This window comes from Malania oleifera, chromosome 7 (assembly GCF_029873635.1).
Source record: "Malania oleifera isolate guangnan ecotype guangnan chromosome 7, ASM2987363v1, whole genome shotgun sequence".
Taxonomy (NCBI): domain Eukaryota; kingdom Viridiplantae; phylum Streptophyta; class Magnoliopsida; order Santalales; family Ximeniaceae; genus Malania; species Malania oleifera.
In genome coordinates this window covers 93502675-93646853 of record NC_080423.1, presented here as the reverse complement: position 1 = coordinate 93646853, position 144179 = coordinate 93502675, and the positions used below count along the sequence as shown (strand labels likewise).

General features: G+C 35.7%; 5 protein-coding genes, 1 long non-coding RNA gene and 1 pseudogene across 10 annotated transcripts; 4 read left to right on the top strand and 3 right to left on the bottom strand.

Moving 5' to 3' along the window:
- The first annotated feature begins 55303 nt into the window (after nucleotides 1–55303).
- Nucleotides 55304–66831, top strand: LOC131159332 (KH domain-containing protein At3g08620-like). Its single transcript, XM_058114175.1, has 7 exons — nucleotides 55304–55852; nucleotides 56030–56118; nucleotides 57652–57803; nucleotides 64859–64975; nucleotides 65114–65230; nucleotides 65375–65518; nucleotides 66296–66831. The coding sequence occupies exons 1-7, from the start codon at nucleotides 55650–55652 to the stop codon at nucleotides 66440–66442; spliced, it is 969 nt and encodes a 322-aa protein (XP_057970158.1). The 5' UTR covers nucleotides 55304–55649; the 3' UTR covers nucleotides 66443–66831.
- On the top strand, nucleotides 56129–56943 carry LOC131159333 (uncharacterized). Its single transcript, XR_009137785.1, has 2 exons — nucleotides 56129–56286; nucleotides 56451–56943. It is a non-coding gene; the product is annotated as an uncharacterized LOC131159333 (long non-coding RNA).
- A 13678-nt stretch (nucleotides 66832–80509) lies between the features above and the next one.
- LOC131160932 (pentatricopeptide repeat-containing protein At2g01390-like) lies at nucleotides 80510–89493 on the bottom strand (annotated as a pseudogene).
- A 12829-nt stretch (nucleotides 89494–102322) lies between these two features.
- Nucleotides 102323–104317, top strand: LOC131159356 (protein RETICULATA-RELATED 3, chloroplastic-like). The gene is made up of 2 exons (XM_058114214.1): nucleotides 102323–102794; nucleotides 103026–104317. The coding sequence occupies exon 2, from the start codon at nucleotides 103067–103069 to the stop codon at nucleotides 104147–104149; it is 1083 nt and encodes a 360-aa protein (XP_057970197.1). The 5' UTR covers nucleotides 102323–102794; nucleotides 103026–103066; the 3' UTR covers nucleotides 104150–104317.
- Nucleotides 104318–106992: 2675 nt separating this feature from the next.
- LOC131159357 (uncharacterized) lies at nucleotides 106993–116462 on the bottom strand. Its single transcript, XM_058114215.1, has 4 exons — nucleotides 116117–116462; nucleotides 115895–116002; nucleotides 107951–108025; nucleotides 106993–107513 (listed from the first exon to the last, which is right to left on the bottom strand). Exons 1-4 carry the CDS (start codon nucleotides 116248–116250, stop codon nucleotides 107282–107284), a joined length of 549 nt encoding a protein of 182 aa, XP_057970198.1. The 5' UTR covers nucleotides 116251–116462; the 3' UTR covers nucleotides 106993–107281.
- A 10890-nt stretch (nucleotides 116463–127352) lies between these two features.
- On the top strand, nucleotides 127353–129566 carry LOC131159355 (cytochrome b-c1 complex subunit 8-like). The gene is made up of 2 exons (XM_058114213.1): nucleotides 127353–127670; nucleotides 129275–129566. Exons 1-2 carry the CDS (start codon nucleotides 127501–127503, stop codon nucleotides 129321–129323), a joined length of 219 nt encoding a protein of 72 aa, XP_057970196.1. The 5' UTR covers nucleotides 127353–127500; the 3' UTR covers nucleotides 129324–129566.
- Nucleotides 129567–130971: 1405 nt separating this feature from the next.
- On the bottom strand, nucleotides 130972–141417 carry LOC131160212 (putative zinc transporter At3g08650). Of its 5 annotated transcripts, XM_058115634.1 has the most exons (8): nucleotides 141169–141417; nucleotides 140945–140999; nucleotides 140320–140340; nucleotides 139464–140225; nucleotides 138185–138469; nucleotides 137651–137779; nucleotides 133726–133817; nucleotides 130972–132132 (listed from the first exon to the last, which is right to left on the bottom strand). In XM_058115634.1, exons 4-8 carry the CDS (start codon nucleotides 139926–139928, stop codon nucleotides 131319–131321), a joined length of 1785 nt encoding a protein of 594 aa, XP_057971617.1. In that variant the 5' UTR covers nucleotides 139929–140225; nucleotides 140320–140340; nucleotides 140945–140999; nucleotides 141169–141417; the 3' UTR covers nucleotides 130972–131318. The 5 variants fall into 5 exon arrangements, with proteins under 5 accessions (XP_057971617.1, XP_057971614.1, XP_057971613.1 ...); XM_058115631.1 differs by lacking the exon at nucleotides 140320–140340 and having other exon boundaries at nucleotides 139464–140228; XM_058115630.1 differs by lacking the exon at nucleotides 140320–140340.
- Between the last annotated feature and the right edge of the window lie 2762 nt (nucleotides 141418–144179).

Here is a 144179-nt window from a genome sequence, read left to right as displayed (position 1 = left end):
GAAAGTAGTGAAACAATTTGAGTTTCACTGGCTCTATTTGAATGTAATCTGTAGACAGTGGCTGCCATAGCCATTTGATGTAAAAAGGAATGAAGCTGATATTCAGTAAGACCATCAATTCTCCATTCATGAATTTCATTTCCTTGGAAATTTCTTTGAGGAAGGAGGTCATTTGACTCTTCTGATAAAAGACTTGGTGGAGTTGGCTTTTTATAATAAGTTCTTTGACTTTGACTTTTCCAGTCTTTGATTTTGTTAAGGTCAAAACTTTCTTCCTTAAAGTTTGACTCAAGAGCATTAATTGCTGCTTCCTTAGATATTGTATTAATTTTAAGATTTGAGGTTTGACCAACTAATTCATCAATTCTTTTGATAAGTAGTTCATTTTGTTTGTCAAAATTAAAGTTCTTAAGATTATGATCAATAATATCAAAACTAATTGGTTCTTCTAATCTTTCTTTTGATTTACTTGATTCACCTTTTTCATAAGTGCTGTTATGCTTAATTTCAGTAAGGTTTTTCAAGTTGTTCTTCAATCCTTGTAGATTGAGTAGCTATTGACCTAAGCATTTGATTTGTGTAATTGTTTTGACTAATTAATTGATCAACTTCTGTTTTCCCTTTTGCTTCTTTAAAGGGTGAGGCTAAGATTTCTGTTCCTTTATAATTAAACTTGATTGAATTTTCTGGCGGATGAATAGATTTGATAAAGTAATTATCAGTGGTTTTCCAATTTTTTGTTGGATCTTGAATAACATTAATTTCTTGTCTTTCCTTAACAAATCTGAAGAAAGGGATATTTTCTTTTAATTGATTCATCTTTTTAAACCATTCTAACTTAATTTGTTCTCTTTCTTCACGGTTGTATTTTTTGATAAATAATCTTCTGTTTTTCTCATTGAGTTCATGATAATAATCTTTTTCGATTAATTTCATATCTGGTACGAAGTCTGTATTAATAACCATAATGTTTTTTCTTTGACTTTCTTCATAAAGATTTTCTCTTTGTTCTTCCGTAAGGATTTGTGATTCTGTTGGAGAACTTGATTCTGGTATTTCTTGGTAATAGCCTTGAGGTATTTCAGGGCCAAAATCAACACCCTTTAACTTAAGATTTGGTTCAACGTAAGTGTAGAGACTTGAAATGCTTTTTCTTCCTAAGTCTATTGGTTGTCTAGAGGTTTGTCCTAGACTTTGGCTTCTTGTGAGTAAAGGTTGGAAGTTAATTTTAACATTCCCTTCTTGATCTTGAATAATTCTTGTAGCAGTTGTTTTCTGTCTTTCTGGAATAATTTGGTGATCTGTTTCATTAAGGTTTGAGAATTCCCACTCTCCCCCAGCCTGAATCTCATTCCATAGAAGTTTCTTGGGATGAGAGGCAAAGGATTTTCTGTTATAATTGGCTTGTAACATAAGAGTTTCTCCTTTTTCACTTGTTTGAATTGAATTTGGTAATATTGTTGAAGTTGTTGCCTTATAATAAATTTGATAAATAAGTTCAAGATTTGAACTTCTTGAATCCATATCGTAACCTTTAGTCTGAATATCTAATGTTAATAATTTATATAATGATTCATCATTAAGATTGGCTCTAATATTTGGATAACATTCAAAATAAATTGGTCCTTCAGCAATATTAGATTCTAACATGCCTAACAGGGAATCATTAAATTCATGATGTCTGGCATCACGAAGAACAACGCAAACTGGTTTGTTAAGTCCTGCCCTTGTTAAAGGAAATAGTCCTACTTGGACCATTCCGATATGAAGTCATCATATTTTGATCTAAGTGATTCTAAATCTTCAATACTAAAAAGTCTCTTTTGTTGTCTTGCTTCACAAGTTGTTAATGAAATTGATTTATTAATGATTTTGATAAAGTATTCTTCATCCTTTTCTAATGATCCTTTATGTTTGATAATTTGGCTTTCTGATTTGGTCATTTTCCAAATTTTATGTGAATCTTGACTTGGTAAGCTTTTACCATTCCAATTTGATAATCTTCTTTCAATTTTGCCAAGTGATATTTGTAATTCTTTTTTATCAGATCTTTTGCTTGTTCCAATTTGTTCGTTCTTATCTTTTGCTAAGAGTTTTCCTTTGTTTATGATATTTTGAACTAGCTTATCCATCTTCTTTCTTGGGCTTTCTATTTGAATTGTAGGTTTTGAAGTTTTCCTAATCGGGAACGGCACCGGGACCACCCTAAAACGCACTCCTGGCAACAGCGGGCTGACCAACGGATTTTCTCTGCCTTACCAACGCTTAGCGAAAATCAAAACATACAAGAATTATAGAAAACTTTTTGAAAGAGCAATGAATAAACTTGGCTCTGATACCAGATTCGCAGGATCGCTTCAAATACAAAGGTTCGTTCAAACAATTGGCAAGCAAAAGGACATAAGCATCATAAATAGTTTTATTGCTAAAAGAAAGTTTTCTCAAGATTTAAAGGATGACTAACTAGCTCTTGCGAACTTGCTATTACATTGTAATCTGACACGAATATCAGATACAGAAACCTTTGAGCAATCTTTGAGAAATAAATTTAAAACAGCAATTTTTCTGATGCACAAGGTCAGTCAAAGCCGCAAGTGCAGAGCATACTTATTTGAATAAAGACAATTAAAATACAACCACACTTGTATTAAATATTGTTAAATTTTACAGGCAGAAGGAACTTACAGAAATGGAGAGGGATGGGAGAAGAGAGAAGTTGAGTGGAGCTCTAGGACTCAGGCTTTCTCTAGGAGAAATTAAACCCTCAACTTGGTGCGAGGAACAACTGAAGCTGAACCTCTTATTTATAGACAGACTGGCTCGGACTTCAAACAATTTGGAATCCGGGGAAATAAGTGCAGGTGCTCATTGGGCCCCATCGATCACTTAAAAGACACGAAGACCTTACAGGACAGGCGAGCCGACGCAACAAAACAAAATACTTTAAATAAAGGTGACAGCACATGGACGGCTGCATTTGTGTGGGGAGCCCACCACCTTTAAATAAAATATTTTACTCAAATAAAGAAATACAACCCTGGCCCCAAGTGGTGGACAGGTGCAAAATAGACAAATATTACAAAGATAAATAATTTACAAAGCTGGGCCAAACGACTGACAGTGGGAAAATATGACAAGTCTTGATAAGATGACAGGATGGCCTGTCGCTGCTTTTCAAAGATGCCAAAGGAGTCATTGTCTTGATAAAATTATTTCGAACAAGTTTCATCTGAATCATTCATAAATTTGTACCAGGACTCAATATCAGGTCCCAGAAGGTTAAAATTTGGAGCAAGTGGAGCAGGTGGCGAATCGGGTTCGGATCCGGATTCGTCAGAAGCAAGCTGAGCAATCATCTTGAGTAATTTTGACTTTGTGGATGATTTTGACTTTCTCAAAGAAAGTGAGACTGTTGACATAGCGTCGTCTTCTTCTTCAAGAACAATTTTCTTCTTCTGAGTAAAAGGGAACTCTGGGTCTGAGGATTTTGATAACCAGGCTCAAACTTTTCCTTCAGGCATGATAAATTTATCCCACCAGCGGATTTTGAAAATTCTTCGTAAGGTTCTTGAATGACCGAATGAACTATCTTCTGGAGAAACAATGACATAGTCCCAGCAGAAAATCCATGTGATCATAAAAAATGAGCAGAAGAAGAGAAGACTTGCAGTCTCTTCAAGACGCCCCCTTGAGAAATCTTTAGGAAGTTTAAAATTCTTTCTGAATAACTCAAAATCATTTTGAATAGTTTTTGGGAAGATTCCTGCTTCGGCTCCGAAGTAAGAAAACCAAGTAAGAAACCATTTTGGAAAGGTTTTAATAATTTTTTGATCAAAATGAACAAACCAGGAATGAGTAAAATTCCTTATGAAGAAGACAAAGTACCAGGCATTTTGGTAATCTTTATAATCGTAAGTTTGAGGAATGAAAATTCCTTTAAATTCTTTTGATGAACGAGGAGCTTGTCCCCAAAGAGAAGGAGGAATTACTTTGATAATTTTTATTTTTAAAAAATTTATTTTTTGTGAATCTTGAAGATCATAGGTATGATCAATAATGACCGAATTTGTTTCAATAAGAATTAATTCGTAAAATCTTCTGTCTTTGATAATATCAGGAGTGTCAAAATGACATCCTCTGAAAAAACATTTTTTGATAACTTCAAATGGCTGAGCTGCTTCCCATTCATCTTCAATGGGGAAAAGATCTTCATAAATATTCTTGGTAAAATAGCCCTTAGGAGAATCTTTTGATGGAGAGGGTCTAGAAGAAACAACTTTTCCCTCTGTGATGTCTTTATAACTGGGGGTTTGAGGCTTTGAGGGTCTCTCGAGTGGTGAATAACGGTTTGATAAAGGAATTCTTTTTGGAGCTTTTGAGGAAGAGGCAACTTTTGAGTAAAGGTCACTCGCGGTTTGTCTTTTGGCCATGGTTTCCCTGTAGGAATTCTCTTGTTAAGAAGTCTGGGATTGAATTTGAAGTTCCTTGAATAAATTCAATTTTAAAGTCAAAAACTGAAAGAATTGCTTGCCATCTTGCAAAAATCTGTTTTGAAACAAGATTTTTAACATCTTTTTCGATAATATTTTTTGCACTAGCACAATCAATCCGGAGTAAAAATTCTTTGTTAATCAAATCGTCTTGAAATTTTTGAATACACAAAACAATTGAAAGCATTTCCTTTTTAATGATGGAGTAATTAACTTGAGGTCCTGACCATGCTCCTGAATGAAATCTAACTAAGGTTTCTTGGGAATTAATTTCCTGTTTAAGTATACCTCCAAATCCTTCATTGGATGCATCGGTTTCAACTATCATAAACGCATTTGGGTCAGGGAGACTAAGGCATGGTAAAGTTTTTACTAAATTTTTGACTTTGATAACAATTTGGGTGCATTCTTCATTCCAACTTGGGGGGTTTTTCTTCAGTCTTTTAAATAAAGGTTTTATTAAAATTCTAATGTTTGGAATAAAATCTGCTACGTAATTAAGACATCCTAAGAACCTTTGTAATTGATTTTTATTAGTAATTTCATTTGGAAATTTATCAGCAAATTCCAAAGATCTTTGAATATGAGTAATCTTATTTTGATAAATTTGGTGTCCTAAAAATCTTATGTTGGTTTGAAACAACTTAACTTTTGGCTTAGAAACAACTAAACCATTTTTCTTAACAACATTATAGAATATGTTAAGATGCTTAAAATGTTGACTTATTGATTCTGAATAAACAAGTACATCATCAATATATACAATGGTAAAATTAGTATATTTATTAAAGATGTCATTCATAATGTTTTGAAATTCAGAAGGGGCATTCTTAAGACCAAAAGGCACTACATTCCATTCGTAGTGTCCGAATGGTACAGTGAATGCTGTTTTGTATTTATCTTCTTCAGCAATTTGTATTTGCCAAAATCCTGATTTCATGTCAAATTTTGAATAAATTACAGCAGTATTAAGTCTATTGAGTAAATCTCTTTTATTAGGTATCGGGTACCTAATCCATTGTAAGGCTTTGTTTAAGGGTTTGTAATTGATAACAAGTCTTGGAGCACCTCTTTCTATTTCAGCTTGATTCTGAACATAGAAGGCCGCACAACTCCAAGGAGATTTACTTTTCCTAATAAGTTTTTTAGTAAGTAATTCTTGTATTTCTTTCTTGCAGTATTCAAGTAATTCTTTATTCATTTGAATAGGTCTCGCTTTTGTAGGTATTTTTTCTTCATTAAAATCTTTAACATAAGGTAATTTGATTAAATGTTTCTTTCTATCCCAAAAAGCATTTGGGAGATCAGAACAAACTTCTCTTTCAAGCTTTTCTTTGAATAAGTTGATTTGTTGCTTAACTTCTGCATTTTGAATTTGTTCTTCAATTTTTTTGTGATAAATTTCTCCTGATAAAGATTTAATATGTTTTTGCTTATTTTGAATAAGATTTATTTTACTAATTCCTAAATCCTTTAGAGTATTGATCTCTTTTTCGTGCATTTTGTCAATAAATTCAAACGTAATATCTTGATTACTTATTGAGGTAAATACTCCTTTTTCGTTAACCGTAAAAGGATAAATCATCGTAAAGAAAGGGGTTCCAAGTATAATTTCTTGTTGCATATTTTTGACAAGTACAAATGTAGTTTTGAGACAAATGTTGTCTTTACAAATATGAGCATTAGTGATTTTGTATTGTATTTTGAGCGTAGAATTTGTTGCACTAAAAAGTTGTACTTTAGTTTTTTCATAATAACAGGTAGGAATAAGCCCTTCTTGAATGCAGTTAAGATCTGCTCCTGTGTCTAAAAGAGCACATCCTTTAAGGACAAAGTTTTTGGTAATGACAATCTTGACCTCTGAATACCATTTGTGAATATTGACTTTTGACAAGTAATGAAGAAATCCTTGATTAATCTGAAAATCATCTTCATCGTTTGAATTGATTTTCTCTTTTCCTTTATTAATTTTTTCTAATTTTGAATTTAATTGAATCATTTCTTGCTTAAATTCTTCTCCTTGTTCTTTTAACTTCTTAATTTCTTCTTTGGTTTGATTAACTTCTCTTTGTAAGTCTTGGATGGTAATATTATCTTTTTAACAATAATATCATAATTTAACACATTATTTTATATTATTTGTTCAACATAATTGACAAATATTGATAAATTTACATGAATAATATAATATTTATGAAAACTTCTTATAATACGTAAGACTCTAAAAATACTATGGACATGTTATACGCAGATATAAACCATGATAATATTGAATGAGAATTTAAAATGTAAAATATGAGTATAATACTTTATTTTATAACATATTGAAAGTTGAACACTTATAAATAAATATATATATAATTGTAATATTTTGATATTGGAACCTTTTGGTGGAAGGAAGGTTATAAAACAATCACTTATTTTAATTTTAATGAATATAATATATGTAAATATAAATGTAACAATGTATATATATTTCTATATTTTTGAATGATATTAAAAAATATAATTTTACAATTTTAGTGGAGAAAAATTTTATTATATTGTATATATTATATTGAATATTTTTAAAATAATTAAAATCATTTATGTTAATTTTGATGTATATTGTGTATGTAAACAAAAATGTAATATTTTATATATAAATTTCTATATTTTTGAATAATATAAATTGAAATTAATTCTATACTTTTAATAGATGTAAATACAAATCAATGATACAAAAAGTAGGAACCAATAATTTAAATAAATTTTATTACATAAAAATATTGAGAAATAAAATGATGGAAAGTTGTTGAGTTTGGATCAATTTTTTTTAAAGTTTGGTAGTGGAATTCATTCACGTTAGCCATTTATAATTTTGTCTAAAAAAATATATATTTTTAAAATAATAAAAATTAATGGGATCGGTGTAGAGAGAGAGAGAGAGAGAGAGAGAGAGAGGAGTTTAACAAATATTTCTAAAATTTTAGTGAGGCCGTGTGGGACCAAAGAAAGAGGAGTTTAAAAAATAAATTTTAAATGATTAAAAAGGTTAGTAGAGCCCACATGGGACCCTCTACTGGAGGGAAATAAAAGAAAATATGAATGTTAAAAAAAATTATGGGACTGCATAGGCCCCTACATCCGCTAGAGACACATAAATTAATTTTTGAAAAATAGTGGGGTTTGTATAGGCCGATCTATTGGGAGAGAAAGTTGACGAGAGGTAAAGGACAAAAAAAAAATTGAATAAAAAAGAAAAAATCCAATGCCACATATCAGCATTGGGTTGCCTCCATGTTTCAAAATTTATATATGTATAGATACTTAATTTGCATATTAAAGTGATGAAGGAGAACTTGAATGAAATTCAGTAATTTTAATATACAAAATCTTTAGGTAATCTTTGAGATTATCAATTGCTGCCCTCAGATTTGGATTTGTGTAGATTTCAAAGAAACTCTTTTTTTTTTTTATGCAAATTCATTCAAATCAAAATCTATAATCTCAATTTATGTTTCCAAATGTGTATTAATAATTAATATTTCTATGAATTATTAAATATGTCACATCCATTACATTTGATGAACAACATAGATATTTCATGACAGGTTCGATTTTTTTTAAAGTTGATAATTAATACACTTCTAGGAGTGTCTTCGAAGTGCTAAAACATTAAAAAGTTTCACTTATTAATTTTATATGCTAAAGCAACATTTTAAATTGAATTATTGTGTTTGATAATGATCCCCCCAAAGTTTTTTTGATAGTAATTATATAAGTTGGCTCATAAAATATCAACATATATGATTTTTAAAAATATATTTTTTAAAAAGTACATGAGATAATTGGCCACATAAATTATACGTGGATCCGACTATCTTATTTTTAAATATAGAAAATTAAAAGGAAAAACATGTGATATTGTTGAGTAAAGAATTTTAATGAAAATTTGGGTTAGAGTATCGTTAAAAAATTTTAAAATGATATTAATTCTATACCTGAAAGTTTATTATAAGAAAAATTGGATTATCAAACAAGACTTTTAGGAGTGAATTAGTCAAATTGTTAATGTGCAAAATGGCCAAACATAATAGACTAATTAATTAATATTTAAAGAATTTAATGATGATTAAAAAGCCAACCATTATCTTAGAAAAGGTACGCAATATTTTAAAACTTTACGAATTTTTTATAATTATATTAAGTTTTTAAAAGTTGTAAAAAATTTAAAATATTGAGGAAGAAATGTCTTCTTTTTTTTTTTTTGGCAAAGAGAATGCAATGTCTTTTATCTTTTTTCAAGTGACTCGGTCAAAAATTAATAAAATAAAAAATAATAAAGTGAACTAGATTGGATGGTCACACTACAAAAAAATTGTGCAACTCGATTATTAGGGCGACTTGTGACTTTTGTAACCCCAAGGTCACGGTTTTGATTCCTCATTTAGACATTATGTCGATGAATTATTAGATGTGCGTCAATGAACGGGCGACTTTCACCGCTTGAATTTGGTGTCGTATCATAGCGTCTAAAGTGACGCGATGATAGCTGGAATTCCCGAATTATTAAAATATATATATGTAGAACTGTAAATAATATATATATTTTTTTTAAATGAAGAAGTTTGCCATGTTGGACTTAAATGAATTTACATGACTATTTTATTTTTTACGTGGCCGTAAAAAGGCACGTGAAATGCGTGTTTTTTAGTGATAGTGGGGAACGTGGAAATGTATTCGCTTTTGGAAACATTGACTCTGTACCAAAAAGTCAATGTTTTGTTCCTCAAATCTTTCTACTCATTATCAGACTTTCCATATTCCCCTATTCGTATTAATTATATATATATATTTCTTATTTTGTTACTTTAAAATATAAATAATCCCGTGTTTTACATCAAAAAATAAAAATCACATGTCGTTATTTAGATAATACTGTAATACAAACCGATCGATGTATATATTCTAACGGAGCTAAATTAAATAAATTTAATTAGTTTAATTGCTTAATATGGTTTTGACCAAATTATGTCCTCCTCTATCTCTAATTATGTGAAATTTTTTACATACGGCTAAATCGTCAGCTAGTGGGTCAAAGAAGAAAATATCTTATCAAAATTGGGTTCATGATCATGACACCAAGCTTATTCTAGTCCTTTAATTAGTCATAATATAGTTTTTAGCGTCTATTTTTAAACATCCTAAATATTCTCATTCAAATTACAAAATTTAATAAATTTTTTTATTATTGCTTGACCACGTTTTGATCGACAACAAACCCTAGTTCATAGTGAGGTAAAGAGATTAGAGATAAATAAAATAATTAATATAATTATCTAAACAAGATTAAAAAAAATGATTAATTATATGGAAATGAAAAAAGACGCGCTGATGACTATTGTAATTGATGGACTTACCTATTCCATAAACGTATGCGAGTCCTTTGGAGTTTGGACCATCCATGTAGCACCAAATCGGGGGACGAAAATATTATTACCTACCTACTGACGCATTCCGATAATTCACTAGACAAATCACAAGTAGGAATCGAACTGAGATCTCAAAATTACCAAACCTAGCTGGACTTGTCATGCAAATTTATTGAAACATAAGAGAAAAATCTTCATTTGATCACTTATATTGACAAATTTATTTTATTTGAACATCACAAAAAAATAAATGAAAAAATTTATTCTTGGACACTAGAGGACTTGGATCATCATAGGAGAGGATAGATGGTGGCAGTTTTGTAAATATGAGGGTTCATTTATTCATGAAAAATAATTTTTTTAGTTTAATTTTTACAAAAATATAAAAATATTATTTTTCAATTTACAACATTTATATAAAATAAATTAACAGTAAACAAGTTTTGAAACTATTTACTTGCGTAAATAGTTTTTTATTTTTATTTTACAAATAATTAGAAAAATGTCATTCCTTTTTATCAATTTTCTAAATTTATATTTAAAAAGTTTGAAAACATATTTTTTTTTATTATTTTATTTTCTAGATTTATAACTTATTCCCTTGCACAAGAGTGTATGGTTGAACTTTCATTTGTATGGATTATGTATTGAGTTTCTTTTAAAATCGCACAAATTCAAATCCAAACCTAAAAATTTGTAACTTCAAATGTTTATCTTATATATTTTTTAAAAAAATTTTAAAAATATATTTTTTATAATTATTTTGAAATATAGAAATTAAAATGAAAAATAAACAAAACTCTTCTTTTTTTTACCAATTTAATACAAATTTTAAAATACTTAAAAGTAAGCCTAAAATTTTTATAATTCTCTAAAAAATTTAAAATAAAAAATATTTTTTATAATTAAATAAACTGTAAATTTCTTAAAATTTAAACTTTTGACTCTTATATACAAATCCCTTCTATTAAAATTTGTTTATGACATTAGTCAATTCAATAAATAACATGCAATTTGGATTACTATTTCAACGATATATAATATATAGTGTTTTGTTTTCAAAATTGTAGTTAGGGCAAGTGCTTCAAATTTGGCCGTAATGTTTAGTCTTACGACATGACATTTATGATTTTATTTGACATTATGACAAGTGAGAGTGACTGAATTTGAATTCAAAGCAAAAAATCATGACTCTTGACAGTGAAATGAATTTGACTTTGAAGTTTCAGCAGGCGAGTGGGGCAGGGGGAGGTTGAAGCTATATGTATTTTGGGAAGGAGTGAGAGTGTTAAAGGTATAAAAACTACGGATTCGGAAATAACTAATTCACTTTTACTCATTGAAGTGCTGTCTGATTTTTGTTTTAGATTTTTAAATTATTTAAATTATTATTTTTCTATCGTTACTTATTTTTTAGTTATTTTTTTTAATTTACTTTTAACGTTATACCACTTATCTACCTAACATTTTCATTTTAAAATTTTTTATATGTTTGTTAGTTGTCCAACATTATGATCCATAAAGTATGACGAATCTTATAGTAATCTCAGGCTTAAAGCACTTTTCATTTTACCTATCCTACTGTATATATTACATTCTCATTAATTTCTCCTTCTGTTTGCATGATTGATCTAAAATAATAAAATCTATTAGTACTATTAATTTTTTGATTATCAAGTTTAACTGTAATGGCCTAAAAAATGTTTATATGATTAAAGAATAATTGTGATACCCCATAGAAGAAAGGTTTAAAAAAGATTAGATATTACCACTCATATCAACAAGGTACACTTTTCTTTTTGGAAGTCTCTTCATAAGAATTACACGGTTAAGCGTGCTTGACTTGGAGTAATCTAGGATGGGTGACATTTTGGGAAGTTTTCTCAGGAAGTGTGTAAGTGGAGACAAAACACACTGAAAATGACACGTGTTAGTTTGTGGGGTCAGTCATTAGTCTAATAAGACCTATCCCTTGTTGTTTGGTCCAGGTGAAAGAGGAGAGACACAGTGCTCTCTAGTAGACTTAGGTTGGGGCTTTACAATAATAATAATAATAATAAAATAATAATAAAAATGGTAATAAGTACACATACATAAAATAATGTTTTGACTAACATAATTTGTAAAAATATATGATAAAAAAAGAATAATAATAATAATAATAATAATAATAATAATAATAATAATAATAACAATAATATAAATATCTTATGAGAGGCCCGCATGATTGGGTGGGGCCCACACGAGTCTCAGACTCAAACTTACTTCGGCATATCAACTGCGGTCTTCATGCACCGAAAGTCTTCACGTAATCTATATGTACCTATAAAGAGTTACGAATTGAAGTGTGTTTTAAGTGCATGCGCTTGTGTAATGAGGGTTAAATCGTAGGACATAGGTCGATCAATTTTGTTCTACATCAGTGTCCTTATATACACTTCATAAATCTCGCTATACAGGTCATCATTCCCACATCGAGCACATGCGAGGTCCACAAGACTGTGTAGGGCCCACATGATTCCCGAAATCGTGTAGGGCTCACATGAGTCTTGAAGCCATGTGGGTTCACATGAGTCCCGAAATTGTGTAGGGCCCATAAGATCGTGTAAGGATTATTGAGTTACATGAGGTCCACTTGGATCTCGAAGTTGTATGGGGCTCACAAGACCATGCCCCCACATGATTTTTCAAAATTTGAACTTAATTCTTCTTTCATAATAAATACTAAAATATAACTTAAAAATAATAATAATAATAATGATAATAATAATAATGATTTCAAAATAAATAAATAAATTAACTAAAAACTAATTAAATGAGAATATCAGCAAGCACTCTCATTTTTCCCACATGTATCCTCATCCCCATCTCATGCCTCCCCCATCTCATGCCTCCCCCATCTCATGCCCAATCATTTATTTAAAAAAAATTATAATTTCACCTCTCTCCCCACACTTTTATAAGTTTCATTTTTTCTCCCCAAAATTTTCCTATAAATAGGAAGCTCTCAACCTTCATTTTTCACAAAAAAAAATTCTAAAGAAAGAGAAGAATTAGTAAGTGAAAAAATTAGTAGTATAGAGAATTTTTGTTATACTTAAAATTCTCACTCACCCACTCTTTCTGATTTCATTTTCAAAGATATTTGTTGTGATCGTTTCATAAGGTTAAGTAAGGGTAAGTAAATTTGATTATGTTAGATTTTTATTATAATTCATACCCAAGTTCATTTGTAAGTAAATTTTAATTATGTTAGTTATTTTCATAAAATTTTCTTGAGTTTATTTTTACGCATATTTAATTATACAAATTTTATCTTTAATATACTTACATTTATTTTTGAGTTAAAAATGTTCTAAACCCCTTGAATATTTTATAGCATTACTTTCTATTTAAGAAAATATTTTTAACACGAAAATCGTGTGACATGAATTTAATTTTTACGTTACATATTTCACGAAAATATGAGTAAAGATCACATGAGTTTATTCATATGTTACATATTTCATGAAAATATAAGAGAAAAAAAATGAGATTTTCATGATATTATTTTAATTGTATAAATTATATAATAAGATGTTTTCAAAATCCCTTATTGCTTAGACGATACAGAAATTACGAATGTTCGGTACTGTAGCACTGTTTATAGAATGATTTTATATGGTAGTGAATTTTTCCTGAGTGCACACTTAGGTCGGATTAGGGTTTAACAGGGAAAATATCACTTAGTGATGATGTACGTTGATTTAGTTTGACCGACCAGCAAGTTAAGTTTAGTCTTCGGACCGCACCACCCAGTTATGAGGGTAAACATGTAACACCCCGACCCCGAGGGGTCTGGGATATTAACTTTTTACTACTGATTTACAGCGGAAGCAAATAAACTCAACTTTTATTAAACCAGAGCGCTAATCATCCATATTACAATCATTTATTTCAAAAGAAGAAAAATTACACAAACATAAATATTGAAACCATACTAATATTTCTAATCAATCTTTATTTTTTTCTAATCCCCACCCGCATGCTTGCTAAGCCTGATTTCCGACATGTCCTTCAGAATTATCTGAAATAAAATATGATTGGGGTGAGACAACGCTCAGTAAGTAAATAAGATTATTATTAGTGTGTGGCCAAAATGAGCTTTTAAAGAATTTCGTAACACAATATTTAATACTATAACTTCAAGACTGCTTTTAGAATAAACATAAGTTTAAAAATTTCTGCATAAAACTTTTGTCATCAATTTCAGCAGTAAATTTTTACAATCATATACTATAACTGCTAAATTAAACTTTTAACTGTAAAAATATTTAATGATAAACACACATATACTTTTCTTTATACGTTTTCCTTAGATCGTCATTTAAGCACCAAAATGATCCTTTTCACGTAAACTTACACTTTTCCTTCAAATCATCAGTAACTTTGTACACGTAATTAAATGTATAAACATATATTAAAAAAACCCACCCTTAGGCCTGTTTGCCGTAAGTCATGTTTACCCCCATGACTGGGTTGTGCGGTCCGAAGACTGGACTTAGCTGGCTGGCCGACCAAACTAAATCAACGTACGTAAACTTTAAGTGAGATTTTCCTTATTAAGTCCTGGTCCGGAACCAGGTGTGCACTCAGGAGAAATCCACTAACATAAATAACCACTCTGTAAACAGTGTGGGTGCATTCTGATCCGTATAAACTTTAAGCTGCGGTACCGAGCATCTGAAACTTTGAACTTTCGTTGCCATAAGGGGTTTGAAAATCATCTTATTATAATTTATGCAATTTAAAATAATATCGTGAAAATCTCATCTTTACTCATATTTACATAAAAATGTAACGTAGAAATAAACTCATGCCACACAATTTTTGTGTTATTAATATATATAATTTTATTTTTGAATAGAAAAAAATGCTGAAAATTTACCCGAGGGGATTGGAACATTTCTTAACCCAAAAATAGATGCAAGTATATTAAAGATAGAACTGGTATAATTAAATATGCGTAAAAATAAACTCATGGAAATTTTATGGAACTAAGTAACATAATTAAAATTTACGTACAAAATAAGCTCGGGTATGAATTTAAAATAAAAAGAAACTAACATAATCAAAATTTACTTACCTTCTTCTTTTACCGTGTGCTACGAATACAATAACTATCTTTAAGATATGAGATCGGAAAGAGTGGGTGAGTGAGAACTTACTCAAAATTCTCACTCCACCACAAATTCTTTCACTCACTAATCCTTCTCTTCCTTAGAAAATTGTTGTGAAAAATGAAGGTTGAGAGCTCCCTATTTATAGGAAAATTTTGGGGAAGAAATGGAATTTATAAAAGTGTGGGGAGATGGGTGAAATTATAATTTTTAAAAATTAAAGAATGGGCAAGGGATGGGCAAGGTATGGGTTGAGTATGTGATAGGGATGGAAGCCATGTGGGAGTGCTTGCCACCATTCCCACTAAATAATTTTTTTTTTAATTAATTACTTACCTAATTAATTAATCAATAACTTAATTAATTATTCTATTATTTTATTATTTTTTTTCTAATCATTATTATCATTATTATTATCATTGTTATTAATTTTAAACTACTTTTAGTATTTATTTATTTTATTATTTATTTTGAACAAGAATTAAATTTAAATTTTAAAAACTCATGTGGGCCCCACATGGTCTTGTGGGCCCCACACAACTTCGAGACCCGAATGGATCCTACGTAACTCGAATAACTCTTATACGATTTTATGCATCCTACATAGCTTTGAGACTTGTGAAAACCTCCATACGGTTTCGGGACTCATGTGGGCCCCACACAGTCTTGTGGGCCCCGCATAGGATACCTATATTATTATTATTTTATCATATATTTCTACAAATTATATCAGTTAAAACATTATTTTATGTACTTATTTACGTATATAAACAGTGTCTTGTGGCTCCGGGACTCATGTGGACCCCACATAGTCTTGTGGGCCCCACATATGATACCTATATTATTATTATCTTATTATGTATTTCGACAAATTATGTCTGTCAAAACACTATTTTATGTATATATACTTATTTACGTGTACAAATAGTGTCTATCCTGTTTATCCTATGAAATTTCATTTTGACCAGGCCGACCTCCAGGGAGCGACTGAGCCGCAATGGTCTCTGAGCACTCGCTAAGACAAGGTATTTCTTAGGCATCAAACATGGAATCAAGGATCCTACAGAAAACACTTCTATATTGATATTAACTTAATGACTATTTTTATTATTTTATTATTATTGTACTTTAATCATATATATATATATATATATATTTTTTTTTTTTTTGGGTCATCACAAAACATGACTTACGATTAACAGGCTTAAGGATGATTTTTACAGTATATATATATATATATATATACATACATATTTAATTACGTGAACAGAGTTATTGATGATTTAAAGGAAAAATATATGTTTATGTGAACAGAGGCATCTTTGTGTCTAAATGATGATTTGAAGGAAACGCACATGATTAGGTATTATAGTTATATTTTTAAAGTTAAAAAGTTCAGTTAACAGTATAGTATATAATTATAAATTTTTACTACTATAGATGATAGTAAAAGGTTTTATACAGAAATTTTTAAATTTACATTTATTTTAGAAACAGTTTTGAAGTTATAGTATTAAATATTATCTTACGAAATTATAATATTATAAAAAACTCATTTTGGTCACACACTAATAATAATCTTATTTACTTACTAAGCGTCGTCTCACCCTAATCATTATTTTACATTTCAGATAATTTTGAACAGTATACCAGAAACTTGGCATAGCAGTACATGAGCGAGAATAGAAAGAGCATAGTAGAATAAAAATTTAGCATAATAAAATTTTAGAATATGCTTGTGTATTTTAGAATTTTAAGAATGTTAATTTTAATAGTTGAAATATATATTTGTAATAAACCTAATTAGTATTCTGGTAATAAAAATAATTTAGATTTATTTGCTTCCACTAAAAAATTTATATTTAGGAACCCACTCGCGTTCAGGTCTTTACATTAACTTTATCTCTAATACTCTTTATGTTATTAAAATTACATTTCATATAACTTTCATCACTTCACTTCTACTTAACAAAACAAAATATGCATTTTTCTTATATGTGGTGTTAGGAGTCACAAGCTGAATATTTCACACCTTTGTGAAAAATGTTTAACGTATTCCCTGATTGACCCAGTATGCTTGAGGTCTCTCAACTTTCTTCTGGCTTTATACTCAACATTCTTATGAAAAAATTGGGCCTTGAGCTCTATCTTCAAGCCTGTCCAACAATTAATCACACTGCATCCATTTTCAATTTCATTGTACTTGGTATGCCACCACAATTTAGCGTCACCAACCAAGTACATAGTCGTAGTATCTACTTTCACATGTTTTGAGTTCGTCCTCAAAACACGAAAGTAATGCTCTTTATCAAACAAGAAGTTCTCAAACTCCTTGACATCATGGACACCCCCATGTGTCCTAGGTTGTCGTACCTTGGTCTTGTTAAACCCCAGAGTGTTAGAGTTTACCATGGCGAGAACCATTACATTCACCTTTTTAGTCAGATCAGCTATCTGACCTTGGTAGGTCTCCACAGTGTCGTGAAAGTCCTTTGATATTTCCACCATCAAACTTTGTTAATGCTTTTGTGATCCCTCCAATTCATTAACATGTTTAGTCAGGCCATCTCTATGGCCATATTGTTGGCTGCTATCTCAGCTTGTGCTTTTAGCATATTAATTCTCTGGGCATTGGTCAGCATGGACATTTACCAAAAGCTTTACCAATCCCACAATGAAGGCAACTAAATTCATGTAGCAAATAACCTAGATCTGATTCCATATGTCACGGGCTGAATACTTCACACCTTTATGAAAGGATCGTGCCACGCTAGCTAAAACACTCTTGTTTAACTAGCCAACCTAGCGTTTACCACAATTCACTAATAAAACACTTTCATTGTCATTTGAGCAAATATAGGCGGAAGCAATAAGTAACTTTGAAATCTATGACACGCAAGTAGTAAACATTGAAGTAACATAATTCATTATCAACATCTTCATTAACAATGTGTGTCTAGCAAGAGAGACAAGTAGGCTAAACACGTTTACAATTGTTAGTAATTTTTATAAGTTGATAAACACTCACCTTCCCCTAAAGAGCTTTTTATGTTATTCTCACTCTAACATTAGGAAATATCAATATGACCGAGAAGTCATACTCTCCTTTTTAGCCTAGGAAAAAATTATCTCTGAAAAATAACCCTACACTAGTATTTACATGATGGAAAATTATCTCATATGCAAGAGACAAGTGGTCATAGGCAAGCATAATGCCCTAAACAAACTCGACTCATGACGAGATGAGATCGATCAAGGTCTTTTCTGGTTTATTGGACAACTAGTGAATTTGAAGTAAATAATGAGAAGTAACTAATTTTTTATCTTATCTATAACCATTGCCTTTCCTAATTCAAATATTAGATTTCAAACATAAAAATATCAAGCTATAATTTTTATTATTATTTTTTTGATGACCTAGAATGCCACCCGTGGATGAGCAAATTGAGGGAAGACTGTCCGACCCTATAGACAACTTCCAAGTACATCATGGATATGATCTCAAGAGCAACGGACTCGGACCCTCGCCCATGCGATAGATCAAACCCAAGTCTTACCACTTGAGCAACCCTAGGGAGGCTTAATCCATAATTGATGAAACCACCTAGAGAAGGAATAGGCTTTCATTAATATATATATATATATGCTATAAAAATGACCCAAGACTTAACTAAAGCACCTATTAACCGTTAATAATCTAAACTGAAGAGTTTGGGTAAGTTTTGAGATTTAATTTGTAGGTTGCATGTAGATTCTAAAGTTAAGCTCTCTAAACCCCCATTTGAAATTTCTTAAAAAAGTTATTGATTATAAGAGATGCTTAAAATAAATACTTCTATATATAACCCCCATAGGATATTATGCCTTTTGTTAGCCTTGGTGTATTCCCAAGAGGGGGGGTGAATTGGGTATTTGAAAACTTTTACCTAGGTTAAACCAGATCAACAGTATTACGCAACCTAGGGTTTGTCTATGCAAAAATAAACCCAATCATTCACAATAAAACGTACACGTACAGTAAATAAATTACAGAAATATAAAGAACACGCACGATATGTTATCAGGGTTCAGCCAACTGTGCCTACGTCCCCGCCTTGGCTACACCAGCACAAGGATTCCACTACGGCTCACTTAATGGGTGGAGCGGCACTGTTTACAACACGCCTTACTAGGATGGTGCACCTAACTTTCCTAACAGGGTCTAAGCTAGTCCGGGACTATTCAACAAGGCTAATCTCCCTCTTCAGGCCCACACCTGGAATACAAATGATATAAAATTTTGCGTACAATCAAAGCGATTATAAACAAGCAGATTATGTACCAATTCAGCACATGTAATAATCAACGCACATCAACATGTATGAACTATAAGCTCGGTGCTCTACGTATGCAATCAACACTCAACAAGGTATAATTATAAGTATGCTCAAGAGTGTTCTAACAAGCTATTTCTTTGAAACTAGATATATCAAATCTCAATGCTAGATTAGGGTTTCAAAGATGTTGTAAACAATAATCAAACCAACTCAAAAATATTTTCCTTAATAAAATAGGCACAAGAGTTGTTTGAAAAATTATAGCTTGTAAAATCTTTTGCACACAAAAATATAGATATGGGAATCTTGCAATAACAATGCAAAGATCCTTAAGCTAATAAGTTTTTCCCAACACTAGATTTATCAAATAAAATTTGTGGGAAAACTTAAGCTTAACTCTCAATATCAAAATCAATCAATAAATAATACAAATGAGAGTTATAAGCAATATGGAATGATGTATAAACACTCTCACTGCACTTGGTTAATCAATAAAATCAAAGTTGTAGAGTGTATGGAGGTAGTATGAGCAAAAAGGGTTTGGAAAATTTGAGAGAGTTTTAGATTAATCCTATTTGCTATCCACACTTAATCTTGACAATTGAACCCTTATATATAGAGAAAGGGTAAATTATGACCGTTGGGGGACACATAGGGTATTCTTAAATTTGTTTAAAAAAGTTTAATAAAATTAACCTTGTTTAACTACTTTTAACTTCAGTAAAAATTAATTTAACCCGAGAAATTCGGGTGCTCGGTCTGAGGCTCGGGTGCCCGAATAGACTCAGTTAGAAAATTAGTTTTTAAAGGTTCGGGTGCCCGAAGTTAGGGTCGGATGGTTGAACAAAAGACAAAAACTTTATGTCCGCGGTTCGAGTGCCCGAAGTTGAGTTTGGTTAACCGAAGGTCCACTTCAGTCGCCCGAGCCCTTTTTGAACGCGAATATTCGAGCGCTCGGGTTGGTGAAAAGCACTCTAACATGGGTTTGGTCGCCCAAGGGTGATACATTCATTATAGGTTTGGTCACCTGAAACCTGGTCAACCCGCTGACTTCTTAGCGGTTCGGGCGCCCGAGGTGTTTTGAACACCTAGGGTTCGGTCGCCCGACCTCTCTCATTTTATGCCTATTATGTTCAATTTTAAACCAATTTATTCTCTTGATTATGTAAGTGATATGGGGACTGTTTGTACATTTGTTTAAGGACCTAAGGTCATTTCTAAGGCCTTTTTAAGTTCGCTAAAAAAAACTGGCATCGGTCGACCGAAGGGTGATCCCTAAGGTCTCGTTAAGGTCTTGAGCTTATAAGTTCTTACATGCATGCAATGCAGATTATTATAGACCTTTGCCCTATTTTACTATTACAGACCCGAATAAGGCAATAATATAAAGTACAATAAAGAGAAAGCTTCAAGGTCTTTGTTTTCTTCAAGTCTTCAAGTGCCATCAACTGATCTTGCTAATATAAATCTACACACAAACTTGATAGACATTAAATATCAGAGTATTTGTCATAATCAAAACAGGGTATGACCCGTAGGGTCAACACCTTCACTATTAAAATTGTCTCATGTAAATATTTGATTATTTACAAGCATGTGTGGCATGATTTTAATGAAGAGGGTATTGTTAATACCAAAGGAGCCCATGGGTGGGCTTGATACACATGGGTGAACACCAACTTGATCCAAAAGCTTAAGCCAATTGGGTCTTGGGCCCAACCATGTATATAAGCACCTATCATCCACTTAAATTTTCTAATGTGGGACAAACTCACAAGTGGAATTCTCAACAATCTCCCCTTCACTTGTGAGTTCCAACTACTCCCCCTTGAACAGAAACCGTCTCTCTTATGGGAGTAAGTCCAATTCCCCAACAGTTGCTTAAATAGGCCTTACCACTAGCACCTTTTGTGCCTCAGATTGCATTCCACGTTCCTTCGAACCAATCCTACCTCTCACATCTTGATCCTATTCGGATCCATCCTAGGCCTAGATGATCCTTATTGGCCTCGGTCACACACTTGGCCCTCCAACAGTTAGCACGTCAGGAGAATTAGCTTCACGTCTTAACTTTTACGATGTCGCTCACCTAAAGTTACGAATCGTCAGCTCTAATACCACTTGTTGGGAAAGTAACAAGATAACTAGCACAAGTGATAAATCTTTCTCAAAATCAAATCTATGACGAGCAAAAATAACCAACCAACAATAATAATAAATCACACACCACAATAGGAACTGTAGCGCCCCAAACCTGATGAGGCCCGTAGTGTCATTATTCCATAAATAAACCCTATAATAATATCTGATACCATAACTATAGAGTTAGCGACCCAAACCCGAAAGGGGGTCCTGGGTGCCCCTGTCCATACACTCAATATAAAACATGTTGCGAAAGACAATTAAACCTTAAACACTTTACCAGAGTTATAAACCATCCCTGTTACTCATATATGTCTCCATGTTATATATATTATGTAATGCCCTGACTTTAGAACCATTTTTTTAACATACAATATTATTACTCTAATAATACTCTGATACCATAATACACAGTCAAAGTCAACCCAGATCCATAGGTACCGAGTTCACCTGTTTATACAGACATATTACCTAAGTAGCGGAACCAAAATACACTTTACATATATATATATATATATACAATACCATAGTTTCACTATTTCTACATATACACATATATACTCCAAAAATCCATCATGAGTCTGACCCGTCTACTTACCCTGCAACTGGATAGTAACTATGACTCCTCTATCACGGAGCTCACTCCACTCGTCTGTCGGGATTTCTTGAAATATTTGTAATGTTAGGGTGAGACACCTCTCAGTAAGGGAAATAGACTAATATCAGTGTGTGGCAATGTGAGTATTATCATACTATAAATATATACTGCAAATAATGTAATAGTAATATATACATATCTTAAGCTGTAACTGATATCATATGAAAATCTCTACTTTTAAACATATTGTTTCATAATGAATTTTCATATCTTAAAAATCATCTATTAAATATGTATTTTACTGAAATTATACCCTAGATGTATATCTGTGTATCACGACTCTACCCCTCATGATTCGGGTTGTGCGGCTCGTAGACTGGACTTAACGTTAGTTGGCCTACTAGGTTAAATCAAACATAACATAACTATGCACGATTGCCCACCCAACCTGGACTGCCCAGCCTACTACACCAACAACCTCTAGGGGTTAGTAACACAGTGGGTATCCTACAACACCGCCTACACTTTTGGGTTAATCGGCCACCCACCCACACTTCTTGAATAGTATGGTTGCACTGTCGGCTATACCCAATCTGGTCCACCTAGCCTACTCACCGACAACCTCTGGGCGTCGGTACTTAGTGGGTATCCTACTACACCGATCTGATTAACTAGCTACGGTACCATGCTCTTAACATACATAACCATCCGAGTTATGTTGCTATATATCTTACATTTCACATAATATATATATATATATATATATATATTTTTTTTTATGTATGTAAATAACATTTTTACATTTTTGAAATAAGATCTGGATTTTACATATTTCTAAATAAAAACTATCATTTCATAATTTATGAATAATTCATCATAATAAAACTGATCATGACATTTACGCCGGCTAACATATCTCGGCATCTGCGTCAGCTATCATATCTTGGCATCTGCGCCAGCTATCATATCTCGGCATCTGTGCCGGCTATCATATCATAATATACTGGAAATATCTTTAACATCTATATTGTCTATGATCTTCTAAAAATTACTGAAAAACCATTCATATTCTTTGAAATCATAACATTTCTAACATACTGATATTACATTAAATTATACTCATGCCACACGAGTGAGTTCTACTCTGTATAATACTATAACATGCTATAAAATCTATTTTCTCTGTTCAACATTAGTATTCCAAAAAATACATTAATCATCAATATTCCCAAAAATACATTAATTCATATAAAAATTTCTGAAAATACCTGACTTAATCTATTCCCTTACCTGTTTCCTGCAAAGCCTGTTAAAAGCCCTGAATCACGCCTATGATGTTCCAAACTCCAAATCCTAAAACCACATTCACCCCAATTCACTCAACTTAAATCCCAGTATACTAACATTGAACACATTTTCTGCGTTCCGAAATTCCAAATAAGCACATAAACCCTACAATTACTTACTTACCCTGATTTTGGGATGGTACCCAAGATACTCAAATCAACATTCTGCTCTGGCTAAGTTGTGGAGAATCTCCCCAGAATCATTGTGGTAACTTTTGATCGTCAAAACGGGGAGAAACGGAGCCAAAATCGTAGAGAGAAGTGAGGGAACTAGAGAGAGAAATAGAAAAGGAACAAAATTTCTCGCTGAAAATATGATTTTTGATTATATATAGATGGCTAGCCACGTGGCTTCTTTGATGAGACACGTGGCCTTGTCGACGAACCAAAGAAGGGAGTTCGTCGATGAACCCATGAACATCGTCACCACACCTGAATGTTCTGAAATCCTGCTCTTTGTATCTTTTTGTTGATGAGACACGTGTTCTCATCGACGGGTCAAAGAAGGCAGTTAGTCAATGAGCTCAGGGCACTTGTCGACGAAGCCCTGTAGATTCTCCTTTAAAATTTCTTTTTCCTTATTTCCTCCTTTCTTTTATTTCCTTTACTTTTTTCCTTCATTAATTTCATAATTTAAATTTTCTGGATCTCTACATTCTCCTCTTCTTATAAAAATTTCATCATCGAAATTTTCTATCTATGCTATACACCATCCTCTGAGGAAAAATTCGCTACTTATTTTATTAATCACCCTCACTTATGGCGGAAGAATACTGTGGTTACATGTACGGTTCTGGGAGATTACAGGTATTCACATAAAAGAAATTCTCCCAAAACCAAAAACACTACCTATCCTATAATCTAAAGTACAACTTATACATTAATTACTCAACATTGTATACACGATACTGATTTTATTAAAAAATACTGAATTTATCTAAACTATTACTTTCCTTTCCTGGCTAATACTGACTCCCCACTGAATAGATGTCGGTTGTAACGCCTCGAATCCCTCGCGGGCCTGGGGTGCTACTTATGTAACGTCTGTGTACCTGATACCATCTCATAACAATAAACACGTAATAGAAGTAATACAACAATCTCCAATGCATACATTGCCAGAGTTTTAAGTTCTTTCATACATATAAGTTTGCAAACATCCATATTACAATCTGACCCAAAACTAGACAACTAATTTGGTCCATACAACCATAATACATTTCCATTAACTTATAACATACTTACATACACCTGAGATTATACAGATCTTCACAAAAAAAAAAACTATTCTAACTTCCACCCCCCTGACGCTGCTAAGCACGATACCTATTATTTTATGAAAAGACGATTTGTATATTGGGGTAAGACACTTCTCAATAAGGGTGATCAAGTTTATATCAGTGTGTGGGTAGCATGCATTAATGTTTACATAAAAACATACATTCTTTATATAATCGAAAATAGTTGTCTTTACATCATATGTACTTATACAGTTGGAAATACTTGATTCATTTTCTTGACATAAATAGTTCATTAATCACATAACATCATTTACATAAATATACAGATATGCATAAAAGATACTCCCTGAGACTAACGCCATGTATAAACCCCCGTGGTCATGGTTGTGCTGCTCGAAGGCTGGACTAAGCCTGGGGTGATCAACCTAGACAAAGTCAAGCATATATCCACGTCTAACACTGTCCACGCAGGCATCTGAAATTTCTTGCGTGCTTCAATTGCCCCACCATATCCTGAAAGTACGGGTTTCCGGGTAAGGTGAAATTAGGAATAGCTTCCCAAGAGGGGGGGGGGGTGAATCGGCTTTTTAAAACTTTCTCTTTAGTTCTTTTAAAGTCTTTAACTTTTTGTGATTTAACCAATTCTTTGACTTGTTTACTTATTTTTTCAATCAAACAAGAACTTGGTTTATTTTGAACAATCAATCAACAACATAATTAAACATTCAATCTTCAGCCACACTTTGAAAGTAAAAAAAAAAATCAAACAATTAATCACAATTTCCAAACCAATATAACGACAATTTATTTACCAAATATAAGTTCACTGCAGCACTATTAGATTGATGAAATCATTCAAGATTTAAGACTCTTGGAATATAAAACAAATCTTTATACCATCCAATCACAATCAATATAATTTATGTAACTTTCAGCTTTTGATGTTTTCAGCCTTGTGGTGAATGTGAGTTTTGAACAAAGCCCTGTATATATGAAATTTCTTCTTCAATATGATGTTCATTATAAAATCCAATTACTCTTTCCAAACTTCAGAATTCAAATAAACTTTTAAGTTAATTTATCTTTAGGGTGTTTAGCCAAGTAACCTACTCCCGTATGGTTTCTGAAAAGAATGGTTCAACCAACGTACTCCCTTTCGGTTTCCCCAACCCAAATCAAAATCAAACTTTAAAGTTTACTTGATTTCCAAATTTACGTAGTTTATATGATTTTAAATTTAAACCATCCACGCAATTTAAATATGTACTGAAAATAAAGAATAGGGAAAGAGAGAGTGAGACAGAGATTTTTACGAGGTTCGGCTTACACCCAGCCTACGTCTTCGCCTTTGGCAAACCACCAAAGGGTTCACTAAACTTGTTCCATTTATGGGTGGAACAAAACCTTTACAAGCATACCCCACGCTCAAACACTCATTCACTACGCTAGAGCTCGCCTCTCCAAACGATGTCCCCTCGTTCGGTCACTCCTTAAATAGGCTAGAGCTCATCTCTCTAAGCAATATCCCCTTACTAAGCCAACGATACAAACAATCATTGGAATCGTCAATCTACAAGATAAAAATCAAATAGATGTGTAAAAAAACTTGCTCACACAAAGAGCTGATTAGTACAACAATTTAGAAACTAATATACTTCAAAGTAAATAATAATATGGAAATAAACTTGAAGTTCAATGAAGTATATCACCGATTAATTCTTTCAATGCAAGTTGAGAGTAAGAGAGAGCCTTGAGAATTTGAAAGCAATTAAGAGAGATTTTGAATTTTTGCTGAATTTGAATTCTTGGTACATTGATTCAATGATATTTGAGGTTTAATTATAGAATTTAAAAGGTATGTAACTTGGTCCCTAAGTGACTTGGAGTATCCCCCAAGTTTTCACAAAGTTTGAGCCTCAAGCAAACCATTTAAAAAATGTTTTCATTGAGTTTTTTTTTTAAGTTTTTGTTCGTGGCAGTCGCTTGCCCCAATCCACCAGTCGCCTACGATGTTGTTTTTAAGGGAGCAGCAGGGGCAGTAGGGTGGTAGTCGCCTGCCAGGACACAGCCAATCGTCTGGTTTGACCACCCAGGCACCTGTCCTGGTTCAGGCAGTCTACTAGTTGCTGTCAGCTTCAAGTATCCTACTATTTTTTAGTTATAACTTTTTCTATGTAACTCTAAATTTGATGATCTTGGTGTTAAATGAAATCTAATATAAAATACTACAACTTTCATGTTGAGAACTTTTTAAAATAAAGAGTTTTTGATAGATAAAAATACACCTCAATGCAGATGTAGAAAAATTAACAGCATTTTGAAAATCATCTTTTTGATGGTTTTCATTCCAAAAATGATTACAACCTTTTTGAAATAATTTTTGATCTTATAAAAATATTTTTCAAGTATGTTAAAAGGTATCTAGGTCCAATAAATTAACCTAAAAGTTTCATGTATCTATATTGAAATTATTTGAAATATTTACATGAAATTTTCTAGACTCTTTCAAATTTTCAATCCTTGAATTCCTTGAGGTCTTTATGCTTGCTTCATCTTTTTTTGAGCTTTCCATGTTGATCACTTGGCCTTTCATTCTTGAAGCTTTTTCTTTAATATCAATGCTCTCATGAACTTCAAGTTTTAATCCATGCCTCAAGCTTTGATATAATCATCCTTCTTTGAAGTATAAGCTTTCATGAATTCTTTAACAATGCATTCATCATTGAGTCCTGAAAATACATCACTTAAACAAAGCATGTTAAGTTCTACTTGTTTGTTAGAATCAAAATAAGATGTTAAGCCTTATAATGTCAACATAAGGTACACCCTCTACTGAGGCTAATTGACTGAAACCACCCACACCACTCTCGTAGTATAGTGTGGGCGCACATGGCCACATATATAATTCCTAGCAACGATACCATGTTCCTGACATAATGGTTCATCAGGGTTCTTAAAGCATATTGTGCAATTTAAGTAATAAAGTCATATTTTATATTCATTTCATATAAAACCTGACATATAAACTTTCGACCCTCGACCATCATATCATACCTGACTCACAGCCGTTAAACATAAATCTGGTCCTCGTGGCTGTAAACATCATCCTGTATTTCACAAGCAGTTCCAGTATTTCAAAAAACATTCATTATTTCAGCTATAAAATATTATGTACATATTGTTAACCTGCCACACAGTTTCCAGTATTTCAAAACATAGCCCATAGGCAACCATGAAAACATAGCATAAAAGATTTTAATCATAACAAAATAGTTCCAGTATTTCAAAAAACATTCATCCTTTCGGCTATAAAATATTATGTACATATTGTTCACTTGCCACACAGTTTCCAGTATTTCAAAACATAGCCTATAGGCAACCATGAAAACATAGCATAAAAGATTTTAATCACAAAACCAAGCTTCCTACCGTTCGTTTGTACTGAAAAATACCATAACATATATCCTAGATTTGAAAACGGATCTTTTGAACGATTGGTTTTAGAAACTTTAACTGAAAACCTAAATATACTTACTTCATAGACATTTCAAACGGTTCAATTTCATAAAATAAAAAAAAAAAAAACTAACTTAACTTTATCCTCTTACCTATTTCCTGAAAATAAACGAGATGCTTGAAAAATCGAATCCAGACTTTTCACGAGAAAATCTGCCCCACTGGGATTGTAGATATTTGCTCCTTGATCCTCGTAGTAACTTCTGATCGTCGAGATGGGCAAAGAAGGATCAAAGAGAGAGAGAGAGTATGCGCTGGTTCTAGAGAGAGAGTGAGAGAGAAATTTTGATTTCTTAATGAAGAAGCAAACAAATATCCTTTTTATAGCCCCCTTGACCAGGTCAAATTCGTTGACAAAGTGGCACCTTCGTTGACGAACCATAGAAGTTCGTTCGTCGAAGAACCTCTTCCTTCGTCGACGAACCCTAACCTGATATTTTCCAGCCATTCTGGATCTCTTCGTCATCAAGGCTCTAAATTTCAGCGACGAACTATATAAGGGCCTTCGTTGACGAGTACATTGGCTTCATCAATGAAGCCTGCAAAAATTACCCTTTTTCCCTTTTCTTATTTATGTTCCTTATTTCCTAGTTTGGATCTCTAAAATCTCCCCTCCTTATAAAAATTTCATTCTCGAAATTTGCTAACTGTTTTCTATCATATTATTTGAACTATTACCGTTCTGACCCTAAGAAGAGTCGACAGCCACCCACATAACAGCCCCGTCCCAAGTTTATTACATACCCTCACTTATGGCGGATGAATACCGTGGTTACAACATAATGTCTCGGGAATTTACAATACCGTACCTAAAAATCCTAGAGACCATCCATACATCAACTCATAAACAACTGACAACTAAACATACTTACCTTACCTGACATACATACAACTACCATGTACCTGTTTGATCGTACCGATCTATCTAATATTGATCAGCATTGAAAAGTTGTGGGTACTTCTGACATATTTCTCTCTCTAGTTCCCAAGAGGCCTCCTCAATCACATGAATACGCCATAGTACCTTCACTAACGATGTTTCCTTTATACTCAGTTTCTGTACCTTCTAATCCAGAATCTGAACTTGTACCTCCTTGTAAGTCAAAACATCCCCAATCTCTAATGGTTCATAGTTAACCATGTGCGAAGGATCTGACATGCGCTTTCTCAACACTGATACATGGAAGACATTATGAACTCTAGACAATGCTGAGGGCAACACGACTCGATAAGTGACTGGACCAATCCTTTCTAGGATCTCAAACGGCCTAATGTACCGAGAACTTAGCTTGCCCTTATTTCCGAACCTCATTACTCCTTTCATCGGAGCAATCCTTAAGAATACCATATCCCCAATTTCAAACTCTATCACCCATCGGCGAGTATCTAAATAACTTTTCTACCAATTTTGTGTTGCCTTTATCTTCTCCCTGATAAGTTCGACCTTCGCAGAGGTTTGCTGAACTAATTCTGGTCCCAACACTTGTCGTTTGCCTACCTTATCCCAGTACAACGAAGATCGACACCGGCGACCATACAAGGCCTTATATGGTGCCATCTCGATACTAGCCTGATGGTTGTTATTATACGTGAACTCCACTAACGGAAAATACCTGATCCAGCTACCACCAAAATCCTGTACACATGCCCACAGCATATCCTCCAAAATCTGAATGGTCCTCTCAGACTGCCCATTCATCTATGGGTGGAACGTGGTACTGAAGGTGAGTTGAGTTCCAAAAGCGTCCTGCAAACTCTTCTAGAAACGAGAGCTAAATCGTGGATCTCGATCTGAAACTATAGAAACCAAGACGCCATGAAGTCGTACTATCTCCTGCACATAAAGTTCTACCAGCTTATCCATGGAATAGTTGACCCTGATTGGAATGAAGTGCATTGTATTCATAAGCTAATCCATTATAACTCAGATAACGATCTATCCACGCACCTCTGAAGGCAATCTCGACACAAAGTTCATCGAGATATGCTCTCACTTTCACTTTGGGATGTCAAGTGGCTGTAGTTTTTCTGCTAGCTTCTGGTGCTTAGCCTTCACCTGTTGACACGTCAAGCACTATTCTACAAAATGGGCAATCTCTCTTTTCATGTTAGACCACTAGAAATATCCTCGTAGATCCCTATACATCTTTGTGCTTCCTAGATGTATCGTATATAAGGAGCAATGTGCCTCCTCCTGGATGGTTCATTTAATCTCATCATCATTCAGTACGCAAATTCTAGTGTGAAATATCAACAACCCGTCATAAGAGACATTAAAGTTTGCATTCAACCCATTATGTATTCCACTCACAATCTCTGCCAGCTCTACATATTTCATCTGAGCGTATCTAATCCTCTCTTGCAAGGTTGGTTGCATAACCAAATTGTTGAGACTGATGTAGACACTAACTTTCTACTCAACGCATCAGTTACCACATTAGCTTTCCCGGGGTGGTAACTAATAGTACAGTTGTAGTCTTTAATCAATTCAAGCCACCTACATTGCCTCACATTCAACTCCTTCTGGGTAAAGAAGTATTTAAGACTCTCATAATCTATAAAAATCTCGCACTTTTCATCGTATAGGTAGTGCCTCCAGATCTTTAGTACAAATACTACCGCTGCTATCTCTAAGTCACGTGTAGGGTAATTCTTCTTGTACTCCTTGAGTTTTCGAGAAGTATATGCAATAACTTTACCCTGTTGCATCAAAACACACCCAAGCCCTTTCTAGGATGCGTCACTATAAATCACGTAATCACTCTCCCCTGATGGAATATTCAACACTAGGGCTGTGACTAGACGCTACTTCAACTCCTAGAAACTCTTCTCATACTCATTAGTCCAGTTAAAGCTTCTATTCCTTCTCGTAAGCTGTGTCAACGAACCTGAAAACCTAGAAAAACCCTCGATGAATCGACGATAGTACCCTACCAGACCTAAGAAACTTCTGATCTCATGTGTGTTCTTTAGTCTTGCCCAGTTTACTACTGCTTCTAGTTTGCCCGGGACTACTGATATTCCTTCCCTGGACACTACATGTCCTAGAAATGCAACCTGTTCTTTTTAGAATTTGCATTTCTTGAATTTAGAAAACAATCTCTTCTCCTTGAGTATATGAAGTACTAGCCTCAAATGAGCTTCATGCTCTGCAGGACTCCTCAAATAGATTAGAATGTCATCAATAAATACCACCACGAACTGATTTAAGTATGTGTGGAATACCCTATTCATCAGATCCATGAATGCTGCAGGTTCATTCGTCAAACCAAATGGCATAACCAAAAATTCATAATGGTTATACTAGGTTCAAAAGGCTGACTTTGATATATCGTCTGACTTCACCTTCAACTGGTGATACCCGGATCGCAAATCGATCTTCGAGAAAATTTGAGTACCCTTCAGTTGGTCAAACAGGTCGTCAATACGTGGTAACGGGTATTTATTCTTTATGGTTACCTTGTTAATCTCTCTGTAGTCGATGCACATCCTCAACGACCCATATTTTTTCTTCATGAACAACACCGGCGTTCCTCTGGGTGATACGCTTGGTCTGATGAAACCGTTATCCAAGAGTTCCTGTAGTTGCTCCTTTAGCTCTTTCAGTTCAATCGGAGCCATTTGGTACGGAGCCTCAGAATTTGGCGCTGTCCCCGGAGTCAACTTTATGGCAAACTTCACCTCACAATCTAAAGGTAACCCCGGTAAGTCTTCCGGAAACACATCCGAGAACTCCCTTATTAGTGGGGTATCCTCCAGTTTCTGTTCTTCCTTTGGTGCTTCTTTCACATATACAAGGTACCCCTGCCAACCCCTTAGAAGTAATCTCCTTGCCTGTATTACTGAAAGGATCCATGGTGTTGAGCGCATACACGACCCTAAGAATCTAAACTCCTACTCCCCTGGAAGCCTGAATACCACCTCCTTCCTGTGACAGTCTATACTTGCATAACTAGATTCTAACCAATCCATCCCCAGAATAACGTCAAATCCATGCTTATCAAATACGATTAAACTAGTAGGCAACTTTCTCCCTTGAATCTCCACAAGGTAGGGTAAAGACCTGCTATTTTGTAAACAATTTTTTTTCCATCTATATACATATAACATAAATATCATCTTTTTGAAATACTACTGATAATACCTCAGGCTCAAAGGAGCACCGAGGAAATCCTGTATTTACATCCACACCTAAGCAGCGGTGACAAGAAACTATAAATTGCCATATGTTCAATACCAGAAAACTATAATATTCGGAAGTATATTTACAACACAAAACTCCCAGCGACAACATCAAAAACCTAGGATCTACCCCAACTCACTAGCACCAAAATACACCTACCCTCTCAGCAAGAGTAGCACCAAAGCAACCTCAACACGCGAGCCTGATCTGCTTGCCTAGCTGGATCTCCTGAAAAATAATAAGTTACTGGGATGAGACGACGCTCAGTAAAAGGAAATATGCTATCGTTAGTGTGTGGCGGCTGAGTTATACATATAATAACTAAAATAACACTGATACTGTAAAAATGAATAGGCTGGTATACTGTACAAAACACATGTAATGTAATTTAAAATATATCTGTGTATCTGAACTTGCTATTTATGCGTACTGTTAATATAATAATATAACTGCTTCTGTGTGATATATCTGTACATAGGAACTTCTGCTATACCCTGGGATCTGTATATCATGATATATCCCCTCATAATAGGGTTATGCGGCCCGTAGGCTGGACTTACTCTGGTTGGCCAACCAGGCAAGTCAATCTGTATCTCTATCATCCACCAATCTATATAAATCTGGCCTACTGCAATCACTGCGGACCAATCATACCTCTATCTCATCTAACCGTCTACCTCAACCTAGCCTGCTAGGGAGACTACAATCTCTCCTCGCACGGTTAGACGAAATCCACATACTATCAAAGTTATATGGTTGCACGTGTTTGAAATAGCAAAAGTACTGTGCTCTACTGTCTGTATCTATCTGTAATATCCACATGGATCTGATACTGTGTAATACTATATATACAAATATACTTATCTTGCTGCTTTTAACATGATTTTAAAACAACTATAACACTATAATTCTGTACTGTAAATAGAGTAATATCTGAATAACATAACTGTAGCATCTTGATGCTATAACTGTATATCTGACTCTATAATCTGTCTGTATCATCTGTAATATCTGTGTATAATATCTGTAATATCTGTTTGTACTATCTATTATATCTATATGTAATATCTATATATAGTATCTGAAATATTTGTCCGAGTGTTATGGTTTAGAATCATGTTACTTTGAGTAATACTGTAAATCATGCTTTCTATTAATAAGTTGTATATCTGGATATCTGTAAAATTTTGCAATGAACATTTTAAACTATAATACTCTCAGGCTACACTACTGTATAATTAAAATCTCATGCTCCATTTATGTAATTATGCTGTAAAAATAGTATTCATGATATTCTGAAAAAAATAATCTAATCTACATGCTTGTAAATACACATTCAAAATCCTCTGATATACATATTAGAAATCTCTAGCATAGCATATTTCCTTTACCTAAATTCTCAAAAGTCCCCACTGTATCCTGGCTTTATACCTGCAGGGTTTCTTGCTCAATACCTTGAAAATCATATCCCCCAGAACCAAACATCAATATTTCTTTGCATACTACATTTCTTATAACTGTAGGGAAAGCAAATACTGAATAAATTGCCTGACCCTGAAATTGAGATAAATTTCAAACCAACTCCACAAACGATCAGCTTGGCAGACTTGTAGAGAACTTCACCAGGAGTGTCGTGGTGGTCTCAGATCTTCAATCCGACGAGAAACAGATTCGGGATTGAAAAGAGAAGAGGAGAGAAGCATTTTAGAGAGAGAAAGGGTGACTTTGTGCTGAAAATTCTGTCAAAATCCAATTTTAGAAGTACTTATAGGCCCAGATTCGTCGACGAGACACGTCATCTCATCGACGAGTTCTGAAGAAAGCTCGTTAACGAGCCTGCACCCATTGTCAACGAATTTTAGACTTCCAAAAATCCCCTCTCAGTATCTTCTCATCGACGAGACGTGTCTTCATCGACGAGATCCTCATGTATCCTCATCGACTAATCCCCTGTGTTCGTCGACGAGGCCCTAATTAATTTCTTAGGTTATTACATTTTCCCCTCCTTATAAAATTTCGTCCTCGAAATTTACTATCTATACCATACATCATTCTCTGAGGAAAATGGTCTACTTATATTATTACTTACCCTCACTTATGGCGGAGGAATACCATGGTTACATTCTAAGTTCTAGGAGATTACATATATAAAACTAAAAGACTACTTACTAACTAAATTAATAAATGTACCTGCAAAAGAAACTTTACCTAACTACTTATACTTTACCTGTTTACTACTAAACCTCTTGGAGCAACTGCGGGTATCTCTATCTTATTTGCTTCTCGAGCTCCCAAGAAGCTTCCTCTATAGCGTGATTACTCCACAAAACTTTTACTAGCTGAATTTCTTTAGTGCGCAGAGTTTGTGTCTTTCTGTCTAATATTTGTACTGGTGCTTCTTCATAAGCTAATGAATCCTTAAGATCTATTTCTACATAACTAATTATATGGGATGGATCTGAGACGTATTTCTTCAACATAGCAACATGAAACATGTCGTGTATTCTAGATAAAATTGGCGGCAGAGCTAGCTTATAGGCAACTGACCCTATTCTTTCTAATATCTTAAAAAGGTCAATATACCTAGGGTTTAACTTGCCATTCTTTCCAAAATCTAGCACGCATGCACGAAGCATATCTTCTAATGTCTGGATCGTTCTCTCAGTCTTACCATCTGTCCGGGGGTGGAAAGCAGTGCTAAATGCTAATTGTGTACCTATAGCTTCCTGAAAAATTTTCCAAAATCGTGAAGTAAACCGAGGATCCCGGTCTGAGATTATGGATACTGGTACACCATGGACACGAACTATCTCCTGAACATATATTTTTGCCAGTCTGTCCATGGAATAGCTGACTTTAATAGGGATGAAATGGGCAGTCTTCATCAAACGATCGACAATCACCCAAATTGCATTCAATCCCTGTCGCACTTATGGTAATCCAGAAATGAAATCCATAGAGACGTGATCCCATTTCCACTATGGAATGAACAGTGGCTGCAACTACCCTACTCGTCTCTGGTGCTCAGCCTTAACCTACTGGCATGTTAAATAGTGCTGTACAAATTCGATAATTTCTCTTTTCATTCCACTCCACCAAAAATATTCTTGTAGATCTCTATACATTTTAGCACTATCGGGATGGACTTTGTATAGTGATTTGTGAGCTTCCGCTAAAATTGTTCTTCTAATATCTTCATCTACTAGCACACACAATCTGGTGCAAAATCTCTGAGCTCCGTCATTAACAATACTGAACTCCTCTTCCTGACCATCCCGCACTCTAGCCATTACCTCTGCCAATTTCACGTCATCCCCTGAGCGGCCTTAATCTTCTCATATAGTGTAGGCTGTACAACTAGACTGCAGCAAATGCCCGAGGACAATCTTCTACTAATTCTATGCTAAGCCTCTCCAAATCCATCAGGATCAGGTGCCGAATCTCTATAGTTTCCAGTGTTGGTCCCATTGATTTCTTGCTTAGAGCATCTGCTACGACATTTGCTTTCCCAGGGTGGTAACTAATAATGCAGTCATAATCTTTAATAAGTTCTAGCCACCTTCTTTGCCTCATATTCAGCTCTTTCTGGGTAAAGAAATATTTCAAACTCTTGTGATCCGTGAATATTTCGCACTTTCCATTATACAGATAATGTCTCCAGATTTTAAGAGCGTACACCACTGTAGCTAACTCCAGATCATGCACAGGGTAATTCTTCTTATATTCTTTAAGCTGTCTAGAAGCATATGCAATGACCTTGCCGTGCTACATCAATACGCACCCAAGTCCCTTCAGGGATGCATCACTGTATATCACAAACCCGTCCTCCCCTGATTGGATAGCCAACACTGGAGCAATAACCAACCTCTATTTCAATTCCTGAAAGCTCTGCTCACAGTCATCAGCCCATTCAAATCTTACATTTTTCCTTATTAGTTGTGTCAATGGACTTGATAAACTGGAGAAACCATCCACAAAGCGCCGATAATAGCCTACTAAACCCAGAATACTACTAACCTCTTGAACATTTATAGGCCTTAACCAATTTACCACTGCATCTATCTTACTCGGATCAATAGACACACCTGCCTCAAAGATCACATGGCCAAGAAAAGAAACCCGCCTCTGCCAGAATTCACATTTCTTGAACTTCACATATAACTTTCTCTCTCTCTCTCTCTCTCTCTCTCTCTCTCTCTCTCTCTCTCTCTCAATGTTTGCAATACCAGCCTCAAATGATGTTCGTGCTCCTCAAAACTCCTTGAGTAAACCATTATATCATCAATGAATACAACCACAAACTGGTTCAGGTACTGATGGAACACTCAGTTCATTAAATCCATAAATACTGCTGGTGCGTTAGTTAGTCCAAATGGCATCACTAAGAACTCGTAATGCCCATATCTCGTTTTGGAGACGTCTTCTGCCCTTACTCTCACCTAATGATAATCTGACCGCAGATCGATTTTAGAATAGACCTGGGTTCCCTGGAGTTGATCAAACAAGTCATTGATCCTAGGAAGAGGATATTTATTCTTAACTGTCAGTTTATTTATCTCCCTGTAATCTATACACATCCTTATGGCCCCATCATTCTTCTTCACAAATAAACTGGCGCTCTCCAAGGCGACACGCTAGGCCTGATAAATTCCTTATCCATCAATTCTTGCAATTGATCTTTTAATTCTTTTAACTCGACTGGGGTCATTCGGTAAGGAGCTTTGGATACTGGTGCCGACTCTGGTAGGAGATCCATAGTAAACTTAACTTCACGGTCTGGTGGCAAGTTAGGTAATTTTTCTGGAAATACGTCTGAAAATTCTCTGACCATAGGGATATCAGCTTGTTTCAGTTCTTCTTTTGAAAATTCCTTAATGTAGGCAACAAATCCTTGGCAGCCTTCTTGAATCAATTTTATTACTAGAGTAGCTGATATAAGCTGCGACGAAGAACGTACCCGTGAACCAAGCAATATGTATTCTGGTTCACTCGGAGGTTTGAAAATCACTTCTTTCAAATAACAGTCAATACTAGCGTGATTAATTGCCAACCAATCCATACCCAGAATTATATCAAAGCCCTGCATATCTAATATCACCGAATCAGCTAGTAATAATTTCCCCTGAATAGTCACTGGAAAGTCCCTAAGTACCCTCCTACATCTCACTATTGACCCAGTCGGCATAGCTACAGCTAACCCAATATCCAACAACCGTGCCTCAAACCCCGTTAATTTAGCATACATCGAAGAAACAAAAGAGTGGGTGACACCTGTAGCAAATAAAACAACAGTTGTATATGAGAAAGTAGTAAGGGTACCTGTAACTACGTCTCCAGCTGCATCGACGTCAACGCGTACACTCTCGCCGGTGCAATATTCCTTTGCTAGCCTCCACAGGGTGCCTAATAACCACGCTGATATGGTTTGAGAGCTGGTTCCTGAGGTGGCAATCCCTAACACGACCAAGATCTGTGCCCAGGTCTCCCGCATTGGTAGCAAATGTCCTCTCCCATCCTACATTCACCTGGATATCTACGGCCACATCTAGGATAAGTAGGAACCACTTGTCCACCCTGAGAACCACCGTGGCCTGCCATCCATCCCTAACCACCTCCATAACGGTCTCCTCTCCATGTCCCTCGGCTAGAGCTCGCCTGAAAATCTTGAGGTGCGGACCTTTTACGTTGACTCCGAGCTGCAACACTCCTCTGCATACCATTCTAAATAATACCAACTCTATCCACCACCTCTGCAAGCATCTGAGCCCGAAAGCCGATAACTTGCTTGAATAAACTCTGCTTTAGACCTTCTTCAAACTTCCTTGCCTTTTTCTCTTCGTCTGGTGCCAGATATGGGGCAAAACGGTACAATTCAACAAATCGTGCAGCATACTGTGTCACTGTCATCAACCCCTAAGTCAAATGTAGGAATTCTGTTACCTTCGCGCTTTGAAAAATAGCAGGGAAATATCGCTCGAAGAATAATTCCTTAAACCGACTCCACAACACTGGCACTAGATACGACATTTGCTTCTCAATCATCCGCGCTGATCTCCACCAGCGCTTTGCTTCTCCTATCAGTTTAAACGTTGCAAATGCCATTTTTTGCTCGTCTGTACATGCCAGTACTGCTAAAATCTCCTCAACATCCTGAACATAATTCTCAACTTCAATCGGGTCAGGTCCTCCAGCAAAAGAAGGAGGCTTCATCTGCGTAAACTGCTTGATCATGCAGCCACGCTCTCCTCCGCTCCTAGCCATCTCAACCATCACCTGCTGAGTGACGTTGCGTAATACGTCATCTATATCTCCACCTCCCATACTGGAGGATCGTGGTCTATCTCCTCCAGCATCTGTACCACTACTCCCTGGATCCATCCTTAAAATACATAGAACATCGTTTCAAAATCCTATTCTCACACAAATCTAATTTATTCATTCAACTGAAACTCCAGTTTCTCTATAAGAACTCCCCTGTTCTTACCCCAAAATCCAATCTTGCAACCCAAACACACGAATCGTCAGTAGTTTACTATGGTTTTCCTGAAATCGTCACCCTAGGAAAAACACAGAAACCACCACGAAAACCCTGTATTCAAACCACAGAACAAAACCTCAAACTCTTTTCCTACTTTTTGGTATTGTTTCCGCCGCATTCTAGAGTCTACAGAACCTAGCCACCTAGGCTCTGATACCAAATTGTAACCACCTGCTATTTTGTAAACATTTTTTTTTCCATCTATATACATATAATATAAATATCATCTGTCTGAAATACTACTGAGAATACCTCAGGCTTAAAGGAGCACTGAGGAAATATTGTATTTACATCTACACCTAAGCAGTGGTGACAAGAAACATTAAATTGCCATATGTACAATATCAGCAAACTATAATATTCGGAAGTATATTTACAACACAAAACCCCCAGTGACAAAATCAAAAACCTAGGATCTACCCCAACTCACTAGCACCAAAATACACCTACCCTCTCAGCAAGGGTAGCACCAAAGCAACCTCTACACACCAAAATACATCTACACCTAATGTTAGGGAGACTGTAGTCTCTCCTCGCATGGTTAGACGGAATCCACATACTATCTAAGTTATGTGGTTGCACATGTCTGAAATAGTAACGATACCATACTTTGCTGTCTGTAATATCCACAAAGATCTGATACTTTGTAATACTATATATACAAATATACTTATCTTGCTGCTTTTAAGATGATTTCAAAACAACCATAATGCTATAATTATATACTGTAAATATAGTAATATCTAAATAACATAACTGTAGCATCTTGATACTATAACTGTTTATCTGACTCTATAATCTGTCTGTATAAACTGTCTGTATTATCTGCAATATCTGTGTATAATATCTGTAATATCTATTTGCACTATCCGTTATATCTATATGTAATATCTGTATATAGTATCTGAAATATATGTCTGAGTGTTATCGTTTAGAATCATGTTACTCTGAGTAATACTGTAAATCATGCTTTCTGTTAATAAACTGTATATCTAGATATCTGTAAAATTTTGCTATCAACATAATAAACTATAATAAACTTAGGCCACACTACTATATAATTAAAATCTCATGCCCCGTTTCTGTAATTCTGCTGTAAAAATAGTATTCATGATATTCTGAAAAAAATAATCTAATCTACATGCTTGTAAGTACACATTCAAAATCCTCTGATATATACATATTAGAAATCTATAGCACAGCATATTTCCCTTACCTAAATTGTGAAAAGTCCCTACTATATCCTGGCTTTATACCTGCAGAGTTTCTTGCTTAACACCCTGAAAACAATATCCCCCAGATTCAAACATCAATATTTCTTTGCATACTACATTTCTTATAACTGTAGGGAAAACAAATACTAAATAAATTGCCTTAACCTGAAATTGGGATGAATTTCAAACCAACTCCACCAACGATCAGCTCTAGCAGACTTGCAGAAAACTTCACCATGAGCGTTGTGGTGGCCTCAGATCTTCGATCCGGTGAGAAATGGAGTCGGGATCGAAGAGAGAAGATGAGGGAAGCATTTTAGAGAGAGAGAGAGCGAGAGAGAGAGGGTGAATTTGCACTAAAAATTCAGTCAAGATCCGATTTTAGAAGTACTTATAGGCCTAGGTTCATCGATGAGACACATCATCCCGTCGACGAGTTCTGAAGAAAATTCGTCAACAAGCCTGCACCCATCATCGACGAATTTCATACTTCTAAAAATCCCCTCTCGGTATCTTCTCGTCGACGAGACGTGTCTTTGTCAATGAGATCCTCATGTATCCTCATCAACGAATCCCCTGTGTTCATCGACGAGGCCCTGATTAATTTCTCGGGTTTTTACAGGTAGTCCCTGACCACTTTACCGCATACAATAACCGACCCCATCGGCATGACTACACATAGCTCGACTCCTAACAACTGAGTCTTTACTCCCACATTTTAACAAGCCCTCGAGACACAAACGAGTGAGTTGCACTTGAATCAAAGAGCACATTAGCTTTATTGAAAAACATATAAATAATACCTGTAACTACATCTCCTGCGTGCTTGGCGTCACCTGACATCATAAAGTACACCCGTGCTTGGGTTGTATTCCCTTGGTGACCACCTCAGGGTGCCTGATTCCCTCTCCCATACTGCTACTATTGAGGTGTTTAATTCAATGTCACAGGACAGTCCCGCATCTAGTGCCCTGCTACACCACAGCGGTTGCAACAGCCGTTCCAACCCTACACTCGCCTCAATGCTTCTTATGAAATCTAGGACAAGTGGCACTCTGAGAACTCCCCTGCGAGGCTCGAGATCTCAACACCTGCCGTTGGCCTGATGAACTACTAGGCTGCTTCCATGTATTCTGGCTGGAGCTAGATTAAAACCCATGAGACCAAGGCCTCTTCTTTTAGTTCGCCCCCCTCTCCCCTTCCTGAATACTGGCCTCCGCCTCCATGGCTCTGTCCACCAGCTCAGTAAAGCTCTGGACCAATAACGTTGCCACCTGCGCACGTATTGCCTATCTCAGTCCTATCTCAAACATTCGAGCCTTCTTTGGCTTATCCGGAACCATATGTGGACCGAATCGGGACAGCTCCACAAATTGGGTTGTGTACCATTGTACAACCATGGACCCCTAGGTCAGACGTAAGAACTCCCCAGCCTTTACCTCCCGAGTGGCAATGGGGAAGTACCTATTGAAGAAGATCTCCTTGAAATAGCTCCAGGTAACAGATACATACCCTGGACGCTGCTCCTCCACCAGCCTAGCCGATCTCCACCACCTTTTTGCCTCCCTCACAAGTTTGAAGGTAGCAAATGGACCTTCTGCTCCTCTATGCATTCTAGCGCATCCAACAGTTCCTCCATCTCCTGAATCCAGTCTTCCGCCGCAATCGGGTTTGGTCCTCTCGAGAATGTTGGTGGATTCGTCCGAGAAAACTATTGAAATATGCAACCTCTATCAATCGCTGACTAACTTCATTCCCAAGAATCCCTCCGATATTCTTTCTTAGCCTGCCATGCTTTACTACGCAGCAAGACCAAAGCATCAATATCATCCTCGTTGGACGTATCCACATGATTGTCCCCTTCAGTCATAACTTCCTTTCCCCTAGGATCCATCCTAAAGATAGGATAGAAACCGACTTAGATATTCCACATTTATAATGGTTGATGCAAATATGGAATAACTAATAGTTGAAACATATAAGTTTGTAGTTAAAGGAATCACTTATACATTTCTACTGCAAAACTACCAAGGTATCGGTCCCTAATCATAACGATGACACAACAAACATACTTTTCCATCCTATCGTTCTCAACCTAAATTCTTAAGCCCAGTCCTTCCACCTAGAACCAATACCATCGATGGATTTACCATGGTTTTCCTGAAATCGTCATTCTAGGAAAAGCACAGAAGACCGTCCAAAGACCATCGTCCCAGAGCTTCCAGACTAAACCCTGACCTAACTTACCCATTCTTATCCTTAACTTATCTTAACCTATACTCTAGTAATTATCACTAACAAAGTTTGCAGAACCTAGCAAACCTAGGCTCTGATACCACTTGTAATGCCCCGAACCCCTTGCGGGCTTGGGGTGCTACTTATGTGACGTTTGTGTACCTAATACCATCTCATAACAATAAACATACAGCGGAAGTAATACAACAATCTCCAATGCATACATTACCAGAGTTTGAAGTTCTTTCGTAAATATAAGTTTGCAAACATCCATATTACAATCCGACCTAAAACTAGACAACTAGTTCGGTCCATACAACCATAATACATTTCCATTAACTTACAACATACTTACATACACCTGAGATCATATAGATCAACTAGTTCGGTCCATACAACCATAATACATTTCCATTAACTTACAACATACTTACATACACCTGAGATCATATAGATCTTCACAAAAAAAAAAAAACTATTCTAACTTCCACCCCCTTATGCTGCTAAGCACGATACCTCTTATTTCCTGAAAAGATGGTTTGTATATTGGGGCGAGACACTTCTCAGTAAGAATGATTAAGTTAATATCACTATGTGGGCAGCATGCATTATAGTTTACAGAAAAAACGTCCATTCTTTATGTAACCAAAAATAGCTATCTTTACATCATACGTACTTAAATGGTTGGAAATACTTGATTCATTTTCCTGACATAAATAGTTCATTAATCACATAACATCATTTACATAAATATATAGATATGCATAAAAGACACTCCCTGAGACTAATGCCATGTATAAACCTCCGTGGTCAGTGTTGTGCTGCCCAAAGGCTGGACTAAGCCTGGGGTGATCAACCCAGATAAAGTCAAACATACATACATGTCTAACACTGTCCACACAGGCATCCGCAATTTTTTTCGTGCTTCAATTGCCCTACCATATCCTGAAAATTCGGGCTTTCAGGTAAAGTACACCCTCTACTAAGGCTAATCGGCTGAAACCACCCATACCACTCTTGCAGTACAGCGTGGGTGCACATAGCCACATATATAATTCCTAGCAAAGGTATCGTGCTCCTAACATAATGGTCTATCAGGGTTCTTAAAGCATATCGTGCAATTTAAGTAATAAAACCATATTTCATATTCATTTCATAAAAACCTGTCATATAAACTTTCGGCCCTCAGCCATCATATCATACTCGGATCACAGTCGTTAAACATATATTTGGCCTTTGCGGCCATAAACATCATCCTGTATTTCACAAGTAGTTCCAGTATTTCACAAAACATTCATCATTTCGGTTATAAAATATTATGTACATACTGTTCACTTACCACACAGTTTCTAGTATTTCAAAACATAGCCCGTAGGCAACCATGAAAACATAGCATAAATAGTTTCAATCACAAAACCAAGCTTCCCACCGTTCGTTTGTACTAAAAATACCATAACATATATCCTAGATTTGAAAACGAATCTTTTAAATGGTTGGACTTAGAAACTTTAACTGAAAACCTGAATATACTTACTTCATAGACATTTCAAACGACTCAATTTCATAAAAAAAAAAAAAAAAGCTGAATTAACTTAATCCCCTTACCTATTTCCTGAAAATAAACGAGATGCTCAAAAAAACCGAATCCAAACTTTTCATGAGATCAAAAATCTACTCCGCTAGTATTGTAGATATTTGCTTCTTGATCCTCGTAGTAACTTCCGATCATCGAGACGAGCAACCAACGACAAGGATCGAAGAGAGAGAGAGAGAGAGAGAGTATGCGTTGGTTCTAGAGAGAGTGGGAGAGATTTTGATTTCTTAATGAAGAAGCAAACAAAAATCCTTTTTATAGCCCCCTTGACCCGGTCAAATTCGTTGACGAAGCGGCGCCTTCATCGACGAACCACATAAGTCTGTTCGTTGACGAACCTTTTCCTTCGTCGACGAACCCTAGCCTAATATTTTCTAGCCGTTCTAGATCTCTTCGTCGTCGAGACTCTAAATTTTGGCGATGAACTATATAAGGGCCTTCGTCGACAAGTACGTTGGCTTCGTTGACGAAGCCTGCTAAAATTACCTTTTTTCCCTTTTCTTATTTATGTTCCTTATTTCTTGGTTCAGGTCTCTACATGGGTACTTTTGTCATATTTCCTCCTCGAGTTCCCACGACGCTTCCTCTACTGCGTGATTCCTCCATAGGTCTTTTACTAGTGGAATTTTCTTGGTGCGCAACTCTTGTTCTTTTCTATCTAAAATCTACACTGGTGTTTCCTCATATGCTAAAGTATCTCTAAGCTTTATCTCCTCATAGCTGATCATGTGGGAGGGATCTGGGACGTATTTCCTCAACATGAAAACATGGAATACGTCATAAATTCTGGATAGAGCTGGTGGTAAAGCTAGCCTGTAAGCGACTAAACCCACTCTCTCAAGTATCTCGTGTGGACCAATAAACCTAGGACTCTAAACCTCATAGCTCCTCTCAGCAGTGTTACTCTAAAAAATACCTGATCTCCTACATCAAACTCCAACTTTCGGTGGCGAGTATCTGCGTAGCTTTTCTATTGACTATGAGCTGCACTGATTCTATCTTTAATAAGTCAAACTTTATCATACGCCTACTGCACCAATTCTGGTCCCAAAACTCACCTTTCACCCATTTCATCCTAGTATAGTAGAGAACGACACCTCCTACCATATAATTTCTCGTAAGGTGCCATCCTGATGTTGGCCTACTAGTTGTTGTTATAAGCGAACTCAACCAGGGGCATATACTGGGTCCCACTACCCCTAAAATCCAACACGCATACTCGGAGCATATCTTCTAGTATCTGGATCGTCCTCTCTATCTACCCTTCCATTTGAGGATGAAATGCTGTGCTAAAGGATAACTGAGACCCCAAAGCTTCTTGTAAACTCCTCTAAAATCTTGACGTAAATCATGGGTCTCGATCTAAAACTATAGATAGCGGCACACCATGAGGTCGAACCATTGCCTGAATATATAGTTTCGCTAGCTTGCTTATGGAATGGTTAACTTTAATAGGAAGAAAATAAGTAGTCTTCGTCAGCCAGTCTACAATCACCGAAATGGCGTTTTGCCCATGCAACGTTGGCGGTAACCCTGTAACAAAATCCATGAATATATGATCCCACTTCCACTTAGGAATGTGGAGTGGCTGCAACTGTCCCATCGGTCTCTAGTGCTCAGCCTTTACCCGCTGGCACGTCAAAATTGCTCCACAAACTCTACTATCTCTCTCTTCATACCGCTCCACCAAAAAGACTCCCGAAGGTCCCAATACATTTTAGTGCTCCCGGGATGTACCGTGTAAAGAGATCTGTGCACCTCCTCTAGGATGGTCCTCTTAATTTCAAGATCTGTAGGTATACACAACCTGGTTTGAAATCTCAGAGTTCCATCATCTAAAATATTAAATTCCTCTCCCTCTCCGCTCTACACTTTATCCATTAGTTCTTCCAATTCTGGATCATTCCTTTAGGCAGCTATAATCCTCTCCTGCAAGGTAGGTTGTAGTACCAAGTTGGCAATAAATGCTTGGTGCTCACCCTCTACTAACTCTACATTGAGCCTTTCCAAATTCATCTGAATCGAATGCTGAATTTCCACTGCTAATAGTGCTGCTCCCATTGATTTCCAGCTTAAAGCATCAGCCACCACGTTTGTTTTCCCCAGGTGGTAACTGATGGTGCAATCACAATATTTTATAAGTTCTAGCCATCTCCTTTGCCTCATATTTAATTCTTTTTGCATGAAAAAATACTTCAGGCTCGTATGGTCAGTAAAAATTTCACACCTACCTCTGTAGAGATAGTTTCTCCAGATTTTCAGCGTATAAACCACTGTAGCTAACTCCAAATCATAGGTAGGGTAGTTCTTTTTATACTCCTTCAGTTGTCGAGAAGCGTATGCAATAACCCTTCTGTGCTGCATCAACACACATCCGAGTCTCTTCAGAGATACGTCACTGTATATAACAAATTCATCCTCTCCTGATGGAATGGATAACACTGGTGCAGAGACAAGCCTTTGTTTCAGCTCTTGAAAACTCTGTTCACACTCGTTGGTCCATTCGAACTTCACATTTTTCTTGATGAGTTTTGTCAATGGACCTGATATTCTGGAAAAACCATCCACAAAATGCCAGTAGTACCCTACCAAACCAAGGAAACTTCTGACCTCCTGAACATTTCCCGGTCTTACCCAATTCACCACTACTTTTATTTTGCTTGGATCTACTGATATGCCATCCCCTGAAATCACATATTTGAGGAAAGTGACCTGCCTCAGCCAGAATTCACATTTCTTGAATTTAGCTCATAACTTATTTTCTCTCAGTACCTGCAGTACTAATCTCAGATGATCTTCATGCTCTTCAAAGCTCTTCGAGTAGACTAGTATATCTTCAATAAATACCACAAAAAATTTGTCCAAGCACTGGTGGAACACCCGATTCATCAAATCCATAAACGCCGCGGGTGCATTAGTCATACCAAATGGCATAACTAGAAATTCATAATGGTCATATCTGGTCCTGAATGTTGTCTTCAGAATATCCTCTACTTTAACTTTCACCTGGTGATATCCCGATCGAAGGTCAATCTTGGAGTAAACTCGGGTCCCCTGGAGTTGATCAAATATATCATCAATTATGGGAAGAGGATATTTATTCTTGACTGTCACTTTCTTTATCTCTCTATAATCAATGCATATTCTCATAGTCCCGTCTTTCTTCTTCACGAACCGGATTGGTGCTCCCTAAGGCGACACTCTAGGCTTGATAAACCCTTTATCCTACAACTTCTGGAACTGGTCTTTCAATTCTTTCAGTTCAGTTGGAGCCATTTTGTAGGGTGCTTTAAATATTGGTGCCGACCCTGGTACTAAATCTACGACAAATTCAACCTATCGGTCTGGTGGTAAACCAGGTAATTCCTCTAGAAAAATATTTGGAAATTCTCTGCCTATTGAATATCAACTTGTTTTAATTATTCCTCTGGTATTTCCTTTATATAAGCAACATACCCCTGGCAACGACCTTGAAGTAGCCTCTTGACCTGAATAACAAACACTAACTATGGCGAGGCATGCACACATGATCCCACAAACCCGAATTCCTGCTTTCCTGGGGGTCTGAAAATCACCTCTTTTTGATGGCAATCAATGCTGGCATAGCTAGCTGTCAGCCAGTCCATGCCCAATATTATATCGATTCCTTATATGTCCAATATTACAAGATCGGCTGGTAATATTTCCTTCTGAATGACCATTGGATAGTTTTTAAGTACCCTTCCATATCTCGCTACTGATCCAGTTGGCGTGGCTACTAACAAATCTATATCTAACAACTGTGTTTCAACTCCAGTCGATTTGACATACCCGAATGACACAAACGAATGGGTGGCACATGAGTCAAATAAAACAACAGTTTTATATGATAAAGCAATAATCATACTTGTTATGAAGTCACCTGCAGCCTCAGTATCTCAAGGCATCAACGCATAGTGCAGTGACCCGAAGAATAATAGTATTTAAATAATAAAGAGGGAGAAAAATGGAAATAGTAATAGAAGGAGGCAATCGACGACATTGCATTTTGGAGGTGATAATTCCAAGAAATTTCCTAGGCCTTGTTGACGAACACAGGGGTTCGTTGATGAAGGTTCTTTAGGAACTCGTCGACGATGTCCCGTCTTGTCGGCAAGAAGATACCAAGAGAGGATTTTTGGGAAGTCTGAAATTCATTGATAAGGGTGCAGATTCGTCGACGAACTTTTTACGGGACTCGTCAAAGAGGTGACGTGGCTCGTCGACGAATCCCGTAGTATAAATAGTGCAAAACTTCGGATTAATTCAGAAATTCAACACTGCTCTCTCTCATCTCTCTCTCCTACGACCTCTCTTCTATCTCTCTTCGATTTCGGTCTCGTCAGTCACCGAATCGATGATCTAAGGCCACCACGACACTTCTGGCGGAGTTCTCTTCAAGTTTGTTGGGGCAGATCGTCGGTGGGATCAAGTCGAATTTCTCCCTAGAGTCAGGGTAAAGCCTTTTAGTCAATTTTTGGCCTTCTGACAGTTGTAGGAAATGATGTAGGCAAAGAAATATTGATATTTTGTTATGGGATTTATGGTTCTCAGGGTGTTAAGTGGAGAACCTTGCGGGTGTAGGACTCGTCATAGTAGGGGGATTTTAACAGGAATTAGGTAAATGAAATATGCTATGTTAGGTAGTTCTAAAATGATTTCCAGTATGAAATGTATACTTTTAACAAGATATTATTCATAGCAGGACTTTATACAGTTTATTAATTATGAATATTATGTATTAAATTATTGTGTGGCTTGAAAATATAAATATAGTACATAAACATGTTTTATAGTATTTTCAGGGTATGTTTTACAGAATATAGAGCCAGTGGCTGTGTTTTATAGTAATTATAGAATACCATGATTATGTAGTTTTTAGTACCATGATTATACAGTTTCCAGTACCATGACTTACAGATTACAGTTCAGTTCAGAAATACAGTTGACACAGTTATAGTTTATTTTAGTGTCATGGTTAATACAGTTATTTCAGAATCATGGTAAATCAAATAGTTGTATATAGAGATGTATTATATAGTATCAGACCCTATTGGACCATACAGTTACAGAGCACGGTACCGTAGTTGTGGATATTTCAGTTTAGAGTGCAACCACCTATTTAGATAATACGTGGTAGTAGGTTGATCGTGCTTAGACATGGGCAGACTCCCCATCAAATATGGGTTGAGGAGTGGCCGATCTTACTGAGGGAGTATAGTGGTTTACACTGGTCGGCCAGCCAGGGTAGATCCCGCCTATGGGCCGCACAACCCTGTCATAAGGGTTAAATCATGACACACAGTTATCCACAGGGAAGTTTTCAGTTATTATTATTATTATTATTATTATTATTATTATTATTATTATTATTATTATTATTATTATGTATATATAGATTTACAGAGACAGAGAATGTACTTATGTACATTAGAAGTATTTTGAATAGCAACCTAAAATACATATATGTTAAGTAATGTGGAAATGGTGGTGGTTTCTATTATTTGTACTGTATTTACATATCCAGTTATACTTGATTATATAGAAACAGATTTTCATAGTAATGTAACTCTTTTGCCACACACTAGCAATAGCATATTTTGTCTTATTGAGCGTTGGCTCATCCCATTACTTTAACATTTTTTAGGTGATCCAGGTAGGCAAACAGACCAGACTCACAGATAGTGGGGCCTCAGTACTGCCCTGTCAATAGAGAGTGAGTATATTTTTGGGAGTATTTTTGTATAGCCCTCACTAGTTGAGGATATTTGGGGAACAATCATATATGTATATTTTGGGAAACATGTTAGCACTCTGGTATTGTATATAATTATATACGGTTATATTTATTTGATTTCTGCTTCTCACTGCTTAGGTTGATGGTTGGGTTTAATTCAGTTTGGTATAAGAGCATTGTAAATTATATATATAAAAAAAATCCCAAGATAAATAGCAGGTCGCTACATATAGACCCTCGTCCGGGCTGTGCTCCTCTGCTGGCTGCCACCTATGGGTTCCTGGATATTCCTTCCAAATGGTTTGGGAGCAGGAGTAGTACTATACTGCATATGACAATCCCGTGGCTCATGGCCCAGTCCACCACATCGGTAGCAGACATTCCTGCCTACTTGGCATTCTCCTCTATGTCATTTAAAACAAATTGTATATGCCTGCTTGCCCTAAACCTCCCGTCTCCCTATCTTCTGCCTCGGAGCTCCATCGGATCTGTCTCCCCTCTAAGGGCCTCGGCTGGACCCTGTTTGGAATTCCGGAGGCGTGGGCCTCTTCCTCTAACTCAATGTCTCCACATCCCTCTGGTTGCTTTCTTCTGCCACTTTGGCCCTATCCACTAATTCAGAGAAATCTTGCACCTTTAGTACTGTCACTTGTCTATGAATGTCATGCCTCAAACCCCTCTCAAATATTCTCACCTTCTTCACCTCATCTGGAATGATGTAAGGAGCAAAGCGTGATAGCTCGATAAACTTTACTGTATATTGCTGAACCGCCAATTGCCCCTGTCTTAGATTTCAGAAATTCTGCTATCTTAGCTTCTCTAACAGTAGGAGGAAGATAACGATAAATCAGTTCCATGACATGACCATTGGTACGGGTCTCTGTTCCTCAAGCAATTTCATAGTTGTCCACCATCTCTCAGCCATACTTGTCAACTTATATGATGTATATAGGACCCTTTGTTCATCAGTGCAATGAAGCACTGTCAGTATTTTCTCGATTTCCTGCATCCAGTTTTCAGCAATTGCAGGATCGACTCCTCCTGAAAACGCCGGAGGATTCATTTTAACGAAATTCTCTATAGTGTAACCTTGGTCTGCTGCTGGTCCTCCCTGCTCCCTAGAGCTTTGTGCAATTTCAGTCACAACCGGCTGAGCCACACTACGCAGAATTGCATCTGAAATACCACCACTCGCACCAGAGGGGCATGCACCATCATCACCACTGGCATGAGCCCCTAGGGTCCATTTCAAAAGAGGATAAACATAGTCTGAGGACCCTGTCTACACAACATAACTAACATATTTATTTAACTGAAATCTCATATCATCAATTTAATCTAACATCCTTATTCTTCAATTTAAGATTCAGTTCAGTAATTGAGAAACACAACCTGACAATAAGTTACTATGGCTTTCTTGAAATCGTCACTCCAAGAAAAATACATAAACCACTATGGAAATCCTGCTACTCGATTACGGAACAAAACCCTAAATACTCATTTTAATTTCCTAGTATTGACTTTCTAAATTCCTGATCTATTCCTACACTTTAGTATTGTTTCCGCTGCACACTAAAGTCTATAAAACCTAACAACCTAGGCTCTGATACCAAAATGTAACGTTCTGACTTTAGAACCATTTTTTTTACATCCAATATTATTACTCTAATAATACTCTGAGACCATAATACACAGTCAAAGTCAACCCGGACCCGTAGGTACCGGGGATTCATTTTTTTATACATATATATTACCTAAGCAGCGGAGCAGGTGCATTGTTCGGTGGTTCTCGACATTCCCGGGCTATATGACCATATTTTCCGCATCTATAGCATACGATACCCCTACTCCGGCAATGTAACAACTCGAAAAATTTAATTAATAAAAATAATAAAAGAAGAGAAAAGGGAAGAAAAAAAAATATTTTTAGAGAGAAAACGTTGCATGTACTCTCTCTCTCTCTCTCTCTCTCTCTCTCTCTCTCTCTCACAAATGGCCCTCTCACCTTCTCTCTAGGTTTCTAGCCCTGTTTCTCCTCGGTTCGATGATCGGAAGCTACCACGAGACTCCCTAGAAGAATCTCTACAACATAGGCGGAACAGAATTTCAATTTTAGAAGTTTGGGAAACATCCCAAAACTAGGGTAAGTGAGATATTTTAGGGTTTTATTATTATTTTGAAATATGTGGAACCTAGGAAGTATTAAATAAGTGTTTTTCTAAGATTTGAGAAAGTTGGGATTTTTGGAATACAGAGTCTCGTTTTTGTTTGATTTTAGGCTGAATCTCGAGAAACAGGTAAGGGGAAATACTTTATAACAGTTTTTTAATAATTTAAAATCGATTAGATTTTGAGTATAAAATTATATTTATATTTTGGTATAATTTTCTTAACGGCGCAGGCATTGAAATTATTGTTCTTAATTATATATTATATTGAGAAATATCGTGTGGTATGAAAACAACTTTGACAATTAAATGGTTGCGAATACTACAGAATTATGATTTATTGTGTGATTGTGAATATTGTTTGGGTTGGGAATTCTGCTTGGTTGAAAATATTAGTTGGTTGTGGATATTGTCTGATTGTGTATACTGTGGTAGATGCGTGGATGTGCGTGAGTGGTTGGTTTTGTTATTAATTTGTGCTGTGGTTCATGTAAATTGCGATATAGCGTTGGCAGTGGTATGAGGAGGTCGTTATATCGTACCTGATATAACTATCATATAACGTTGGTAGTGGTACGAGGAGATCGTTATATGAGCGTTTATATTGGGCGTAAAACATTGGCAGTGGTATGAGGAGTTTGTTTTACCTATTTACCATGAACAAGGTGATATGTGTTGTAATCTGTGTGATGATTAGTCTTGTGTGGACCGTGTAACCTATGTGGTTGATTAGTCATGTGTGGACCGTGTAACCTGTGTGGTTGATAGTCCTGTATGAACATGTATTTTATATGGATTAGAGTCCTGTGTGGATGTTGTATTATGTGTGGATATGAACCCTATGTGGGTGTGAATGAAAACTGTACGAATTCTCTCGTGTGGATTGGTTATGGTATGTGTAAATGTGTGGAATTCTATGAAATGATGGCATTGGATGTGTGTAACTTTAATTATATGAGTATTTATGGTAAAGTTAAACTCTCCACATGAGCGCTTGCTGAGGAAGGCGAGTACTCTGGTAGTTATTTGTGGATACTAGAGTAGAGGGAAGCCACTTGTATGGGCGGGTGATCTTCCCTATTCTCAAAGACTTTACCTGGATATATTACCCGAGGGTTTACTGAGAAATGTGAGTGCCCTGATGTTAGCACTAGAGCAGAGGGAATCTACTTGTATGAGTGGGTAGACTTCCCTATTCTCGGGAATTATCAGTAAAAATAATTATGTTTGTGTGTTTGTGATTGGGTGACAGAGAAGTCAACAATGATGTGATTATGAATGCATTTTCATTGGCCATTATAGATAGTAAAATACAATTGTATGAATATCTTGTAATTATATTAAACACTTTAGCCACACACTGTTGTAACTTATTTCTTCCTTACTGATAGGTGTCTCACCTTGTCAATTATTTAATCTTTTCAGGTCTTCTAGATGATTGAGCTTAGATAACTCCAGGATGGGGGTTAGTTTTTGTGAGTGGATACCAGAACAGATATGTGTTAAGTTTTATGTTTAATATATTTTATACTGGTTATGTAATATGAAGAATGAGATTGTATTTTATGGGTTTGCTTATATAAATACAGAACTCTAGTATTTTGTTTGAGGTTATTTAATTAATTCTGCTGTGTGAATGGTATTAGAGAAGTATGATTGGTCTCACAACACTCTAAGCCCCACGTGGCGAGCCCAAAGCGTTACATTCACTCTCTTACATGTCAAAATATGTTCAAAAGAACATATATAATAAGCCCTCGAAGGTTTCCCTCTGAATCCCCAACTGTCACGCTGTTCAAATTCAAAATTTAAATAACCTCTCAAAGTCCAGGCGCAATCGTTGACAAGTATAGGGTATTTTTCGGTGAGACAAAGAAACCCACTTGTCGACAAGTCTCTAACTCTGAAATTTTCTGGCTTTCGATATCTACTCGTCGACGAGCACAGGGAACTCGTCGACGAGTTTTTTGCTGCTAGCACAAGAAAACTTCTCTCACATGTTTTCCTTCCTTTGTTTGTGATCCCACTAATTATAAGAGCCACACACAAATATAACATGGATGATTTTGAATCACTATTATTTTGAGGCTTGCATATATATATATATGTGTGTGTGTGTGTGTGTGGTCTACTTTTTTAGCTCTCAATTTCAAAGAATAGGCCTCACATATTTACATGTCAAAACATGATTGTTTTAAAACTATCATTTATGGAGCTGACGTGGTGATTGAAAGCCACTTATAATAATAATTTATGCAATAAACCAATTGTTGATCGATTTATTCGAAGTTAAAATAATTTTTACATTTAAATTCTAATAATTTCGGTTGTAATCATATTGATACATCCTTGTTGTTGCATGACAACAATGCTACAAGCACGAGAGAAGTATGTAGAATATGAAGACAATTTTGACACCACGACAATTGCAAGAATCGAGTAAAGGAAGGGAAGGAAGAAAAAGATTTTGAGTTGTCTCGCGTCATGTTAGATTCATTAGGCATGAATTTGAATCACTCTTATTTTGACACACACACACAATTTTTAGTTATCAGTTTCATAAAGTAGGTCTCACATATCTACATGTCAAAATATGATTGGTTTAAATTTGTCATTTGTGTAGCTGATGTGGTAATTAAGAGTCATTCGTTATAATTTATTAAATAAATTGGTTGCCAATCAATTTATTCAAATTTTAAATAATTTGAACATCTAAATTCTAATAATTCCCCTAGTAATCATATTTTTAAATTTGTGTTGCGTGACAGCAATATTACAAGCAAGACAAAAGTGTGAAATCTAAAGACAATTTTGCCATCGCGACAACTGTAGGAACGAGTAAAGAAAGGGAAGGGGGGGTGGCCTTGCATCATGTTTGTTTTAGAAGGGATATTTTTAAATGACTTATTTTGACATTCAAAAAGTAGATCTCACATATTTACACGTTAAAACATAATTGGTGTAAGACTATTATTTATGGAGCTGACGTGGTGCGTGGTGATCGATAGCCACTCGTAATAATTTATTTGATAAATTAATTATTTAAAAAAAAATAAGTCATACATATTTTCACGTCAAAATATAATTAACTTAAAACTATTATTTATGAAGCTGTCGTGGTAAGCAAGAGCCACCTAGAAAAAGAGGAGAGGGAAAAAAAACAGGAAAGAGAGAGAATAAAACGGCGTCGTCTGGAGCGTGCCCCTCCGCCAGGCTCCAGCTAAGGCCGGGCTGGCAATATCATTTTCCGTCGGCCTCTTGCTCCGACTGTGGGACCCATTTTCCTAATTACGGTGCCGTGTTGATTCCCTGCATGCTCGACACGTGTCCACCGCTTCTCCCTTCTTTCCCTGCCAGATACCAACAGTAGCTGTAATAAGCGACTGGCAGCCTCCTCCTCCAATCACAGAAATTTCCCTTCCCTTATTAATTTCTCAAATCGCACAATAATATTAACCATAATTTATTAATAATTATTTTAACTTTCTAGTAGATTTAAGATTTCTACTTAAACCATTTCTTAATTACAGTGATTATATTTTTCTTCTTTTTTCTAAATTTCCTATGCTTAAATGGAATTTCATTTTTCGCTTGAGTCACGGTGAGGAACAGTGCACAAATTATTTTTTATAAGAATTTAAAAAAAGAAGGAAAAAGAAAAGAAAAAGAAAAGAAAAGAAAAGGGTTGGGCTACCTTTCTGCAATTTTCAGAGACCTTTCAACCTTTAGGTTGTTGTTGTATGCAAGCCCTTTTTCGTTGGGGGCTGTGTGTGTGTGTGTGCGCCTCTCTTTTCTTTTGCTTCCTCTGCTATACTAAAACCCTTTTCCATATCCCATTCATTTGTTGTCGAGAAAAAGCCATGTCAGGTTTGTATAATCCCAACTTCTCATCAGCAGCTAGAGCCGTCTCTCCCAGGATTAGAAGCGCTCCAGATGTTGACAGGTACTGTATTCCCAAAAGAACAAAGAACAATTACTGTGTGTTCTTGCTCTTGATCGGGTTCTGTATTCTGGGTTCGCTTGAATTTGCGATTCTCTGCTTGGATCCTTTTGGGTCTTTTTAATTTTTCAATTTGCTCATCTGGGTATTGATTGATTTTTTTTTCTTTGGTGTTTGTAGTCAGTACTTGTCGGAATTGTTACAAGAGCATCAGAAGCTGGGACCCTTCATGCAGGTTCTTCCGATATGCAGCCGACTGTTGAATCAAGGTTAGTTTAATTTTCTCCTGCTGATCAGGGTTAATCTATGAGTTTTGGATCTGGGTTTTTATGGGTTTAATGGTTTCTTCTGCTTATTCAATTTTTTAGATGTGTGTGTGGCAGCATTATTGGGCATATGAAATGCATTTCTTTGTGCATCAAAAGTGACTTAGATCGGTGAGATTGGTTTGATTTGCATGGTCCTTGCCTGCTACTTTTTCTTCAGTACTTGACAGTCCTGCTTTCGTGCTTGCGTTGGCTACTCTTTTTTCATTTGCCCCCTTTTTCTTGTAACCACTCTGAATAGTCTGATTTTAGCTTTTGTTGTCTCCCCCCTGCAGGAGTGACAGTATGCTTTTGTATTGAAAGTAAATATAACCACCCCATTGTGCTTTAGGAAGCAGTTGAACACTTTTTTAGTTGGTTTTTTACAGTGGGAGTCAATTGGAATGTTATAAGTTTATAACCGTGGATTATGGGACTTTGAGCTTCAGTGGATCATTTGCACCGGATCAAACAATTCCCTTTGTTCCTGATTCTGCAAACTTGCTTGGGCGGCCATCGATTTACCACATTTGGAGAGGAAGAATCTGAAGCTTTATGAAAAGACCCAGATTGATTTTTAAATTCTTGTAACTTTGTAAGCTAGGTTTTATTTGATGTTGAGGGAAGGTTATGAAAGTTGAGGGAAAAGACTATACTAGTAGACTTTGAGCTAAATGGGTTTTAATTTCTACCCTGTTAGCTTGACTTTGTAATTTTTCTGCCTGTTCTAAAATATACTGGCTAACTACTATTAAAAACAGGTTAAAAGAATGATGAGGTTTATTGAAATATTATGTTGTTGTTCTCAGATGCGCTATGTATGATGAAGACATTCATTATATGGCAATGAAAATGAAGATGCTAATCTCAAATGCTGTGTTAAAACAAAAAGTATCTTTTCATGGAGTCGTTCATTGTCCTTTCATTGTAATGATTTGTCCTTCCATAGATTTTCTGTTGTCGATTTACTCCCATTTATTCTTGAGTAAAGTCGTGCTAAGTGTGACATGCCTATGCATCCATTTATCCTTGTGTACTAAAATTCTAGGTTTACTAGGAATGTGCAAGTTTGATGCTGTAGAGTAAGACATTTAAGTGCATGGTCATGTGTTTGTAGATTGTTATACCTGCACTTATTCAATTTGGTAATGAAAAATGGATTTAAAGGATATGTCATTTATTTGTTTGCAAGAATTAAGAGCTTGTGACATTTCATTTTAGCACCTTTTATTAGCTGAGGGTGAGAAGGTTTTTTTGGTGATTCTAAAGTTTGACTAGTGTTACTCCTCCAGCCAGTGTGATAATCCTGTGAACCAGGAAAGAATGGTTAGAAAAAAAAGGCTGAAAACTATCTTTCGTCTGTCTCTTTGCATGCTCTATAAGCTTAGGGGGTTGAAAATTTTCCACTAATCAATCTTCCATCTTCCATGATAAGTGTTGGCATTATGGAGAGTGCATATAGGATTCTTATATGCGAATGTGCTTTTGTTTGTGCAGAGATTTTACGGGTTTCTGGGATGTTGTCCAACCAAGGCTTTGGTGATTTTGATAGACTGCAGCACAGAAGCCCCAGTCCCATGGCTTCTTCAAACCTCATGTCAAATGTTGCTGGAACAGGGTTCAGCAGCTGGAATGGCCGTCACCAGGAGGTAAATAATTTGTATTTGTTACAAATTTACTTTGTCACACATACGCTTTCTGTTTGTGCCTGATGCCTACATGTAGCTGGGTCAAGGTAAATGAGATTGCAGGTATCAATGCTAAATGGCTTGAGGTTTTTTGTTTTCATGTATTTTGTTCCATTACTATCTTTTTTTTTCTTTGAATAGAGAGTACATACCTTTATTGGCAATTGTCTCTGTAGAATTAGGCAGACTTATTCAGATTATTTAGCTGTTTCATCATGCATCTCACATTGAAGTTGAAAACAAATTGTGATTTTTTTTAATTGTAAATTCTAAAAATATATCAAGTTATTGTTTGTGGCAGATTTCAAAATTTCAAACCATTATTGGTTTTTGCATCGAGTCCAACCAACTTTGGTAGAAATTCTCAGGATTTACTTTCATTGTATGCATGCTAAATGAGTGTGAAACATGAGTGAAGTATAATCATAAGATAATTAAACAGGGGGAAAAAACAAATTTTATTTTTCTAGTTGTTTTAATGGCCATATAAATTCAACCCCTCTGAAATATTACTATACATAATTTTCTGCTGGAAATGCTGTTCTGTTGTTTAAATGGCAACAAGTTTCTTCATGCTTCTAGTCATTGTTTAAAAAGACAGTGGCGGTCTGCATATCCATAATGGGCTGCGGTCATTTTGGAATTGGATGTTGTGTAATGCGGAAGGCATAATGGATGCCACACATTATAACTAGAAAATTTGTTGAAACTTACATATTCGCGCTTAGACTCCAAAATCTTGAATATTAAAGTCTTAATTTTTAGCAAAATTTTGAATGTGCTATGAATAACTTATGCTAAAAATGTTAAATGTTCTATTGGTTCTTTTGTTACTGAAGGGTAGAAGCTTTGTAGCTGTCAGTAATTACTAACATGTTGAATATAAATCTAAACTAAATTAAGACATCATATAATAATGTAACATAAATTATGGAACATAGTTACAAAACAACAACAAGTCTTAAGTCCCAGTAGGTGGGATTGGCTACATGAATACTCTTCCACCAATTCACCCCATCGAGAGCATTTTTCTCTACTAGATTAAGGGTTATTAAATCTTTCTTCACTATCTCATTCCAAGTTATTTTTGACCTACCCTTTCCACTTTTCATGCCAGAAAGACTTATCCTCACAACTCTATTAGGTCTGTGTTTCAAATGCCAAAACCATCTAAGCCGCACCTCCTTTATCTTGTCTTTTATTGACGCTATGCCTAAATTATTGCATATATGCTAATACCTTAATTTATCTTTAAATGTTATATCACTCATCCACTTTAGCATTCACATTTCGGGAATTTTTACTTTTTGTACATGCTGTTTCTTAGTTGCCCAACATTCTGAACCTTAAAGCATAGTCAACCTTTTAGCCGTCTTATAACAGATTCCTTTTAATTTTAAGGGTATTCCATGATCATAGAACATTTACCCATCCTACTTTAATTCTGTGTATTGCATCTTGTTCAATTTCCCCTTTTGCTTGCATAATAAATTATGGAACATAATTATAATTTATATTTCATAGCATAATCACTTGAACAAATAAACATATGAACAAAAGTTAATGGAGCAAATATTTTAGACTACTTGCCTTCAAATTTGACTTTTAATATATATATATTGCAGTTGAAGTAGGAAAATGTAGATGATGAATATAATAACCAGTGGAAAAAGAAAACTTCTAAAATATGATTTTTGGGCATGGTTTATATATCTTCAATTAGTTTGAGTTTAATTCTTTATTATAAGACAATAAATATGACGAATATAGTTATAAATTCTGCCTCAAGCTTCAAAAGTTTGAAATGTTCTTAAAAAACTCAAAGTTAGTGTAAAACAATATTTAAGCAATTCACTTCAAGTTTGGAGCACAACATCCTGTAGTGGATAGTTATGGCATGTAATGGACAATGGTGGTCATTTATGGCATTGTAGTAGAATGATGCGGATGAATGGCATGTAATGGACAATAGTGGTCATTTATGACATTGTAGCAGAATGATGTGGATGTGAATTAGGACACTGACGAGATTTTGCCCCATGGTACATCAATACAGCTATGTAGTGCCGTTACCATCAGGTTATGGTCCTGTAAATACCATGCTTCTTGTAGATGATATTTTGGGATTACCAAAATAACCTAAAATCTCTCTCTTTCTCTTTCTCTTTCTCCTTCTATTTGAGCTTGGGCAGGGTGTTATTTATTTATTTATTTTTGTAAAACTACTGAACTGAATCTATCATAAAACTGCTGTAATGGATCAGTGGAAAATTTTGGGCAAAAAATATTTCAGTGTGTTACTAGTGAATGCTTATCAGTTTATGCATAAAATTCTTGTTTTATTTTATGTTTTTTTTTGGGTTGAAAAGACCATGGAATAATTGATTACACAGAATCTCTTGGTATTCTGTTGCTCGTCATCATCTTTAAAGAACCTTCAAGAACTCAGTTTTCTAGATTATTGTTGATATGATTTATCCACTTAACATGTTCTGTGTAAAAATGGAGTAGAGTGGAGATGCCATCCTCTATAAATGAATGTAGTTAAAGTGGCCAAGCATCCCCAACGATGCGTGTTCTATTTCACAAGCACATGTGGATCCATCTCTACTAGGGCTTGTTTGAAAACCTTTTCAACTTCAAATTTGGCCCGCAATTAACCTGTTACGCCTGGCCTCTGCTCTAGTTGCTAAGACACCTCTGTCATCATATCATCACCAAAAAGGTGTAAAAATAAAATATACGGTGTGTGTGTGTGTGTGAAATTTTGCCATGATTGAGCTGCCTATGATTAAATTACATGCTTTTATTAATTGTTTCTATGCTAAAGTAATCAAAGGATAAGAAAGGACATTCCATCCGTGACAGAAAGTGATCATTTTGCCTCTACCTGCTGAGCAATGATGCTTGACTTATGCTGGATACTATATCTAATGCATTGGCATTGCTTTTGTTTTACTATTTTGGTTAATTGGTTTATGTGTATCTTTCTTCTTTTTCCTTTTTCCCTTTGTTCTTCTGAACATCATATTTTTCTTTCTTTCATCATTTGTTATGTTGGTCCAATCTATTGTGGGGAACTTGGATGGCGTTAGTAAAGCAGTGAGATAAGGGTTGAGACTGTTCAAATATTTGATCCCACCTCTTTGATTATATGTTATTAAATATGGTTGAAGTTGAAATTGTTGAATTTGGTGTGGAAGCAGTTCCTTGAGACTGTAGATATATTTGAATACCCCTCACAAGCTGTAAGGGTGAGCACTGAGATGAACCATTGACACGGATGTTCTGGATACCTGGACAAGATATGCATTTAAGTGAACACCTTTGATTTGTGGTTGCCGTGATAGGTGTTCCGGGAGGCCTTAACTTGCCATGAGGCCTCTTCATTAGTAAAAGAAAAAAACTAAAAAAGGATCCTTTACAGGTTCTCCATTGAACAGCAAAGCAGTTCCTTTTTTTCCCTTTTCCCCAGGCATTCATATTTGTTTTCTTGCATCATATATTGTGTTGGGATTGGGTAATGGAGAGAGTGCAGGGGGTAACATTGTGTTGATTTAAGCTTGCTTCTCCTCTCTTCATTTATATTATCTTTCTTTTCTTTCGATTTTAGTGCAGGTTGTTAGTAGGCTGGGAATGCTAATGAGGGATTTCTTTGTCAGGGTTGTTTTTTTGGGTGCTGGGGTGGGGGGTGGGGAAGAGAGATCATTTTATTAGCTAGGAGAAGGTTTATGTTGTGATATGGATGGGATAAATACTAAACACGGCGGATTAAATACAACAAGTAAATGAAACACAACCAAAAAATGATAAATAACAAAAACAACAAGAAGATTTACGTGGTTCAGCAAAACCTACATCCACGGAAGCAATGACACACAAATTTCACTATGGAAATCTCAAAGTACACAGTACACTTCTCAAAATGATCACTCACACTCAATACACGCCCAAAATGACATATATAACAGTGTTTCGGTGGTTTCCCTCCAATTACCCAACCACCCCAACGTTCAAATTCAAAATTCAAAATTCAAAATTCAAAATTCAAAAAACTACTCATAGCCCAGGCGCACTCCTTGACGGGTACAGGGGATCTTCGACGATTCAGAGAAGGACACTCGTCGATAAGAACAGGGCATTCATCGACAAGCCCATTTTTCTGCTCTCGGTATCTCCAGAACTCTGAGATTTTTATGCTCTCGGGATCTACTCGTCGACGAGTCCCTGCTGTATTGCCCCTTTATGTTTTTCTCCCTTCTTTGTTTATAAAATCCAAAGTATAAGAGTCACACCATAAACAACAGTTTATAGACCTAAGATTAAAGGGTGTTGGGTTTTGGAAGTCTGATGTCAAAAAACATTGCCTTGATGGGTAAATAGCTTTGACACTTTCCTTTAGGATCCAAGCCCATTTGGCATATGCTGATCCAAAGTAAATTTGGAGTCCTTTCAATTGGTTGGTATACCATACATGGGATTGATGTGACTAAATGGGAGCTTTCTGAAATTCTTAGATTTATTGCCTTTACAGTACTTGAGTAATATTATATCTTGGTAATGGGGAGAATTTTATTTTGGGAGGGATCATTGGATAGGATGCTTCTTTTTCTGTTAGTTTATGCTTGTTTCATCTTTCTGATTGCTGTGACGCCTCTGGTTCAACTTTTCTTGGCTTTGACGAGAGTTCTTAGAGCTTCTTCTTTTTTATGAGAAATTTGAATAAGAGAGAGATGAGCTATCTTGTACATTTGTTATATCCTAGATTCAGCTCACCCCTCTCAAAATTTGGATGAAGGGTTTGAAATCTTGGATGCTTCAAGAGTTTCCCTGCAATGTTAACGTGTTTCAATAGTGTTGATCACTTCCCTTCGTACTTGTTTGGGAAGCTAATATCCCTTGTGAAATCCAGGTTTTACTTGGTCTGTGGTTCTTAATTGGATTCACTCTAATGTTTTGTTGCTGATAAGAAGGTCCAATTAAGGTCCGTATCTCGGAGGCTGTGTGTGTGTCCGTTGTTCCCAGATTGCAAGACCAATGCTCATTTTCTTTCACTATGCTTTCCCTTGGAATATGTGGCATAGATTGTTTGTATTCATGATGAGAATTGGGTGTGCCCTTGTTTGGATTTTTCTTGAAAAATTTGTGGCTTTTGGTCAGCTTTAGGAGAGGAAGCTTCTTTGGAAATGAGCTTTATTGCTGATTATGTGCTGTTTTTGGCTGGAGCATAATGCTGGGTCTTTAAAGAGCAGAAGAATTCCCCTGATTTGGTCTGGAGTAGAATCATTTTTCTTTGGTGTCCTTCATTTGGTTCGGTGGGCTTCAAGGAATTTCACTCATAGATATGCAAAGAGATTGGAGGGCTTAGATTCATTAATATATTGTTTTGTTCACTGCATTTTCTCTTGTTTTCGGAGGGACATCGTGCCTTTTTTGTAGTATCTTAAAAAAATTAGTTGGTGTCATACACTGTTTGGAACTTGGATAATTCTTCAAAATACGCAGTGTTGAATCATTAGGATAAATTTTGGACCATGGCAACTTTCTGATCCCACCTCTTAGATTTGTGCATGATTAGAAATTGTTTAATGTTGAGACTATTGAAATTTGCATGGAAGCAGTTCCTTGAGAGTTGGAGTGAAACTTTAATGTTTGGTGCTTAGTGGCCGTGTGGAGATCCTGTCTTGGAGGAAGGAAGAAGGTGGACTAATGAATAGCACCAATTTCATTAGGGGATGAAATTTTAGACCAACTCGAAGATGTTGCCCGTAAAAAGTTTTGCAAGTAAAAGATAAAAGCTAGAGTTTAAGTTTTCAGGATGCACCAATCTCCATTGTGGTTCAATATGGTTTATCTATTAATGTGTGTCTATTTAGCAATAGAATGCTGCAATTATATTTGATTAAATATTTGTTTTATGCAGTTGTCAGTTTGGGTAGGTGGATAGAATTGTTTGATGAAATTCCTGGGATCATGTCAATATTCCAGAATGGGGTTGTTTCATTATCTTTTCCTCCCTATTTTGTCTTCATTGGAGTTGCTCAGAAATCCAGCATTCATTTCCAAACTCTTATGTGACTGTGTAAGGTCATATAGCTTTTTTCAACCCCCAAAAAAATGATGACGAGGAGAACAAGTGCTTATTGAAAAGGAACTTTGGTCGGTGAAAGAGAAGAAGTTTTTTACATGTTCTTGACAATCCGCTGGATCAGACCTTGTGGTTTAAGACCCTCAGTGTGCATGCTGGCACACTGCGTGCTGGATAGTAATGATGTTATATTATGATGGAAGGAATAAGCTTTAGGCAGGAAGTAGGAACAAAATATTGGATTTTGTTCTCATTTTCTCTTTTGTCAAACCAGCTCTTTTTCCCCAGAATTTCCTCATGCTTAAAGTTAGTTGATGTTCTGACACACTAATATCTTTGCTTTTAAGTTTGTAATTAATGCTACAGCCTGCAGTTTAAAAGTATATGAATACTTGATTTGTGTGGCAATTTGTAGGTTCCAAGTTATGTATTCGAAGGAAACATAAGAATATATGCATTATAGATCATCTGATCTATTGAATAACTCTTCATGAACATTGGAGTTAATGATGTTGCAGTGAGAGTTTGCTTTGCCTTTTCAATTTGCGTGTGCACGCCCCGAATGGAGAGGGCATGATGGGGGTAGGGAGATGATGGCTTTCTTCTTCTTGTAGAACTTGTGTTGATATGCTTGTCTGTATATTGCATCGCTTAGTTGCTGTTTTTGATTGTGTAATTTTTCCAATTAAGACATTAAAGTTCCCAATTTCAGTTGTTTGAAAAATACTGTTCCATTGTACTTTTTCTATATCCATTGTTGTTGCAATTGCTACATAAGTGTTGTCCTTCATCTGTTGCTCATATATATTAAATCCTTATAGTCAGTTGGCACTTTTCACCAATGGCTTCCTTTTTTCTGCACTCCATTTATGTTGCATTAAAATTCTGAGCACCATCTGATGGAGCACAACCCTTTGTTTCATTACAGAGATCGAGTGGATCGCATGGAATGACAATGGACTGGCAAGGTGCCCCTGCAAGTCCCAGCTCATATACTGTGAAGAGGATTTTGCGCTTAGAAATTCCTGTAGATACTTATCCAAATGTAAGTTTGTGCAGATTCTTACTGCAACATTACAAATTTGATAAATAATGCTCTTCATGAATTTTGTTATAAAACAGAATACTCTTGTAAATAACAGCATTGTAGTACTTGTACTGAGTTACTCTTTATGGATTTTAGTTCAATTTTGTCGGGCGACTTCTGGGCCCTAGAGGCAATTCCCTGAAACGTGTGGAAGCTTCTACAGGCTGTCGTGTATACATTAGAGGAAAAGGGTCAATAAAAGACCCAGACAAGGTAAGTACGACAAGAGAATGAGCAATGCAAAACCAAATGATTGTTATTTTTGAGTTAATCCACAAATCAAGCTTTTTCCTCGCTCCATATTCAACTTTGCTAGTTGTTTGTACTAATGTATTCGTGGTGTTTTTCATTCTCAAGGAAGAGAAGCTAAGGGGAAGACCAGGCTATGAGCACCTGAATGAGCCACTTCACATCTTGATTGAGGCTGATTTACCTGCCAATGTTGTTGACTTAAGGCTGAGACAAGCGCAAGAAATTATTGAAGAATTGCTCAAACCTGTGGTATTTATTTTCGACTTATTTTTCTTCCTTTTTCGGTAAACTCTACATCATTTTATAATTTGCACTAAGATGCCACTCAAAAGATGAGAGTAGGTCTTTCCGTGCTCCAGTTCTAAATCTCAAGTCTTAGCTCCTTGTTCTTATTTCATTTTTTAGATATGATAAGCAAGAATGCACTTATTTGGTAGAACATGTGGATGATAAACTGGCAGGGTTGTGTTTGGGGCTAAACTGCGGGGAAATCAGTTTCCCTCCTCAAAAGAATCTTGCCTCAAGGTGTTTGAAAAGAAGCTTTGAAGGAGAATGAATTGTAATTGAACTTTCTATTAGGCTGATCATACCGTGTTCAGATCCCGTTAGTTAATATTGCTGTTGGAGTAGTAGTAGTTTCTTTGAGCAGGCAGGGTACATCTGTGTTCAGGAAGGGCTATTTTGGAGCTTGGAAGACGACTTTGAGATGGAGATACAAAAATAAATGATATATTTTTCTTGCCTCTTGCCTTATGAGAATTTTCTACCTTAGGTTGTATAAATAATTTAACAACAATTCAAATATTTGTTCTTGATGTTGCTTGTGGTCAGCTTCCTAGAGGTCACCGTTAACCAGTTGACACATTTCAGCGCCATTTGGTCCATTAGATATCAAGACCATCTGAGTCGAACATTAATTGGTCCCTGCATGTGCATTTCAGTCTTGAATTCGATCTGATGTTATCATGTGTATAAATATACATATATATATTTTTTATTTATAAAATGTACGTCTTCCATGTGCAGGATGAGTCACAGGATTATGTTAAGAGACAACAGTTGCGCGAACTAGCTTTGCTAAATTCAAATTTCCGAGAAGAGAGTCCCGGGCCAAGTGGTAGTGTTTCTCCTTTTAATTCTAGTGGAATGAAACGTGCAAAAACGGGACGTTAAGAACCTGTAATCCATATTCATCCATCTGAAAAGGTTTCTGCAGGTATTCATACCTGAATTTACCTTTACACAGCTCAATTCAATGCAGCTACAATTCAGTGCACCTCAGAAGAGTAGGCTAACAGTTTTTGCTGGTGAGCTTCTGGTGTTTTTCTTCCTTCTTATTTTTGTCTTGTTTTGTTCCCTTTTTCTAATGACAGAAAACCGAAAAAAAAAAAGAGGGAAAAAGAAAAAAAAAAAAAACTGAAAAAGGTATTCTATAGTTGTCTCGAGTTTAGCTTGTTGATGCGGGTTTCTTCTTCTTGTAGACTTCGATACATTCATTGGATTTATTCTTGTGTTAGTAATTTCCAAGGGTGTGGAATACATATATTATATTGATGGTGCAAGCATTACCCATTAAGCCAATACATAGAATGGTGTATGTTGTGATCTCTACTTTCACAATATTACTGACTCTTCTTCCCTAGCACTTCTCTCAAAATGAACTTGGCGTGCTTGTTGGAGGAAATGAGTCAAGGGTGTTACGAAGAATCACAACAAAATTAGAAAATGAAAAAAAAAAAAAAAAAAAGGAAGAGAAAAACAATGCACAGAATACAAGATCTACAAGGTTTGATAATATGCCTATGTCCTTGGAGTTAGATCAAGTTATGGATCCTACCATTCAGCAATAAGTATAAGTAGAATGCTGCAATCCCCTCCCTCCCTCTCTCTCTCTCTCTCTCTCTCTCTCTGTTTGGCTAGTGCAGGATCCTCTTCTCTCTCTCTCCACCTCCCTCCCCACCACCTCCATCACCACCACGACCACTCTGTCACACTCACCTTCACCTGCATTTTTGTTTGAAGTGTTGCTTCTTTTGGTAGGCCTGTGGAAGATAGTTTTCATTTAATTTTTTGAAAAACTATTTGATTTATGGATCTCCATTTGAGAAATTGTGCCCATGCTCCATGGCTAGTTTGCTGAGTTTGAACTTTCAAACTTAGGGAACTGAAACGTTTGACAAAAATACCAACCAATCTATTTGTTGGTATTCCTAATTTTGTATTAGAGTAGGAAAAAAGGGTTTTGATTTGTTGAAGAAAATAAATTTCATATATATTTTTAAAATTTTTAAAAAACGACAAATAGACACTTATTATTATTATTATTATTATTATTATTATTATTTTAAATTTTCAAAGTTTATACAAGAAATTAGAGGATTTTAAAATTATAAAATTTTTTTTAAAAATTTTTTTACACAAATTTAAAAAATTAAAATAAGTGGAATTGTCATAGGTATTTAAAAAACTAGAAGTGAACTAAATTATTTTTCACAAGTGAATAATGCCTTTTAAAAAAAAAAATTTTAGTTTATATTTTTTCAATACAGATGTTATAAAATGAAAAAATAACCGAGTGTTTTTATAATTCATTGCAAAATAAAAAAAATAAAAAAATAAAAAATGTTTTTAATAACTAATAGGCCCAAAAGTTCACCAAATTGATATATTATATGGGGTGTTTAGGATGGTTTATGAAAATGAATAATGTGATGTATGATTGAAATAATTTTTTTTAGTAAAACAATAGAATAAAAAGTAATAGAGGGAATATTTGAGACCATTTATGAAGTGATAGGTGTGACCTAAATTTCTAAGAGCAAAAGTTAGTTTTGTACTTGAAATCAATCATGTTAGTCGTACCAAATATTTTCTTACAAGTTAAAAATCATTTAAGTTATTTTTATAAGTTATTATAAAGATTGTCAATGCATTAGTCTAACATTTACTCTCTAGAGGTAATGAAGTCTCTTGTGAATACAAGTTAAGGTTATATACATAGGTATACAACAAATTGAAAGAAAAATTGAAGAAAAAAAAAATAATTAATGTAATTTGATAGGGCGCTTATATTAATAAGGTTTTTGCAAAAAAAAAAAAAAAAATATGACAATTATGTTAAGATTTTTTGCATGTAAAAATTTTAAAATATCCTCATATGATAGTATAATGTTCTGTCTTATTTTAGGGTTTTAGCCATTGACTATATGTGAAATCTTTTAATTACATAGAGATTTCAAGTGGACCACGTTTTGAATTTGAGTTAACTCAATGATTTTAATACTCCTTGAGGGTTTCTTAAACTTGTATCTCTACCAAAAGTTATAATTGAAGTTGCAGATTTTTGATTCAGCAATTTGTAACATAGAGCAATACAAGAAATTTTCTTTAGTGACAATTTTCATTAATATGTTTGTTATATCTTTCCTTAGTATCCACCTTAAAAAGTTAAATCTCATTAGTAACAATCAACTTCATAATACTTAACTGAAATGTTTTTTGTCAAATAAGATTTCAACCTTATAGTCTTATATTTACCTAACCTCAATCAAAGCATAAATTTGCCATGAAGTTGAAAATAATTTGAAATGATTTGCCATGAAGTGGACACTGGTTTAACGTAACTCATACTAACTCTCTTCAATTTTATGCAAGCCTTTTAAGAGATATATATTTTTCTTTTAAATGGAGAAGGGTAAAAGGGTAGACCCATGATTCTAGTAGATTAGTCGAGTGTTTAAAAGTTCTTGAACTTCATTATTTTAGAAAAAATAAATGTTTCTACTATTTCCATTTTAAGGATATTTCACGCATTATCAAAATACTTCAATTTCAATTCTTTACTCAAAAAAAAAAAAAAAAAAAATTAAGTGATTAACATGACTCATTCTTTACAGTAGCCAATACTTTGTCAATTTATAATAATAAGATGACAGATGAGCCATATATTTTAAGTAAACACAATAATTATTATAATCGCATCACGTGCGAAGTTGAAGCACTTATACTATTGTTTTGGAGATTATTTAGTGTCTACGATTCTCCTTTCCAAACTTTTTGAACCTTCAACTTGTTCCTTGTAAATTTGTCTATATGCTATGCACTATGGGGACATGTGTAATGACCTCAAAATTCTTAGTATAAAATGAAACATAATAAATAGAAAAGTCAACCCGAACCTGTGGGTAAGGGGGACGTCTGTCATTCACAGCGGAAACCTACGCAGCAGTAAATATAAATCACATTCTCAAAACAATAATATACATAATACCAGAGTTTACTACATCACCAAAATAATGTATTTATATACAACCTCTAAAATATCAAAATAATCCTAGGATCATGCAACAAAAATCTTCTAATCTTAGATCAACGCTTACCCTTCTAGTAGGGAAGCTCAACACACTCAATGACGGCCTTGACCCGCCGGTCTCTCTGGGTTTCCTGAAAATCATATAATGTTCGGGGGTGTGACACTTCTCAGTAAGGAAAAATAAACTAAATACAATTGTGTGACAACATGAACATTTAATACAATTATACATATACAGTACATTTCATATATCTGTAAACATTCATCATATCGTATTGGAATAATCATATATTTTCATATTTGCTAATAAATCATATTGTTCATAAAACGTCTGTTATAACTGATAATACTAAAAACATACCCAGGATGAATAGCTAGCTGATGTCATGTATTACCCCCCATGACGAGTTGTGCAGCCCGAAGGCGGGACCCGACAATGGCTGGCCGACCACTGCCGAGTCAAAAATGTCTGTAAGTACGATTGTGGCGGGCCACACCTTGGTCCGAACAGCCAGGTGGACGTCCATACTCTGCCAAAAGCCACATCGATTATCCATCTCCCACCCCCTCATGGGGTGGTTAGCACCAATCTAGTCATAGATATCTGATCTATAAGCTACGGTACCGTGCTCCTGAACTAAACTAAGCTAACATCCGGGTTTTGATAACATATAATACATGATATTATAGCATTTTTCATCATTTCATAAATACGGCCTCGCGCCGAACATTTCATAAATACGGTCTTGCGCCGAAATCATTCCATATATACGGCCTCGTGCCGAGCATTCTATAAATACGGCCTCGCGCCGAAATCATTTCATATATATATGTATATATATATATATATATATATATATATATATACGACCTCGTGTCGAAATCATTTCATATATATATACAGCCTCGCGTCGAAATCACTTCATATATATATCATTCTGAAAATAAATCAATTATCATGTATTTGTCAAAATCATCACAACATACTATATCTTTTCATAATACCTGAAAACATGTTTTACTCATAAAATTTGTCATATCATTACCTTTCATGAAAATAAAGTTCATGCCACACTAAGTTAAGTAATTCCATACATTTCATTCTAAAATCTCATTCTACGTACAATAGCAGTATTTTCCCAATAACATACATTTTCTCAATAATATTCAAATATCATGCATATTCCCTGAACATTTCTTTGCTAATAATAATAATAATACGTGTGGAAAAATAATTGCTTTAGTTTATTCCCTTACCTGACTACTGAGAAAAGCCCCTATAAATTCTGGACTCACACTCGTAAGATTACCTAATCAATACCCTGAAAATGAAAACTCCCAGTACTAAACTTTAATATTTTCATGCGAATATCATTTCCTATAACTACAGTAAGACCAAATTCGGCTTAAAAAGTCTTACCTCAACTCAGGGATGATTTTCAACGGGGTTCCATCGACGATCCGCTCCGGCAAATATGCAGAGAACTTCTCTAGGAGCGTCGTGGTGGCTTCAGATCGTCGATCCGGTGAGCGACAGAGCCGAAATCGAAGAGAGAAGGGAGAAAAACCGAATGGAGAGAGAAAGAGTGAGATTTTCCTTAATTTGGATGTTTAAATCTGGGTTTTTGATATTTATAGGACTGGATTCGTTGACGAGTCCTGTAGAAAGTTCATTGACGAACCTGCACCTTCATCGACGAATTTCTGACTTCCCTAAAACCCTCTCTCGGTATCTTCTCGTTGGCGAATTTTGTCTTCGTCGACGAGGTCCTCTTATACCCTCGTCGACAAATCCCCTGTGTTTGTTGACGAGACCCTAATAATTTCCCTCGGTTATTCCTTTCAAAGTGCAATGTCGTCGATGAATGCTTCGACTGCCTCCTTTTGTTACTATTTCCATTTCTCTTCCTTTTTATTATTTTACATACCATTTTTATTATTCGGGTCATTACCTCCTTATAAAATTTTGTCCTCGAAGTTTACTATCTGTATTTCCTTCTATCATCCCATAAAGAAAAAATGGTCCACTTATTTTATTACCTACCCTCACTTATGGCGAAGGAATACCGTGGTTACATTTCAAGTCCTGGGAGATTACATATATCAAAAGAAAATTTCCCCCAAAACTAAAATACCTCTTACTACTAGAATATTACATGTACCTGCAAAAGAAACATTACCTATTTACTTACATTTCTTATTTACATACGGACTTCTTGAAATAATTGCGGGTATTTCTGTCTGATCTGTTCCTCAAGCTCCCAAGAAGCCTCTTCTACTGCATGATTCCTCCATAGAATCTTTACTAAAGGAATCTTCTTATTACGTAGTTCCTATTCATTTCTGTCCAAAATCTGCACTGGTACCTCCTCATAGACTAGCAAATCATTGAGCCCTAACTCACCATAGCTGATAATATGAGAAGGATCTGGGACGTATTTCCTTAACATAGATACGTGGAATATGTCGTGCATCTTGGATAGTGTAGGTGGCAAAGCTAGCCTGTAGGCCTTCGGCCCCACTTTCTCTAAAATCTCAAACGGACCGATAAACCTAGGGCTAAGTTTACTCTTCTTACCAAACCTCATAATTCCTTTTAACGGAGCTATCTTTAAAAATACGTGATCACTCACATCGAACTCCAAATTCTTGCGGCGATTGTCGGCATAACTCTTTTGTCAGTTCTGAGCTGCACTGATTCTATCCCTGATAAGTCAAACTTTATCATACGCCTGCTATACCAGCTCTGGCCCCACAACTCGCCGCTCACCCATCTCATCCCAATACAAAGGAGATCGACATCTCCTACCATACAGTGCTTCAAATGGTGTCAGACCAATACTGGACTGATAACTGTTATTATACGCGAACTCTACCAGCACCATGAACTGAGTCCAACTACCCCCAAAATCTAAAACACACGCTTGGAGAATATCTTCTAGTATATGTATCTTCCTCTCAGTCTGCCCGTCTGACTGAGGATGGAATGTCGTGCTAAATGATAGCTGAGACCCTAGAGCTTCTTACAAACTTTTCTAGAAACGTGACGTAAAACGTGGGTCTCGATCTAATACTATGGATACTGGAACCCCATGAGAACGAACTATCTCGTAGACATAAATCTTTGCTAAACGGTTGAAGGGATAGTTAATCTCGATAGGGAGAAAATAGGCGGTCTTAGTCAACCGGTTTACTATCTCCCAAATCGCATTATAGCCATGCGATGTCGACGGCAGCCCTGAAACGAAGTCCATGGAAATATGATCCCACTTCCACTTTGGGATAAATAACGGCTGCAACTGGCCTGCCTGCCTCTGGTGCTCAGTTTTTACCTACTGGCACGTCAAGTACTGGGCTACATACTCGGCAATCTTCCTCTTCATACCACTCCACCAGTAAAACTCTTGCAGATCCCTGTACATTTTGGTACTACCGGGATGAACTGAATACAAGGATCTATGAGCCTCCTCTAAAATAGTCCTCCTAATGTCAGCATCAGTAGGAACACATAATCTAAAACGGAATCGTAAAGCTCTGTCATCTGAAATGCAGAATTCCTCTCCTTGACCACTCTGCACTCTCTTCATCACCTTTACTAATTATGGGTCTTCCTTCTGAGCAACTTTAATTCTTTCTTGCAGCTTAGGCTCTACCACTAGACTGGTGATATATACATGTGGGTCACTCTCAACCAACTCGATGCTGAGTCTCTCCAAATCCATTATGATCGGATGCTGGATCTCCATAGTCCTCAATGCCGATTCTCCAGATTTCCTGCTCAGTGCATGAGTTACCACATTTGCTTTCCTTGGGTGGTAACTGATAGTACAGTCAAAATCTTTAATCAACTCTAACCACCTTCTCTGCTTCATATTCAATTCCTTTTGGGTGAAGAAATATTTTAAACTCTTATGGTTGGAGAAAATCTCGCACTACTCGCCGTACTGCCTTTAAATTTTCAATGCGTGTACCACTGCAGCCAATTCAAAATCATGGGTAGGGTAGTTCTGTTCGTATTCTTTCAACTGTATGGATGCATATGCCACTAGCCTGCCATATTGCATCAATACATAGCCAAGTCCCTTCAAGGATGCATCACTATAGATACTATACCCCTCACCCCCAGACGGGATCATCAGTACTGGCGCTGTGACTAGCCTCTGCTTCAGTTCCTGAAAACTCTGCTCACAGCTGTCGTCCCATTCAAATCTAGCATTCTTCCTAGTCAGTCGTGTCAGAGGCCCTGATAAAGCTGAAAACCCCTCGACAAAACGACGGTAATATTCGGCTAACCCCAAGAAACTCCTGATCTCCTGTATGTTTCTCGATCTAGCCCAATTCACTACTGCCTCAATCTTGCTAGGATCCATAGAAATATTGTCTCCAGATACAACATGCCCCAAGAACACTACCTTCTCAAACCAGAATTCACATTTACTGAATTTTGCATACAACTTCTTCTCCCTGAGCATCTACAAAACCTGCCTCAAATGTATCTCGTGCTCCTCATAGCTCCTTGAATAAACCATTACATCATCAATAAAAGCAACTACTAACTGATCTAAATATGAATGAAAAATCCTATTCATCAAATCCATAAATATCGCGGGAGCATTCGTCAAATCAAATGGCATAACAAGAAACTCATAATGCCCATATCTGGTGCTGAAGGCCGTCTTCGATACATCTTTTGCTCACACCTTTACCTGATGGTAGCCTGACCTGAGATCGATCTTGGAATATACCCGTGTACCTTGGAGCTGGTCAAACAAATCATCGATACGGGGTAGAGGGTACTTGGTCTTGATTGTCAATTTATTAATCTCTCTGTAATCTATACACATCCTTATAGACCCGTCCTTCTTCTTCACAAACAGCATTGGAGCCCCCCACAGAGATACACTAGGTCGTATGAAGCCCTTATCAAGCAAATCCTGCAACTGATCTTTCAGTTCTACCAACTCTACTGGTGCTATTTGGTACGATGCTTTAGAGATCGGCATTGTACCTAGAAGTAGATCAATAGGAAAATTTACTTCATGATCAGGTGGTAGACTTGGTAATTCATCTGGGAACACATCCGTAAATTCTTTCACCACAGACGTATTGATAAGTTTTAATTCATTTTCTGACATTTCCTTCACAAAAGCCACGAATCCCAGACAGCCATTCTAGAGTAGTCTCCTTGCCTGAACAGCTGAGACCATCTAAGGTAAAGATTGCACTTGTGACCTTGTAAATTTGAATTCTGGTTTTCCTGGAGGTCTGAATATCACTTCTCTTGCATGACAATCTATTATAGAAGAATTAACTTCTAGCTAATCCATGCCGAAGATGATATCAAACTCGTGCATATCCAGTACCACCAGATCAGCAGATAAAATTCTCCCCTGAACATCAACTAGACAATCATGAAGCATCCTACTACATCTCACCGCTAACCCGATCAGTGTAGCCACTAATAACCCGACATCTAGTGATTGTGTTTCAACCCTACACAATTTAACACACCCTAAGGAAACAAACGAGTGTGTGGCACTAGAATCAAAAAGTGCAATAACTTTAAATGAAAACATATTAATCGTACCTGTCACCATGTCGCCGGCCGCCTCAGCATTGCCCGACGTCAAAGCAAAAACCCTGGCTGGGGCCATATTCCTCTGCTGGCCTCCACGTGGCGCCTGGTAGCCTCCTCGAGCAGGTCTAGGATTAGGAGCAACACCAATCTATGTCAGACACTCCCTCAACATATGTCCTGGCTTCATGCACCTGTAACAGACACCACGCCCGGCATGACACTCCCCCAAGTGTCTCTTCTCAAAAGATGGGTATGTTAGAGATGGTTGCACACCTTGGAAACTGCAATTGTCGGTCTCCTGTCTCCGGTCTCTATAATAGCCACCCCTTTTACACAAAGCACGGTTGACTCCCTGCTGGGAATCGGAAGGTGCAGATCTCCTCTTCTGCTTTTGCTCCTCAGCCTCCAACCGCTTCCCAATCTCTGCTATAGTGGCTCTATCCACCAGCTTAGCAAAATCTTGTAACTTCATAATCGACACCTGCTTATAAATTTCTCTCGTAAGGCCTCTCTCAAACTGCCGTACCTTATTTGCTTCATCTGGTATAATGTATGGGGCGAAACGAGATAATTTGATAAATCTCACCGCGTACTGCTATAAGGTCTGCTGTCCCTGCTTTAGATTCAAGAACTCCTCAATTTTAGCTTCCTTGGACGAGACTGGAAAATGCCTGTCGAAGAATGTTTCCTTAAATCGCTCCCACATCATCTCCACAGGTATTGTCCTCTGCTACTCTAAAAGTCTCACTGCCGACCACCATCTCTCAGCCTCCCCAGTCAGTCTGTAGGTAGCAAATAGCACCCTTTGTTCCTCAAAACACTACAGCACCGCAAATGTCTTCTCGATCTCTTGCACTTAGTTTTCAGCGACTGTAGGATCTGTTCCTCTTGAGAAAGCTAGAGAATTCATCTTTATGAACTTCTCTATCGAGCTACTGTGGCCTGCTGATGGACCACCCTATTCCTTCAAACTCCTGGCAATTTCTGCCATAACCTGCTGTGTCACGCTGCGTAAGACGACATCTGAATCACTACTCGTAGCGCCTGAGGGTCCAGCACCCTTACTCCCACTAGCGTGGGACTGTTGCTACCAGGGTCTATCCTGAAAAATAAGTGATTTAACTCAGAACCCCTATCTCTATACATATCATCCAACTCATATAATATTTTCTCCTAATTAATTCATCTCTCATGATCTTAAATCAAGGTTCAATTCTGCAACCTAGATACCCAACCTGATGATAGTTTACCATGAATTTCCTGAAATTGTCACCCCAGGAAAATCACACAAACCACCACGGAAGTCCTGCATCTAGACTACAAAACCAAACCTCAAATTCCATTATCCTATTCTCTAGTATTATTATTGCTGCACTCTAGAGTTTACAGAACTTAGTATCCAAGGCTCTGATACCAAACTGTAACGACCTCAAAAATCTTTATATAAAATTACACATAATAAATAGAAAAGTCAGCCCGAACCCATGGGTAATAGGGACACCTGTCATTCATAGCGAAAACCTACACGACAGTAAATATAAATCATATTCTCAAAATCGTAATATACATAATACCAGAGTTTACTACATCACCAAAATACTGTATTTATATACAAGCTCCAAAATATCAAAATAACCCTAGGATCATACAATAAAAATCTCCTGATCCTAGATCAATGCTTACCCTTCTAGTAGGGAAGCTTAACTCACTCAACGGCGGCCTTGACCTGCCGGTCTCTCTAGGTTTCCTGAAAATCATTTAATGTTCGGGGGTGTGACACTTCTCAGTAAGGGAAAATAAACTAAATACAGTTGTGTGGTAATATGAACATTTAATACAATTATATATGTACAATGCATTTCATATATCTGTAAACATTCATCATATCGTACTGAATAATCATATATTTTCATATTTTCTAATAAATCATATCGTTCATAAAACGTCTGTTATAACTGATAATACTAAAAACATACCCAGGATGAATAGCTAGCTGATGTCATGTATTACCCCCTATGACGGGTTGTGCAGCTCGAAGGCAGGACTCGACAATGGCTGGCCGACCACTGCCGAGTCAAAAATTTCTGTAAGTACGATTGTAGTGGGCCACACCTTGGTCCGAACAGCCAGGTGGACGTCCACACTCTACTGAAAGGCACATCGATTATCCATCTCCCACCCCCTCATGGGGTGGTTAGCACCAATCTGGTCATAGATATCTGATCTATAAGCTACGGTACCATACTCTTGAACTGAACTAAACTAACATCCGGGTTCTGATAACATATAATACATGATATTATAGCATTTTTTATCATTTCATAAATACGGCCTTGCGCCGAAAATTATTTCATAAATACGGCCTCACGCCTAAATCATTTCATATATACGGCCTCGTGTCGAACATTTTATAAATACGGTCTCGTGCTGAAATCATTTCATATATATTTATGACCTCGCCCCGAAATCATTTTATATATATATATATATATATATATATATATATATATATATATATATACGGCCTCGCGCCGAAATCACTTCATATATATATCATTCTGAAAATAAATCAATTATCATGTACTTGTCAAAACCATCATAACATACTGTATCTTTTCATAATACCTGAAAACATGCTTTACTCGTAAAATTTGTCATATCATTACCTTTCATGAAAATAACGTTCATGTCATACTAAGTTAAGTAATTTTGTACATTTCATTCTAAAATCTCATTCTCCGTACAATAGCAGTATTTTCCCAATAACATATATTTTTTTAATAATATTCAAATATCATGCATATTCCCTGAACATTTCTTTGCTGATAATAATAATAATTATGAAAAAATAACTGCTTTAGTTTATTCCCTTACCTGGCTACTGAGAAAAACTCCTATAAATCTTGGACTCACAACCGTAGGATTACCTAATCAATACGCTGAAAATAAAAACTTCTAGTACTAAACTTCAATATTTTCATGCGAATATCATTTCCTATAACTACAGTATGACCAAATTTGACTTAAAAAGTCTTACCTCAACTCAGGGATGATCTTCAACGAGGTTCCACCGACGATCCACTTTGGCAGATATGCAGAGAACTTCTCCAAGAATGTCGTGGTGACTTCAGATCGTCGATCCGGCGAGCGACGGAGCTGGAATCGAAGAGAGAAGGGAGAGAAACCGAATGGAGAGAGAGAGAGAGAGAGAGAGAGAGAGAGAGAGAGAGAGAGAGAGAGAGAGAGGAGAGAGAGAAAGTGAGATTTTCCTTAATTTGGACGTTTAAATCCGGGTTTTTGATATTTATAGAACTGGATTTGTCGACGAGACACGTCACCTTGTTGACGAGTCCTATAGAAATTTCGTCGACGAACCTGCACCTTTGAATTTCAGACTTCCCCAAATCTCTCTCTCGGTATCTTCTCATCGACGAATCTTGTCTTCGTCGGCGAGGTCCTCTTATACCCTCGTTGACGAATGCCCTGTGTTCGTCGACGTGGCCCTGATAATTACACTCGGTTATTTTTTCCAAAGTGCAATGTCACGTTCATTGACGAAGTTGACTGTCTCCTTCTGTTACTATTTCCATTTCCCTTCCTCTTTATTATTTTAAATACCATTTTTATTATTCGGGTCATCACAACATGCACAAAGATAAATTTATATACTTAAAATTTGAAATACTAAAATAATATATAGTTTTAGAAGATTGATTTTTAAACCCATGTCATGCATGTATTTGACCTAGAAAAATTTACATAACAAAGAACTAAATTAGTAAAAGTTATTATCAACGAAAAGGAAAAAGGAAAAGAAACCTTTAGATTTGTGCATGATAGTTGTGACTAATTTTTCTAAATGGGAATTAAGCTTTTTCAAATAGGGATTTTTTTTATTTGCTCGATAAACATATTATACCTACACTTTCATTTTAATAAAAAAAATTGTCGCCAACAAAATTTTAGTATGTTACTAATTTAATATATATATATATATATATATATATATATATAAATACATTCGAATGTGTGAATCTTTATAATTTTCTGAACAAAATTTTCACATGCATATGCTTAATGTTGTTTGAAAGCCACATGGAGATAGTTTTTTTTTCTTGTATTATAAATTTCTTTTCTATAATATATCATGGCCAACAATTTTTATTTTTTATTTATAAACTTCTTTTATTTAAATATTGGTTTTAGGAAATTGCACTTGACCCACCTTAATCATGGTAATTGTTGGGTGGTCATGGGCCTTCTCAATCCTAGAAGTTAGCTCACAGGGTGAGACTCTCCCTCACACTTAATAACTAACCACCAAACCCCTCACACAACTGATGTGGGACAACGCCAATAATCTCCCCCTCACACATCGGGCTCCAAATCGGTCACATACCCGACATCCTGGGGAAAATGTTGAACCTGACTGTGATACCAGTGTTGGGTGGTCTTGGGTCTTCTCAACCCAAGTAGTTAGCTCATGGGGTGAGACTTTCTCTCACACTTAATAACTGACCACCAAGTCCCTTCCACAACCAATGTGAGACAACCCAACAGTAATGAATGAGAAATAATATTACATATGATGGTTAAGGATGACATATCTTGGTTTTTTATGAATTTTTGAAACTCATAATTTAAGAAATTTTTTTACTTAGTTCTTTTGTGTAGGAAATGATTATTTTCATTTGCAAAGTAAATGATTAAAAACATAAAAGCATTATGAAAAATTAAGTGCCCATTCTTGCATAGTTATCTATGATACAAATGCATCATTTAATTTTGATTTTTGTAATTGTATTTAATTCTAATTCTTTTTTGTTGTGTAATCTATTCGGCAATTGATATACTCAAAATTAATAGACATATTAGTGAAAGGCCACAATGAAGAAACCTCCATTACACCCTAGCATAAATACCCTTAAATTATCCATAACCCCCCACAAACATAATAATGCGCACATAAAGTAAGCTTCTCATTCTTATCCATTCTTCTTTATTTTTGTAATCTAAACCTCCCTCGATTCTTAACTAAAACATCAGAGTGATCCCTTGGAGTACACTCCGGGTCCTCCAAGCTATTCTTGTTTGATCATTTTTTAGGTGACCTCGGTTGAAGGTCAATCCTTGAAAGCCATTCAATTTTTGGTAGCAACATTTGGCGCCATCTATGGGAAACTGGTAGGTTTTCCATCTTTGACCATAACCACATTACATAACTCCAAAGAACTCGTTGTGGGAGACCAATCGCCCTCTAAGTGAATTCTGGCTTTCTAGAGGAGGTGATATTTATTTCTTAGCTGTTACTATTATGAGTGAAATTATCTACAAAGGCCAAACTTGTTTTCTAGCACAAAAATGCATAATTTGGCTTGCAATGAGCACAATTTAACATAAGGATGTCAGAGACAATTGTAGGATCCAATTTTATTTTCCTATTAACCATCTCGATAACTAAGTGATCAATGACAACAAATTCTTTTTTTGTCAAGAGACCTTTTACAAGTTCTATATCTACATAATGATTGTAATCAGAGGCAATTGCTCCAGATTTAACCTTCTCCTTCTCACTGATGCATCTACAATAAACATTAACATGTATGAGGAGAACATCATTGACACCTATAATTTTTAAAGTTTCATGTGCTTGCAAGTATATATATGGGGTAGTGTAGGACAAGGGAATTGTCTTTCATTTTCTGAGGAATTTGAGTCAATGCCCATGTCTCTCCAATTTTCCAACATTTCTTGACCAAAATATTACAAGTAGCTTTATCAGGTTGTACACCAGTTTCTTGTATTTTACTAAAAATCTTAAGAACAACTTTGTATTTTCTAGATCCATCAGAATACTCCATTAAGATTGTATAGGTGTTACAATTTGGAGAATATATAGACTACAACATCTCCTTGTAGACATCTTTTGCTTCCTTCACTCTTTTATTATCTAATAAAACCTTCATATAAGTATTATAAGAAACAACTATTGGATGACAAACCGTAGCTTTCATTTCTTTCCATGCCTTCACTGATGTTGGCTTTGTGGGGACCAGCAGTCTATCCAGCTGTGACAATGCTTGGCATGCTAGCCTGTTGGCACCATTTCTGGTGCAGTCCCTCATGAGCACCTGCCACTTATTGTGGGGCTCTGTGCTGTTAGGAGTATAAAGAAATAAAGTTGCGTCTTCCCTAATAGCAATTGCTTTTAGGCGAACTGGTAAGCGCTTGATCCTGACAATTGGTATCAGAGCAAGGTCATGAGTTCGAGCGTTCCTAGGGTAGCTATTGGAGGGAGATTGTTGGCTTTTGGGGGGCCAGCAGTCTACCCAGTTGTGACAGTGCTTGGCGTGCTAGCCTGTTGGCTCCATTTATAGTGCATCCCTTTATGGGTGCCTGCCACTTAGTGCGGGACTCTGCGTTGCCAAGAGTATAAGGAAATAAAGTTGCGCCTTCCCTTACAGAAAATACTTTTAGGAGAACTGGTAAACTGTAACACCCCGACCCCGAGGGGTCTGGGATATTAACTTTTTACTACTAATTTACAGCGGAAGGAAATAAACTCAATTTTTATTAAACCAAAGCACTAATTATCCATATTACAATCATTTATTTTAAAGAAGAAAAATTACACAAGTATAAATATCTGACATCATACTAATATTTCTAAATAAATCTTTATTTTTCTATCCCCACCCGCATGCTTGCTAAGCCTGATTTCCAACATGCTCTTCAAAGTTATCTGAAATAAAAATATGATTGGAGTGAGACGACGCTTAGTAAGTAAATAAGATTATTATTAGTGTGTGGCCAAAATGAGTTTTTTTTTTTAAAATTTCGTAAAACAATATTTAATACTATAACTTCAAAATTTCTTTTAGAATAAATATAAATTTAAAAATTTCTACATAAAACTTTTGTCATTAATTACAACAGTAAAATTTTATAATTATATACTATAACTGTTAAATTAAACTTTTAACTTTAGAACTGTATAAATATTTAATGATAAACATACATATACTTTTCCTTATATGTTTTCCTTAGATCGTCATTTAAGCACCAAAATAATCATTTTCACGTAAACTTACACTTTTCCTTCAAATCATCAGTACCTTTGTACACATAATTAAATATATATAAACATATATTATAAAAATCACCCTTAGGCCTTTTTGCCGTAAGTTATGTTTAACTCCATGACTGGGTTGTGCGGTCCGAAGACTGGACTTAGCTGGCTGGCCGACCAAACTAAATCAACGTAAGTAAACTTTAAGTGAGATTTTCCTTATTAAGTCCTGGTCCGGAACCAGGTGTACACTCAGGAGAAATCCACTAACATAAATAACCACTCAGTAAACAGTGTGGGTGCACTCTGATCCGTATAAACTTTAAGCTGCGGTACCGAGCATCTGTAACTTTGAACTTTCGTTGTCATAAGGGGTTTTAAAATCATCTTATTATAATTTATGTAATTTAAAATAATATCGTAAAAATTTCATCTTTACTCATATTTTCAAAAAAATGCAACGTAGAAATAAACTCATGCCACACAATTTTTGTGTTAAAAATATATATAATTTTATTTTTGAATAGAAAGAAATGCTGAAAATTTACCCGAGGGGATTAGAACATTTCTTAACCCAAAAATAGATGTAAGTATATTAAAAATAGAACTAGTATAATTAAATATACGTAAAAATAAACTCATGGAAATTTTGTGGAACTAATTAACATAATTAAAATTTACTTATAAAATAAACTCGGGTATAAATTTTAAATAAAAAAAAGACTAACATAATCAAAATTTACTTACCTTCTTCTTTTACCGCATGCTACGAATACAATAACTATTTTTAAGAAATAAGATCGAAAAGAGTGGGTGAGTGAGAACTTATTCAAAAATTCTCTCTCCACCACAAATTCTTTCACTCACTAATCCTTCTCTTCCTTGAAAAATTGTTGTGAAAAATGAAGGTTGAGAGCTCCCTATTTATAGGAAAATTTTGGGGAAGAAATGAAATTTATAAAAGTGTGGGGAGATGGGTGAAATTATAATTTTTAAAAATTAAAGAATGGGCAAGGGATAGGTAAGGTATGGGTTGAGTATGGGATGGGGATGGAGGCCATGTGGGAGTGCTTGCCACCATTCCCATTAAATAAATTTTTAATTAACCACTTACCTAATTAATTAATCAATTAGTTAATTTATTATTTTATTATTTTATTATTTTTCTTAATCATTATTATCATTGTTATTACTTTTAAACTATTTTTAGTATTTATTTATTTTATTATTTATTTTTGAACAAGAATTAAATTTAAATTTCAAAAACTCATATGGGCCCCACATGGTCTTGTGGGCCCCACACAACTTCAAGACTCAAATGGATCCTACGTAACTCGAATAACTCTTATACGATTTTATGCATCCTACATAACTTTGAGACTCGTATAAACCTTCATACGACTTTAGGACTTATGTGGGCCCCACACAGTCTTGTGGGCCCCGCATAGGATACCTATATTATTATTATTTTATCATATATTTCTAAAATTATATCAGTCAAAACATTATTTTATGTACTTATTTACGTATATAAACAATGTCTTGTGGCTCCGGGACTCATGTGGACCCCACATAGTCTTGTGGGCCCCCACATATGATACCTATATTATTATCATCTTATTATGTATTTTTATAAATTATGTCTATCAAAACACTATTTTATGTATATATACTTATTTACGTGTACAAACTGTGATGACCCAAAAATATATATATATATATATATATATATATATATATGATTAAAGTACAATAATAATAAAATAATAAAAATAGTCATTAAGTTAATATCAATATAGAAGTGTTTTCTGTAGGATCCTTGATTCCATGTTTGATGCCTAAGAAAGACCTTGTCTTAGCGAGTGCTCAGAGACCATTGCGGCTCAGTCGCTCCCTGGAGGTCAGCCTGGTCAAAATGGAATTTCATAGGATAAACAGGATAGACACTATTTGTACACGTAAATAAGTATATATACATAAAATAGTGTTTTGACAGACATAATTTGTAGAAATACATAATAAGATAATAATAATATAGGTATCATATGTGGGGCCCACAAGACTATGTGGGGTCCACATGAGTCCCGGAGCCACAAGACACTGTTTATATACGTAAATAAGTACATAAAATAATGTTTTAACTGATATAATTTGTAGAAATATATGATAAAATAATAATAATATAGGTATCCTATGCGGGGCCCACAAGACTGTGTGGGGCCCACATGAGTCCCGAAGCCGTATGGAGGTTTTCACAAGTCTCAAAGTTATGTAGGATGCATAAAATCGTATAAGAGTTATTCGAGTTACGTAGGATCCATTCGGGTCTCGAAGTTGTGTGGGGCCCACAAGACCATGTGGGGCCCACATGAGTTTTCAAAATTCAAATTTTATTCTTATTCAAAAAAATAAATAATAAAATAAATAAATACTAAAAGTAGTTTAAAATTAATAACAATGATAATAATAATGATAATAATGATTAGAAAAAAAAAATAATAATTAATTAACTAATTGATTAATTAATTAGGTAAGTGATTAATTAAAAATTTATTTAATGGGAATGGTGGCAAGCACTCCCACATGGCCTCCATCCCCATCCCATACTCAACCCATACCTTGCCCATCCCTTGCCCATTCTTTAATTTTAAAAAAATTATAATTTCACCCATCTCCCCACACTTTTATAAATTTCATTCTTTCCCCAAAATTTTCCTATAAATAGGGAGCTCTCAACCTTCATTTTTCACAACAATTTTTCAAGGAAGAGAAGGATTAGTGAGTTAAAGAAATTGTGGTGGAGAGAGAATTTTTAAATAAATTCTCAATCACCCACTCTTTCCGATCTCATTTCTTAAAGATAGTTATTGTGTTCGTAGCACGCGGTAAAAGAAGAAGGTAAGTAAATTTTGATTATGTTAGTTTCTTTTTATTTTAAATTCATACCCGAGCTTATTTTGTACGTAAATTTTAATTATGTTACTTAGTTCCACAAAATTTCCATGAGTTTATTTTTACGCATATTTAATTATATCAGTTCTATCTTTAATATACTTGCATCTATTTTTGGGTTAAGAAATGTTCCAATCCCCTCGGGTAAATTTTCAGCATTTCTTTCTATTCAAAAATAAAATTATATATATTTTTAACATAAAAATTGTGTGGCATGAGTTTATTTCTACGTTACATTTTTTTTTATGTAAATATGAGTAAAGATGAGATTTTCACGATATTATTTTAAATTGCATAAATTATAATAAGATGATTTTCAAACCCCTTATGGCAACGAAAGTTCAAAGTTACAGATGCTCGGTACCGCAGCTTAAAGTTTATACGGATCAGAGTGCACCCACACTGTTTACAGAGTGGTTATTTATGTTAGTGGATTTCTCCTGAGTGCACACCTGGTTTAAGTCCAGGACTTAATAAGGAAAATCTCACTTAAAGTTTACGTACGTTGATTTAGTTTGGTCGGCCAGCCAGCTAAGTCCAGTCTTCGGACCGCACAACCCAGTCATGGGGGTAAACATGACTTACGGCAAACAGGCCTAAGGGTGGTTTTTACAATATATGTTTATACATATTTAATTACGTGTACAAAGTTACTGATAATTTGAAGGAAAAGTGTAAGTTTACGTGAAAAGGATCATTTTGGTGCTTATATGACGATCTAAGGAAAACGTATAAGGAAAAGTATATGTATGTTTATCATTAAATATTTTTACAGTTTTAAAGTTAAAAGTTTAATAGCAGTTATAGTATATGATTTAAAAATTTACTGTTGAAATTGATGACAAAAGTTTTATGCAGAAATTGTTAAATTTATGTTTATTCTAAAAGAAATCTTGAAGTTATAGTATTCATTATTGTTTTACGAAATTCTTTAAAAACTCATTTTGGCCACACACTAATAATAATCTTATTTACTTACTGAGTGTCGTCTCATCCCAATCATATTTTATTTCAGATAACTCTGAAGGACATGTCGGGAATCAGGCTTAGCAAGCATGTGGGTGGGGGATTAGAAAAATAAAGATTGATTAGAAATATTAGTATGGTTTCAGATATTTATGTTTGTGTAATTTTCCTTCTTTTGAAATAAATGATTGTAATATGGAATATTAGTGCTCTGGTTTAATAAAAATTGAGTTTATTTGCTTCCGCTGTAAATTAGTAGTAAAAAGTTAATATCCCAGACCCCTCGGGGTCGGGGTGTTACACAAACAGTGTCTATCCTGTTTATTTTATGAAATTCCATTTTGACTAGGCCAACCTCCAGGGAGCGACTGAGCCGCAATGGTCTCTGAACACTCGCTTAGATAAGGTCTTTCTTAGGCATCAAACATGGAATCAAGGATCCTACAGAAAAACACTTCTGTATTGATATTAACTCAATGACCATTTTTATTATTTTATTATTATTGTGCTTTAATCGTATATATATTTTTGGGTCATCACAATCTCCCCTCCTTATAAAAATTTCTTCCTCGAAATTTGCTAATTTAGAATGAGTACTGTATAATTGGGTTGCGCTATTAGAATTAGAAAGAGTAAATTGATTAACGATTTAACTAAGTCTTAGAATAGATTGAGGGTCAATTTGACGAAGTATTTTATTTTGGGAATTGAAGTGTGAATCGTCGGTCTAATAGAGGTTGAAATGGAAAAGAAATTCAGAAGATGTGGAAAAGGATAATTATATATATGTATATATATATCATACATGTCCTATAAATAAATAAAAAAATATACGAGATCTGGCCTTTAGAGCCTTAGATCAACGTCAACATCTATCGCAGTACTAGCGGTGTCACTGCTAACCGCCTGGGTTCTTTCTTGGTAGAATTGACCTCTTATAATGTCGCCGGCTTGGGTCGGAAAAAGGGAGAGGACGCCTGTTTGTTCGGCGAAGGAGGAAGAGCTGCTCTCTTCCCGAGTTATTGGTGGCCCGTATATGAGTCTCATTGCGAATCGAATTTCCTTGAAGTGGTGAAGTAGGCCAACATTATCTGAAACCCTTAGGGTGGTGACTGCGATATTGCCATTGTAAGGGATATGGTTCATTGGTGAGATATTAGTTGTAAGTTTCACAGTCGGAATATTCTCGATAGGGAAGAGGGTTGGAAGAATGGCAGGGGCACTGCTTGGGTGGATAGTGGCAGAGGAGGTAATATGGAGAATTGATGGGGCAGTAGTTGAGATAGTGGCTTCTCCAACTGATCCCCGCCTACGCCTACGGTTCTCAAACCAAAAGCGTATATTTTTCGGCTCGATTGGACCATACCGTCGGAGTTGTGCTGCAAGCAAGATAGTCTGCTCCACTGAAGGGAGTTTCCCTTGACTGCTGTGGAAGGCCTCCTCTAGAATCTCCAGCTGTGCCTTACTGGGTTTCCATCTTTGAATCAACGATCTAGTGCTGCTCTTAGCAACTTGGGGAGTTTGGTGATTTGACAACATTTTCGAGTAATGAGACAACTAAGAGACAAGTTGGGAAGAGCTAATCACTACAAACCGAAATGTGATTGTTCAAGATGATAGAAAACTGTGATTCTTAGAGTTCGAGGAGGGCATACCCTTTTTATAAGGGAATGGCCGCGTGTTGTGGAAATCGAGAGAGAGCGACGTGTGTCACGGATATCAAGCAACGCGTTTTGCACAAATCGAGAGAGAACGATATGTGTCATGAGAATCAAGAGAGGGTGACGCGTGTCACGGATATTGATCAACGCATTTTGCACAAATCGAGGGAGAACGACGTGTGCCACGAGAATCGAGAGAGAGCGACGTGTGTCACGGATATCGAGCACGCGTTTTGCAAAAATCGAGGGAGATTAATGTGTGTCGCAAAAATCGAGAGAGAGCTACCCGTGCCTCGAGTGATGCATTTTTCAAAAATCGAAGGAGAGCAATATGTGTATGGGCAAGGGATAGGTAAGGTATGGGTTGAGTATGGGATGGGGATGGAGGCCATGTGGGAGTGCTTGCCACCATTCCCATAAAATAAATTTTTAATTAACCACTTACCAATTAATTAAACAATTAGTTAATTAATTATTTTATTATTTTATTATTTTTCTTAATCATTATTATCATTGTTATTACTTTTAAACTATTTTTAGTATTTATTTATTTTATTATTTATTTTTGAACAAGAATTAAATTTAAATTTCGAAAACTCATGTGGGCCCCACATGGTCTTATGGGCCCCACGCAACTTCGAGACTCGAATGGATCCTACGTAACTCGAATAACTCTTATACGATTTTATGCATCTTACATAATTTTGAGATTCGTGTAAACCTCCATACGACTTCGGGACTTATGTGGGCCCCACACAGTCTTGTGGGCCCCGCATAGGATACCTATATTATTATTATTTTATCATATATTTCTAAAATTATATCAATCAAAACATTATTTTATGTACTTATTTACGTATATAAACAGTATCTTGTGGCTCCGGGACTCATGTGGACCCCACATAGTCTTGTGGGCCCCCACATATGATACCTATATTATTATCATCTTATTATGTATTTTTATAAATTATGTCTATCAAAACACTATTTTATGTATATATACTTATTTACGTGTATAAACAGTGTCTATCCTGTTTATCCTATGAAATTCCATTTTGACTAGGCCGACCTCAAGGGAGCGACTGAGCCGCAATGGTCTCTGAGCACTCGCTTAGACAAGGTCTTTCTTAGGCATCAAACATGGAATCAAGGATCCTACAGAAAAAACACTTCTGTATTGATATTAACTCAATGACCATTTTTATTATTTTATTATTATTGTGCTTTAATCATATATATATTTTTGGGTCATCACATAAACACTTGATCTTGACAACTGACCCATTAATATCCCCATAATTGGAAGGCCAATGTAGAAGCGAAGTGTTAGTCACAATGTGGATCTTTATCCCTTTCTGTTTTATCTACTAAAAGACAAATTTCATTAACAAAATCCTCCCAACCTCTCCAAAAATACCCAGCATGGTTGTGTAAGTGAACTAATCATGCTTTAAACCTTTCAGTTGTGACGCCCAAAAACAACCAGACATTCTACACTGGTGGGTGGGTTTTGAGAACCTGGTTGACTGTGTAGGAATCCCATTTCACATAGAACCTCTCCACTTGTTATTGAACCAAATCCCAAGTAGAATGCCTTAAAATTTTCCATATGTTACCAATAGTATCCCTTATATAAAATTTCGGATCCATTTCCTCTCGCTCAATTGGTTTCCTAGATTTCCCCATCTTTTGACTAAATTGGTGAAATTTTTTCTTTGGTTTGAACCGGTGAAGGGAGTGAACACCTCTAATGGAAAGTTTCCTAAAGGCCAAATGACCAATCATCAAAGATGCCTAAGAACCGCTTGCATTTTCTGATAAATCTAAAGGTGCCATATTGCTATAAGAACTAAACATAAGAAGCCACAAATACTATTTGGTAATTGAAGATGATTTTATCATCCGATGTGCTGCAGCTACAACAGTGGCAAGAAGGATTAGCAGTAGTAACAGGAAAAGGAGGAGGTATCCCAAGTTAGAGCTCTTCCCTCTCTAGGAGGGACGCTTGGGATGGGTTGGGAAATGCTTGATTCTTAAGATTGGTCTTGATTTTGAGTTTGTAACCTCTACTGCTAAGATGAAATCTTTGCTTATCAAGAGTGAACAGGAATCTAATCTAGATTTTATAAGAGACCACATGTAACAACCTAGAGAAATTATAATATTTAAATAATAAAAAGAAAATTAAAAAGGGGGCACAACAGGTCTTCGTTGACGAGGGTGCTCTTCGTGGACGAGAAAATACCGAGAGGGGGTTTTGGGTGATTTTGAATTTCGTCAACAAGGAGAGAGTTCGTCGACGAGTTATCTTCATGACCTCGTCGACGAGGTGACGTGGCTCATCGATGAAGGCCAGTGTATAAGTAGTCTCAAACGCCATTTTTTGGTGAATTTTGGCTGCATAAATCTTTCCTCTCTCTTCCTTCGATTCCCCTTACTTCTATCTAGGATTTCGGGCCGATCTTCTGTCGAATCGACGATCCAAAGCCACCACGACACTCTTGGGGAAGTTCTCTGCATATCTGCTGGAGTGGATCATTGGCGGGTTGAGTTGGAAATTCATCCCAAATTCAGGGTAAAACTTTCTACTCAATATTTGACTTCTTGACAGTTGTAGAAAGCGTAGTACGTGTAGAAATATTGAAGTTTAGTTCTAGGGAATATCATTTTCAGGGTGTTGAACGAGGAACCCTACGTGTGCAGGATTGTTTTCTTAGAGACTTTTTAGGACTCAGGTAAGGGGATAAACTAAACTAGTTATTTTGTGAAAATGTATGTATGTTATTACAGCATCTAATTTCAGGAAAATAAATATACTTATATATGCTTTATGTTTGGGAAATATTACTATAAAAGGATGATATGTTTAAACATATATGAAACCTATTTCGTGTGACATGAGTAGAAATTATAATGAAATACTATTTTTTGGGAATGTGATAAAGATATGGATTTTTGTAATGAAAAATCGGCATACGGGCCTAGAATTTTATATGATTTTCTAGCATACAGACTGAGCTATGGATATGTTTGCCGGCGTACGGGCCGAGTTATGGATATGTTTTTCGGGGTACGAGTCGAGCTATGGATATGTTTGTCGGCGTACGAGCCAAGCTATGGATATGATTTGCCGGCGTACGGGCCGAGTTATGGTAAAATATGAAATATCGGCATACGAGCCAATGATTTTCATGATATACGTATATATGCAAAATGATATGATGATATTGATTTGGTAATTAATGGTATAAAATATTCATGTATCACAGTTTCATTATATGATACATGTTATCAAAACCTGATTGGCTTGATTTAGGCTAGCACTTGCACGATACCGATGCTATGTGTTCATGATCATCACGATATTGTGTTAACGCTACTGTACGGAGTAGCGTGAGGACGGATAGGCGATGTGGTTTTAAGAAGTGTAAGCGTCTCTGGTGTACGGACCAGGTCTGGCAGACCCATCAGACTTACAGATTGTATTATTGACTTGGCAGTGGTTGGCCAACCATTGTTAGGTCTTGCCTTCGGGCCACACAACCCAATCATATGGGGGTAATACATGACAACATCCAACTGACCTACCAGGGTGCTTTTTGTATTATTATTATATGAGATGAATTATGCTATGAAAACCCATTATGTTCTACCCTATTAAAACTATACATGTTTTCCCATAAATGATACAAACATATTTACTTGATATGCTTATATATGCTTTTATGTATAACATGGATGAACTCATGTTACCACACACTAGTATTATTTTATTTTCCATACTAAGAGGTGTCTCACCCCTAAATTTCATAAACATTTTAGGAGCCCTAGATAGGAGAGCGAATAAAGCTCTACTATGATAGTTACGACTGATCTGCCCTTTATGAAGGGTACATATTTTGTGATAGGGTAAGATGAATTTTTGTGGAAAATGACCCTAGGACTCTTTTGGGTGGTTTACATATGTAATTACAATGGATATAGTGACTCTGGTACTGTGATGGATGGTATTGTATATGGTTTTATGATTTTATATTTCCTACTGCTTAGGCTTCCGTGCTGTATTTCTGTTGTATCCCTGGTACCCACGGATCCAGGTGAATTATGATCTCCTAGATATATTATATTGGTTTTATTATAAAAGGAAAAATATATATAGAAATTAAGCAGGTCATTACACCACAGAGGAAATCATGGGGTTTGGGTGAGGAAGAGTGTGCAGCAGATTCGAGTGGAGGTAGTGCGAATCACTGCTGCTGCTAATCAATTTTCTTTGCTACAAAAATCTGATGAAGCAGATAATAAGCGGGAAGAGGGGGGGTATCGTTCTGCCTGGGTGAAGAGGAATTCTCATCGAATCCATTCTGGTCGAGATCTACGACAAACCTAGAGTGGTACGACCGTTCATGTCGTTCAAGGGTTACAAAGGGGGAAGGCTACGGTTTACAGTAGCAGAACAGGGATGGATGAGGATGTTTGTGACCAATTTTTTGTAGAATCGAATTCTAAAATCAATTTTGATGACAACACGAATGCAGAATTTGATGGTGATTGTGAAACGTTTAGTGAAGAAGAGGGCAATGGAAAATCAAGTAACTCGAAGGGGTGTGTGTCATCTTCGGATGATGACCCTGAAGGTGAATCGAATGAAGAGATGAGAATCGATAATTCTGTAGACGGTCGAACCAAAGGCAATGTGCTAGGTGTTCGAATGAATGTCTTAAAGGAGGACGCTGATTACGATGATTCTGCTCTGGCCGATTTTGAAGCTTGCCCTCCAAGTGTTCGACAGAATGCAACTAATGCAAATGATGCACAGGGTGATGCAAGGGCTCGTCAGAATTGGGCAAAGAAGCTGGAATCGGAGGGTGATTGTGAATAACACACACATAAGATACTGTGGTATGCTCGTTTAAGTGTTTCTCGGCTTTCATTTCTCATCTATCATCTGTGTTTAGAAAAATAAACTTGTTCAAATACTCAAAGCACACAGATAAGATACTGTGGTTTGTCATAATCAAAACAAGAGACGGACCCAAAAAAGTCAATAGATTTACTCCAAATACCTTATGGCTTTAAATGCCCTATTTATTTATTTTTTTCAAATTAAAGCAAATACATAATCAACCAAAATTAAGAAACATATTAAATATGGGGCAAAAACAAATGCTCCAACTCTTTTCTCACAAATAAGGGAAAAGGGAAAAATTGGTGGCTTCTTTAATAGCAATCATAGCTTCATTAAATCAAAGGTTAGACATAATACGACTGGTTACGAATATCCACTATGAAACTGAAGCATTTAGTACCTTTTTATTTTACTGGAATCATATTATTTGGAGGCCACTTTTGTGATTACCAATTTGATAAAAAAAATATGGTTGATTATATATTAAGGCATCCTTATATGTAAAACAACTCTTATAAGTTCATAAAATTCGTTTCAGCTCTGATAGCACATGTTATAAAATTTCCATAAGAAGGATCTTCAACTTATTTTATAAATCATGATCAAGTAAAGATAAGGAAAGAAATTCAAAATATACCTCATGATATTTTCATCGAGACAATCGAACTTTGATGCAATTAACTCTTTTTCCCTTCTATTCTTGTTGATCAAGTCTTAATCATGTAGAATACTACTTGATCTTCTCTTTCCTTACTCTTATGTTTGACTTTGTGATGAAGATTCTACCTTACTTGATTATTAAGTAGTGAGAGGGACCAAGAACCCTTTATATAGAGATCCATAAGTCACTTAAACCATTAAAGAATCATAACATACTGAACTTCAAGCTTACAAATAAATTTTATACCGAGGATTTCATTGAGCAAGAGAGGTCAAATTGGAAATATCAATTGCAACATTATTTGCTAGAAGTTAATTTGTTAGTGCTCATATTTTCAAAAAGTGTTAAACCATTTATAAATTTGATAACGTGGACTTGTTGTTCTTTTTTTTTTTTCACCTATACCTACAATCAAACGTATTTTTTACAAGTATGAATCTTGTTAAAATTAGACTTCTCAATAAGATAAAAAATAAGTATATTTCAACTTTGATTAAGAAAGAAATTGTTCGACAGTTTGATGTCGATTAATAATAAAAGACTTTAGAACCATAAAAGAGGAATTCTTTTTCTCATAACTACAACCCCCCTCCGGTTGAAGCAACAATGAGGAAGGAAGTCATGAAATGAAATAGCAGGGTTAGGTGGTATTGTATCTAGTTAATTCTGATTGTTTTTTTTCTTTTCTATTGTTTGTCTATTGTTTGTCTGTCATTTTTTGTGGTTCATGTTCTTTGTGGTTCACTTCTTGCCCATACAAAAAATGAAAAATTTTATGAAGGGGAGAAATCTTTTTTAAGTTTCTGATGAATAATGATCAGGGTTCTTAATCCTACTAATATGTAAAAGCATGTGATATAGGGTGAGCATAATTCGAGTTTAATCGAATTAACCGATCGAGTTCGGTCGATTCGGTTTGGTTAATGTAGAGATTCGGTTTGGTTCGGTTACAAATATTAATAATTTCGGGTATTCGGTTTTTGGTTCAGGTGTGGGAAATTTTAATTCGGTTAACCAAATTACCCGAATTACTAATTAATTAAAAATTAAATATAAATTATTAATATTAAATATAACTGATATATTATATATTATATATTATATAATTGTTCGATTTTCTTAATTTATTTATTAAATCAATGTCATTCTCCTAATTCAGCTCTTACAATTAAAAGAAAGGGCAAAATTTAATTTTATAATTAATTTTATAATTTGCAATCATATTTTGTTTTTATAATTGATTTTAAATTATTTCAGTCAAATTCGATTAACCAAATTACCCTTGTCGCGACGTCCTGGGAGCGTGTGTGCCCCGGGCGGCGAAATTAAAATCAATTTAATATTTTCATGGAAAAACATGGATATCGGAGTCGCCACTAACCTTTAGTGCGGTTAGAACACATGATTACTACCCCGTTATGGGTAGAATCGGTCTACATTACCAGAGTTGGGGCCGGGAGTTCGGTTACGCGAGGGGAAGGTACGAGCACCCTCTACGCGCCCGTTCTTATGAACAGTACCTAATTAATTTAAAATTATCCCTAAGTTAATCTAATAATTCTTTAAATTACTCCTTTTTATGAACTTATAAACATATGTAAAAAATAAATAAATAAATAAATAAATAGAATAATAAATAAATAAAGATAATATATACATATATATATATATATTCCCTCAGAGCTTAGGGTACGTGATGCCCGAAGGCTCATACCCCCGCAATAAAATCATAGGGATAAAAATCGAAAATAATTTACAAAAATACACTCCCAAATTTTGGAAATTTTATAGGGTTTTTTTTTTAAGTATGAAAATACTAGCTTGGGAGGTTTTTGAAATAAAATATATATATATATATATATATATATAATTAAAGAAAATAGTGAAAGTCAAGTCAAAAATATTTTTAGAATTTTCTCCTAATTTTCTATTTTTTATGATTTTTCTGTATTTTACCGAAATTTCAAATAATTAATAAAGAATATGATATAATACTAATACTATATATTATAACACGTAAATATCATAACAGTCAAAATCTCTATGATAAAGCTCAAGTATTAACAATCCATCCCTAATAATATAGCCCAATAATTAAACCCAAGAAATCATATACCATATATTAATACGAAAAGAGAAAGAAATAAATTATGGAAACAATTCAAGTCATGAATCTAATAGAAAATATACACAAACTCTAGAGAAATCAATATGCCACAAGAGGGGAACCCTAAAAATAAATATGGAAATAAATTTAATTTTATCAAAGAGTGTTCAATAATATAGAAATACTAGAAATTGATATGCAATGAGGTGGACAGAAATCAATGTACAATAATAAGACCAGTAGTAATAGGAAAATAACTCAAACCCTAAAACAATACCTAAACATAAAATTATCAACCTTCTAAAAACATGAAAACTACCAAAATCCTAAACAAACCTAGATATAAAATGTGAAATGATTTAAATAATAAACAATCATAACCAAAATCGTGAACGAATTTAAATAACACGAATAAACTATAAGAAAAATTAAACCATATTAACATGAATAACCTAACCTTTAAAAAACATAAATACTAACATATAAAACAAAATGTAAAATAATACTAAAACAATACAAATTGTTAAATAATACAACATCAATTAAAAATACATGCTAAATAATACAAAATCACTTACCGGCAATAGCCTAGAATTCTCGCCACTGAACTACAGCCACAATATAACAACAATAATGTGAATACACAATATTACATAATAATAAAATCCAACAATAATAATATTATTTAATATATACAATAAATTTATACGTAAATAAAACCCTTAAATATACCTCCTGCAAAAACACATAGATAATAAACATACAATAAACCTACAAAAATTAATACCATAAGACAAAAACAAACATATATTGATGATAAAATATGCACCTAATAAATAAATAAAGGAAACAAACAAAATATAATATTACATAATAATATAACATAATGAAAATAGTAAACCAAGCTACTGCATATATACAAAATAATAGCCTAGAATCATGATAAAAAAAAAACTTAACAAAGTAATAATAAACAACAATACATACAGAAAAATAAAATAACATAAAAACCTAAACCTTATATACTGAAAACAGAACAAACCAGTATATATATATATATATATATATATATATATATATATATATTTGTGTGTGCGTGTGTATATATATATATATGTGTGTGTGTGTGTGTGTGTGTGTGTGTGTGTGTGTATATGTATATCTACATATACAATACCTAAAGATACCACCTTTGTACCAATATACATATATACAAGCCAATATATACCCAGTCGGCCACTTGAGAAGCAGGTCACCGGAGGACGGAGGGCGGCCGGAGTTGTTGACTGTGCTCGCAGCAGCTGGAATGCTGGCCTGCTGGTTGTGTGACAGCAAGGTGGTTGTGAGTCTCCCCAGGGTGGTGCTTTGCTGAAGACGGTGGCTAGCCCGAGATCTACAGAGCTGTCAAACATGCCGGCGATGACAAGGGCAGAGGAGGTCGGAGAAGAGGGCTCGGGTCTGGCCGTGGAGGATGGATCGGCTGCTGCGTGAGGGATGGCACTGATATATCCGTGCTGGCGCGAGAGTGGTTGCAGGGGCGGCCGGAAGGAGGTGGTTTGGCTTCTGCTATGGAGGCTCGGGAGGGAGGCTTCAATGGTTCCTGCAGGTTGGTCCTCGAAGCAGATGAAGGCTGGGGGTGGCCGGAGATCCTCGACTGTCTGGAGTAGCTGGTGCTGGCAGCAGGTCCGGCTGGTGGATCTGGAGGTGTGCTTTGGCTTCAATTGGGGATCTCTATAGGGAGAGGCTGGCCGTGAGGGATGGATGGGAGGATGCCAAAAGGTGGGGGCTTGGTGTGATGTCGTGGGTGAGGGCGGAGGAGCTGGCTGGGTTGCGGAGGCACGCCTGGGAGAGAGGAAACGAAGAGAGGTCCTAGGTTTTTTTTTCTTTGTATTTTCTATGTGTCTCCCCGGCTTGGCTGTGCTCGCAGCCCCTTGTGCAGCGCCCCCTTTTTCCTGTGTGAATAAGAGCCTATATATAGGCTTCTAAACAAAACCCTACACCAAGCCCTAAATAATAATAATAATAATAATAATAAATAAATAGTAATAATAATGAGCAAAATAATAATAATAATAATAATATTGGGCCTGGGTAAAAATGGGGTGTCTACAACCCTAAAAGTTGGTTCGGTTGGATACGGTTCGGTCACAACACCTAATTCGGTTGATTCGGTTAGAGATTATTGTTAATCAAAAATTTTGAGTAATTCAGTTAATTGACTGAATTTGGCCGAACCGACCGTTTGCACACCCCTAATGTGATATACCATTAAATGTCAATAATATATTAAAGTACTCTTCATATATTATTAGAAAAAAAAATATAAGAATGCATAATATATAATATAAATTAGGGCAAAATATACTAACCTCTTCTAAGATATAGCAAAAAAGACAATGATTCCTCTTGAGGTTTCAAAAATTCCAAAAACCTCCTTTGAGATTTTAAAATTCCCAAGAACCTCCCTTGAGGTTTATCAAAAAGACACAAACCTCCCCTTATATTTTGTAAAACGACCAGTTTTTTTTTTTTTTTTTATGGGAGTTTTGTATCTTTTTGAAAAACATTAGGGGAGATCTGTAACATTTTTGAAACCTTGGAAGAGATTTCTGTCTTTTTACCAAATCTCAAGAGAAATTAGTGTTTTTTATCCTATAAGTTAATAGCGCAATTGAATACATTGACTAAGGGAAGCTCTCAATTTGAACTTCTATAATTATATACTAGTAGAGTACTTGTGCTATGCACGAGATATTATTTTACTATTTACATTCTATGAATTTCTTGACATAATTATTAAATATTAAATTTTTAATTACTATTAAATTAATTAATTTTAAATACAACTCAATAATATGAACCTTTTATGTTATGAGAAAATAAAACAAAATTTACATTACAATGTTAAAGAAATATGATTTTTTGTGTGTTATCATTATACCTTAAGAAATTTCTCGATTAAGTTTAGTCTAAATTGTAACCTTGTAAACATTATAGTTTTTCAGCAACAACAATACAACAATTAATAAGAAATAAAATGTAATTCAAAATGGATCTTATAAACAAAAAATTCTCATATATAGAGTTCAACATACGTGTAACCAAAAATAAAATATCAACAGAGTACCATGGTGGAAATGCTCGAGAACCTCCACCATATGGTAGAAACCTTCCCGGCTCAGAATTATTGGTAGTTGCAAAATTTATTTGTATAATCACTAATATTGATTACAAAAATTATTACTTTATATATTATTATTAGTTAAAAATAAAATTAAAAATTCATAATATATATTAAATATTATGCCCAATATTCACAGAGTAATTGAACTATAGTTGATAAAATAACAAATTCAATTATTATTAATGGCTACATAATTCAAACTACAAATAATTTTTGAGATTTTTTTTTAACTATTATTTTATAAATTAATTCTTTGTTAACAATGATTATAGAAATCATCAATTCAATTATTATTAATTAATTTAATTATTAGTAGTTAAAAATTAAAATAGAAGTAGAAATTATAGAAAGTTTAATTTTACTATTCAGGTTACCAAAATTGTTAAGTCAATCATTAATTGTAATTTAATAGTTATTAATTCAATTATTATTAGTAGCCACAAAGATATTAATCAATTATTATTAATTAGTTGCTACCAAAATTGAATTATAAATATATGGAAAGCTTTTAAAATATTCACAATTTTATTTGCAATGTTTTTCAAAATATTCATAATTTTATTTATGAGAGTTTTCAAAATGTCAATTATTTTACTAATTGTTTCATTAATTAATTACTTTATTAAAAACAATTATAGAAATTATTAATTTAACTATTATGAATTAATTTAATTATTTGCAGCAACTAAAAAGTAATTCAAATTACAAAAAAAATTTAGTTCAAAATGAAATTATTGTGGTTGACTAAACAAACAATACCACCATAAACAAACATCCTCTTACAACCAGATTCTTGCATAAATGTGAAACCTAACTAAAAAAAAAAAAAAAAAACTATGAAGAAAAATGGACAATTAAATGATAGAAAGAGAGGGTGAGAGTTTGTTGAAGGGAAGAATAAGGGCATAGATAGGAACAAAGAACTTGAAAGGGAAGAATAAGGGCATAGAAACGTATTTTGTAATAAACTACAAAATAGGCTTGGACCATTGGCGACCATTGAAGCTTAAACTTTTATTGCTCTAAGTTGTGTAAGAATAATATATGCAATGTCACGCCCCGAACCCGCCAAGTGGAGCCCAAAGTGTGATATGATCTAATCACCTGTGTTTGATACCATAACCTCAATCACGTAGTGGAAAAATAAATAAACATTCTCAATAATATATCAGAGTTCTATATAAACATTCAAAAAAAAAATTTCCCAACATCCTATATCTATATATACATTTCAAAAAACTAAAACATAAACCCAAAAATACATTCAAGATCTGTATCCTCTCACAAAAATACTATACCAACAAACCCAGCCCCGAGCTCGCTAAGCTCGATCACACGGAGGTCCTAAAAAAGATGAATTGTATAACGGGTGAGACACATCTCAGTAAGATGAAATAGATTAATGCTAGTGTGTGGCTATCATGAGTTTAGTAGTGTATACAAAATATCATCAGTTGTTAATTAACCACAGTTATAAAATCATTCTTAGACCATACTCACTCACACACACAATTATTTATAAGCGAAAGTTCCCGAGGATAGGGGAGATTACACGCCCATACATGTAACTCCCCTCTACTCTAATACATTATGCAACCTGGTATGGCTGCAACTAATACCTATCAGGGAGCAGAGAGTTTACTTCGCCCCAAATGCATAGAATACTACTATATTTAATACATTTAATATTTTGTTACTTTACTCTGTATGCTGTTATCGTTGTAAAACCCAATTCTTCATAATCTCTGTTTTCACGTGCTTTGTTCTCCTATCACATACTCTGTTATCACATTTCACATCCTTTGTCTTCATATATTCTGTATTCACATACACTGCTCTGTATTTACATGCACAACTCTATTATACCCTGGATAAATATATCAATATGAATTTAGAACTCACTGCCAGATGAATAAAAACTAACATGCTTCCCCCTATGACGGGTTTTATTACCCGCAGGCCGGACTTAACTCTAGTCGGTCCACCAAAGTTAAATCAATTCCCAACTCTTCAGCCAGTCCAATTGGCTCTCCCATGCTGGTCTAGACTCCATGGGAAACTCTATCCTTCACAGTTCAATCGACTATTCAATACCAACACTCTCTCTAAGATGTGTGATTGCACTAAGTTCTCCATAACTCTTGCAACGGCACTGTATGTATTATGGTCCACCGGAGTTCTCAAACCATACATTACAATTTAACATTAATATTCTGCTCTAATTAAATAATTCTAAATACAATATAATCTCAATGCATTTCTCTATTTCAACATATTATACATATTTCATAACTCAACATAATACTTTCATTTTTCCTCATGTCACACGATTTGAATAATACACATATTTATATAACTACTGAAATAATAAGTCAATCCATGTTCATTATCTGTTTTACTGAAAATATAGGTTAAATTATCTCCATAATTTATCTAATACTCAAAATAAGCGTTAATAAGAAAAACAGAGATAATTAACCCTACTCAACTTGACCAATTTTAGAAAATGTAAAACAATTTCAACCAATTATTTCAACCAATCAAATTATCCAGAGAAACCATTACTTAAATGTTGTAGCCTTTTTCTTTACTTTAATTAGTTTATTTTCGAAAATGATAGCTATTAACACAACCTTAGGCTCAAAACCCTCAGTTTAAACGGCTAGCTTTCAAAACTTGCATGATAATCATATACATACACATATAATTTCCATTTTAATTGGTAGAATTTATAAAACAACTGGCTTAATCTATTCCCCTTACCTATTTTTCAAAGCTTTTCCTAAAACGAATGGAAAAACGAAACCTTGTATTATCAAAAGAATCCTTACTTAATTAGTTCAACCCCAGAAGTCCCAATATTCTAACATTTCTAAATTCACACAGTTAAATAACTAATTATTCTTAAAAATAACTCTCATACCCTAATTTTGGGGTAGTACCTAAAAAACTCAATTCAAAAATCTACTTCACTAGACTTATAGAGAAACTCTCTTAGATCATCATGGTAACTTTTGATCGTCAAATCGGGCTGCAACCGGGCCAAAATCGAAGAGAGTGGGTGGAAAGGCTGAAGCCCTAGAGAGAGAGTGTGTGAATAGAGGAATTTTTCTCGAATTAAAATGATCCAATGTCTATTTATAGGCTGGCATTCGTCGACGAGTATAAAAGGTTCGTCGACGAGAACAAGAGGTTTGTCGTCGAATCCTTAAGTCTGAGATTTCCTACTCTCGGGATCTCCTCGTCGACGAGCATAGAGCACTCGTCAACGAGTCCCTGCTGTACTGCTCTTTCAAATTTTCTTTCTTCTTCTTATATTTATTTATTTATTTATTGGGTTTATGTTACTACATCCAACCACATGATATCATATCTCTTAACCTTAGGGAATGTGGCCAGCCCCTCGAGCTCTTGACAAAGATAATCTGCATATTACCATGGTGCCTAAACAAGAGATGAAGGTTGGACTCTTAGTTGGAAGCAATTGCAAGGGTCATACCATCCTTGAGTTTTCTTGGCAAAGATCCGTGGTTACTCATTTGAAGGTTAGGAGACGAACAAAGGGGATAAATAAGACAGAGGTTTGTATATAGTATAGATAATATATTAAATAAAAGTAAGTATTATTAAAATGAGATGCTCTGATTTAGATTTGAAGGCTTTTCAGCCTAAAATCATTGCAACTGTATGGGCCCGGCGTTGGATTTTGAAGGGCCCGTGGGCCCCGGCCACGGGCAGCCGGTAAGGATGGCGCGCGTGAACTCACAGTTTTGGGAGCGCGTCAGTACGGTAGAGCCGTTGGCGCTCTGCATTCTCTTCTCCTGGACGGTCCCTCCATTTTTAGGGTTTTATGTGCTTCTCACGATCACAGCTACAGTTGTGTTGTGCCTAGCACTGATTCGCAAGCGAGGTTGGTGGAGGTGTGACTGCATACATTTCTCCCCAGGCCTCTCAGTCTGATCTGGTTCGATCACCAGCTTAACACCTCTCTCTCTCTCTCTCTCTACTGGAACCATAATCGATCGGGTTTTCAGATCACTTCCACAAGTTTATGATTGTTTTTCTTGAGATCCAAAGGCCATACTCTCAAATTCTACTATACGCTTGCTGATATTCCGCAACTCAGGTACTTGCGCTCTCCCCAGAAACTCTCTCCATTTCCCCGTTGTCAATTTAATCTGATCAATTTCAGTGTTCACCAATCTGTTCTTTGCGGTTTTTGAACTTGTCTGTTTTTGCTTTAGAATTTGTGCTCTTTTTTCATGTGATCCCCGATTCGTCCGTTCTATACCATGATCATTCCCGTTCGGAAGTATTAAATTTGGTGTTTATACTTTTATTGATATTTTGCTTGCAGGAGTGCTTAATTAGAGAAGAAAAATCCTCTCGCGGGAGAAGATGGCCACCATGGCTCAGCTTCATTTCTCTCCTCTCGCTAGGCACTACCATGTATCTGATCTTCGCCATATTTCCGGCCACTCAACCAGTTTTCCCTCCGTTTCTTTCCCGACCTCGTCTCCTCAAAACCTCTCCGTGTCTCCTCTACAGACAAAACTTCTCAACCCTAACTTGATCGGAAAATTTGAACTCTCGGTTGCCGGAGGCAATGGCAGCAGCGGTGTGGGGCATAGTGGCGGCGGCGGCGGTGGCGGCGACAGCGGAGGGTGGAGTTCCGATTCCAGTGATTCATCAGGGCCGGGTGTTGGGATCTTGGGTCTATTTCTCCATGGATGGAGATCTAGGGTTGCGGCTGATCCACAGTTCCCCTTCAAGGTTCTAATGGAGGAACTGGTGGGGGTAAGCGCCTGTGTTCTCGGAGACATGGCTTCCCGTCCCAATTTCGGACTCAACGAGCTCGACTTTGTTTTCTCCACTCTGGTTGTTGGATCCATTATGAATTTTGTTCTGATGTATCTTTTGGCGCCCACGGTGTCTGCTTCATCCTCCAGTCTTCCTGCCATATTTGCAAACTGTCCCAAGAGTCACATGTTTGAGCCTGGTGCATATGGTCTCTTCAATCGGCTTGGAACTTTTGTGTATAAAGGAACTCTGTTTGCTGCTGTTGGGTTTGCTGCTGGCCTCGTGGGCACCGCGCTCTCAAATGGATTGATTAAGATGAGGAAGAAGATGGATCCCAATTTTGAGACACCAAACAAACCTCCACCTACAATCTTGAATGCTCTCACTTGGGCACTTCACATGGGTTTAAGCAGTAATTTCAGATACCAAACTTTGAACGGGATCGAGTTCTTGCTGGCCAAGGGAGTTCCACCTCTTGTATTTAAGTCTTCAGTGATAGTTCTTAGAATGATGAATAACGTTCTTGGTGGAATGTCTTTTGTGATATTGGCAAGGTTAACAGGATCGCAGAGCGTTGAGGAAGAAAAGACAGATTCAGTGGTAGTTGGGTCAGCTGCAGAGAAAGAGAAGCTGGTTGATAGCAGTGAAGATTTGTCAAATAGGCAGTCTACTTATAAGTGATCGTTTCACTGTTGCTTTCTTTGTTGGCTGGCAGTGGAGTCTGTAATTGCTGTCTCAACTGCATCTTTCTTTGCATCTGAGATGTTGCAGTTTTGTGACACTACCTGTGAACTATGAATCAAATAATTCTCTTTATAATGTCCAATTTTGGTACTATTATTATTCAAACTCTCTCTTCTACTAATCATGCTACATACTTGAGCTTAAGAATTTTAAAAGACTGCAGCATGGAAGCTGCTGGACCATGGCTTCGTCAGACCTCATGCCAAATGTTGCTGGGACAGGGTTAGGTGGCTGGAATGGCTATCCTCAGGAGGTAAGTAGCATTCTGAATTTGTTCATCATCTTAATTTCGTGTTTGTTCCTTCCATTTTGCATTTTAAGAATGCAATTATGCATTGTGTTATCTTTGATTTCCAATTTTTCATGTGTTCCTAACCAGTACCATCCTTGTGTGTACGTGGATTGTCAACCTAAATTTTCAATCAAATATTTAAGACCTGCTCTAATGTAAGGATAAGGTGGATGATCTATAGACTTGGAAGTTGGAATTACACGTATAGAAGTTGTATCAGTAGTGAAATTTTGAGAAATTATGCATATGACCCATGCATAAGTCCTGTCAGTCTAAGTGATATTTCATTTTTAGTGAGTCTTTTACAAGCATAGAACCACTTGAGTGTTTGCCAAGAAACAGATGAGTTTATACTTCATATCATCTATTAAGAAAAAAAAGTAAAGACTTTACTGCAGGAAGGAAGTCTTTAATGTAAATAGATATCTTGCTCATGTAAATGTAAAATTTTGATGCAGTTTAATCATTTGACTTGCTAGAAAAACAAATATGGGGCCAAAATTTTAAATAAAGTTATATATAAAAAAAAATTATGTTATAAATTTAATTTTACTCCATTGAATTTCTTCTCATTCTTTCCTAAAATTTTTTTTTGACAGAACCAAGTACTATATTAAATATTAATTAGTCCATGGTATGAGGTGATGGTAGGATTATATGGTCCTTTTCTCTTTTCTGTTCTTCCTTTCTATGCATAATGATAACTTTTTGACTTAGCATTAAGAAAAATTCAAAAGTTTGCCTAGAAAAAAAAAACCCACATGACATTTTCCTGCTCTAAAATCAACCCAGGACAACATTCGGCAGAGGATCTGGTTTCACTCTGACGCGACTTGAAAAGTCTTTAAATTTTGAAAGTGTGGGCTTACATTTTACACATCCATAGGTGCAAATTTAATCAATCATTTCTGCATATTATGTTTTGGGTTGTTTCTGTCGCTTTCTCTCATCGACTATTTTTATTTTTAGTATGGTAAACAAAGTTGATGCCTTTATTTTATTTTTCTTTTACTTTTTGGCTGCCATAAGAAAGTCAGCATATCTTTTAATGTTTAATTATTTTTATATAAAAAGTTTTGGCACAACACTCTTGGGGAAAATAGCTTTATTTTCCATTTTTAAATTTTCAAATAATTATAGAAATACCAACTTATTTTCTAATTTTTGAAACTGTATAGGAAAGTTGAAAAATCTTGGAAAAAATGAAAAATATAGAAATTACTTAGCAATTTAGAAATCAAAAATGAAAAATATTTTCTACAATTAGATAAATCTTTATTTTTTACCTTAATAATACAAGTTTTGAAAAATGAGCTGTTGTCTGTCATCTCATCAATTTGAATTGAAAATGCTAATAAGGATTCAAATACTGAATAGTTTTCCTTCATGAGATGTCGTCGTTTGTATGAAGAAATCCAATATAAATTGTATGATACATACATTTGGAGTGGAAACCTACATTGCTAACACCCTGTTTCGAGTTTATTTGTGGAGTGTTTTGAAAATAAAAAATGATAGAGTCAATTCCACATATCTAGTTCTCGCCTAGTTAGCAATTTTCAACAATTGAAGAAACCCAGATGTCCTAGTGATCTTGATGATTGATCAAGTACTCCATTTTTCTCAGATTGGTAGGTGACATGGAGAATTATTTTAGTTGGTATAGATGTTGTGACCACCTGAGCATCTGATTGCTAAACCAAAAGTTCCTGGGTAGGTAAAACAATATTGCCAAAAGACTGAAAGCAACAAAAACTTTTGTGCAGGACCTCTTCCAACCACTTGGTTTGATTTGGGATATATTTTAAGTCAAAGATACAAACTCCTTCAGATTTGGTAAAAAAGTAATAACATCTCTTTCCTGAGATTGAAAAGATTTCAAAAATTCCATTGGGCTCTGTTGAGATTTTAAAAATATCGTAAATCTCTCTTAAATTTACCAAAAAAACATAAATCTTTCCTTAGAAGATTTATTTTTTTTCAAAATATAAGAAAAAATTTGTGCATCTTTAACCAACATAAGAAAAGATTCCTAAAATTTTTTAAACTTTAGAAAAATTTTATAGAATTTTAAAAACTTTAAGAGAAGTACTTTTTTGTCAGACCTTAGAGAAAGCAAGTGTTTTTGCCCTATATTTTATGAGAAACCCATTACACACATTGTTACAAAGAGCAATTAATGAGCCAAGGATAGCCTTCAGCAATTGTCTTCTAGTTGCTCTTATTGAGGAACCTAGAGTGGTGATTATATATTAAAAAAAAAAAAAAACAGATAAATGAAGTTAGAAAACATTTCATTTGCATAACCAGAAACATCACATCACCCTAATTGAGGCTGACATGATGGATTTGGAAACTTGATTTCTCTAGATATCCACCCATAATACCATTTCTAATGTTAAAAGAGTTTCATCAACCTAGATCAAATTTTCAATGATCACTAAATAATCACACAGACCCACCCAAGATAATCCAGAAATTACTCAAATTTTAAAGGAAGACAATCAAATATTAGAAGTGCATGGGCAAACTGTGGTATATTGGGCTCACAACTACATAATTCATTCAATTTCTTACCATGGCTACTGATTTAGCTTCCAATTGTTATCACCAGTTAGGTTCGTACGCCACTGTGGCCCAAGATAGAAGATCAATGAACGACAGGAATACAACTGCTCTTGGAGGTGCCCCAATACATTCAAATGAAAATAAATTTTCTCTAGCAAGGAGGAAAATCAACAAAAAATTTATGTTGTAATAATTAAAAATGTTCCCCTTCAATTCATTACATCATAATCATCCAACTTCTCATTGTATTCCAGCACCTTTCTCTTTATCTTGGATGAATCAACCCAGGTGATAAAATCTTCCAAATTCCTTGTAACAAGAAATGCTGGGTCAGTTACTGTTTCTGGGCCAACTCTGATGTGCCCTTGCTCGATGTACGTGATAGCTTCTTTCAAATGCTCAGCAAACTTCAACCTAACCAAAACAGTCGACAGCCGCCGCCTACATAAAGAGATTGCATGTTTGGGTGTATCAGATGGGAGACCAGTAATAGCAGCAGACCAAACAGAATCAAAATCCAGCCCATTTAAATTATAGGAGATAGGTGATTTTGGTTTCGTTTTGGAGTGTGGATTTGACAACTTGAATTTGCATTAATGTGGATTTCAATGAAACTCAAAATAATTTTGTCCTGTGTTTTGTTCGAGTTCATTTAAATACAATTCCAAGGTCCAAACTCCAAGTTTCCACACAGGGTTTGAGTACCTATACCATTATGGCAAATCCTTGGTTTTTTATACCATAGCAGGCAGGTTCTGTTGATGTTATCAAGGTCCATTAAGCAAAATTTTCAAACAAAACAAAAATGATGCGCCAAAGATTCTAATTCTTTTGATAAAGGACCATATCTCCTGTCCTAACCATGGGTGACTGCTTACCGACAAAAGGATGACACTGATAAGTGATCACACAAAGCCAAGCTTTTTCTGGTTGGTATCACACCAATATTGTACCTGCCATAGAGATTGAAATACACAAGGTGTTAAAATTGAATTATTCAATCCATGCATGGCATCCAACCAGAAAAAAGGTTCAATATTGACATCAAGAAGAGAATGACTTCTTTACAAAGTTCAGCGTTTGGGGTTCAGTATAAATATCCATATACGTTGGATAGAATAAGACAATTATTGGGGAAAAAAATCTTGATGTAATAAATTACAATAAATTTTACGCTCCCATCTTCATAAAAATGATCGCATTTAGGAATTAAAAGTTATATTATCCATATCATTGTACCATCTATTCCGTGAGCAAACAAAGAAATATATGTGCAATCTCAGCATCTAGGTTTTAGAATGGCCACTTCAGCAGGCAGCTGAAGGCTTCTTGAGAAAGTGAGAGGCTGATTGCTCATCTAAGCATTTCATATTTTCATAGGGTAGGTTTCAGGCGACCATTATTGAAAACACATCATCCCATTAAAAGAATGTTTGCATTCTTCCTAAGCTCAAGATTCCCCTGCACCCTAGTGGGAGGAGGATCGATACCAACTTAAATAGGTTTTGCAGACCTGCAGCTCATTTGTGGTCCTTCCCCTATCTCGTAGAACAGCATTGATAACTGAGCGATCATTTCTAAACCCTGGTATGTGGGGAAGGAAGTGGAAATCAATCTAGGAGAATAAGGTTGTCACATTTGACTACTTGGGTTTCAAGTCCACATGGTGGTGCTGCTGTCCTAGGCCTATCTCTTAGAAGGGGGGCAACATGCATTTAAGGTCTAGTGCAAGGACAATGCCTAAAGTAAGGAAACATACAAACACAGGCACATGAATACACGCACATAAATCAAATGATGTAAAAAGTATGGAAAGATATTTAATGAAAACTCCTATTTTCAGCAAAGTGCAATAAAGATCAAATTACTAAAAAAATAGAGGGAGAAAAGACAAAGAAAAAGAACCGTTCAATCTCCAAGGTTTTCATAAAAAGAGCTCATCTTGGAATACTATGTTGGTATTACCATATTAATGTAAGATGTTTCAAATTAAAAAATATTTGTTCAATAGGTCATCGATTTTATTTTAGTTAAGTATATGTTAAATTTAATATATTAGTTTTAACGTTTTAAAAATATTAATTACTACTTTAATGGTTTTGTATTTAAGATGCTGGAAGTTATACATAATTTTACCTATCTAAATTGTGACTTAGCTCCATTTCAAGATACAGTTTTTCTTCTTTGAAATAACTTTATCTTCTACTCTTTGTTTGAGATTTATATTTAGTTGAGTAACTAAACGACACTACATTTCCTATCGCTCTGGTGTTTGTGAGTGCACACAAAACCCAGCCACTGAGTAATCTTGGAGGTCGTGCGTGCAATGACTTAAAGGACTGTGGTCCTTCCATGCTTCAGCTTCTAATAAATATTTGTATTTTTATTTAATATAAATTTTATTAGTAAATATTTTTCCTTCCATTATATTTCCAACATACTATTCCAAGAGTGTTATTTATTAATTTTTTAAAAACTAACTAGCATCATCATAACATTTTTTGGGGGCTAAGAGAAGCCAATTTATTTTATTAATATCCGAAAAACAGAATATAAGGCTTGAAGGACAAGAAGTCCTCTCCTACAATCCAAAGAACAGAAAATACAGCATCTCATAACATTTATTTTGGGTTTATCTAAATCAAATCATCACTAGTCTTTCGGCATGTGGATTAAAGCTACAAATGGGCCAATTACTTGGTATTTGAGCTCGGCTTAGTTGAAAAGAAAATACCAGGACCAAACTCAACTCAAACGCAATTACTTTTTCAAGCTCAATCTTAAATTGATCTTGAGAAGTTTGAGCTCAGGTTGGTTAGGCTAGTCAATGAGTAAAATATTGACCTCAAGTCAGGTTCATGTTCAAACATAACAATGCGAGCACACACATACAAGTCTATCGAGCTAAAGTTTTACTTCTTCGAGCTCATAAGCTCAAGCTCTTATCAATTCAAATTCATCATGAGCTTTCCTAGAGCCAAACCCAAAACAATTCACAAATGGTTAGATTCATTCATAGACCAATTGTGGGCATCAAATTTTGTATAAATTATTTAAGAACTACCAATAGATGAAATCAAAATCCATTACAAAAAAGAGTTATTAAAAGTTAGAGATGTAGTCTCTATAAGTTTCCTATCATGAATATAAAGATACATGTGTGCCTGCATGCAGTCTTGTTCAGGGCATTATGCTTGCCTGTGACCGCTTATCTCGTGTGCTTGGGATGGGTTTCCATCATGTAAATACTAGTGTAGGGTTATTTTCTGCTAGTAGAGTCTTTGTAAGCCAAATAAGGTAATATGACTCCTCGGTCACTTTGATGTTTCCTAGTGTCAGGATGATAATTACATAAAAACCTCTTTAGGGGAGGGTGAGTGTTCATCAGTCATTGTAAAACTCACTAGCATTGTCAACGTGCTTAGCCTACTTGCCTCCTTCGCTAAGTACAACATGTCAACGGAGGATTTGTTAATAAATTACGTTTGCTTCAATGTTACTGCTTGCTTGTCACGACTTTCATGAATTGATTATTGTTTCCGCTGCTATCTGAATGAATGTTAATAAAAGTGCTCATAAAAGTGCTTCGTAGATGAATGTTGGTAAACGATAGACTGACTAGTTAAGCAAGAGTGTTTTAGCTAGCGCCGCACGGCCCTTCACAATGGTGTGAAAATAGTCGAACCGTAACATTTGGTATCAGAGCCAAGTTGGTGACACTTGGTGAGAGCCCAAGGTTGAGTTGCTACGTGAATTCGATTGCCTTCGTTGTTGGATTGGAAAGCTTTGGTAAGTGACCATGGCACCAAACACTGCTGAGAGGATCAGCGTGCTAGAAGCACAGGTTGAGACAACAACCAACACTATGGCCGCGGAGGTGGCCCAGATGAGAGAACTTGTTGATGAGGTGATGGGATCACAAAAACATCAAACAGGTTTGCTAGGCGACTTGTCAGAGGACTTTCGCCATACAGTGGAAGCTTTGCAGGCCCGGATAGCAGATCTGGATGCAAAGATGAATGTGATGGTTCTTGTTATGGGGAACTCCAACGCTCCGGGAGTTAGCAAAACCAAGGTGCCAGAACCCAAGACGTATGGGGGTGCCCGAGATGCCAAGGAGTTAGAGAACTTCTTGTTTGATGTGGAGCAGTACTTTCGCGTTGTGAGGATGGCCTCAGAACAAGCAAAGGTGGATACTGCGACCATGTACTTGGTTGGTGATGCCAAACTATGGTGGCGTACCAAGTACAGAGAAATTGAAAATGGAAGTTGTGTAATTGATAGTTGGCAGACTTGAGGAGAGAGCTCAAGGCCCAATTCTTTCCTGAGAATGTTGAGTATAATGCAAGGAGAAATATGAAAGATCTCAAGCATACGGGGTCGATCAGCGAATATGTGAAACAATTTTCTGCTTTAATGTTAGATATTCGGGATATGTTGGAGAAGGACAAGTTGTTCTATTTTCTTTAGGGGATGAAACCATGGGCAAGAACTGAACTTCATAGGCAAAGTATTCAAGACTTGTCAACTGCACAAGCGGCTGCAGAATACTTGACGGACTACGCTGGTGACAATACCACTTTGTCCAAACAGTTTGACGGAGAGGGAAACAATGAAAAGTCTTTCAAGAATGGCAAACCCAAGAGTGGGGGAGCTGACTCTATATCATCAACCTTACAGGAAGCTTCGTCGTCTCAAGGGTTCAACACACCCAATGGAAAGGGGAAGAGTAAAATTGAGTGTTTCTTGTGTCGAGGTCCTCGTAGAGTTTTGAAGTGCCCTCACAAAGCATCACCTAATGCTTTACAGGCTTCTATTGCAGAACAAGCAGTGGAAGACGATGGGGAAGAGGATGATGCCCCGAGGGTGGGTTCAGTGCGGTTGGTGAACGCATTAGAAAAGCAGGCAAAAACACCTAAAGTTACACGAGCAAAAAGGTTAATGTTTGTGGACTTGAGGATAAATGGGAAGAGTACTCGCGCTATGGTGGATACGGGAGCTACTCATAATTTTGTTTCGCAGTCGGAAGCATGGAGACTCAACTTATCCTTAGAGAAGGATACAGGACGCATGAAAGCAGTTAACTCTGTAGCCCAGCCTACTCTGGGAGTAGCCAAGCAAGTGGCTATAAAGCTTGGACAGTGGAAAGGTCATGCGAATTTCACAGCGGTGCCATTGGATGACTATCCGATCATTCTAGGAATAGAGTTCCTAATGAGGACGAGGGCAGTGCTAGTGCCTTCGGCTGGTTCCCTGTGTCTGATGGGAGATCACTCGTGCATGGTGCAAGTCGTTGCAACGAAAGAAGACAATGGGAAGTCCCTTTCAGCCATACAACTCAATGAAAGATTGGGTCAAGGTGAGCAGACACGTCTAGCCACGGTGGTGGTAGACAAAGAAGTAGGCCAAGAGTTGGAGCCTACGACCATCCAAGCGGTGTTGGATGAGTATAAGGAGGTGTTGCCGAATAAGCTGCCTCAAAATTTGCCTTCACGACGGACTGTGGAGCAAGAGATTGAGTTGTTATCAGGAGTGAAGCCACCTGCTAAAGGGCCATATCGGATTGCGCCTCGAGAGATAGTAGAGTTGGGGAAACAGCTTGATGAATTGGAAGGGGGATGTGTTCGCCCTTCCAAAACGCCGTTGGGAGCATCGGTGTTGTTTCAGAGGAAACATGAAGAGCATCTACAGAAGGTGTTCGACAGGCTGAGGGGAAACAGTCTGGATGTGAAGAAGGAGAATTTCTCTTTCGCTCAGCGGAGCAACAAATTCCTTGGTCAAGTGGTTGAACAATGTCGTATCCGGAGGGGTATGGAGAAGGTAAGGATGATTCAAGAACGGAAGATCCCCACGACAGTGAAGGAGTTGCGTTCCTTTCTTGGCCTTACTAGATACTGCAGGAAGTTCGTTGAGGGGTATTCGCAGAGAATGACTCCAATGACAAGACTACTAGGAAGGTATTATTGGCCGCACACACGGGATGATGTGGTTGATTATACCAAAACTTGTCTCACTTGCCAACAAGACAAGGGGGAGCGGAAGAAGTATGGTACTTTCATGGCCGCACCAAAGTACTGTTTTGTAGAGGAGACGACACAATTGTTCCTTGTGACTATTGTGGGATATTGGGGTTTTCCCCAAGTTATTATTTGTGACCAAGATTTAATGTTCACTGACAACTTCTTAACAGAGTTTTTCAGGATATTCAGGTCACACCTTGACATCTCTTCGAGTTATCATCGACAGACAGACGGACAAATGAAGAGATTCAAAGAGCTGCTAGATGAGTACTTGTGCCATTGTGTCAACGACAACCAGAAGAATGGCGTGCAACTACTTGATGTGGTTCCGTTCTGTGGCAACACCCAAAGGCGCTCAACAATCAACAAGAGCCCTTTTGAGCTTGTTATAGGCCAGCTGCCACTGTTACCTCACACAGTGGGCGAGCCGTACAAACGAAAGCGTCCTAGGGCGTACATCTTCACCAGTGAAGGGAGACAAAATGCAAAGTTTGCCTAAGCCTATCTGGAGAAAGCTTCTAAGCAGATGAAGAAGTGGGCAAATCAGGAGAGAAGACCGCAGTTTCATGTCAACTGCCTCAAGCCATTCAACGCCAACACCAACGACCTGAGCAGAAGTCAGTCAAACAACGCAGAGTTGAAGACAGTGCAACTTGACAGACATGAAGTTGAAGAGATCCTTGCAGATAGAAAGTTCATATCCTCAAGGAAGAAGCGGCAAAAGTTCTTAGTGAAGTGGAAGTGCCTTGATGACAAAGAAATCAGCTGAATTTCTGCGGAAGATTTGAAGTCATTCGTGGACAAAGTTGAAGTGTACCTATCGCCAAAAGTCTACGAGGACGTCAACCGCATAAGTGGGGGAGAATGTCACGAGCTAAGCTTGTTCAGGGCATTATGCTTGCCTGTGACCGCTTATCTCATGTGCTTGGGATGGGTTTCCATCATGTAAATACTAGTGTAGGGTTATTTTCTACTAGTAGAGTCTTTGTAAGCCAAATAAGGCAGTATGACTCCTCGGTCACTTTGATGTTTCCTAGTGTCAAGATGATAATTACATAAAAACCTCTTTAGGGGAGGGTGAGTGTTCATCAGTCATTGTAAAACTCATTAGCAATTGTCAACGTGCTTAGCCTACTTGCCTCCCTCGCTAAGTACAATATGTCAACGGAGGATTTGTTAATGAATTACGTTTGCTTCAATGTTACTGCTTGCTTGTCACGACTTTCATGAATTGATTATTGTTTCCACTGCTATCTGAATGAATGTTAATGAAAGTGCTTCGTGGATGAATGTTGGTAAACGATAGGCTGGCTAGTTAAGCAAGAGTGCTTTAGCTAGCGCCGCACGGCCCTTCACAACAGTGCAAAAATAGTCGGACCGTGACAAGTATGTATGTATGTATGCATGCATGCACTTATGTATGTATTCGTATGCTATCAACTATGCTAAAATCATAATTTCATAAAAGATATCAATAAATTGATTTTTGAATATAGCCTATACAATACACGAATATATTCTTCATACACAATCACTAAGTTGAATTTTTTCAATAATAAAAGAAATTCAATAATTAGAAAAAAAAAAAAACGTAGACATATAAGAGTTGGAGAATGAGGCATCCTCCTATGAGAAGCTAGGAAAAAAACTGTCACATAATAGATAAGAGGCATTCGTCTTGTCATTAATCTTAACATTCCTCTCAAGCCTCAAAGTCCAAAGAATAATATGCACAGGAAATTTACACAAAATTCTACCTCTTGTAGTTCTCCCAGAACCCCAAAATGCACCAACATGAAATCATGAAGTATTCTACTGCTTGTGGTGTTAACCATGATTTACCAGAAATAGAGAAGTGTTACCTAAAATTGTCTAGCCACCTGATGCGCATTAGTCTCATTAAACTATGAACACATCCTGCAGAAATCTAATAGCCTTACATATCCTCCTCACCTACGACAAGTCATTCATATTAATGCTGTTGAGACTTTATGTCCAAGTAATGTCTTGATACTAAAAGGAACCTTAGCCTTCCAAATAACATTATTCAAACAAAAAGAACATGAAGAAAGCTTCAATAAGTGAAGAAAGAAAAGTTTAGACAAAAAGAAGAGTCAAGTAGAAAGAATTCCCTGTTGCAGTGCTAACTGGTAACACCATATGCAATGAGAACATTAAACATTAAAGCAAGTTCAATTCTAGAAGGAAACAGCCAAGGCCGGCATTTTTATTTGTAGCTGACAAGCATACATGACATGGTCGGCAAGCTCTTGTAACAAAACAACCAAGCATCACCTTGACTCCACCAAGTTGAGTCAGCCTTACACCATCAAAATTTGCAGAGTACCACTGATACTAATGTTTGCCAATTGCCCACAAGAACAAACAATCCTTGGTTATCTAACGTCCATTAACAATTGAATACAGAAAAACCAAATGCAATCGAATTATGTATCCGTTATGTTCACTAAGGTTTTCAAACCCCACCAAACAAACAATGAACATTTTTTTTTTTCATTATAATGTTCTCCCAGGAGCTTTTGATGCTATAAAATGACTTATCCCCTAACAAACAACCAATGTGGAGCCTGACTTCTCCAAACAAATCATAAACAGGTAGGCTGAGTTCCTCATTTTCCAACAAAATGATGAAACAGGAAACAATTCATACTAAAATCAAAATAAACTTAACATAAAGAAGTCCTGCAGTAATCCCACGCTTTAATTTACCACAATGAGGAACTTTTTTTATTAAAAAAAAAAAAAGGAACTTTCGTGTCCCTTGTACGACCAGTTACTCACAGTTTTTCAAGGAGCAAATCGGTCATCTCAATCCGAAAGGGATCTCTTGGGCCCATTTGCTTCAAGATGTTCACAAGCTTCTGCGCCATCCGGCACACGCTCGAATACCTATTTAATAATGCGGAAAAATTAAGGACTACATAATAAGCACAGCCCAATTCAAGTATCCGCATACAAATTACAAAATCAACACACGCACACAGAGATAAAGATTTTACTCACTTTTTATAATCATCCCTCCCAGTGACGTGATAACGATGCATAACATGAGCTTCTCTGTGACCCCCTTCTCTCTTCCATTCTAGGAAATTAACCTTCTTCAAAAGCTTCTTCTCATGGAACTTGAGCTTTCTCATGGTTTCTCCGTAGTGGAGAGAGAGAGGGAGAGAGAGAGAGTTGAGGCGGAGGAAGTGGACGACGATTTAGAGAGACGAGGCACCGAGGGCCTAGGGTTTTCAGGTGCACGAAAACTGTCTCCGCTCCAAACAGAGTTCGGGTTTTCGGGTTTCTGATCCAAGTTTCTAATATAACCCAATTTTGGCGTCACTTGACACTTAAGAAAGCTGCCAGTTCTTTTTTTTTTTTTTAACATATATATATAATATAATTTAAATAAGTTTTCCACAAACATATTGCAAAATAATACTCATTGCCAAATTGAGTTCACCATTACTTAGAGATGTTTTGGCATTCGAAAATTGGGTTACTAGTATTAAATATTTTTAGTATTATTAAAAAATATATATATAATTCTTTTTATTTTAGAAATTCAATTCACCATTGGAACTCAACTTCAATTTTTTTTTTTCAAATAATGTGTTTTTAAGTATATATTTTCCATAACCATATTGCAAACGATAGCTGAATTGACATTTGAAACTCAACTAATATAGAAAAGAAAGGTTAAAGATAAATTTTAGATTTTGAAAATTTTATTTAGTATAAGAATTGAGTTTTGGAAACACAATTCTAACTTATTCGAATTCATGACCATGACAAGTTCAATCCAAATTCTACACTTGCTCAGGGTATTATAGTGAATTCATGAGTATGTTCTCATTTTGTATCATTCAACTTTTCCCCTCTTTGTGATGTTTATCTCTTTAAGTCCTCTTAATTCCTAGCCTTCCGGAGTTCTTCACAATCCTACACTTCTACATTTGTAGGTATGTCTATTAGTTTTCTATGATTCATCGTTGCACTCTTCCACATTGGCTTCTCTCTTTTACACGCCCTTGAATTCATTTTCTCTAAAGAACCTATGGATTCTATAAATACATTCTCTCTTTCTAATTTGTCCCATTCTTTAGTTTTTTTCACTCCTTCATGCACCATTCACACATTTAAAAGAGGAGGGTTGCGTTAGGTAGCTGACAGCCAGCGTAAATTTTGTTAAAACACTATGATATGAATCCTTACCGAATATTTGTTGGAGCGTCCCCTACGAGTGATGCATTGCACTTGAACCACCCGAGTGTAGCAAAAAGTGGGCAAGGGTGGGCTAGGTCATCACCCTGAAGCGACGCGCCGTGTTGGCTCTTGGGTACGATGTCAAATATGCGAGGGTTCCTGCATCATTCTAGACATGGGCAGGTAAAGACATTATTTCAGGAAACTATGATTAGATTAGCAACTTGGAATATAGGGATACTTACAGGTAAAAGCATGGAAATTGTGGATACAATGATTAGAAGAAGAATTAATATAATTTGTCTTCAAAAAAACTAAGTGGGTGGGGGAGAAAGTTAGAAAAATTGGTAAATCAGGATTTAAACTTTGGTACATTGGAAAAAGAAAAACATAAGAATGGAGTAGACATTATTATAGTCAAAAACTTAAAAGATAGTGTTGTGGATGTAACTAAAGTAGGAGATAGAATTATAAAAATCAAGATGGTACTAGAACAAGTGATAATAAATATTATTAGTGTTTATGCTCCTTAAGTCAGCTTAGCAGAAAATCTTAAAAGTTAATTTTGGGAAGATATAAATAGTATTATACAAGGCATACTAGCGATTAAGAAAATATTTATAGGAAGAGATCTAAATGGATACATTGGAAGAGATAATAAAAATTATAAGAGGATATGTAGAGGATATGGATATGGAAATAAAAGTGAGTCTGGAGAGATGATCTTAAACTTTGCTATGTCATATGATTTTAGTATAATGAATACTTGTTTTAAGAAGAGAAAAAAACACTTAATAACCTTTTAAAGTAGACAAAATAGAAGTCAAATAGATTTTTTTCTAACTAGGAGGGTTGATCTTTATCATTTAAGGATTGTAAAGTTATTTCAGGTGAAAGTCTCCCTATCATCATCCCCCTCTGTTATCATATCTCCTCTATGGCCCTCGATTGGATCCTACTTGAAAATCAGGTGGCACGGACCTCTTTCCCTGACTCTGTGTTGCTGCACCTCTCTGTAGGCTGCTCTCAATCACTGCAACTCTGTCTACTATCTCTGAGAAGGTTTAAGCCTGGAAGTCTACCACCTGCTCATACAGGTTCTGCCTCAGGCCCTCCTCAAACTTCCTCGTCTTCCTCTCCTTATCTGGCACCAGATACGGGGCAAATTGGGATAGCTCAATGAATCTCGCTGCATACTATTGCACCATCAAAGGCCCTTGTGTCAGATACAGATACTTAATGCCTTCGCACTCCTAACAGTAGCGGGAAAGTACCACTCGAAGAAAATCTCCCTGAAGCAACTCCACGTCATCATTACAGGGTCAAGCCTCTATTTCTCCAGTAGTCTCATCGACCTCCACCAGTGCATTGCTTCCCTAGTCAATTTAAATATAGCAAATAACACTCTCTGCTCGTCTGTACATGAGAGGACTGTTAGTGTGTCCTCTATGTCCTAGACCCAGTTCTCTGCTAATAGTGGGTCCGCTCCTCCAACAAAAGATAGGGGCCGCATACGTGTGAACTGCTCAATCGTGCAGCTCCGCTCCACCGAGTTCCTAGCCATCTCAGCCATCACCTGCTGGGGGACGCTACGCAATACTGCGTCAGGGTCTTCGCTGGGAAGGTCCTGCTCTATCACCTCCCACACTCGTGTTACTATTTCCCGGATCCATCCTGCAAAGGGAACAACTAGTCTCAACATACAATTACTATCGCACAACCAATACACTCATAAATTATTCTTTTACGACCATTTATCTCCATATCCTCAATTCCCATTTAAGATCCAGTCCTACCACTCTGAAACAAGACCCAACGATAGTATCCATGGTTTTCCTGAAATCTTCACCCCAAGAAAAACACAGAAACAACCCTAGTACCCCTGTCTCTAGGCCACAAAATAGAACCCAAATTCTCATCTCATCCTCTCACAATAACTGACTCGTTTCCAATCTACCCATCTCTTATTTTCCTCAAAATTCATTCCTATACTCTGGTATTGTATTCCTCTATTTACTAAAGTCTGCAGAGCCTAGCAATCTAGGCTCTGATACCAAACTGTGACACCCCGATTTTTCATACCATTTTTTTATATAAACAATATTAAACAATCATATATTGGTCACGTCAACACCTTTGATACCACTCACATGACCCGACCTGCATTGGGCACTAGGTAAACAGGTATTTCATTTATATTAACCTAACAGCGGAAGTCATAAAATACAAATTATCTAGAATACAATACCCAGAGTATCATTATACATAAACATATACATTTCTATCATACCCAAAACAACACAACCCTAGGGAAATTACACCTCCTCAGTCCAACACTCATCCTGTATATCAGGGTATGCGCTCCACACTATCTCGGAGCCCTATCACCTGGTTTGTCTCTGTTCCTTAAAAATTTTAGATAATTTGGTGAGAGACATCTCAGTAAGACGAAAATAAATTATTTACAGTATATGGTAATATGAGTTCAGTTATATCAAAATACTCATTTAAATGATTTCCATATGAGAAAGTATACAAATTCATTTTCATACTCGTATATATATACATCACAAGCTTTTAAAAGCTTTTAATTTCATTTCCAAAATCATTCGTACACAACTCATGTTTACTAGCGAAGTTCCTAAGAATAAGGAAGCTTACCTACCCATACAAGCAGCTTCCCTCTGCCTTGATATCGTTTGCAACCTTACCCGATTTGTCACGACCTGCTCATTTTCACACATTTTTTTTTTTTATAATAAAATCAACATCATACACTCCAGCTCAGCAGGTCACCATCCACCTAGACCCGTGGGTACCAGGAATATAACAGAACATACAATAGAAGCCTACGCAGCAGAAAGTATATAATCATATACATCTCATCATAATGTGCATAACACATACCAGAGTACTACAAACACTATCTCTCAGTATATACATCCCAAAAATAAATCAAGGGACAATTCCCACAAAAAATCTAACTGTCCCAACCAAGACTTACCCTTCCGACAAGGGCAGATAACTGCTCTATATCAGTGGGGCTTTTCCCGCTCTCCTATCTGGGGCTCTTGAAAAGTTAATGAAATTTAGGGGTGAGACACCTCTCAGTAAGAGAAATAAACTAATACTAGTGTGTGACAACATGAGTATTCAGTGTTCTACATATACCATATACAACATATTCAGTACTGTTTAACAAATATAGGAAAACATGTACATATCAAAACATGGCAGAACATACTGCATTTCATAAGCATATCTCATCTCATATCATAATAATAATATCATAAAACAATCCTGGTAGGTTCGCTGGTTATTGTCATGTATTACCCCCATATGACTGAGTTGTGTAGCCCGAAGGCGAGACCTGACGATGTTTGGCCGACCACTGCCAAGTCAATAGTCTAGTCTGTAGGTCCGATGGGTCTACCTAGACTGGTCTGTACACCAAGGGCGATAACAGCACGCTTCTTGAAAATGACCACATCGACCATCCAATCTCACACCACTCCGTACAGCGGCGTTAACACAGATATCATGATCACGGAGACCATGGACACATAGCAACGGTACCGTGCAAGTGCTAGCCTAAACCAAGCCAACCAGGTTCTGATATCATATACATATACTAAAACCGTGATACATAAATATCTCATATCATTTATTTTCACATCAATCATATCATTTCACATATATATGTGTATCCTGAAAATCATTGGTCCGTACGCCGGTATTACACATTTTATCATAGCTCGGCTCGTACGCCAGCTACACATAGCACAGCTCGTACGCTGGAAAACCATAATCACATAGCACGGCCCGTACGCCGGCAAATCACATCTCATAGCATGGACCGTACGCCGACAAATCACACCACATAGCACGGCTCGTATGCCGGCAAATCACAGTCACATAGCACAGCCCGTACGCCGGCAAATCACATAAAAATCTCGGCCTGTACGCCGGTTTTCCATCATAAAAATTCGTATCATCCACATTCCCAGAAAACAGTATTTCACAACAGTTTTACTCATGCCACACAACAGATTTTCCACATATTCAAGATACGATCATTTTCACAGTATTTTGCAAATATAAAACATATATATATATATATATATATAAACATATACATTTTCCATAAATCAAATGATAAGTATATATATAAGCATTTTCTCAAAAATAGAAACTAGCTTAGTTTATCCCCTAATTGATTTCTGAATAGCCCCTAAGAAACTCTTCCCTACACCCGCAGGGTTTTCGACTTAATACCCTGAAAATGAAATCCACCAGAACTAAAGTTTAGTATTTTCATACGTACAACATTTTCTATAACTATCACTAAGTCAAATTAGGCTTAAAAGTCTTTCCTCAACTTAGGGATGATTCCCAACGTTTCCCATCAACACCCCTGGAAACGGAAACTTCCAGTATTAAACTTTAATATTTTAACGCGTACAACGCTTCTCTCAACTGTCACAAATCCAAAAATTGAGTATAAAGCATTACCTTAGATTTGGGATTTTTCCTTTCTTGCTTTCACCGATGATCCGCTCCAGTAGATTCGGAGAGAATTCCGCCAAGAGCGTCGTGGTGACTTCGGATCATCGATCCGGCGTAAAACTATCCCAAAAATGAAGAGAGAGAAAGAACCAAAGGGGAGAGAGAGAGAGTTGGCTTCTTAAAGAAGCTTTAAAAATCCGAATTTTGTATATATAAAACAGGGGATTTCATCGACGAGCCCATTCTTCGTCGACGAGTCCTTCACAAATTTCGTCGACGAGAGCCTGTATTCATCGACGAAATTCAGGCTACCTCAGAACCCCTCTCGGTATTTTCTTGTCGACGAAGCCTTGTGTTCACCGATGAATTCTCTTAAGCCTTCATTGACGAACCCCCTGTATTCGTCGACGAAGTCCTGTTAATCCCTTTTTTTGTTTTCCCTCCTAAAGTTCAATGTCGTCCTCCTTCTGTTTCCGGTCTCCATTCCCCTATTTTATTATTTAAATACCCTTCTAAATTCGGGTCATTACATGATTACTCAAGTTCAGCAGCAGCTGATAATTATCAGAGCACTCACCTTACTTAGTAAGCCCTCAGGCAGAGAGTTTTACTTCGTCTCATTTATTTATATTATTAACTCACACTATTTCTTCCCTCATTTTCTTTCATTGCATTTCCACTTTCATTTCATTTCCATTTTTCGTTGCATTTCCATTTTCATCTAACTCATGAGTGTCCCTGATAACCAATATACTCGTGTTTGTAACTTATGACTGCCCTTAGGATATTCACTACTTCATGCTTACCCCCATGGTCAGGGTTGTGTGGCCCGAAAGCTAGATCTAGCTGCAATTGGCCGACTCAGTTAGATTAAAATATCATATCACATATCTCATATCTGTAGTATGACTGGCCGGCCTATAGCACTGATTCAGACTCAGAGGGCACAATAACTCTGCTATACAACTCAGTCGACTATCACGCCACATGCTCCACGAGTCTGTGTGGTTACACTAACACCACTAGCAACGGTACCATGCTCAATATCATAACCCATCATTAGGATTTCCATATCCATCTATCAGGATTATCATTACCACATACCCGCAATCATTATGCGGTATTGACATTTCATCAATCATATTTCCAATGATCCCATTGTAGCTTTTGCACTTTGTAATGTTCACATTTCCCAGTATACTCATTTCAATATTTACATTTCAATATTCATATTTCAACTCCCACATTTCAATGTTCATATTGCAGAATTTACATTGCAATAGTCCCACATTTCAAAATTCATTTCATAGTAATACATATATATCTCCTTTCACATTCATTTCATTCTCATGTTAGCATATAACTCATTTTACGTTTTTCAATACTTCTCAACATACTCAAATCAGTATTCATACTTTCCCATTTTCATAAAAATCATTTCTATACACATATTTATATATCATTTTCATCATTTCCAACAAATATATCGATAGTTCTTATTTCATCATTTTCTCATAAAATACTCATCATCAAATTTCACATTTTTCAATATGCATCATATGCCACACAATTTTCATCTAATATTTATAATATACAAATTTCATAGGGAAAAATATCATAACTTCATTTTTAACATATTCATTCAATCAATAAATATCAAAAATACTGCTATAATTTATTTCTCTTACTTGACTTATTGAGAGTCTCGTTAAAACCCAGATCCTACACCCCCGGCGCCCGAAATTCAAATCCTGCAATTCACGTTTTTCCCAAATTAATTAACTCATTTATCAAAATAATACCCATATAACCTTCCTTAGGCTTCATATACTGCAAATTAACATTTAAACTAATATTAAACACTCTTACCTGGTTTCCTGAACTATGCAGGGTCCCAAAATTACACCCGCGACGCTTAACCGAACCCTGAATTTCAAAAACCCTACTTCAACTTCAGAATGCCCAATATTCTAACATTTCTAAATCTACATTAATTAAATAATAATTAGCCCCTTAATAACCCCCTTATCCTAATTTTGGGGTTATACCTACAACGACTCCATGAGAAATCCGCTCCACTAGACTTGTAGAGAATCATCCCTAGATTCTCGTGGCGGTGTCCGATCATCAATTAGGCTTAAGATTTACAAAAAATTGACGTAAGAGTGAGAATTTAGCTTACCCTAAGAAATATACCTGCGTTACTCCTATGACAAATCCGTTCTAGCAGAAATGTTGGTGGCGAAGAATGGAGCAGCCCAACAGTATTTTCTGATTTTCAATTGGACAAAAATCAACTGAGAAATTAAGGAGAGTGGGAGAGAGAACGAAGGAGAGACAAAGTGCTTAAGGGGGGGGGTGTTTCTGCATTCTCTGAAAATTTGAAATTTAGATGCTGGTTCCTGAAGGATTCCTCGAGGAAGATTCATAAGTTATAATATATTATATTATAATAATATTACATTATATACTTATATATATATGTTATAATATTATATTATATTATTTTAATTATTAATTATTAATTAATTAATTAATTATTTAAATTTTAAATTTTAATTTTAATTTAATTTATTTTTTGTTTTTGAAATCACTCCACTAATCTTGTATGACTATTTTTGGGGTTATTACAAATTTTGCTTGCCAGAATATGACCCACCAGATGAGCACCTCTCATGAGACTCAAAAATGTCAATCTGATGAGCACCACTTATGAGGTATAAAAAACGCAAGCTCTATTCACCAAAATACTGGTCCATCTTATAAGCACCACTCAAGAGCCACAAAAATGTTGATCTAATGAGCACAACTTATGAGACATCAAGAAACGAGTTATGTTCATCAAAAAATATAAGTCATTTGATGAACACCACTCATAAGACCCTAAAACTCCCATATAATGAGTACAACTCATAAAGCATCAAAAAATGAGCTATGCTCACTAAAAATATGGTTCGTCTAATGAGCACCGTGTTTAAGGCCCTTCAAACGCCCTCTTGATGAGCACTGCCCACGAGTCATAGTATTACTCGACCAAAAGAGTTGTTTAATGAAAAAAAATAAAACTACTTAGTCTAAGGGCTTATAATCATAGCCGAAAGAGCTACTCAACAAAAAAGCAAAGCAATTCGGCCAAAAGACTTTTTAAGAAAAGCTATTTGATCAAAGATCAACTCAATTTTCAACTCAAATCAAGCTATTTACATGAGAAATCAACTCAAATTTTGAAATACAACTTAGATAAAGTTGTCCATATTGAGAGTGTGGCTTGAATTATTAAAAACAACTCGATTGAAGCTATTTACATTGATTGCGGTTCGAATGAAGCCGTGTGTATTGAGAAAGAAAATTAACTTGGTTTAAGTCGTTTATGTTGATTGCAGTTTGGATGATGCTGCACAATTAAGCACTCAATAATTTTTGTGTTCTGAGAACCTGTGTCTTGAGAACCTCTGAGATTTCTGGATTTAGACCGCCTAGGCCTTGATCTGTTGCGATTGTTTAATTGTCCATGCCTGTTTCCTCTGCCTCGACTTTCCATGGTCAAGGCTGAACTTGAAGTGGAGTCATGGTTCGACTACATTCTAATTTCCTCCATCAAGATCATGGTGATGACCTCATTGTATACAAGCTTTGTTTTTCCTGCGGAGCTACTGATGACAGTAACAACACCATTCCAACTTTTGGGAAACTAACTAAGAATCAGTAGGGCACGAATCTCATTGTCAAACGTTATCTCGACTGAGGCAAGTTGATCCGACAACTTGATGAAATTATTCAATTATTTGCTAAAACTTTCACCTGCAAACATATTCATAGTAAATAGTCTTTTCATGAGATGTACCTTATTTGCGACTGAAGGCTACTCGTACATATTAGAGAGCATATCCATCAAAGACTTGGTGGAGGATATATGCTTGTTATTGAATGTCACAGACTTGTTAGGACCGGAGGAGCCCATGGGTGGGCTTGATACACATGGGTGAACACCAACTTGACCCATAAGCTTAAGCCTATTAGGTCTTGGCCCTAACCATATATATAAGCACCCAATATCTATTCTAATTTTCCAATGTGAGATAAGCTCACAAGTGGGATTCTCAACAAGAATGCTGCTCAGGCCTTCAAAAACAACTCAGATGAAGCCATTTAGTTGAGAAAAGGGCTTGAATTATTTGACATCGATTTAGACCAAAAGCAAGTGACTCTCATGATAATTGCTCTAGGTAAAAGAAGATAAATTTGAGCCCATTTCACTTTAATTCATTAAGGTAAAGCAAGAAAATGACTCAAATCAAATTTCATGATAACGAAATGACTTATTGCAAATCCAATATACTCTGAAATCAAGAGATAACTTTAAGAATCGAGAGTAGGGGGTAACTGATATAGTATTAAAATAAAAAAATTTCCACGCTAATCTCAACAATGTTGTGCAAAAGACCAAAAAAAGAAGAAATTGACATTAAAATTTCCTAGTATATGTTCCTAGTCGAAATATAATTTTAATTATTCTAGTAACCTAGTAAATGTTTTTGGTCGAAATATATAACTTTCATCATCCTAGTAATTACCCATTAAAATGGAAATCAACAAAGGCGCACCCCTAGCGCCTATAAAAGAGATCCCATAGGAAAGGTAAGGACATTTCATTCTCATCCATATTTTTATTGTTCCAAATTTACAATCATTCCAGATTTCCTAAGTTAGACATTGAAGTGATCCCCGCGAAGAATATCTAAGGTCCTCCAAGCCTTTTTTCTTTTCTTCATTTTTTGTAAGTGATCAAGATTGTGATCCATCCGATTAATTTGGCCAAATTTTTGGCTACAACATTTATAAATATATATAATTTATTATTGACACTTGAATATTAATGTTTGAATTTTAAAATTTACATATCAATTATAATATAATAAAAATACTAATTGAGAGTGACCAAGTGTTTGATTCGTCTAACCATAAACATTAACATAAAATTAGTTAATTGAATTTCAACTAACCGTTCAAAATAATTTGATTTTGATTCATATTCTCTAGTGGAGCAAAATTTTGATTCGATTAACAATTTTATTACGGGATAAAAATGGTGATGACCTGTGACGTTACTTTCCGACTTTCGATGACCTGAAAAAAGTGAAAACAAAACAGACTTGGAGGAGGACCCGGGGTGTACTCCGGGGGATCACTCCGATGCCTAAGTAAGGAAACGCTTCAAAGAGGTTGGATGCAACAGTAAGATTGGGTTAAGAGGTTGAAGTGTTCCCTTATTTAGGCATTGGAGTGATCCCCGAAGTACACTCCAGGTCCTCTAAGGCTACTTTGTTTTCACCATTTTCAGGTCATCGAAAGTCAGAGAGTAATGTCGTAGGTCATCACCATTTTTGTCCCACAACAAATTCTAAAGATAAACTTTGATTAAAAATTTAAAAATAAAACTCAATTAATGAACTATATTTAATCCTAACTGAGATGTGCATGTGATACATTTTAGAAATAAAAGACATAGAGGCTTCTAATTGGACCCAAAAAATTAAAAAAAGAAAAAATGCAGTTGCTGCCAAAAATTATTATTTTTATAGGCTACACACAAACACGCCCTAAACCTGGCATAGAAAAATCGTGCGACCCCCGTCTGCAGATTCAACTCGTTGGGATTGGGCCGAGAGAGAGAGAGAGAGAGAGAAGAAATGGGGAAAATACCGGTGAAGGTAAAGGCGGTGGTCTACACCCTCTCGCCGTTTCAGCAGAAGGTGATGGCGGGCCTATGGAAGGATTTGCCTAACAAGGTCACTCACAAGGTCACTGATAACTGGATCAACGCTACCCTTCTCCTTGGCCCTTTGGTCGGCACCTATGCGTATGTCTCTCTCTCTCTCTCTCTCGTTATGGATCAAGGTTCCCCCCCCCCCCCTTAAAATAGTTCTAATCGATGAGATCTACTAATAATCATGGTCGATTTCTTGCCGTTTCTTGCAGGTTTAATTTCCAGATTGAGTTTTAGGTTTTTTCTTGAATTTGTTCTTTTTTATTTTGTGTAATCTAGGGATGCAGGGGATGGTTCTTCATATTTTAGTGTTGGAGTTGAGTGTAAGCGATGTTATTGGTTGTAACGATGCTGACAAATTCATTCCTTGGCTCTGCGCACCTTGTTAATACCGGCTATGAGTGCAATATTGGGAAAAAAATTCAGATGATAAAATACGAACACAACCTGGTTTTTTCACCACATTTTATTTCTTATTATTCTAATTTTGTATTGATCGAACCATTTTTTTATTTTTAACCAAGGAGCGTTTTTGCTGAATGGATGGGTTGAGTGCTGCTAGTAATATTTGCAAAAAATACAGTCAATAGATACACTTACATTGCACTGTGAAGTTTATTGTTCGTGACTTATGCATTCATTTGATTCTAGTCTGCAGGGGTTGGTCATCGTTTATCTGTTGTATTTTAGGTTTTGAACATGATTGTTATTCATCTAGCTAAACAAAATGATGGTTTGTAGGAAATGCGCCATATGCTAGCCCTTGATGTTCATTGTTAGAGGAAATGTGCCATAGTCTGCAAGAGTGACCCTGAGATGAAATGAAACTTGTTGCAGAAGGGGCAGATGCAGTCATGATTATACTTTCTTTCTTATTTCTATCCATTGATGTTCTGTATTCTATAATTCATTTGGAAAAAAGGGAGGATCGATATGAAGGCTAGATATTAAAATTGATCTTTCGCATGCAAGGATTTTCATTGAACAAGAATTAGGATTGCTATAAGAACTGATTCTGCATAGTGCCCTCATCATAGGTGAGTCCCCTCACCCCCTCACCCAACCTTTTCGATTGCTCCTTTGCACAATGAATGATTTTGAGCTGTAAATTTGAATTTTTCCAAAATTAAACAAATTATCCGTAGTCCAAAAGTCATGCCCACAAACTCAACCTTAAGATATGTTGATGAGATTGTCAAAGAGCATTTGTGATGAAGTTTTAGTATTTAACCATGCACAATGGAATGCTGGGGACCTCCAAAAAGGGGTATGTATGGGTGCAAAAATCAACAGATTAAGGTGAATGGTGATAAACTGAATACAGTTTTAACTACATAGAATACGTGTGGTGGAAAGTTGCCTGGCATATGGCTCATTCTCTAATAATAAAGCCCTAATCTCCATGCATGGGATATATATATATATTAAATCATTATTTAGTAATGATGGTTCTTGTTTAGCCCCTTTAAAAAAATATTTAAAAGAGCATAATGCTTCTTCTTTAACCTTGATTATGCATTGTGAGGGAATTATACACACACACACAAAATTCAGCCAGCATTTCTCTTTAAAGCAGCTTTATATGAAAAACTTCTGGTAATGCCTGTTTCTTGGATGCTCAAACTTCTTCTCTTGACACAGTTGGAGTTTAAATTTGACAAGATAACTAATGTCATATGGTTGCAAATGTGATGCAGGTATGTCCAACACTACCTGGAGAAGGAGAAGCTGGCTCACAGATACTGAATTCCCATTAAAGGAGCATGGTTTTTTTTTTTTTTGGGGGGGGGTGGGGGGGTGGGGGTTGGTTTTGCTGGTAGTTTAGCTTAGTGTGTTGCTGTTGGAAATTTTCGTTGGATTGCAACCATGTTCCTACCAGATCTGAGTTGCTGTGGTTCCAAATTGGATGTTTGTCAGATTATTTCTCTATTTTGCTGATGCTTTGCAAATTTGGCACTGGACAAAGTAATAATAAAAGTGATTATCAAACTACTCTCTGGTTTGGATGCTATGTAGAGTTGTTTGCAGTTTATGATTTTAAAAGCTTTAGTTTATGCCTTGACTAGGACCCAATGCTGCGGGGCCACTGAATGTCTGTCATATGCGTATATTTTATTGATTCAAGTACCTAATGGAGCTATATTTGTGAAACTGTATTGGGATATTCATATTTTGGCGGCCATCTCATGGTTTGTTGGGTCCGCAGTATAATAATTTCTTGAAATGAGACATTGAAATATGGTGAAATTGGGAATGTAGATATTGCTATCCTTGCATGTTTCTTATTATTTCATTCACAATGCAATAAGGAGCAAACACTGGGTGGTAAAATTTGGAAACAGTTATTCCGTATTTATTTTTTTATGCATTCATAAAAGTCCATATTATTATTTGTTTAATGATTGATATATTTTGTACGACAAATTGTCTCTAACTCAGCTATTCATAGGAATAGACATTTTGTGAATCAAATGTAGAATTAGTGTTAGGGTTGCATTAGATGTGTACTACAAAAATATTCAACTTATAAAGATGATTTGAATTTTAATTATACGACACTTTTTATGGAGTGTGAGGTTAGTGCGACAAAGTAGACAATATCTCAATTTAATTAGGTCAAGTAATATAATGTGGGACTTAGGATCATACATAAGGCACTCTGAGGAAGGCGCCAATTCGATGTGTATTATGGAAATCTTGATATAAGGATGCTCTGAGCACCAATTAGGCAATCATATAAGATAACTTTTGTAGGACAAATTTGTAAAATCAACGAGTCAAAACCTATGATACCTTATCAGTCTTACATCATGTGTGTATTAGAAAAAAATCTTGGGAAAAAAATCTTGGGTTCATGAACATGATCTGAACTTTAATTATATGAGACACCTTTCATAAGATGATCCAGCAGGACTAATGAGCCAAAGTGGAACAATACTAGAATTGGATTCAGGACTTGAAGGAAACAAAATTTCTCTAGTGAAGTAGCATTAAATTATCAACCCTTACAACCTTTTCATTGTTGGTCAAATTATCATATTCAAAAGTGGCGACCTTGGCATCTCAAAATTTATCATCAGCATTTTTATACAATGGAATGATAAATTTATTTATTTATTTATTTTAATTTTTCACTTGCAAAAAACACTTCATGAAAAAAAATTGTCATTTAATAAGTGTGAAAATAAATGTACAATGTCTGACATATGTTAAAAAACTATCCTAATTATTTTTTTCAAATGCAGCAAACAAATCCATATATTATTTTCACAATCTAATCTTTTGCAAAAGATTATATAAAAGACAAACTCGAAAAGGGTAATAATTTTCAGTACAATCATCAAGTGAAGTTGGCTGGGAGCATATCAGTCATGACAAAGGAGATAGTGACTCCTTTTTCAGCTCCAATTGAGGCTTTCGGTCGTCTTTCTTTATTGAATTGAAGGGTCACAGAACAATGAATGACGATGAAGAACCATATCACGAAATGCAACAATAGCTAATATACACAAGGAAAATCCATAATTCTATTCTTTTTCAAGGTATAAATGTATAATATATGCTTTTGAAAACCTTTTGCCCCATTCAATCGTTTCTTTTCTCATCCAAAATTTAATCTCTTGCAGAACAATGGGGTTACTGCCATGACTTGTACAAACCTTTTGCATGGGCATGTCCCAAAGCATGGCTGCCCAACTGAATTTCACATGACATTGACCCGAATCTAAGCACAATGCAATATCATCTGACAGCCTCTGGTGCTGAGTTGCAGTAAGGTGTGTGCAAGCAAACCAACTTGGTACACATCAGGCATACACTGGCAAATCCCATGCCCACCATGATCCCAAAACTGCTCTTCTTTGAATCCAATTTTACAGCTCTGCTAACTATGCCCCCAAAACTTGGTAGTAATCCTCCACAAGCAAAGACCATTAAGTGGTCGAGACCACTATAATCGATTTGTGCAAGTATTGCTCCAATTGCAGACAATGGACCCATAAAACCAATCATTGCGGCAGCCGCAAGGGACCCATGCCAGCTGTTTGTTGCTCCAAAGATGCAGCTAGCCACAGCAGCACCCCGAGGCAGTCCGTGAAGCGAGACAGGAAGGACCATGTGCTGACCAAGTCCATAGGCTTTTGGTGCAGCCACCCCGAGTGCAAGCCCCTCGGCCAAAGCATGGAAGGCAATTGTGATGCATGACAAGAATGACTGGAGGGTGAGGGCACTCACTGAAAAGCCTGTTACTGCAGATATAGTATTCACTGAAGCCCTTTTGCGACCTGCATTTTTTAAAGCAATGGAGGTTGAAATGTGGGTGGATGCGGATCCCATCGCAAGCAGCAACAAGAGCGGCAGAATTCCCATTTTTGAAGATAGAAGCAGCTGTAGTGGTCGCCAAGCACCAAGAACAAAGGCAATGCCAGAGGCTACACCAGTAAGCACAGCATGCTGAAGACTAAAAGCCAGAGCAAATGCAACAAGAACGACGCCACCAAGCAATGGGCCAAGGCCAAAAAGTAGTGAAACAAAGAAACCAGACACATCTTCTGAGCTGCAAAGCAGAGCAATTAAAAATTCAGTACATGAAAACTACAGATTGAGCAGGCCCAACACCCAATTTCAATTTGCTAAGTTGTGTCAGAATATAAGGTTTTTATCATATCATTCAAAATGAAGTAAGCACTGGTCAATGAATCAGGCAGTCTGACTCCTTTTAATAGGTTATATTAATAAAGCAAAAGGCTGCAAGTATGTTTATTCACATATGTGTACGTTCTACATGATTAGTCCATAAAATTTTAGGTTGATAAGTCTGCTGCAGGTGTCAAGTTCAGTATACATGTGATGCGGGATAAAATTTTCATGTGTGTGCATATGTTAAATTAATAAATCAAAACATAATCTATACATATGTTAAGACACTGATTTTTTAAAGGGAGGCAGAAACCACTCATTTATTGAGTAGGAAGACACTCCAGTAAGAATTTATTAAAATAGCAGAAAGGTGTTTCTTCATTATTGGGTAGCTACTAAGCAGACCTATCTTTTTTTTCATTTTTTGGCGAGGCATTGGTGCTGCTAAATACCGTTGACGCTCTTTGTTGGTGCAGTATAGAGGTTTTGAGAATAGGAAAGTTAGAAAGGGATGGTTTCATGAAGATGCATATCTTTTTGCTCATTTTTGGACTTTAGGATCAAAAGGAATGACGAGGATTTAATGGCAAAACAACTCCATCACATTTATTATGGGATAGTGCTGTTATTCTTGCTGCCTTACGGACTCATTCTTTGAAGTTCTTTTGGGGAGTTTTGTTATCTGATCTTTAGAGGGATTATAAGGGGCCTTTATTGTAACTATTTTTAAGGAGGATTTCTTATCCTCCATTCTTTGTAATTCTCTCCTGTTAATGAAGTTCTTTCTCTAAGGGGAAAAAAGGAAAAAAAAAAAAAAAAGCAGGACAGGTTAAGCTGAACCTCAAGGTTTTATGTGTGTCAAATTAATATGCTATATATTCTTCTGTGAATACATTGGAAAAAAAATGTTGGCCTGATGGTAAGATCAACATTTTTTTATGAGGATATCTTATGCTACATGCATGCTTGCATCTTATGTCTGCAGGAGCACTTGTATCCCACACAGGGCTCCCTAAGGAAAACTTGTTCATCTAGACCCTTTTCGACATTGTTTCCCAGCAGGCAAAGGCTCCTTTTGCCACACCTAGGGGGAGTTTACATGAGTTGGTTACCCATCCCTGCCTACGATTTTTCATGCAAGAAAAAAAGGAAACAGATATCAATCGCATTAAAAACACAAGATAAACCACATACATCTAAGGCTCGACAATCATGAAACAATATAATAATATACTGAATGTAACCATAAAAGGATGTCAATTTTTTAAAACAGTATAATCATAAAACAAAACCTAAAAATATTGCATAAGAACATAATCTAAGAGAAGCCATAATTGGCAAATAAATAAGAGACACAATGGTTATCATGTACAGATACCTACAGCCAAATCAATGAGAGGGCACTCTATAAAAGGCTAACCCATACAAAAAAAGAAGGGATAAAAAACATCAGATTCTGCAGTTACCCAAAAGAGAAAAATGGTAAAAAAAAAAAAGAAATTGCTTTTACCTATGGCTGAAATTTTGGAACACGGTGCTGAGAGCTTCCATAAAAGCTACGGACAATGTAGCAGCTGATGCAACATGAGATGGAGAGGCTTCCTAAAATCAAGAGGCCAGAAGAAACTGGTATCAGTTTGAATAAGCAAACAATTAAACATCTTTTAGAACCTCATCTTGCACACATAAAAATTAAAAAATCACAAAAAGGGTGACGTAATAATCATTTAGGCTCAAACTTGATATTTTAGTACAAATCTGGTGCTTGGATCAACTTAGAAATGGAAAGCAATGTTTCCCAAGCTGCTCATTTATTCTTTCTTCTTACTTGCTTCAGTGGGTAATGGCAATAGAATTTGGTTTTGGGAAGACATTTGGGTGGGAAAGACTTCGTTGGAGCTGTTGTCTCATCTTTCCAGATTTCCTAATGCACCAATAACAGTTGGTTTTTTTAAATTTTTTGTGAAAGATGTAAGCTCTCTTTCTTAAGACTTCCATTTCTTTACGAGTGTTACCAAAAGAGAAGTTGATGATCTTACTTCTTTCCTGAGTGTGTTGGATTCTTTCATTTCTCACAATATGGGAGATGCTTGGGTCTGGTTAGAGGATTCTTGTCTTTTCTTCTAAATCTTTATTTTCTCATCTTTCTAGACCTACAACCCCTTCTCGTTTATCATGTTATTTGGAAGGCTAAGGTTCCTACTAAGGTCTAGGCTTTCATTTAGATCCAATCTCTCAACAGGATTACTATGAATGACTTGTAACAGGAAGAGGAAGCCCTATAAGGTGATGGAAATATAATGTATGGAAAAATATTTACTAATAAAATTAATATTAAATAAAAATACAAATACTTATTAGAAGTTGAAGCATGGAAGGACCACTGTCCTTAAAGCCGATTTCGTGCCTACGGCAAACATTTCTCGGTGCATATAGTCACTGAGCGCACAATCTCCAAGATTACTCAGCTGGCTTGGTTTTGTGTGCACTCACAAACACCAGAGCGATAGGAAATGTAGTATCATTTAGTTACCCAATAAAATATAGATCTAAAAAAAGAATAGAAGATAAAGTTATTTCAAAGAAGAAAAACCGTATCTTGAAATGACGTAAAGTATAACTTCCAGCATCATAAATATGAAACTGTTAAAATAGTAGTTAATATTTTAAAACATTAAAACTAATATATTAAATTTAACATATACTTAATTAAAATAAAATCAATGACTGTTATATAATATTTATTAAACAGATATTTTTTTAATTTGAAACATCCAACATTTATATGGTTATACCAACATAAGGTTCTCAGCACAGATACGCATAGCACCTTCTTCTTCACTGTCATTGGTGAGAAAGCTTTCAAATGCTTTTTCTCATGTTTTAGCGAATAGTGGGTGGCTCCAGATAATGCATATGAGATCTTAATGGTAAGACATCGGGTTTTTGGAAGAGTAAAAGAGGGAGGGCTTTATGGTGTTGGTTTGGGTGCAGCACACGCAATCTTTTTGATGTTATGGCTTGAGAGGAATGTGAGGATATTCAAAGCACAGTTGACTTCTGCTTCTCTGATGTGGGATAGAGTTAATTTTTTGGCTTCATTTGGGCACATTCTTTTGGAATCTTTGGGGTGACATCCCCGTCTGATCTTCAAATGGATTGGAGGCAGCATTATTGTAATTAGCGGTTTTGAGGAGCATGTCTTATCCTCTTCCTACTATACTTCTGTTTAATTGTTAATTAATTTTTGTTATCTGAAAAAAATAATTTAAGAATTACACATTGCAAAATAAAAAGGACCTACGAGCACATGAAGAGAACGTCCAAATATATTCAGGAAAAGATAAAGCAGGAATCAACACAACTAGTTAGAATTCATACCATTACACGGAAAAATAGATACGAGAAAAGAAAGTGAAATCAATGTAAGCAACAAAAGTGCATTAAATGTTATTGCTTCTCAAAAATTGACACTACACACATTTAGCCACAATAATTAACTCATATATATGAAAAAGACATGCACGACATGGAAAACAAATATGTTTCAATGTGGCTAAATGATTATCAATAAAATGCCCGATCTAAACTTCAGTTTCCTAGATATATACTTAAAAACTAAAATGAAAGCTTACAAGAATGGGAATGAGCAACATGAAAGAGTATAGTATCATTTGGAACGGCCTAACACTGCACATTATTCAAGTGTAAATGAGTAGGTTACTTACGTTGTCACTGAACCAACTGAAAACTTTCTATTAGGTCACCAATTATCCTAAAATTTTAAGCTGTTAGCAATGGGGCCAAACTATGCTAAGAGAACAAAGCACACCATGGCAAACATTGTGGAGGAACAAATATAGACTGGAATTAGCCCAGGAGGACCTCCTAGAAACAAATACCATTTTGCATCACCTATTACTTACTTGGTCAAGATGTCAAACTAGAATATAAATTATAAACCCTTAACCCACACTACAAGTTTCTCTCCTGATCAATGATGGATTTATTCAACAACACCACTTCAACTGCCCATTACAACGAACATGTGACACACACATGAGAGAAAAAATAGCACCTTGATCACAAAAATACGTAAAAAAATTCCTACTTAGATAGAAGAAACCACACTGCAGTCAATTGGCCACCCTTCCCTTTCCCCAGAGAGAGGTTAAAAGATATGGTTATGATGCAGAGATGGTTAAGTGCTTATTTTGGCTATTATGTCATCAATGGCTAGAGCTTATTAAATGTTACCATTTTTTTAAAATAAGGTTCCAATCGTTACAAAATTATACAGTTTATATCCTATCACAAACTGTGATATGCGTTTTGACCTTCAGTCCTTCAAATTAGTAAGATATACATAGATGCGACAGAAAAATCAACAACTTAAGTCTCACTAGATGACGTTGGTTATATCAATCCTTTTCTGCCATTCTGCTCAATCATGAAGAACATTCCTGGGAAGTTGAAGTGCCATCAAATCTCCTAACTACCTCCATCCAACTTATTCTTTCTCACTAGTGAGTTATCTAGTTTATGCAAGTAACAAAACCATCAGAACCACCCTGCTGCCATTTTTCTTCTACAAGTGCTACTCATAGTTTACAAGGATGTGCTCATTCATTAGTTTATCTATTACGGTTACGCTGCTCATCCATCTCATTTTTGCTAAACTTAGCATGTTGTATATGTTTTTACTTAGTTCAGAATATATACATATACTGCATGTCAATTTTCAAATGATCAGATATCTATACCTATTCCATCTTCCTTAAGTTAAACTTATAATTTATGCAGTCAACACTAATGTCATGGACAAGTATAACTTACAATATCCAATTGAAATGGAACCTGATGCACAAGAATTTTACATAGAATACTCAAAGCAATGGTTGGTTTAGTGAAATAATGTCTGCTCAAGAAGTTAAAGAGTGGTGCAAATAAAAAAAGAAAAAGAAGCAAAATCTTACTCTCCCACATGTGGGAGAGTTACAGGTTTGAGCCTAGCCCCTTATGCTCTACATTAAGGCTGGTTGACAGCAGGTCTACTCTTTGTGGTTTTACACTTGTTTCCCAAAATCTTTGCCAGATAGCTGATAAAGTATTAAATTGACTTTGTATGAAAATTCTTTCATCCTAAAAAATATATATGGTTAATCTATCAGAAATAATGCCACAATTTCCATTCTACAAGTTAAGCCAATACTGTGAGGTGCATTATGCATTAATTATAAAAAATGTCATTTAATATGACATATTAAAAATAAATTTTAAAAATTAGTCTACATTCCATAATACTACAGTAGAAAAGTGCATTATGGAGAAAACAATTCTAATGAAAACAAAAATAAAAAAATAAAAAATATATTAAAAGAAATTTTACAATGTAGTCTGCATTTCTGTGCATGTTCATTAACAACGCATGTTACCTTAAATCCATCAGGAAGAACCTCAGCAATGACCATCCAGATCATACATCCAGCAGCAAAGCCCGTACAGAATGGTAGGAACTTGTTAAATGCATCAGCACATATGAATGAAGGGACTGCTACGATGGGCTGCCACAACCAAAAATGAAAATGACCAATACATGTCAAGTTGACAGAGTTATTTGGACTCTAAAATCCAATAAATGAAATGTATGCAAAACAAACCAATCATAGATGCATGAAATGGAACTGCATAGTGTTCAGCAGTCCAACTGTGAAGGCATGTAACATCTTAAATAATATAATTTTGAGGTCTCAAGATTTCAGAAATCAAGCTGCAAACAATGTGAAAAGCATTGTCCATATGCAGGGAATGATGTGATCCTGCACATGTATTTCTAAATACTATCTGTTAGTCCTTTTAAAATATTAAAATGAGTCAGAAATTGATTCTAGAATACTCCTGCCTAATATATAGCAATACATGCGCAAAACCCATACAGCAATCAGTAATGAGAATGAACAAAACATTACCTGAGGTAATGATGTGATTACACTCCACAACATCGCATTCTGAGGAGAAACTCCCCTTGATGCAAGCACCATACTCACAGCTAAACCCTCGGGTATGTTGTGCACGGCTATGGCCAAAGTTACCAAAAGACCCTGAGATAAACCTTTTGGACCAGCGAAGGAGACTCCAACACCTGAGCCCTCCCCAAAGGAATGAAGAGTCATTATTCCAATAACAAGAACAACTTTAGCTGCCTCTGCACCTTTTATGTCTAGCATGCTTACTTCCCCATATTGTTCAAGGAACTGCAATTAGAAATTAGTGTCAGACATAAAGGTAAGTTGGTATGCCCAAACATCTTACAGAAAAGACCCAGAGTCTTTTATTATAAGATTCAAACTCTGGATGTTGCACACGTAAACGCAAAACCCAAGAGACAGTTAATATACACACGCATAACTGCAATTTTCCAATAAGCTAAATATTTAAGGGAGATCAACATGCACACCTGATTGCAAACCTAAACTATAGGTTAGCTACTATTTAAATGTGGATGGATAAGGCAACTCTAATTTTAATCATGTATTCCTTGTGAAATTTTTCATCAGAAAAATTGTTGCTGGTTGTAAACACAGGTTACATGTTTTTCCCAAGCTCAGGGTTTTGCTCTTTCTGGTCACCAAACCTTAATTCTCAAATAATGTCCTAAAAGGGAAATCTAATACAAAACTTCATTGAACAATGTTGTGAATCCAATTGAATTTTGAAAATAGTTAAAGGAAATCATGTAATAATGTTGCTATACAGCAAATAGAGCACCTTCATCTTTTAACACTTTTTTTTTCTGAAGTCTATAGTCCATGCACATTGCTCTTGACCACAAGCACTTAATACAATGGTAAAACAATCCCCTTTAACCTTCATGAAGAAGGTTATTTTATTTTATTTTTATTTTTTCTGTAACTGTTCAAGACAGACAATGCAGCCAAGATAGATGAAATCTAAATGAACTGTTAGAATCTATGTGACAATGACAGCCATATTTTACCTATTTGTTATAATTCGTTTTGTTTGTTTTGTTAAGATCTTTCTATGCACATACCAATATAGGTATAGGTGTGTCATAATTCAGCTGATTTCAAGTTTTTCTTTTTCTAAATTTTACTTTTACTCAACCTCATTAGAAACAGACAACATTTTACATGTAGTTGTTAGTTCAGATATGGAAAAATTGTAATGCCATCTGCCACTAATTAGTAAAATAATTTAGCTGAAATTTGGAAGATTAAAGGACATCACCTTCTTACAAAGCCATATGAATATGCCGCCAGACAAAATTCCAATCACAACCCAGCTGCCACTCCCATGATCTTGACCTTCCTGTATTAGGTCAAAGCTTGCAGCCAACATCACTCCAGCAGCCATTCCATTGCATATTCCAGCCCACTGGGGATCAAGCTCCACAAAGAAGAATGGTAGAGCACCTAAACCAGTGGCAGCAGCCATTGCCAATGTAAACAATGCAACTGTGGCCACTGACACCCTACTGTTCCCACCCTTCCTCTCAACCAGCTTTTCACTGGTACTCTCTGAACTAAAAGCATTCTTAGAACCAGTGCCATCTATAACATTAATTCCTACATCCTTGTGTGGAGCAGCTCGTATTGTTTGTGGAATTTCTTTTTCTTGCTCTGCTATAGCATAACCACACAACACTATGAAAAATAGAAAAAATATGACAGCCTGTTTGAATTTAGACACCATTTTTGTTCAACTGTTAATCACCAAAATAATTGTGATTACATTAAAATCTCCATCAAAACATCAGTTAACGCTATTATTAAACCAGCAAGATGAATTGTTTCTATAGCCCCAACTGAAACACCACTGGACCCAGTTCACTCTTCTTATACAAATTTGATCAAACAAAATATGTCTGATAAACAGGATAGCTTGAAAAGATCCGATATTCTTGAAGTGTAGAAAGGATGCATCTACAAGCCAATCAATAAGCACAAGTAAGCTATGAGCCTGTTGCAAGCAAATCTGCTGGATCAATATCTGCTGCAATCAAAAGTTGAACCTCATAAGCAAAAGATCAGATGGAGTACACATCCAGAATTAAAGCTATAATGACTAGCACAACATCTCTCACCCGCAGGGACGCAAAGGATACCTGATTTTATATTAACAAATTTCAGAAAAAACAAAGAAAGAAAGAAAGAAGGAAAGATATGGAAAAACACCCAGCAAGTGAATGCAGCTTATGAACTTCATTAAATTGATGGGTCAACTCAGAGATTGTGCAGCTAAAATGCAAAGATCTAAAGGTATGTAAAAGGCGTTTTCTAAGAAACAATATCCGGGAAAAAAAAAACAAAAACATGAATAGAGGAAAAGGATTTTGAATGGCAGAAAAGGCTTCATATAGCCTTAGCCTTCTAGTTGTTGTAATTTCCAAAAATCACACTAAAATTTTGAATTCCAACATTATCTAAGAAGGGTTCTTTCCCAAGGCCTAATTTCATTACCACAGACGGAAACCCAAATCAAATTCATCTACGAGTGAGCAAAACATGCAAAAAATGGAAATAACTCCATACCCTCCTCTCTATACTCTATCAAAGAGAAGAACGTTTCTACCAATACCCAAAATTAACTTGCCAAACCAGAGAGAGAAAGGGGTAAAAGGTGTCAAATTGCTAGGCATGAAAATGCAGATTGCAATTGATTGATCATGTATCCAAATTCCAAATTCAAAACAAGACAATCAAACGTACCGAAAGATCACCCTTCGGCACAGCCCCAAAGAACGCGTAGATTCCACCGAATAAACTGCAAAGCAAGAAGGGCATTAAAATAATTGCGGAAACAAACAGCAAAACCAGAGAATTTAATATCAAAATCAACAAATGTTGATATTACAGGAGCACGCTGTTTTGCAAGAAGAAACCAGCAACAACCCACAAAAAGCAAAACAAAACCAGCTAATGACGTCACAGACCCGCTGATCGGAGAACGGATAACGGATCGGGCGATGCACCGGAAAAGCGGTTGGGCGTGGGAGAATTATGAATTGGGGAATGAAACTGAAAAGAGTTCGGGAGCAGAAGAAATCAGTTTGACTTTGGGGAAGATGACATCTGAATTCACAAGTGGAAGAAGTTGAGAGATAATCTGAAGAAGAAAATCGTCGTCTTCTGGTCTTTCCTCCGCCTCCCCTCCAACTCACAATTACTCGCAATCACCGCCAACTTTACCTTCTTTATTTATTTTCTTAAAAAAAAAATGATAAATATTTCAATTTCAATTAACTCTCTTATTATCTCTTAAAAAATTTAAATTTAAATGATAAATGTGAACAAGTTGGGAAAATGAATTTTAGTATTCAATTTTTATGAATTTAAAATAAATTTAATTAATCAATTTATATTGAGTTTTATTCAAATTTATGTCAATTTAAATTTAAAATTTAAATTTTACATTCCCAAATATAAATTTAAAAAATTTTAAAACTCATCTGAAGTTATTAATTTAAAAGATCATTATGCAATAATTATCATCGGATTTGTCAAAACAAGTCTAATTTTCAATTTAGCACTTTTATTTTATTTTACTTTATTTTTATTCTATACAAAACATTCAATTGAATTGAAGATTGCATTTTTCTCTTTCCAAACTCAAATTTCAATAATTATATTTTCATTATCAATGGAAATCTTATTATAAATTTACTATATTATTTCTAAATAGTTTATTACTAAAATTTAAATTTAAAGTATAAAGTTTTTTTTTTTTTTTTAAAAAAAGTTTGCATAGTACATATAAGGGTGATTTACATTTCAATCTTTAGAGACACGATTTATAGACTAAATCGTGAGACCTAATAAGTCAAAATGGAGAATATCTCAACTCTACATTATCTCTAACTCTCTTATTATCTCTTAAACAATTTTAAATTTAAATGGTAAATGAGAACAAGTTGAATGTTTGAAAATATGAATTTCAAGGTTGAATTTTTATGAGTTCAAAAGAAATTCAATTAATCAATTTTGTATTGAGTTTTATTCAAAATTATGTCAATTTAAATCTAAAATCTAAATTTTTTAAATACATCTAAAATTATTAATTAAAAAGATCTTTATGTAACACTTATTATCGAATTGTCAAAAGAATTATAATTTTCAATTTAGTACATGCATTTTATTTTATTTTTATTCATTGAATTTTTATCATACTAAAATAATATTACATTTTTCTCTTTTCAAACTCTTGCCCATCTATTCCAAGTTCAATAATTACATTTTTATTATCAATAGAATCTCATTACAACTTTATTATATTTTTCCTAAATAGTTTATTGATAGATTTTAATTTTAACTTATAAAGTATTTTTAAAAATTATGCGTAGTTCTATAATGCTACATCAATCATATGATAGGGAGATCTTTACATATAAGGATGATTTACATTTTAATCTTTAGAGACATATTTTATAGGATAAATCGTGAGACCTAATAAGTCAAAGTGGAGAATATCTCATTGTGGTTTGACAAATACAACTATATTTGGCATTTGAACCACCTTGATATACTATCACGTGAGTGGGTTTCAGGGAAAGATATGGTCTCGCTAGTTCGATGAGTACATTAAGAAATTAGATGGAAGGAGTCAATTACATCTTATGTTAGTCATATACTTTAAAGATGGTGATATGAAGATGATTTAGGTTTTAACTTTACAAAGTATCATATAAGCCTTAATATATCAAGATATATATGACTTTGATAGGAGTTAAATAGAAAAATCGATACATACAGTATGAGATATCAACTAATAATAGATTAATTGATATAGACAATTAGTTAAAAATGTTCACCTAGTAATATGATTTCCACCCGCTAGGAATGAAGATATTCAAATACTTGGCATGTGTAAAAGATTAAATTTCACATTACTTAGAAGATATTTTGGTGTTTAAAGTTTGAAAATTTTATGTTAGAAATTAAAGGTTCGAATTTAAGACAGGTTGTGCACTGTAAGATGAGTAACAACTATTTAAAGATCCACCCAACCTGTCCCAACCAAAACAACTCAACTCAAAGAAGTATTTTCAAACTACGTGTAGGTTGGTTGTTAGGGTCCAATTTGATTATGACTTGACTATGCGGGTTTGGTTGCGAATTGAGTGTGTAATCACTTGATTGACCCAAATCAAATCTAAATGATATGAATCTAACAAAATAATAGTAAGTGGGTTATATATATAAATAAGCTAGTTGATACTATTTTTTAAATGAGAAATCTGACGTATAATTAACTTGAATGAGATTTTCTTTATCAATTAATATGTCTCATTAAGCTTTGTAAATTTTTAATCTCTTATATTTGTTTGTGTTAGTTTTTCTTCTTCTTATTTAAAAAGTTAAACTACTAACCCAACTCAACTTATCCAATAATCAAGCCAATCCAAATCAAAACAAATTGTATAGTTAATTGTTCAACTTAGGATTGAATTTTCACTAAACTGACAAGGTTGGTTTAGTTAGAATTTCGAGTTCAACTTAACCCTGTTAGTTATGTAGGTATAGCCTAGCTAGGCCTAGTGTGGGCCTCTAACTAATTAAAAATAAATAAATTTGAAGTAAGATTACATTTGACTCATGGAATAAGTGCTCTTACAAATAGGATGAAGTACCATGAAAAATAATGAAAATTGTATAAGAATGCAATAATTTAGAAAGAAGTGATTCAAACAAATTTTTTTATTTTATTTTTTATGGTATTCCATCTTTTACGAAATGGGAAAAGAATAGACATTTTTATTAGTCTTTCTAGTCTTAAAAATACATATCCCGTGAATCAAAAGTAACATAAAGATTTTTTAGACACGCGTAATTAAGGATATATCTTATAATGCTTTTATTTTCCACTTAAATAATATCTTTAGTAGCATTTAATTAAAAAAAAAAAAGCAAAAATTATTTGTCAACAAGTTGTTGTTCCAAAGTAGAA

Excerpts from the sequence above, each read along its gene's own strand:
- LOC131159332 (XM_058114175.1), top strand. The coding sequence starts at position 55,650 with ATGCAAGCCCTTTTTCGTTGGGGGCTGTGTGTGTGTGTGTGCGCCTCT. Across the intron at positions 57,804-64,858 it reads GGAATGGCCGTCACCAGGAG|AGATCGAGTGGATCGCATGG; the intron begins GTAAATAATTTG and ends GTTTCATTACAG. Across the intron at positions 65,519-66,295 it reads AAGAATTGCTCAAACCTGTG|GATGAGTCACAGGATTATGT; the intron begins GTATTTATTTTC and ends TTCCATGTGCAG.
- LOC131159357 (XM_058114215.1), bottom strand. The coding sequence starts at position 116,250 with ATGAGAAAGCTCAAGTTCCATGAGAAGAAGCTTTTGAAGAAGGTTAAT. Across the intron at positions 108,026-115,894 it reads GATTTGCTCCTTGAAAAACT|GTACAATATTGGTGTGATAC; the intron begins GTGAGTAACTGG and ends TCTCTATGGCAG. Across the intron at positions 107,514-107,950 it reads TCAGTGTCATCCTTTTGTCG|GCGGCGGCTGTCGACTGTTT; the intron begins GTAAGCAGTCAC and ends CTCTTTATGTAG.
- LOC131160212 (XM_058115634.1), bottom strand. The coding sequence starts at position 139,928 with ATGGTGTCTAAATTCAAACAGGCTGTCATATTTTTTCTATTTTTCATA. Across the intron at positions 137,780-138,184 it reads TAATCACATCATTACCTCAG|CCCATCGTAGCAGTCCCTTC; the intron begins GTAATGTTTTGT and ends TGGTTGTGGCAG. Across the intron at positions 133,818-137,650 it reads TTCTTCCTGATGGATTTAAG|GAAGCCTCTCCATCTCATGT; the intron begins GTAACATGCGTT and ends TCTTGATTTTAG.
- LOC131159356 (XM_058114214.1), top strand. The coding sequence starts at position 103,067 with ATGGCCACCATGGCTCAGCTTCATTTCTCTCCTCTCGCTAGGCACTAC.
- LOC131159355 (XM_058114213.1), top strand. The coding sequence starts at position 127,501 with ATGGGGAAAATACCGGTGAAGGTAAAGGCGGTGGTCTACACCCTCTCG. Across the intron at positions 127,671-129,274 it reads CCTTTGGTCGGCACCTATGC|GTATGTCCAACACTACCTGG; the intron begins GTATGTCTCTCT and ends AATGTGATGCAG.